This window comes from Schistocerca cancellata, chromosome 11 (genome assembly GCF_023864275.1).
Source record: "Schistocerca cancellata isolate TAMUIC-IGC-003103 chromosome 11, iqSchCanc2.1, whole genome shotgun sequence".
In the NCBI taxonomy this organism is placed as follows: Eukaryota; Metazoa; Arthropoda; class Insecta; order Orthoptera; family Acrididae; genus Schistocerca; species Schistocerca cancellata.
In genome coordinates this window covers 82,064,799-82,208,977 of record NC_064636.1, presented here as the reverse complement: position 1 = coordinate 82,208,977, position 144,179 = coordinate 82,064,799, and the positions used below count along the sequence as shown (strand labels likewise).

Genomic DNA, 144,179 nt, shown 5'->3' with positions numbered 1-144,179 from the left:
TCCCGGAACATGTTTGTACTTCCTCCTTTCATCAATCAACTGAAGTATTTCTTCTATTACCCATGGTTTCTTCGCAGCTACCTTCTTTGTACCTATGTTTTCCTTCCCAACTTCTGTGATGGCCCTTTTTAGAGATGTCCATTCCTCTTCAACTGTACTGCCTACTGCGCTATTCCTTATTGCTGTATCTATAGCGTTAGAGAACTTCAAACGTATCTCGTCATTGCTTAGTACTTCCGTATGCCACTTCTTTGCGTATTGATTCTTCCTGACTAATGTCTTGAACTTCAGTCTACTCTTCATCACTACTATATTGTGATCTGAGTCTATATCTGCTCCTGGGTACGCCTTACAATCCAGTATCTGATTTCGGAATCTCTGTCTGATCATGATGTAATCTAGTTGAAATCTTCCCGTATCTCCCGGCCTTTTCCAAGTATACCTCCTCCTCTTGTGATTCTTGAACAGGGTATTCGCTATTACTAGCTGAAACTTGTTACAGAACTGAATTAGTCTTCTCTTTCATTCGTTGTCCCAAGCCCATGTTCTCCTGTAACCTTTTCTTCTACTCCTTCCCCTACAACTGCATTCCAGTTGCCGATGACTATTTGATTTTCGTCCCCCTTTACATACTGCATTACCCTTTCAATATCCTTATACACTTTCACTATCTGTTCATCTTCAGCTTGCGACGTCGGCATGTATACCTGAACTATCGTTGTCGGTGTTGGTCTGCTGTCGATTCTGATTACAACAACCCAGTCACTGAACTGTTCACAGTAACACACCCTCTACCCTACCTTCCTATTCATAACGAATCCTACACCTGTTATACCGTTTTCTGCTGCTGTTGATATTACCTGATACTCATCTGACCAGAAATCCTTGTCTTCCTTCCACTTCACTCACTGACACCTACTATATCTAGATTGAGCCTTTGCATTTCCCTTTTCAGATTTTCTAGTTTCCCTACCACGTTCAAGCTTCTGACATTCCACGCCCCGACTCGTAGAACGTTATCCTTTCGTAGATTATTCAATCTTTTTCTCATGGTAACCTCCCCCTTGGCAGTCCTCTTCCGGAGATCCGAATGGGGGACTATTCCGGAATCTTTTGCCAATGGAGAGATCATCATGACACTTCTTCAATTACAGGCCACGTTACGTGTCTTTAATGCAGTGGTTTCCATTGCCTTCTGCATCCTCGTGTCGTTGATCATTGCTGATTCTTCCGCCTTTAGGGGCAATTTCCCACCCCTAGGACAAGAGAGTGCCCTGAACCTCTATCCGCTCCTCCGCCCTCTTTGGCAAGGCCGTTGGCAGAATGAGGCTGACTTCTTATGCCGGAAGTCTTCGGCCGCCAATGCTGATTATTTATCAAAATTTAAGCAGTGGCGGGGATCGAGCCCGGGACCGAAGACGTTTCGATTATGAATCAAAGACGCTACCCCCCCTTTTTTTTTATCGTTGTGTTTGGTCGTTGCGGACGTCACATGACATTCGTTTAAGTTCGTTGTTGATTCTTTCACTCAGTTTTTTTATTACAGAGGCGAACCAGCTCTCTGACCGAACACGCTGAGCTACCGTGCCGGCTCGCCTTCATGATCACGGTAGCCCCTACGCCAGGTAAGTATGCCCTAGACCACAGGTATATTCCATAAGGCCGCAATTTCACTACAAGCCACTTGTGTGGTACAGTGTCAAAAGCCTTCCGGAAATCCAAGAAAACGGAATCGATATGAAATCCCTTGTCAATAGCACTCAATACTTCATGTGAATAAAGAGCTAGATGTGTTTGACAGGAACGATGTTTTCTAAACCCATGTTGACTGTGTGTCAATAGACAGATTTCTTCGAGGTTAATCTAAAAGTTTGAATACAATATATGTTCAAAAATCCTGCTGCATATCGACGTTAACGATATGGGCCTGTAATTTAGTGGATTACTTCTACAACCTTTCTTGAATATTGGTGTGACCTGTGCAACTTTCCAGTATTTCGGTACGGAGCTTTCGTCGACCGAACGGTTGTATATGATTGTTAAGTATAGAGCTAATGCATCAGCATACTCCGAAAGAAACTTAATTGGTATACAGTCTGGACCAGAAGACTTGTTTTTATTAAGTGATTTAAATTGCTTCACTACTCCGAGGATATTTACTTCTACTTACTCATGTTGGCAGCAGTTCTCGATTCGAGTTTTGGAATATTTACTTCGTCTTGTTTTGTGAAGGCATTTCGGAAGGCCGTGTTTAGTAACTCTGCTTTGGCAGCATTGAAAAAATGGCTCTGAGCACTATGCGACTTAACTTCTGAGGTCATCAGTCGCCTAGAACTTAGAACATCTAACTAACCTAAGGACATCACACACATCCATGCCCGAGGCAGGATCCGAACCTGCGACCGTAGCGGTCACTCGGTTCCAGACTGTAGCGCCTAGAACCGCACGGCCACTGCGGCCGGCGGCAGCATTGACTTCGATAGTATCTCCATTGCTATCGCGCAGAGAAGGCATTGATTGTTTCTTGCCGCTAACATACTTCACATACCAGTTCAAGTTCACCCAGGATATGGGTATAGATTTATAAATTACCTTCAAATTTCTTTCAACTATTCTTTCCAATCAATATTTTTTTTAAATTATTCAAGCAACAATTATTAATCAGTTTCCATTATTTGCCCACCCACATATGACACTATTCAGTACATAATTTTTGAATAGGATACCTTCGTCCAAATGTACCGCTTTCATTCTAAGACGGTTTCGACTCAGATATTTAACTCACCCACCTCTGCCTGAGCAATTAGACATGACACAGTACAGTTAACAGGCAACAGTTCGGAAGGAAATTCAACGAAACATCCACCTATCACTTAAGGGGACCACACTGTGGACCGAGCGGGGTGGCGCAGTGGTTAGACACTGGACTCGCATTCGGGAGGACGACGGTTCAATCCCGCGTCCGGCCATCCTGATTTAGGTTTTCCGTGATTTCCCTAAATCGCTCCAGGCAAATGCCGGGATGGTTCCTCTGAAAGGGCACGGCCGACTTCCTTCCCAATCCTTCTCTAATCCGATGAGACTGATGACCACGTAGTCTGGTCTCCTTCCCCAAACCAACCAACCACACTGTGGTTCACGTGGAAAAAAATCGATTTTCAGTTTTCATCATACTTCGACAGATTAAGGTTTTATTTAAGTACTCTGGAAAGGATTTTGCTGAAAAAATTTTTTTTTCGAGCGTTTAAAGAGCATTTTCCTACCACGTGTGTTTATGTGCCACGCCCACTTTTCTGTCACCCACTTTTCTGCACATATTTTAGATCTTTATATCCCCTACATTGCACGTTAGGAATTTGTTTTTTACTCACGAGTGTGTTGGCTTTCCTTGGAATGCAACGGCCGGTATTCTTTTGTTTCTGCTGTTTGTAAACAACACGCTTCCAAACCACGTGGTTAGTTTTAGTCAAGTGTAATTGCAAGTAGTTCTTATAGAAAACCTGCAGGTATACTATGGGCCATATTCTTCCATAAGTCCTCTACTGATGATAAGCCATGTCATGGATTGTGTCCATCAGGAGAAAATTCGTGGTGCAAATACAATAGGGCTCAGGCAACTGGAGAATCTTATTCTCAATTCTCACCAGCATTCTCTTCCTGCTGCTGTTATTACAGCAATTAAAACTATATTCAGAGACTTGGCTCATCCTAACCCTCTAAGGAAATGTCTGCTTGGGCGGACACAGAACCCAAATGAATGTTTCAACACCATAATTTGGAACCGCCTTCCTAAAACTGTATTTGTAGGCATGCATAGAATAAAACTAGGAGTTTATGACGCTCTTATTACATTCAATTGTGGTAATATTGGAAAGTGTTGGGTACTGAAAAAGCTGGGGATTAATCCAGGTGAAGATATGATCACTGGGCTGCAACATTGCGATAAAATGAGGATAGCCGATGTAGACAGGTCTGCATCTAATATGGCCAAGAAAGCAAGGAAGGTGAAAAAGAAGCTGGAAGACCTGCTAGAGGCCAAAGAAGGGCCATCATATGCAGCAGGACAGTTTTAATTAACTGTAAGTAACAAATTTCAAAAGTTTTTTCTTTAAAGTCAATTTCCCGCAAACTAAAATTTTCGGTACATATGCCCCATTATATCAGAAACTGTAATAGATAAATGAATGGGATTTTCAGAGACTCTGCATAACATAAAAAGCCACCTCTGGTATTACATTCATTAATATTCCCCCAATAGGTAGTCCACAAAAATATTTTCTGCAGAAAAAACGTAATATTTTTGTTAATAAATTTAAAAAAGTATTTCTAAAAAACTATAAAATGGATAAAGTAGATTTTAGTACAGTTGATTCTATTAGCATCATGTAACATACAGTAAAAATATTAAGGTCCCGCCTCAAATACTTTTTTCAGAAATGTGTGAAATACTTGCCTAATTTAACGTGGGTTAGATAGGCAGGGTGTGGTTCCCTTAAGCATCTTCGTTGTATGAACATGTGAACGTTACATGTTTACATTATTACGAAAAAGAAAGAACCCAGCATACTGTACGTAAAGGACAGTACTGATGCATTACAATAGCAGCTCGATGTAGCGACCACCAACTTTATTACAAGCACTGTACCTGCGAAGCACGTTATCGTACACATTCTCCATCCTAGCTGGCGCCTCTTCAGATTGTAGGGCAGAAGACATGGACGCGTTACACGTCTCAATCGAAGCCGTCATAGAACGGAAACGGTACGTTTCCGGACATGGGTTCCTATTCAAAATATTATGTACTCACCAAAGTCTACTAAATACAGTCACGACGATGTCTGGTGTAAAAGTTGTTACCGTTCGACAGCTGGAGCGACACTAGCGCTCCAAGTGGTGAGAAAGTAGATACATGTGTCGCAAGGATAATGTTCGTTTTTAATTATTTTCTGTTTAATTAACGGAAGAGTGGTTATATTTTTGCGTTCCATGCTTTAGTACGTTGCAAAAAGACATAAATTATCGCGGAATACATGCAAAAATAGCCGAATTACACTGATCAATGACGTAAGGTGCTACTCATTCATGAAGAAATACTTTCGAATATGTCTATATCTTGCAGCTTATTCCGCTGAAAGCAAGAGAATGTAAATACATTTCATGTCTGAGAAGCCTATATTTCTGTTGTTGTCTGTTATTATCATAGGCACTTTCCTTGACATTTAAAACTTTGTTGTGGAGTCCAATGATTCGCCCTTTCTTACACTTCACTCGACCTTCTGGTACACGATTATTTTTGTAAATGTAATTTCTTTTGCTTTAGAAGCGAATGTGTTGAAGATCCTTGCCGTTTGTGACTCAGATCTAGCAACATCTGTGGAATTGGTGTCCCTTTGTTGGGAAACAGTTTTATTGCGTTTATTATCACATCTGTGTCTTTTACTATTAAGCTACAGCTATGGTGGCTTATTTCGTATATTAAATAATGTAGGTATTACGAGGGCAGTTCAATAAGTAATGCAACACATTTTTTTTCTGAAACAGGGGTTGTTTTATTCAGCATTGAAATACACCAGGTTATTCCCCAATCTTTTAGCTACACAACACTATTTTTCAACGTAATCTCCATTCAATGCTACGGCCTTACGCCACCTTGAAATGAGGGCATGTATGCCTGCACGGTACCATTCCACTGGTCGATGTCGGAGCCAACGTCGTACTGCATCAATAACTTCTTCATCATCCGCGTAGTGCCTCCCACGGATTGCGTCCTTCATTGGGCCAAACATATGGAAATCCGACGGTGCGAGATCGGGGCTGTAGGGTGCATGAGGAAGAACAGTCCACTGAAGTTTTGTGAGCTCCTCTCGGGTGCGAAGACTTGTTTGAGGTCTTGCGTTGTCACGAAGAAGGAGAAGTTCGTTCAGATTTTTGTGCCTACGAACACGCTGAAGTCGTTTCTTCAATTTCTGAAGAGTAGCACAATACACTTCAAAGTTGATCGTTTGACCGTGGGGAAGGACATCGAACAGAATAACCCTTTCAGCGTCCCAGAAGACTGTAACCGTGACTTTACCGGCTGAGGGTATGGCTTTAAACTTTTTCTCGGTAGGGGAGTGGGTGTGGCGCCACTCCATTGATTGCCGTTTTGTTTCAGGTTCGAAGTGATGAACCCATGTTTCATCGCCTGTAACAATCTTTGACAAGAAATTGTCACCCTCAGCCACATGACGAGCAAGCAATTCCGCACAGATGGTTCTCCTTTGCTCTTTATGGTGTTCGATAAGACAACGAGGGACCCAGCGGGAACAAACCTTTGAATATCCCAACTGGTGAACAATTGTGACAGCACCACCAACAGAGATGCCAACATGAGCACTGAGTTGTTTGATGGTGATCCGTCGATCACCTCGAACGAGTGTGTTCGCACGCTTCGCCATTGCAGGAGTCACAGCTGTGCACGGCCGGCCCGCACGCGGGAGATCAGACAGTCTCGCTTGACCTTGCGGCGATGATGACACACGCTTTGCCCAACGACTCACCGTGCTTTTGTCCACTGCCAGATCACCGTAGACATTCTGCAAGCGCCTATGAATATCTGAGATGCCCTGGTTTTCCGCCAAAAGAAACTCGATCACTGCCCGTTGTTTGCAACGCAGATCCGTTACAGACGCCATTTTAACAGCTCCGTACAGCGCTGCCACCTGTCGGAAGTCAATGAAACTATACGAGACGAAGCGGGAATGTTTGAAAATATTCCACAAGAAATTTCCGGTTTTTTCAACCAAAATTGGCCTAGAAAAAAAATGTGTTGCATTACTTATTGAACTGCCCTCGTACATTCCATAAAAGTTTCCTGTGTTCCAAATTCACTGATTTGACTCGACGTGTAACGAACAAAACTCCACTTTGCTCGATAGATACACTATGTGATCAAAAGTATCCGGACACCTGGCTGAAAACGATTTACAAGTTCGTGGCGCCCTCTGTCGGTAATGCTGGAATTCAGTATGGTGCTGGCCCACCCTTAGCCTTGATGACAGTTTCCACTCTCTCAGGCATACGTTCAGTCAGGTGCTCGAAGGTTTCTTGGTGAATGGCAGCCGATTCTTCACGGAGTGCTGCACTGAGGAGAGGTATCGATGTCGGTCGGTGAGGCCTGGCACGAAGTCCGCGTTCAAAAACATCACAAAGGTGTTCTGTAGGATTCAGGTCAGGACTCTGTACAGGTCAGTCCATTACATGGATGTTATTGTCGTGTAAACACTCCGCCACAGGCCGTGCATTATGAACAGGTGCTCGATCGTGTTGAAAGACGCAGTCGCCATCCTCGAACTGCTCTTCAACAGTGGGAAGCAAGAAGGTGCTTAAAATATCAATGAAGGCCTGTGCTGTGATAGTGCCACGCAAAACAACAAGGGGTGCAAGCCCCCTCCTTGCAAAACACGACCACACTATAACACCACAATCTCTGAATTTTACTGTTGGCACTACACACGCTGGCAGATGAAGCTCACCGGGCATTCGCCATACCCACACCCTGCCATCGGATCGCCACATTGTGTTCCGTGATTCGTCACTCTACACAACGTTTTTTCACTGTTCAATCGTCCAATGTTGACGCTCCTTACACTAAGCGAGGCGTCGTTTGTCATTTACCTGCGTGATGTGTGGCTTATGAGCAGCCGCTCGACCGTGAAATACAAGTTTTCTCACCTCCCGTCTAACTGTCATAGTAGTTGCAGTGGATCGTGATGCAGTTTGGAATTCCTGTGTGATGGTCTCCCCATTACACATTATGACCCTCTTCAACGGTCGGCAGTGTCTGTCAGTCAGCAGACGATGTCGGCCTGCACGTTTTTGTGCTGTGCATGTCCCTTTACGTTTCCATGTCACTATCGCATCGGAAACAGTGGACCTAGGGATGTTGAGGAGTGTGAAAATCTCGCGTACAGAGGCATGACACAAGTGACACTCAATCACCTGACCAAGTTCGATGTCCGTGAGTTCCGCCCAGCGCCCCATTCTGCTCTCTCACGATGTGTAATGACTACTGAGGTCACTGATATGGAGTACCTGGCAGTAGGTTGCAGCACAATGCATCTAATATGAAAAACGTGTGTTTTTAGGGGTGTCCGGATACTATTGATTACATAGTGTATGTGTGAAAGGTCAGGTCTTCTGAAGTTTACTAACGATTTCTTTTGTTATTAAAGGAAAATGAGATTCTGCAGTACATATTTGTACAAGATAAGCGAATCGTAAATAAACTGCCCTGTGATGTACCGCTTTGTACCTCCCAGGGTCCTTAGGAAACTAAATACTCTACTGACCATTAAAATTGATACACCAAGAAGACGGTTCTAGGCGCTACAGTCTGGAACCGCGCGACCGCCACGGTCGCAGGTTCCAATCCTGCCTCGGGCATGGATGTGTGTGATGTCCTTAGGTTAGTTAGGTTTAAGTAGTTCTAAGTACTAGCGGACTGATGACCTCAGAAGTTAAGTCCCATAGTGCTCAGAGCCACACCAAGAACAAATGCAGATGATAGACGGGTATTCATCGGACAAATATATTGTACTAGAACTGACATGTGATTACATTTTCACTCGATTTGGGTGAGTACATCCTGAGAAATCAGTACCCAGAACAACCACTCTGGCCGTAATAACGGCCTTGATACGCCTGGGCATTGAGCCAAACAGACCTTGAATAGCGTGTACAGGTACAGCTGCCCATGCAGCTTCAACACGATACCACAGTTCATCAAGAGTAGTGACTGCCGTATTGTGACGAGCCAGTTGCTCGGCCACCATTGACCAGACGTTTTCAATTGGTGAGAGATCTGGAGAATGTGCTGGCCAGGGCAGCAGTCGAACATTTTCTGTATCCAGAAAGGTCCGTAGAGTACCTACAACTTGCGGTCGTGCATTATCCTGCTGAAATGTAGGGTTTCGCAGGGATCAAATGAAGGGTAGGGCCACGGGTCGTAACACATCTGAAATGTAACGTCCACTATTAAAAGTGCCGTCTATGCGAACAAGAGGTGACCGAGACGTGTAACCAATGGCATCCCAAACCATCACGCCGGGTGATACGCCAGTATGGCGATGACGAATACACGCTTCCAATGTGCGTTCACCGCGATGTCGCCAAACACGGATGCGACCACCGTGATGCTGTAAATAGAATCTGGATTCATCCGAAAAAATGACGGTTTGCCATTCGTGCATCCAGGTTCGTCGTCGAGTACACCATCGCAGGCGCTCCTGTCTGTGATGCAGCGTCAAGGGTAACCGCAGCCATTGTCTCCGAGCTGATAGTCCGTGCTGCTGCAAACGTCGTCCACTTGTTCGTGCAGATGGTTGTTGTCTTGCAAACGTCCCCATCTGTTGACTCAGGGTCGAGACGTGGCTGCACGGTCCGTTACAGCCGTGCGGATAAGATGCCTGTCATCTCCACTACTAGTGATACGAGGCCGTTGGGATCCGGCACGGTGCTCCGTATTACCCTCCTGAACCCACCGATTCCATATTCTGCTAACAGTCGTTGGATCTCGACCAACGTGAGCATCAATGTCACGATACGATAAACCGCAATCGCGATAGGCTACAACCCGACCTTTATCAAAGTCGGAAACGTGATGGTACGCAGTTCTCCTCCTTACACGAGGCATCACAACAAACGCTTCCCCAGACAACGCCGGTCAACTGCTGTTTGTGTATGAGAAATCGGTTGTAAACTTTCCTCATGTCAGCACGTTGTGGGTGTCGCCAACGGCGCCAACCTTGTGTGAATGCTCTGAAAAGCTAATCATTTGCATATCACATCATCTACCTGTCGGTTAAATTTCGCGTCTGTAGCACGTCATTTTCGTGGCGTAGCCATTTGAATGGCCAGTAGTGTAGTTACAAATGTGGTGTAATTTTTTAGTTATTGTCGATTTTTATGGCTCTACATACACAACCTGTTGTAAAAACTATCTTACAAATCAATATAAACGTTAGTATTCGCTGTCATCCGATATCGTATTCACAAGTGTCGCTTGCTGACTGTTTGAGGGTAACAAAAACGATACGGCGTGTCGTGACTGTTATGTTAGATTGTGATACTCACTCCCCTCTACATATCCCAGAAGTTTGTAACGGGAATTTCGCAACACCCTCTATATTTTGTCAGATAAATGTAATGTTTATAGTGCTAAACACACTGAAGCGCCAAAGAAACTGGTATAGGCGTGTGTACTCAAATACAGAGATATGTAAACAGCCAGAATACGGCGCTGCGGTCGGCAACGCCTATATAAGACAACACGTGTCTGGCGCAGTTGTTAGATCGGTTACTGCTGCTACAATGGCAGGTTATCGAGTTTAAGTGGGTTTGAACGTAGTGCTATAGTCGGCGCACGAGCTATGGGACACAGCATCTCCGAGGTAGCGATGAAGTGGGGATTTTCCCGTACGACCATTTCAGGAATATACCGTGAATATCAGGAATCCGGTAAAACATCAAGTCTCCGACATCGCTGTGGCCGGAAAAAGATCCTACAAGAACGGGACCAACGACGACTGAAGAGAATCGTTCAACGTGACAGAAGTACAACCCTTCGGCAAATTGCTGGAGATGTCAATGCTCCTCGGCCATCAACAAGTGTCAGCGTGCGAAGCATTCAACGATACATCATCAATATAGGCTTTCGGAACCGGAGGTCCACTCGTGTACCCTTGATGACTGCACGACACAAAGCTTTACGCCTCGCCTGGGCCCATCAACACCGACATTGGACTGTTGATGGTTCAAACAAATGGCTCTGAGAACTATGGGACTTAACATCTGAGGTCATGAGTCCTCTAGAACTTAGAACTAGTTAAACCTAACTAACCTACGGACAGCACACACATCCATGCCCGAGGCAGGATTCGAACCTGCGACCGTAGCGGTCGCGCGGTTCGCCGGCCGAAGTGGCCGTTGTAGGCGCTACAGTCTGGAACCGCGTGACCGCTACGGTCGCAGACTGAAGTGCATAGAACCGCTCGGCCACACCGGCCGGCAGACTGTTGATAACTGTAAAAATGTTGCCTGGTGGGAAGAGTCTCATTTCAAATCGTATCGAGCGGATGGCGTGTACGGTTATGGAGACAACTTCATGAATCTATGGATCCTGGTTGTTCAGGGCGGTGGAGGCTCTGTAATGGTGCGGAGTGTGTGCAGTTGGAGTGATATGGGACCCCTGATACGTCTAGATACGACTCTGACAGGTGACAAGTACGTAAGCAACCTGTCTGATCACCTGCATCCATTCATGTCCATTGTGCGTAGCGACGGACTTGGGCAATTCCAACAGGACAATGCGACACCACACACAGAATGGCTCCACGAACACTCTTCTGAGCTTAAACACTTCCGCTGCCCACTAAACTCCCCAGACATGAACGTTATTGAGCACATCTGGAACGCCTTGCAACGTGCTGTTCGGAAGTGATCTTCAGCCCTCGAAATCTTCCGGATTTATGGACACTCCTGCAGAATTCATAGTGTCATTTCCCTCCAACGCTATTACGACATTAGTCGAATCCATGCCGTGCTTCAGCACTTCTGCTTGCTTGTGGGGGCCCTAGAAGGTATTGGGCTGGTGAACCAATTTCTTTGACTCTTCAGTGTACTTTCGTATTAAAAGAAGGTGGTACAGTTTCCCTAATGTTCCAACTCTTCCGTATAATCATTATAAAAATTGTTGTAACAGCGTAAATATGCGAAACAAATTTGAAAATGTATGAAGTTTTAAGAAACTATTATTTCACTTTCCAGATTTGATAGTGTGGGTCATTGCTGAACGAATGGGAGAATGAAAGAATTCATCTGAAATCGCAAGACTTTTGATTTATAAGCGTCATACCATTTGCTTTCGGCAATCTTTTTTCAATTCTTGACAATACAAACTCTTCAAATTTTTAAATTTTGCGACTACTTCTTTCGGTCAGAATCCTGGAATTTGGAGCGCATCACTGATTCTTTTGGCAGCTGCCATTCTGACATCTCGGACCCCGTACTCTTCACTGCTTACATCACAGGAGACTTGCTCAGCAGCGTAAAGCTGCAGAAATTTTAAAGCTTCACGGTCTTGTAACTTTTAACGGCGCCAGTTGACAACTTGCTGTTCGTAACACTAGACATTGTAGTACGATGCAGCGACAGAAAAGGCGCACACACGACTGAAAATCAAAACACTTTTGATTTGTAGCATGAGCAACAAGTCCACTAAAGAGACAGCTTACAGTACACTCGTTCGTCCTCTGTTAGAATATTGCTGCGCCGTGTGGGATCCTTACCAGGTGGGATTGACGGAGGACATCGAAAGGGTGCAAAAAAGGGCAGCTCGTTTTGTATTATCACGTAGTAGGGGAGAGAGTGTGGCAGGTATGATACGCGAGTTGGGATGGAAGTCATTAAAGCAAAGACGTTTTTCGTCGCGGCGAGATCTATTTACGAAATTTCAGTCACGAACTTTCTCTTCCGAATGCGAAAATATTTTGTTAGGGTAGGAATAATCATCAAAATAAAATAAGAGAAATCAGAGCTCGAACAGAAAGGTTTAGGGGTTCGTTTTTCCAGCGCGCTGTTTGGGAGTGGAATGGTAGAGAGATAGTACGATTGTGGTTCGATGAACCTTCTGCCAAGCACTTAAATGTGAATTGCAGAGTAATCATGTAGATGTAGAGCCCTTACGCCAACCTCTGACGTCAGGGCCAAACCCATGGCCCTTCGCTCAAGCGGGTAGTATTGCACGATAACATGCCTCACGCTAGCGTTTCACGACCGGGAGAAACCCCGGTTTAACCAAAATCCAGTTTTTCCCGCATCTCAAAAGCTTATGACGTCAGTCTCCCAAGCTCTCGTATGTCGTAAAATGATTTTGCAGGCATATTCAGCGGTATATGTTGATACTGTCCACAAAACGTGTTCCGAATAATCAGTAGTACAAAAGTGATTTACAGAGGAGTACAGAAATATGTAGACGCTCTTTGATAGTCGATATTAATGAAACAAAATGAGACACAATTTTTGCTTGGGGAAAAGGTTAGTTTATGTTTTCAGCATAGGACGAGATACCTCACCAGCTAAGGTACCTTCAAAGAATTGGGCCAATCAAAGCGAGCGATGACAGACCAACAGACCACACCACACATTAACACCCCCATATGCGGCAGGGGGAGGGGGGGGGTCGGTCGGTCGTTCGTTCTTTCGTCTCCTTACTCTCTCTCAGTTACTTTCATCGAACACTTCACCTACGTCTATATTTGTTCCTTCCTATGTCACTCCACCTGTTGTTCTTGTTGTGGTCTTCAGTCCAGAGACCGGTTTGATGCAGTTCTCCATGTTACTCTATCCTGTGCAAGCTTCTTCATCTCCCAGTACCTACTGCAACCTACATCCTTCTGAATCTGTTCAGTGTATTCATCTCTTGGTCTCCCTCTACGATTTTTACCCTCCACGCTGCCCTCTAATACTAAACTGGTGATCCCTTGATGCCTCAGAACATGTCCTACCAACCGATCCCTTCTTCTAGTCAAGTTGTGCCACAAACTTCTCTTCTCCCCAATTCTATTCAATACCCCCTCATTAGTAATGTGATCTACCCATCTAATCTTTAGCATTCTTCTGTAGCACCACATTTCGAAAGCTTCTTCTTGTCCAAACTATGTTTCACTTCATACATGGCTCCTCCTCCAGCCTCGGACAGCTTCTTGTTGTGTGCCTTCATCTGATTGTAGCAGGGTCATTTGTCAGCGCATTTTATCACTGTGGCATGCCGATTGAGCTACACTTACTGAAAACCAGCTTCGGGCCTCGAAACCTCTCCCCACGGCTCGGACGACCTCTTCGCGCCGGGAGGAGGTCATTACGGATTGGACACTGCCGGTTCAGCCACCGCAATCTGCTGACGGCTGCGCCGGCGCCGTTCTGCCCGTGTGGGCAATTGCTGACGGTACGCAACATTTTAACGTCCTGTCCGAATTTTAATACACTGCGCATTGATCTTAGCCTGCCATGTACTCTGGATGACATCTTAAGGGGCTCCGGAAAGGCTCAAAATCATGAAAAGTTTCTTTTTACTGTAGTTGTGCGCCCTAAAACCACAAAAAAGGACCAAAGACTAGCTTTTATTAAGTTATTTAAATTGCTTCACTTCTCCGAGGATATCTACTAAGTTAGTCATGTTGGCAGCTGTTCTTGATTCGAATTCTGGAATGTTACCTCTTTTTTGTTGAAAGAATTTCGGAAGGCTGTGTTAAGTAACTCTGTCTTAGCAGCAATGTAATCAATAGTATTTCAATTGCTATCTCGCAGAGAAGGCATTGATTGTGTCTTGTCGCTAGCACACGTTACATGTGACCAAAATTTTATCGATTTTCTGCCAGGCTTCGAGACAAAGTTTCGCTGTGGAAACTATTGTAAGTACCTCGCATTGGACCCCGCATTAAATTTCAATCTTCTGTGAAAGCTCGCCAATCTTGGAGGTTTTGCGATTTAGTGTGCTTTTTTCGTTGTTCCTGCAACAGTGTTCTAACCCGTCTTGTGTACTAAGGGGGATCAGCTCTTTCGTTTGTAAATTTATTTGGTATAAATCTCTCAGTTGTTATCGATGTTAATTTGGAAGGAGTGGAGATTGTCTCGCGGAAGGCGACAAGCGGATTTTTATCTGTTTTCTTGAATAGCTATAGCTTTTGTTTATTTTTGCAGGATTTAGGGTTACAATATTCAATCTCGGTATGACAATCTTGTGTCCACTAATATCTGTATCTATTTTGATGCTCGTTATTCGGCCAGGATTATTTGTTGCTAAGAGGTCAATTGAGTTTTCATAATGGTTTACTATTCGATTGGGCTCATGAACTAACCGCTCGAAATAATTTTCAGAGGATGCATTTAGCACAATTTTGGATGACTTTTTATGCGTACCTCTGGATTTAAACATTTATTTTCGCCAACATATTGAGTGTAAATTGAAGTCACCACGAACTATAATTGCGTAAGTCAGGTACTCAGTTTGTCTTTGAAACTCTCAGCAACTGTATTATCTGAGCCGGAAGGTCAGTAACAGGATCCAATTATTATTGTATTCCCGTTGCCAAGCAACAGCAACATATACGCCTCCGCTAAATGTGTTTAGCCAATTCTTTCTGAACACTGTTAGGTCCTTCGCAAAAATTTCGACTTATCTGTCGCTTTAGCCAGCTTTCGGTACCTACAACGATTTGAACATCAACGCTTTCTATTTACGATTTGGAGCTCGAGTACTTTCCCAACACAGCTACGACAGTTTACAACTGTTACAGCAATGGTTCCTAGATCTGCGTTCTTCCTGCATTTGACCTGCGCCCTTTGAGACTGAAGCCCTTTCTGTGTTTCCCTGAGACCATCTAACCTACAAAAACTGCCCAGTCCACCCTACACAACCCCCACTACATGTGTAGTCGCCTCGTGCATGCAATGGACTCCTGACCTATTTAGCGGAACCCAAAACCCCACCACCTTATAGCGCAAGTCTAGGAATCTGCAGCCTACATGGCCACAGAACCGCCTCTGATTCAGGTCCTCCACTCAGCTCTGTACCAGAGGTCCGCAATCAGTCCAGTACACTATGCTGCAAATGGTGAGCTCTGCTTTCATCTCACAAGAAAGATTGGCAGCCTTTACCACTTCTGATTGCTGCTCGAAACCAGAGAGAATCTCTTCCGATCCAAAGCGACACACATCATTGATCCGACGTGAGCCACCATTTGCAATTAACTGCACCCTGCGCTCTTCATGGCACCTGGAAGGACCCGTTCCATATCTGAAATGACTCCACCCAGTATGTACATGGAGTGCATGTTGGTTTTCTTCCCCTCCTTAGCAGCCATAGTACCCTAAGGAGCTCATAATGCGCCTAACATGGAGCTCCTAACTACCAATAATCCCACACCCTGTGGTTGCCCAGATCTTGCAGGCTGAGAGGGTTAACTGAAACACAACAAGCAACTGCATTTGGCTGTGAGACAAGATCAGCCACAGACAGCACCTGGAACATGTTTGCAGGACTAACCAGAGAGGCGTTGTGTTCGGACCCCCCGGGAAGTCTTTTTGCGTCCTGTCATGCCCTGAGGTGACTTCCCACTCGACAATGGGTGGGGGGTCAACCTCAGTGCAAGCAATAACTGGGCTAACCATTGGTGTCGTCCAGTTGGCGAACTTGTGGATTGTGCTGGACATCTATTGGATCCCCACAGCTGGTCCACAACAGTGATGTCCATCCACTGCAGTCTCAAGCTGTGTAACTGAAGCCAACACAGCCTGGAGCTGCAAGCGAAGTGTTATCAGCTCGGCTTGTCTGTGAAAGGTGACGGTCCCAGATTTGTGGCCCAGTGTGGCACACAATTTTAATCTACCAGGAAGTTTCATGTCAGAACACACTCTGCTGCAGAGTGAAAAATTCTTTATTGAAATGTGTTTACTCTTTGGGTATCAAAGTACTCAATGAGCGCATGCTGAAAAGTAATACCTCTAAAATTTTTGTGAAAAGTCTTAAAGCTTTTTGAATAACACAAACCTTAAAACATTCTACATATTTATTCTTCATGTCTACATATTTATTCCTCAGTGTATTCACTCTGGTGACAAACACAATTCTCCCAACAGGAGACCAGTTTGTTGATACTGTCACTATAGAATCACAATGAAAAGAATCAGTTATTGATAAAATTATGAAATTGGATAGATAAAAAAATCTACTCACCAAGTGGCAGCAGAAGACACACATAAAAGCCTGTAGTGATGGCAAGCTTTCGGAGCCAGTGGCTCCTTCTTCAGGCAGAAGGGCAGGCTAACCGTACAGTAAGTCTCCCCTGACCTGCAGTTCTGGGTGACTTTCTCAAAATCTACCCCTTTTCCTAGACGTCTCCAGTCCTTTTCCTTCACCCTTCCTCCTTCCCCTTCAATCCTTCTGCCCGCAGGAGCCGTTGGTTCCAAAAGCTTGCCAATCACAACAGTCTTTTATACGTGTCTTCTCCCGCAGCATGGTGAGTAGAATTTTTATCTATCCTGTCACTACAGAATGTTTGACTTCGTTGCCAGAACCACAATCTTATTTCTGCTTTCACCACTATCAAAGTGAAATTCTTGAAAATGATCTTTAAGGTTTGGTTGTACACTCCATTCTGTCACCCATGTTGAGGCTAGTACCATCGTTTTCTTTATTACAAGCACAAACAACACATGAACTAGTGATGTCAAGAGCCTCACAGCTTTTTTATTTCTATGGATTTCAGTTGGAGCCTCATTTTCTGCTGTTGGAAAATCGATTACAGCTTGCTGTTTCTCACGCACTGACATAATTACGTTACATACTGCCATGTTACACATTACAATTCGAAGCCCTCTAGAGGGTAGAGGGTTAGAACTCGTGTCAGCGAAGTGGGAGTAATATGTATGACATGTAATAACTCAACTGATATTGAGAACACAATAAAAAACTCGGAGGCATTACTTTTCAGCACCCTATTCTATCTTAAAAATACTACGTAAATAACTAGTGATGTCAAAATGATCAGCAGTGTGCTGCATAAAATAAATTTAATTTCTTAACCAGTTTCAGAAGGCTGTACAGGAAAATACACCACAAATAAGTAGAAGTCAGATAAGAATATTAAAATTAAGGACAAAAATTAAGATACTTTAAAAATTTAAAGAACAAAAACTGGTATATTCTTATACCTGTTACATTACCTGTGTCAAAAATAAGACACACACAACAATACACTGTGGTCCTAAAAAATACAAGAGTAAGAAGTAATACAGTACTGAATCGATTAACACAATAAGAGCTCATAGATGCTTACATGTGGTTCATAGTGCCTGTACAAAAATGCTATAAAAAAAAGAAACAATAAGTGCTGTCATCATGCCAGAAATGGAGCTAAAGACACGCACATGTTGACGTTGGTCTCTGGATGGAGATGAGAATGTGATAAAATAATAAACAACACCGTATACAACTATAGTTTCATAAGGTATAAACAAAAATATAAGTGAACATAAACAGCACATTTTTTTTATTTGGCCAGCTATGGACTGCATACAACTTAAGACTTATGGTGTTTCTTTTTCTTCCCAGTACTTCTTCATTTTCTCTCCAACTGCTCGTCTCTACTCGTCTGTCCACACTCTCTTGGGTCGAGGTTTTGGTTCATCTTCTTCATAGTTTGCATTTTCTATCAGTAGCCTGAAGTGATTCCTGTCACGTACGAGTATTATTTCTTCTGTAACACCCATTGTGTTGGCACCTTTCTTTACTGCTTTTATCCATCCTACAGTTTTTTTCAGCATACTAATGTAATTAAAAATTTTCTTTGTAATCCGTGTTTCTTCCATTCTTTTTAAATGTCCATAAAATTTTAGCCGTCTCTTCCTCATTGTATCTGTGATCTTTTCTGTATTCTTGTATAAATCTTCATTTCTCCTTTTCATCCACCTATCTTCATTGTTTTTCTCAGGACCTAGACTTTTTCTTAGTACTTTTCTCTCTCTTTTTTTTCTAGTTCTCTTAATTCGCCTTTCTTATTCAATTTTAGGCACTCTGATCCATATGTTGCTTGTGTCCTAATAACTGAATTATAATATCCAATCTTCACTTGTATGGATATTGATTTCTTATTGTAGTAGTTTTGTGTTAAATTATATGCAAATTCTAACTTTTTTATTCTTTCTTTATTTGTTGTGCTATCCAGTCCATTCGCTTGGATCCACTCCCCCAGGTATTTGAATTTATCAACTCTTTTAATTTTTCCATACTTTGTTTTCATACACTTTTCTGTATTATGTGTGTGTTCTACCTACTCGGTTTTTTCGTAGGATATTTTTAGCCCAGTCTTTTCAGCAATCTCGTGTAACAGATCAAGCATTACTGTTGCGTCTGTTCGGTTTTCAGTTATCAATGCCATATCATCCACAAAGGCTAACCATTTCACTTCAAACACTTCAAATTTGTTCTTTCCTTGGCCCATGCTTATAACCCTTTGTGCCTCTGTTTTTTAATGTGCTTTCCCATATTTTTACTATTTTATTTAAACCCAAGCTAAAGAGAATTGGCAACAGTTCATCTCCTTGTTGAACTCCTGTTTTGATTTTGAATGGTTATGAAATTTCGCCTTGAAACTTAATCCTTAATGTTGTATCTGTGAGTGTTTGTTCAACAAGTCTTCTGGTATTTTCGTCTATCCCTGATTCATATGTATCTGGAACAGTGTTTGTCTGTCAACTGAGTCATAGGCCTTCTTGAAGTCTATGAAAGTTACTACTGTATCTTTATTTTGTACAGCTCTCACTCTTAGAATTGTTTTTAAATTAAGAATCTGTTCTACACATGATCTACCTTTACTAAACCCTGCTTTATAATCTTCTATACTGGGTCCTGCTTGTTACTCTATTCTATTTAAAAGTGCTTTAGACAGTATTTTGTATGTTACTTGTAACAAGGATATACCCCTGTAGTTGTCGGTGTCTGTTTTATCTCCTTTTTTTATGGAGAGGATGGATCAATGCTTGTTTCCAGTCACTGGGTATGATTCCTTTTGTCCAAATGTCTTTAATTACTCTGTGAATTTTCTGCCATGCGGATAAGCCCCCTAGTAAGTAATATAAAAACCTAATGATAAAAAAATTAATATCGCCGACAAGTGGTACTATGGATGGGAAATTTGGGAACTAATCTCCAAACAGCTGTAGCATTTTTGTACAGGCACTATGAACCACATCTATGAAGTCTTATTGTGTTAATGGATTCAGTATTGTATTCTTATTGCTCTTGTATTTTTTGGACCACAGCATTCTGCTGTATGAATCTTATTGTTGACACTCATAAATAATTCAAAAGGTATAGGTATAGGTATGTACCATTTTTGTTTTTAAATTTTTAAACCTTTTAAAGTTTTCATCCCTAATTTTAACATTCTGATCTGGTGTATATTTTCCTGTACAGATTTCTCAAGAAAGACACTAAGTGCCCAAAACCAGTTAAGAACTTAAATTTCTTTTATGCAGCTGATTGCTGATTATTTCAATATAATTTATACAACTGCAGTTGATGAGGAGGGATAAAATACTAAACCATCAGTCTTTAGAGATACAATAACTCTGTGTCTTTCTTGTTACATTTAGTTCTTGAGGCATGGCACATTTTCAAATTGACTAAATTAATTGTAAGTTTCGAATCTTGCCTTGACTTGAAAAAATTTCTGTGAATGCCCATGGACGTGATCGGCTTTGGTGCTGTAATAGTTGTGTCTACCACTCCATGACTAGGGAGAAAGAGCAACTGATCTTGACTCTCAAAACTGATTTGGCCATAACACAGGCAGAATTAGAACAGTTTATAGCCACACTTAGCTGCAGTCTAGTTAGTGGTAACATAGATGACTGCACTGTGGTCAGGCCTGAATCTTGTGAGGTTAATTGTCATCTACGGTTGACAGCTGTCTTGAAATTAAATATAAACAATACATGGAGAGCTTTTGTTAGTTTTTTTGGGTTGTACATGTGATTCAATTCTCTCCCAAATGCAATAGCCTTATTACACACGAATTTCCTTTACATGCAACACATTTAATACTTCCTGCTTTCCAATGACAACTTTTGTTACATGTGCCTCTTTCTTTTACACCATGTCAGGACAGTGTCATGGAAATGAAGTTACAGTTCTTCCACTTCAAGTGAATCATCACATTTTCAGGGCGTATTACATGATCCTTAAAACTGCAGGGATTCAGAAGTAACCAAACTTTGTATGCTGCCATTATTTCGGCTATAAAGTGTTCAGCCATCATTGGATGAACCTACAAGACTGAGGTAATGTATGGGGTTGAAATTTTGAGGAACCACTGGGCCATGCCTATCTGACATAAGAATGTGCTAGTGCAGTACAGATGAGGGTTTGGGGAAGGAGCTTCTGTGTAAATGTTTTTGTTTAAAGTCTGCATCTGCTTCTGATCTCTAAAGTGGTGGATTAGGGTAAGTTTTGGATGGGATATTAATGCAAAGATTGAAGGGGTTTGATGCCTAAATTTTGAATGAGAATATTGGGCAATATTTGAGTTTGTTCCTAGAATTTTCATGGTTTATTTTGGATGGAACTGTAAATGGTGGGCTGTCCTAAAAGATCTCTAATATTTGTGTCTGGAACATACATGTCAGCACCTGAAATAATTCTGAAAGTTTTGTTTCGAGGGGTTTGGTGACATTCGAGGGTGGTGTCTGCCACCATAAACTATACTTCCGAGCCATAGCTGCTAGTATGAGCTGGTGCCAGGAAAGGAGTTTCCATTACACTGTCAATCACTCACCTTTCAGGAGATGATACAGGCAAGATAAGACCGCACCACCTTTATTTGCAGCTTTTGTGACTTGTTGTTCCAGGAAAGACATTTCTAGGCATAGATATGTTACAGAGTTACACCGATGCAAATCCAGCCGACAATGGAGAGTTCACAGTCTTGGAGTGTGATCTTGATCATGAAATATATAAGTTGGCATATTTCTGGATTAATTGTCACCCTCTAAATGTTGCACCATGGTGTAATTCTGTCCAGATGCTGTTGTAACTTGCAGTGTATGAAAAGAAGGGTGCGATAACTCTTGTTTATAACCTCATCAGCATAGAGAGCAATCTCACCGCTGATCTGTTTAGAAATATTGTTTGTGTAAGACAGGGCCCTGAAACACAATATTATGGCAATATTGTGCCCCAGTTGGTCCCTGCCTGGCCGGATTGGATACCATTTCTCATGAAAAACTGGCATTTTACGAGAAAGGGCTCAACAATCCAGATTATGTGCTCTGGCCACCTAAGTTGGCCAAGTTCGTAGATGAGTCCTTATGCCAGTGGTGGCCAAATGCTTTCCCTATATCCAGGAACACAGTTCCTGTTAATTCTCTCTTTGCCCTGGCCAGGCAGACATATTCTATGAGTACAAGGAGTTTGAAAAGTGGAACACTCAGTGCAGAAAACAAACTGTGCAGGCATCAAGATATCTTTGTCTGTGAAGAATTGGCAGGGGGAAGTGAGGATTGTTTGTTCTAGGATTTTGATGAGGCCTGTTAGGAGGTTGATAGGTTTATCATTTTATTCATGGCTGTAATTTTCAGCAACTGTAGTCTGCCCCATATCTAAGATATTTCCGAACTGGGTCAAAAACTTGATAGAGGCACCTCCCCCTTGAACGTCTGAGTTAAGATGTCAAAAATTAAAAAAAAATAGATTTTTCAAAAATATGTTCATTTTGTAGTGCACAACTTTCTGAACATATATGTTCAAGGAAATGTAATACATATTATTTGGTCTTCAGTGTGCCAAAGTACAGTGCCATGCCTCTACACACAGAATTCTTCTACCACTTGTCACTGTATTTCACTCTGTGGAATTCAGATGCGTATATTTTGTAATGGAAGATAAAATCTATGTGCAAGACAGTGGAAATTAAAATGTCCTATGGTGCCTCTCCTGCTCCCACTTGGCCAGTTTGACATCCTCCCCTGTCAAAAAAACTCACTATTAATACTGGGCAGAAGAGTAAGAACGCTTCAGAAAATTTGCACTCTTTATTGCCTATTAGCTAATAAATTTCTCCTTCATGTGAGATAAAATTAAATATACGAAACATAAAAGCAGTAAAGACAAGAGACAAGCAAGACAGTACACATTTCTTCAATCCTTTGATTCCAGCATTTTTTTCCTGTCTACCTTGTTACAACTTTACATGGCATTTTCCTTTCTGTGAAAGAATCTATTACCTCATCAAATGTACTGCTACATGAAAAATCAAAATCTCCTTATCTAATACTGAAAAAACTGTTAATACAAATAGTACCCAAGACTGGCGTGGTTTCTCGATTTGATTACGTCTATTTTCTCACTGTCTGCTAGATAAAATAAAATAAGCCATTCTAATATTGCAGCACTTGTAACACACCCAAATAAGTGTGACTGTCTTGGCACAAACGGTCATTTTACCCACTTCATTTACACACATAATCTGACAAAATACAATTCACAAAGTACCAATATCAAATGCCTATTACGCCTACTACAATCAAGAAGTTTTGTGTTAGGAAATAGTTTCACACATCACTTATATGCTCCAGTTTCTCAAGCATGAGACTGAAAAGTAGCAGTAGTATGAAATTTTTATATACATTTGGAATAGTTGTATTCTTCCATAAAATTTGTGCAATATCCCCGTTTCTTCTCCTTCCTCACTGTAACAAACAATCTTGTCATCACTAATTCTGTAATTGTTTATGCTACTGCCAAAACTTATTCTCCGATTAACTTCGCTAGCTCTGCCAGAATCACTGGTTCAGTTACCCCATGTTTACTCTTCGGTTAGGCATTATTACACGTTCACACAACACATTTTCCGCACTATTCTGAGAATAGAACTTAAGTGGCTGCTAACTGGAGATGGTACAACTGACCCGTACTAGTGTAGCGATCTGGTAAAAATATTCTGTCAAAATTTCATTTTCTTGGATACACCAAGACGATAATGTGTAATCTTTCCTACCTGTTATTCTTGTTAGTCATTCATTGCCACTCTGGTAGTCTGAATCTGTGGATTTGCTAATAATTATAACAATGCTTATCTTTCGCACACTCAATCAACCACATAAACAAACAGCAATTGGCATTCATCTGTTCAGATTTATTTGGCACAGTTCATATAGCCCCATCCCCTTTTGTTTGTGGGAAAGTTTTTTATTTCTATATGGGACTGGGATTCTCCTGGCAGAGACATCATGTCCACTGTGCACACATTCAAAAATCAACTTCTGATTTCTTCAGATATCAAATTAGAATGTGTTCAAGAATGTTCAGAAACCAACTGGGATGCATTTCAAAATCACATGAACAATTGATAGAGCAACGTGCACTGTATGCTAGGCAATTAGTGTAACAAGGTTTTTTTTCCCTTCAAGAATATGAATTTGGTGCCCCCTGAAATTGCCGCCAGGGGCAGATACCCCAATCCCCCCCCCCCCCCCCCCAATCCCCTGTAGATCTGGGGCTGACTGTAGTACATACTTTTCAGAATAAAATTTAGTCATCAATTGCAAAACATTTTTCATTATACTTTACAAATTTTGAAAAATTAATTTTTCATCTTCAGAAGCTTAGTATTAGTTTAGTAAGACAAATAAAAATAAACTTGTCTAACTTCTAAATACAAAATTTTCTTGAATTACTAATTTCAATCAAATATCAATATTTCGACAGATATAAAGAAACTCACTGAAAATTGATTTCCTCAAAGTCATGGAAAAGACCTGTCAAACGCAAACTAAAATATTTATTGTTAGTTACAACACACAATTACAGTTACTAACAAAACACCAATCATGAAGTATACACTTTATATGTTTCCAATCGATATCAAGACTGATAGCAACATAACACAGGAATTTGCTTACAAATTTTGTTAGACATATTTAATTTACCATTAACTATTGTTCACTTCCAAAGGTTTTACATAAATAATGTAACTAGAATAACAACCAATAAACTAAATTAAAAATGTATATAAATACCGGAAAAACAAAAACATTCAGTTTACTCAGAGTATTATTCTCAAAGTTTCTGGGAGAATCTGTAGATGCATATTATCAAGGGTAGCATCACTTGTGAGGCAGTTGTCCCAAGAACCAAATGAGACAAGAACTGTGGCATTCTTGTTAAAATTTTGATACTGTGCAGTACCAAAATACTGATTGCACCACCTATTTTGTACTTACTGATGAGCCTTCTAGTTGTATAGCCATGGTCGAAGAAACTATTCGATCATGGCCATACGGTCCGGAAGACTAATCAGCAACTGTGACATCCAGTCATGAAAGATTTCACTGTATCATCTATTTTGAGATGAAAATCTTGTGGCATGGAAATACAAATTCTATCAATTCTCAGTGAATCAGTAAAAGGTGAAGTTAATTCAAAATCTGTGAAGATCTGGGGAAACAGAAACTTAATGAAAAACTTATCGTCACACACTAAGAGACGATGAAGATGAAGAATTTCTGCTCAACTACTGGATAGAGCCAGACATGATCCCACATTTCTGTCAAAGATTACTGTTGGGGATGAAAGTTGGTGCTACCAGTATGACCCTCACACGTACCATCAAAGTGCTGAATGGTGGAATCCAGGATACCTGTCTTGAAAAAAGTCAAATGACAACCTTCAAGAACAAAGAAAATGTTGATAGTAATTCTTTGATAGTAAAGAATTAATTCACCATAAGTATGTTCCTACACATCAAACAGTGAACCAAACTCTTTCTTTACATTCCAGTCTTAAAATATCTGACCAGACATTCTGTTATTGCCGTCCCACATCCACCAGATCTCTCACCTTGGTTTTTTTCTGGTTTCCGTGAATGAAAAGGCAACTGAAATGAAAGCTTCTTAAGATATTACAGACATCCAATGGGCTGTGACAAGTGAGCTTACAAGCATCATAGTTGAAAATTTCCCTGCTTGCGTAGGAGACCTCCAGAAATGTTGTCAACTATGAATAGGTAGCCAAGAGGACTACTTTGATAGAAGCTATGACATTACTTGGTAAGTGCAATTTTCTATTTTTTAAAAAGGCCTGTCCTTGGCCTTTCCCAACAAAAGGAGTATTTTGTTAGAAAATAATGCATTTAAGTGTACCTTACACTTCTACATCTGTAAAATGTTTTCCAGTAGGCAATAAGAGAGAGAATCGATTGGGCAAGTAAAGCAGATTCACTTGAAAATCAATTTCATGCACCTTTCCGTGGTGTAATGCCAGATTCAGAGCTAGCAGGATCTTTGTTGTTAGTAGGAATATTAAGCAGAGCAGTACTTGTTCAAGGAATTATGATAAGGACTTATAGATGATCATAAATGCAAGCAGCAAAAACGTCAGCTTAACTGATGCCACTGAGGTAGCTTTGATGGAAGAATAAGCAATTATACATATCAAAGAAAAAGCATTTAATGATAAAAATCATCAGGGCAAAATGGGACAGTTATTATTAAGTGTTTCTCAGAATTCATAAAGTAGAATCAGCTCTATTGTGTTGAGAGTCAGAGACTCCAAAGCCAGTCAGATGCAAAAGTTGCAATTTATTATGGGCCTCTATAAGAAAGGTGAAACTGGTTGTGTGTTTTGCTTGTCACAGGCCAGGGCAGAGAGGAATAGAGAGTGTATTGAGAACGTGGGGTTATCTCTTACAAATACGAAGCACAGAAATGACAAAAAATGTAAGATTACAGTTGTATTATGCCGATCTGGGAAAAATATTAACATCAGCTGTGAAAATAAAAATGAGTTTAGGCTACGTTAAGTTGCCCACAGGGTACAGAAAGTCCGTTAAAACTGCTTCTTGATAATAGAACACAGATTAGCTTGTTTAATATGAAGTATCTGAGAATCCAGGTCAGGTATAGACCTAAAGAAAGTACAAAGATTAAATGTACTACAAGTCTGGTCAACACATATGGGTTGACTGTTTCAGATCTTGGAGTAGATTAGGAATTATGAGTGAAATATAAGCTAAACACACAGCGGTGTGGCCAATACAATGTAGTGAGGACAAGATGTTCAACAGTGTCATTCATTTATAGAGAAACAGATTTTTAATGGTGCCTATGGGTAAAGGTGTTCTGCTCAAATAGAACTTTTTCTGGACTTTTTTTCGCTATGGGACTTAACATCTGAGGTCAACAGTCCCCTAGACTTAGAACTACTTAGACCTAACTAACCTAAGGACATCACACACATCCATGCCCGAGGCAGGATTCGAACCTGCGACCGTTGCAGCAGCGTGGTTCCGGACTTCTTGAATTTCAGATGAGGAAATTGACAGAAGTGTTACACCTGGTGAGCCGTATTGCAGCAGTGCACACCCTTCGACAATTTCAAGATTTTAGTACAGAGAAGTTTCCTCCATCATCAGTCTTATATTATGATAGTAATAGCAAGTTACAAATTTACATTGTCACATGGAAAATCGGTACCTATGCACATTTAGGGGAACTTCAAAGAAAAGCTGATGAGACAGAGAGACTGGCACAGCTATGTGTATAATATTGTAAACAAAAATTAACAAGTTCGGGAATAAGAGATGAAGAATGTACACGTGCAGAACAAGCCTTACAATGGCATGTTAAAAAGACAAGTAATTCACAAGGTCTACAATTGAGGAGACATGAGACCCATAGGGAATGAGGTACCTTGAATTTTGTGGGTGAAATTAGTAAAATTTGACTGGGGCATTAGATGAACTGGATGCCGATATTTCAAATCAGAGAGTGATTTAACTGAACACGAACAAAAGCAGTTGCTTAATGTGACCAAAGAGCAATTAAGAGTAGTAAGACAATTTTAACAAGTTTCAATCTCACATTAGCTAGCCTAGCACATAACGAGGAAATAGTTGTCAAAAATATAGAACAGCTTGACAGATACATAAATGAATATGCTAATAAAGTAATCAGAATATACAACATACAGACAGTGATCACTACTGTTAATGAACAGTTAATACAGCTAGTAATGATATATATACTGAGTTAGAAATGAAATATGAGCTATTGACTTCTGCCATTGTACAAGTGTAGAAATGAATTCAGGAACTTTACATAATTAATCCAGTACAAATAGTTCAATACCTGCATTTAATATGTACAACATTAAAGATGAGAAGTTGCCCGTTGCTTTCACAGGAGAGAGTGGATACCAGTTATTATGCATAACTGATGTTGATGTGTTTACGTTTGGCCACATGTTATGTACTGAATGTCCTATTAGCAGAAAACGAACAGTTTAATTTGTACAGAGTATTACCCCTAACTTGCAAAATTGGCAGAACTCAAAATTTATTCATGTACATAAATACATAGAAAGATTACTTGTCAACTGCCGAAACAAAGTGGCACTGTGCAAAACTGACCAAAGAACAAGTGTTGTGTAAAGAGAGTGATCGTTTTTGCAAAATTTGTAAGCAAAGGTTTGTTTTCATGTCCACGTATGATCACAAAATGTGGAAAGCTAAGATACAACATTAGTGTGGTACACAATAGTTTCACATCCTTAATTTTTGTTCTCCAGGGTAATGTAATTGCTGTGTAAAACTTTTCCCTGTGAATTGGATTGGTGCCTTAGAAAGCCAGTATTTCAGTTGTCAACAGCAAGATTACCTTGTGCATTAGACATGCTCAGAAGTGTCCAATTCCACCACTTACGGAACACAAGACACTCCCTGATAATTATAACTTAACCAGTGAAACTGCAGTTTACACAGTGAGTAGATTCACTTGTTAGGAAACTATCTAAGCTATATGGCCAATATCTAAACTTAAAGAACAACTGAAACAGACTGACAAAAGTTGGAATAATGAAACAAAATACATTCAGTTAAGTTCTGAAGAAGTTATTTGATATTGCTATGAAACTTGCAATAAAAGAGATTATAAATGAAGAGGACAAGCAGTTTCCTCAAAAGTAAAGAGAAAATGTCTTTTCTTGTGATAGGGCAGGAGCTGATTGGAAGACAGCAGCAAAAGAAACCAAGAAGAGGAAGAGGGAGGAAAAAGATAGAATATAGTGAGCTCAGTATGAAGACAAAATAAAATTATCCATGAAAGGTTTAGCAATAATCCTTTCTTCTACTTCATCATCATCATGTTCATCATCTACTGAAACTTACAACAAAGAATAACACACACCATACAGATCATTAAGTACACCTTCAACATCATTTACTGCAGATGTTCTCTCCATACCACCAAATGCACATGTAAACATATTCAAGTCATCTAAAGTTGTTAGTGCTTTGGATACAGCCAATCTTACAGACTGTGGAGCAGTATTTGTAGCTGGAGACATTGCGCAGGCACTTGGTCATGTTTCAGATTTAACTATATCTAGAAGTTTGATCGGAAGATGACAAGGAAAACGAGGAACGCAGTTATAGAAGAGGAAGAGAATGGTACCCTATTTCGACTGTCCTCCTCTTTTACACTGGGATGGCAAAATGGTTCCAGATATCAGTGGTTGAAGGAAAAAGGTTGACTAGATTGCTGTCCTTGTTACTGGAAATAGTCAAGAATAGCTCCTAGGTGTTCCAAAAATAGAATGAGAAATTGCTGAATCCCAGGCTCAAATTTGCATAAATTTAATTAAAAAATGGAATATGATGCCAAAAATAAAAGGACTTTGTGTTCAATACAACAGCTAGTAGCACAGGACTTCACAAAGGAGAGTGTACAAAGATTCACGAACTTTCAGTACAGAGTTGGCAAGGATTGCTTGCCATCATGATGTTCTGGAAATTATATTATCAGCAGTATTTTCCTATATTTTTGGTACTTCTACAAGTCCAAAAACAACAATGTTCAAATGTTTTCAACAAAAATGGTCTCCAATTAATTACTCTAATTATTCTGCAGCATCAGACAAACTACTCAACGGATCCAGTAATGAAAAAATTCTGGCATCAAATGCTGGATTACTCGCCAAATGCTCTACAAGTTCAACAACGAAGAGATGATTATAAAGTATTCTTAGTACTATCCTTATTGTTCCTCGGTGGTGGACGACATACTAGTGAGTCATTCTGAGCCTCTAATCCAACGTTCCATGCTCGCTGGATGGCAGAAGGCATTTTATTTTATTTATTTAATTGTATGGTGATTTTATACAATATACAGTTGATATAAGACAAGGCATTTGTGCACTGAAAATTTTTCTTTTGCAATATTAATTTAAGTAATACAACAAAAGGTTCAGAATATAGCTGGATTGGCTTTATTTGTCACTCTTGTTTATATCAGAGTGTGGAATGAAGCACATATTAGTATCAGAAGTCCTTACAATGATATCTGACTTATTAATCTCCTCTAGAATTATTCCAACAAAACTGTAGATAATAATGCATATAAGGCTCTTTGCAGACATCTTCGGTTCCCCTATGAGCACATGGTTGCCCTAACCTTTTTTTATGGTAGAGTAGAAACAGATACAAATGAAAACATGGTGAAAGTGCCCACGAATATCTGGTGCTCCTCGTTCACTCTAGATAACGAATCAATTGGAAGAGTTGGAAGACCTGAAATTAGGTAATCTTGAGACAGAACAGATGACTTGCTTTTCCAATGTATTCATTGAATAGGATGAATTAAATCAACATCTTTCCTACAGTTATCTCCTACAGATCATGCAGTATCCACAGAACTACGTAATTATCATGCAAAATAAACAGTTCAGCTAGCTTGTTCCCTAACACTCTACAAACTGCACTGTGCAAACTGTGGTGTCTCTCAGGCGATCTCTGAAAGATTGTTTCATCTATGTCCATGACAGTTGTTGGTCAGACACAACAGTGTGGCATATACATTCTTATCAGTCATCAGTTCATATACCAGCTACGGTACAGGATCCAAAAATCAAAGTCTGCAATATACTTAGGCATTTTAGAGATGGTCTCACTTCTGCTTATGACAGATCTGGTCTGTATGATCATATATGCTTTTCGACATGCTCTTGCATTTCATACCAGTCTTATGTATTTTGACATTAAAATCAGGTAAAGAACCATGGTATTTACACACTATTTTTTATGATTGCCCTGTGATTTGTACTTCTATTGTTTACTCCTGTTTTTGCACTTGAAAATGGCCTTATGCCAATATCTGGATCATAAAACAATAAAATAAAAATTATTATAGTCAAATGGCACCAGCAGCATTCAAAAAATTTACCACGACTATGGCTCCAGCTAAAATAAAAATTATCAGTTGTAGGGATTGTTTTAAGCGTTTGTGGAAGGGTACGTGTGATGATGTATGTGAGGACAACCATAGTGAACACATGTGAAGGGTTGGAGGTGACATGCATTCATGGCAGAAGACCCCCAGCGCCCCCCCCCCCCCCCCTCCCCGCCCAATAAATCAAATAGTGAAGAATGTGATGAAAGCTCCATTACTTTTGTAACACAGTGAGCAAAGACATTTGTTACTGATCCCAGCTACACGCAGAGATCAAAGATGCTGCAAGGCAATGCAAAACTCCCATAGAGTATAAGAAATTACGCTCATGCTCATCAATTAAGGATAACTGCAGAATGTGGAGCCACACAATGTGGCACTGCACAAAACTGGCACTAATAGCATAGGCACATAGGGAACACACACGTCACAGATCTGTAAGTCCACGGTATTGGTGATAAGTTGAGAAAACCACCCCGAAACACATGTGCTACAAAACGCCACTATTTCTTGTGCATGTACCCCGACATCAATATGGGATACGATCCCCGTACACAGGCCGCATACTCAGGATAAGGTGGTCGAGCAGCTGCTGGGGTATAGCCTCTCATTCTTGCACCAGTGCCTGTCGGAGCTCCTGAAATGTCGTAGGGGTTTGGAGACGTGCAGCAATACGTCGACTGAGAGCATCCCAGATGTGCTCGATGGAGTTTAGGTCTGGAGAATAGGCAGGCCACTCCATTCACCTGATATCTTCTGTTTCAAGGTCCTCCTCCACAATGGCAACTCAGTGGGGCCGTGCGTTATCATCCATCAGGAGGAAGGTGGGACCCACTGCACCCCTGAAAAGGCGGACATACTGGTGCAAAATGACGTCCCGATACACCTGACCTGTTACAGTTCCTCTGTCAAAGTCATGCAGGGGTGTATGTGCACCAATCATAATCCCACCCCACCATCAAACCACGACCTCCATACAGATCCCTTTCAAGGACGTTAGCGGGTTGGTATCTGGCTCCTGGTTCACGCCAGATGAAAATCCGGCGAGAATCACTGTTCAGACTATACCTGGACTCGTCCGTGAACATAACCTGGGACCACTGTTCCAATGACCGTGTACTGTGTTCTTGACATCAGGCTTTATAGGTTCTCCTGTGACCAGGGGTCAGTGGAATACGCCTTGCAGGTCTCCAGGCAAATAAACCGTGTCTGTTCAGTTGCCTGTAGACAACTGTTCCAGTGGCTGCGGTAAGGTCCCGAGCAAAGCTACCTGCAGTCTGTGGGCACTGATGGTGAGATATCGGCCTCCTTGTGGGGTTGTTAACTGTGGAAGTCACGTAGCGCCTGGACACGTTTCCTCTCTGCTGGAATCGTCCCCATAATCTTGAGATCACACTTTGTGGCAAACAGAGGGCCTGTGTTACGACCTGCTGTGTTTGACCAGCCTCCAGTCGCCCTAGTATTCTACCCCTCATATTCTACCCCTCAGTGTTCTTTGAGCCATTTTCAACACACAGTCACCATTAGCACGTCTGAAAACATCTGCACACTCACTCGCTGCACCGTACTCTGACACGCACTAACACACCTCTGCGTATGTGGACTGCTGCCAGCACCACCGTGTGACGACCGCAGGTCAAATGCACCGCACGGTCATACCCCGAGGTGATTTAAAGCCGCAAACAGCCCACGAGAGTGCTGTTTCACCATGTATCAGCATTATCCTTAATTTATGAGCATGAGTGTAGTATTGTTAATCACATTAGGAGAATGGCCATAGGAATATTGTAAATATAAGTGTCCTTTTTCAAGTATATTATTGTGATTATTGTGAACGTGATGGGCAACTTTTTGTATTGTATATTGCACACTGATCAGCCAGAACATCATGACCACCTATCAATATAAACCCCTCCAAGTGACAGCAGTGTCACTTGGTGAGGAACAGCTGCTAGTCACACACACACACACACACACACACACACACACACACACACACACACTCACACACACAGTGCCTGTGGTAACAGTGAGTGTGCTTTCCGTGTGTATAATGGAGAAGGCGTGTGATCCATCCGAGTTTGACCAAGGGCAGACTGTGATGGCCTGGAGGCTCATCATGAGCATTTTGGAAACTGCATGCCACATCGGGTGTTCGAGTGGGGATGTGAGCATCTTTGACACGTGGCAAAACCATCGTGAAACCACATCCAGAAGTCATGGAGTTGGGCAGCCACCGATCATTACAGTTGTAAGATGTCATAGGCTGGGCAGACTGGTAAAACAGTACTGGCAGTGAACTGGGGCAGAACTAACATCAGACTGTGGAGATGAAAACACAGTGCACAGAACACTCCTAACGACGGGCCTCCGCAGCCGACAACCCGTGCGTGTGCCAATGTTAATGCCACTACATGGGCAATTACGACTGAAATGAGCACGTGACCATCAGCACTGGATGTTGGCACAGTGACAGAGCATTTAATGGTCTGATGAATCCCAATAGCTTCTTCATTGTACCAATGGGAGGGCGTGATTCTGTCGCCTTTCAGGGAAACGTCCCCTCGACACCGGTACTGCAGTACGGAGACGAGCTGCCGGTGGCTCCGTTTGTGCTCTCGGGAACATTCACATCGGCATCCGTGGGGCCAGTGGAGCTCGTGCGAGGCACCACGATATAGAGATGGGGGATCCACTCTTGAACTGATTCATAGAGTTGGATCTTTCAAAGGAGTGAACAATCAGTGATTCAGAAAAAAATAATGGTAGCTCCAAACGTTTCCCACGGCAGAGAGAGAGAGAGAGAGGGAGAGAGAGAGAGAGGGAGAGAGAGAGAGAGAGAGAGAGAGAGAGAGAGAGAGAGAGAGACGGAGCATATCAGCGGCGCCTCTGCTGGTCAGAGCACAGTGCACGCCACACAACACAGCCGGCGCCGGCCTCTGCCCTGCTTCTACCTTGGCTACCTGCATTGTGCAGTGCCCCATTGGATTTTGTGTTTCACATATGCCGTGCCATCTCTGTGGGTCGTCTGCCGCGTGCAGTGTCTGGCGCAGCTTAACTTCGCATCGCACTCTGTCGGCGATCATTTCAGTCGCACGTCCTGCCCTCTGGGCAGTTGATGCGAGCAACAGGACAGATAGCCTCCTAGCGCAGAACATAAGAACTACTTTCAGCAACCAGCTCGGAAGAGAACGGACAATTTGTCTCAGAGCGGGTGACTTGTGGCCGTTCACCGCTCCCCCCACCCTCGGAACTCGCCCGCTCGACGCTCACCCCACCGTTCTCGACTCTAGCCAGAGCGTTGAGCAAAGCGACTCAGGTGTCACTCTGGTCTCTGCGGTCTTAGCTCACGCAGTAATACAGCTCGCAGCTCGACCTGCTCGACTCGGTGCTTCTGCATCGGAGTTCGTCTCTACTGGATATTGTTCTTCGTAGTAATACCGCTATGTATATTACATTATTATGTTATGTATACATCATTTGTTTTTATTTTATTTTTATTTGTTTAAACTGATCAGATTAGGTTCCTGACGATTTCTCTTACTATAGGATTTTTATTATGAACACTCGAATTTACGCTTTAATTACGAGCGAACCGATAAACGTATCACAAAATGTGATACACCAATATTTTCCTTGTTTTATTCTGCGTAAGGCTATATGTAGCACTTTCGTTTTACAGTCAAATTTATATTTTTTTTTCTTATTCTGGTACGGATTTTGCGATTTTAGGCGTCTTCGGAAGGAAATGTTCACTTTAAAAATATATGGCTTGCGATGTATTTGTATGAGGTTAATGAAATTTTAATACATTATAGCCAAATATATTGTTAATGTAAATCTCAAGTTACAACATTTTCCGATCACCCAAAAAACCACGATAGTGCAAAATAAATCAGTAATCAAAAACTTTGTCATATCGTAGAAATTTCAATAAACAATACAAAATTCTTACTCATTATCTGTGTTACTTCAAAATAGGATCAAATAAGATCAAAATACAGGTATAGTACTGGAATAAACCAAGTTTAAATGGCAATGTGCCTTCCATTTATTTTCTATTGTAAATGAGTGGTGAGTCATGAAAAAGAGCTAATTCATTTCAGGGAGTGAACACTTCTGATCCGATCTCTGAAAAGAACAGTTTTGCCCATCTCTACCACGATAGCCACGGAGTATCGTACACTGTCTACGGACAACATATACTCCTTGATGACGATCATGTTTCCTGACAGCAGTGGCATTTTTCAGCGAGATAGTGCACCACGTCACAAGAGCAGGAGTGTGATGGAGTCTTCTGAGGAACACAGTGGCGAGTTCCAATTGATGTGCTGGTCCCCCAACTCACCACGTCTGACCCAGATCGAACACATCTGGGATGTGATTGAATGTGGCATCAAAGCTCATCGTCCCCTCCCTGGAATTCGTGGGAATTAGGTGACGTGTGTAAATATGTGGTGCCAACTCCCTCCAGTGACATAACAAGGTCTCATCGCTTCCAAGCCATGATGCATTGCCACTGTTATCGATGCCAAGTGTGGTTATCATGTAGGTGGTCATTACATTCTGGCAGATCAGTGTATATGTACATCTAATGAAATACTAATAATCATAAATTTTGATGAGTACATGTCTGTGAGATATGGAGGCTCAAATAAATGGTTCAAATGGCTCTGAGCAGTATGGGACTTAACAGCTATGGTCATCAGTCCCCTATAACTTAGAACTACTTAAACCTAACTAACCTAAGGACATCACACAGCACCCAGTCATCACGAGGCAGAGAAAATCCCTGACCCCACCGGGAATCAAACCCGGGAACCTGATATGGAGGGGAAAAGTGCACCAAGAATATTTTATACTGATGTTTCCATGTGTGTGTTAGATTTACAGCGTTGAAAGCAGTATTTTGCATGAGTAAGTGCATGAGCTGGCGCTATCTTGGAATGCTGACTACTACAGTGTCAGTATACGCTGGTTTCAGAGCACTACTACACACACAGTAGTTGAGTCACATTGCTGGCAGTCTGCATTGACAGAACTGTTTTCAATGCATCTGGTTTCAACACAGAACTGATGTCCTTTTTGGCTGACAATGGAGTCCCAATAAAGCCACACCTATTCGTGCTAGAATGTCAGACACATGACAGGTTGGCATAGAATGTTATTATAACAGTTCTTATGGAAATTAAGATTAATAACATGGTGTTCACATATTTCTGTAGCTCATAGACACAATACCTCATTCTCCTGACAAACAGCAAAGGAAGCCCTCAACTGAGGACACAAACCCCAGAACTCCATTATATGTATGTAAAAAGTGAACCAAAGGGTAGACAAAATTTAGGTGATCATCAAAGAATGTATACAATGACACTGTTAGAACTAAGATGTTTTAACCACAACAGAAGTCTGATTGCGAAATTGTTGGCAAGAGATGTCATACATTGATGGCCAATTGTTAAGTTGGATGCTGTTGGGACCCATTGAGGGCACTCTAAGATACGAAGTAAACAGTAACGGGAGGTGCACGCCAACTGAGGGAACTCTGGGCAATTGTCCCACAGTAAAAGTTTCCGTCCAGGGATAGATCAGGGGTGTCCAACCCACAGTGCCTGTGGCGCAAAGCAAATATCAATGAAACCCAAGAAGTTAGCATTTATCACACAACCAATAAAAGAAAAAAAAATTCCATAAAATTCCATTTCATAAAGTTATGATCAATTGATTTTTTTTATTTTTTGCTCAGTGTTTAATTAGTAGTGTGTTAAGTATGTTGTGTGCAGCCCAAAGATAGTCATCTCCTCCCAGTGTCATCCGGGTAAGCTAAAAGACTGAGCACTCCTTATCTATACGCTGTCATAAAGTGTAACAGCAGATGGTGGTTGTAAACAGGCATGTATTTGAAGTTCACTAGCACACCACTTCGAGTGCTGGAGTCTTTCTCTGCTTCTGTATCATAACACAAACCTTGCATTGGTTATATTTTTGGTGTTCTGTGGGAGAAACTCACCCGTGCAGCAGAGATACAGCCTACCGTGACGTGCTTCGTGAAGAATGCTGTTTCGCAGATTCTGGTCAACAGGAGAACAGTACTGTTTTCTAGGACAGAAAACTATTTCCATTGCTAGATTTCACATTTTATCAAAACCATCATTACGATTAACCCTGTGGTGCATGATGTCCACTGCAGTGGACCACAGCTGTTGGTCACTTTTACCTTCACTGTGACCGTGTTTTTAAGTCTTCAATGCATACAGTCTACTTAAGTGGACACTCTCCACCTGGTGCTGCCATCTGTAGGGTGATAGTGGAACTATTGAGTGTCTGTCTGCATGCAAACATCACAACTGATCAAGATGGCGTCTTTGAAGCATGGCTGTGCACCAGCGTGTGCTATTTCAGTCAAAAGCTTCAATGGGTATTCATGTTGCAGGGTAAGAAAATTCTTATTGAATCTAGATAGATACTGCTCTATTTCTAAATAATCAAATATTGCCAAAATATATTTATACAATTGCTATGAAGCAAAAAGTATCTGTTCACTGCAGTGGACATCATGCAATAATGGCGTTGGTCATGAGCTGTCTTACAACATGACATAGTAACTCAGCACACTGAAACAATTAGTTTGTTTCTTATTTTATAGTTATTAGTATAGTTTCTTAGTTTAGCATAGATCTTATAATGTATAGCGCACAAAATCCTATAATTAGTCTCAAAATTTCAAATTTCAGGAAGTAATCAAAAAGTTGCCATCCGATTCAGAGTGCACACTGGCAGACGAAACTGACGATGAACTCGGAGAACCAGTCATCGAGAAACGTAATTGTGGAAACGAGTACCCACTCTGACGATAATGGTTATGATTCTGAGGACAGTGACAGTGAAATTGAGTGTGATGCTACAAAGTTCCCAACCAGTGAAAAGAACACGGCTGTCAAATTACAAGTGCAGAAGATCAACAGTAATTACATACCACTACCAAAATTTACCAGTGTGGGAAAAATAAATATAACTGGAGAAAGTCCTATTGATTTCTTCACAGAAATAATTTCTGACAAAATTTAGGAACACATTGTGTTTCTGTTTCAAACCAAACTGTATGCTCTTCGGAATGACAAATTCCTGAACTGAAAACATTTTTAGGTGTGAACATAGTGATGACACATATCAAGTTCCCTTGTACTCGATCATACTGGTCATCAGATGAAGGACTAAGGATGGATTTAGTAGCCAATTCTTTACAGTCAATTGGTACGATAACATACTCTCATTTTCTTCATTTTGTGGATAATAGTGCAATGGTCCAAAGCAACACAGATTGTCTGTACAAAATCTGTGAATTTCTGGAGTGTCTGCAAAAAAAAATTTCTCATGCTGCAGAAGCTGAGGAGCATCAGTGTATTGATGAGCAGATCATACCTTTCAAGAGACGTAGCAATATGAAACAGTATGTTGCTAACAAACCAAAGAAATGGAGACTGGAAGTCTGGGTGAGAGCTGGTTCTTCTGGTTATGTCTACCGTTTTGAAGTGTACCAAGGTGGATCTGGTGGGAAGCAGCCAGTTAGTGAGTTTGGAGCTTGTGCTGATGTGGTTCTACAACTTTGTGATGATATCAAACACAAGAAACACAAAGTACAGAGTGGCGCACATAAAACCGGCCCCTGTGCTGAAAGGAATATGAATGAAGAAAATCAACGTACATCGTTGCTTTCTTCCATTTTTATTGTACAGTTTCATTATTAACTACGTAATTAACAGTTTACATAACAGATTTACTTTTATTAGTTTGATAAGCATATTTTAGAAAGGAATTTAAAGTCTGTGTTCAAAATGTTCGCTGCCAACATCCAAGCAAAGTTGTGCAAGTAGAAGCATGTTAAGGAAAACACTTTTCAGTACTCTTTGAGGAATGTTCAAATTCTTTACATATGTTGTTTTTTAATGTGTCAAGTGTTCTCAAATTGTTGCAGTAGGCTCTAGCCTTCAGAAATCCCTGGACGTAAAAGTCAGATGGTGATAAGTCGGGAGAGCGGAGTGGCCACAAGCCCTTTCTAATGGTCCTCTCTTCTTTAAAATCAGTATGTATACGAGCTAAGGACAAATCTGATGAATGAGAAGTTGCCCCATCTTGCTGGAAATATGCACAACATTTTTTGTTTGGAGTTAACAGAGCCAAAAATTCATTTTAGAGATGCAAGTAAACGTGTGTGTTGACAGTTTCATTGAAGAACAATGGCCCGATAATTCTGTTACCAGATACAGCACACCATACACCAATTCTTAAATCGTGTAACGGCTTTTGCAGTATGTCTTGGGGATTCTCTGTAGCCCAGTACCTTGTGAATTAACGTGACTCGACAGATGAAACGAGCTTCATCTGTCGAAAAAAAGGAGGAACAGATCAAGATGTCCCCCAGCGACATTTTCCAGCAACCAATTACAGTAATGTATACACTTACCAATATCTGCTTCTTTTATTTGCTGAACAACAGTCACACGGTAAGGTTTCATTTTTAAGCCAAGAAGGATGCATCGACATGACTTGCAAGATATTCCTCATTGCTGTGATAATCGTCGTGTTGACTTGTAGGGACTTCTTTCAATGCGTGCTGTCACATTTGTCATAATTTCAGATGTACGTACAGCCAATGCCTTAATTCTCTTTGAATTAGCAACACTGCCTGTCGAACGCCACTTTCTGACTAGATCCTAAATCGTTGATTTTGCAGGAATATTACTTTCAGGAAACTTTTCATGAAAAAGGTCACGAACAACTTTTCTGGATTCAGATAGCATGTAGTCTTCAACAACAAATACATGTTCTTCAATGGAGTAAGGCATGACAATGGAGTACACGGTTTATAACGACTACTTTCCGTATGAACTACTCACACACTACTACTGTTGGAAAGCGGCAAAGAAACTGACTAGCTAGTAATGCTACTAATGCATGTTTGCATTCCAGTTCAGGCCAGTTTTATGTGCACCACTCTGTATTTTTCAAGAACTTATTTACACTAATCCAGGAGGGAAAAAAAGGGTAGCATTTGCGGCACTGGGACATGCCTAGTAAACCGGCTTTTGAGGTGCTCAGTCAGTGCTTCCTTCAGACAAAGACATGAGAAAGGGCACACGAGGGACTGTGCACCTGTTGTGTGTAAAGAGGGCATTGCCATTACAAAATGGTTTGACAATAAGTGTGTGCATTTTGGTTCTACCTGTGCTGGTGCACAGCCAATATCACAAGTTCAGCGTTGGAGAACGAAGGAGAACTAGACAATCAGTCACCTCAACCAGTACGCGTCACATGTTACAATATTTTAACCCTTTTGTGGTTGACGGGTCATATATGTCCCACTAACTTTGAGCGCCAGTTCGAGTGTCGGGATATATGTCACCCAGCTCTGCATGGTGCTGCCATCTAGGGACGACTGTACTGAACCAGAGAAAAAAATCGGGACTGCACTGCAAAGGCAATTGAGAAGGCGGTGAGCAGACATTATTTGTAAATTTATTTAAGGTTTGAAATATAATGTGATGCTGTTTTATTCCTTTTCACACTGAAAATAATACAGTTAAAGCTTCCTATTAATGAATTATCATTACTATTTTGCAGATACAAAAGGCAGTGAGATTCTCCATTATCTTTTCTCGCTGCCAGATGATCCTGAGGATTCGGAAGCTGAAGCTGATTATCTTGAAGAGGAAAAATACTTCCGATGCAGAGTCTTCTAGAAGTGGTATGCCACATGAGGTATCAGAAAATCGAACAGCAGGTGGTAGTTCAGACATTTCACAAATAACAAATAACACTGACAGTAGAATTGCAAATGTCTTTCCTGATATTTTCACTGATGAGAACTCTTATGAAAAGGCTGAACATAATGCATGTGTTATAAACACTGAAGAGACAGGAGATCAAGATGTAAGTGATCCTGACAGTGACTGTGGTGATGATACTACATGTTTTGAAAACACTGCGATTCTGTGTAAGGAGCCAAAATCGAAAGTAAATTTCAGTGTAACAGACAGTGAACATGTTTATTTTGAGAAACTTTTTTGCAAAAACATTATGGAGCACATATGTTTTCAAACAAATTTATATGCTGCTCAGAAGAAGGGTCAAATGGAAAGAAATAACTGTTCCTGAACTGAAGGCATTCATAGGCATGCTCATAATAATGGGTATCCATCAACTACCAGCAGCTGACAATTACTGGAGTTCAGATCCAATGTTGAGAGTGAGTTCAGTTTCAAACGTCATGACACTGTCAAGATACAAGAAAATCGTACAGAACCTGCACTGCAATGACAACATTGTTATTCTTCCTCCAAAAACAGATCCAAACTTTATAAAATTAGACCCATTATGGAAGCAATAAACAAAATCTGTTTTGCAGTATATGAGCCACTTCTACATTAGCAGTAGACGAATCAATGGTGGCATTCAAGGGACGTACGTCTCTCAAACAGTATATGCCCATGAAGCCAACAAAGAGGGGCTACAAAATTTGGTGTCTTGCAGACTCGAAAAGCGGTTTTGTTTCAAATTTTGAAGTGTACACTGGTAAATACAGCACCCCAATACAAGACTTCAAGAATTATCAGATGTGTGAACGATTGGTTCTGGAACTGTGTCAACCATTTTTTTTTACACAGGCAGAATCATTGTTTTCGATAATTTCTTCACAACTTACAAGTTGATGAAAGGACTGAGGAACAAAGGCCTCTATAGTTGTGGAACTGTAAGAGGAAACAGGAAAGGACTACCAGGAATATTAGAAAACAAAAAAAGTGATCTCAAATGTGGAGAGTTTCAGTTTGCAGTAAAGTGTGGTGTAGCTGCTGTGAAATGGCAGGACAACAAAGCAGTTTGCCTTCTTTCCACATACAACAATCCAAAAGATGTCAAATTTATTGAAAGAAAACTGAAAGATGGCTCTAAGGTAACCGTATCCTGTCCTGAAGTAGTAAGTCATTACAATAACACAATGGGCGGCATTGACAGATTTGATCAGCTACGTGAAAGATATATGGTAGGCAGACGATCTATAAAATGGTGGCATCGACTATTCTATTTTTTTTCTTGATCTGGCTATTATCAACTCTTCATGGTTCATGGGACATATGTGTCCCACTTCCTGTTGTGAAAAAATGGAGAATTTAAAAAATATTTTGGTGGTGAAAATATAATAATGGGACTGAAAAGAAACCGTTATCACCTTAATATTTTTAAAATCTGTAAAAAATGAATTTTATCCATGAAAGGGTTAATATAGGAGGTGTAGACATCATGGCCCACACATCCACATCACTGATGTGGACCTGTGTGTCTTTTTTCATTTTATTGATGTGCAAGGTGTTGCCAGTAGGTCAGCGCAGTGCTGCATCAATCTCTGTAGAAAAGCAAGTTTATAACAGCTAGGCGTGTAAAAAATGTAAAAAACATGTGATGAAGGGCATCCTGTGTGTGAAATGCAACTTCTGGTTACATGAGGGGTGTGCGAATATTAACCTAAAGTTTGTAAATGATGATATTTGCCGGACCTCTGGTGATTGTGCGCGTGACGAATGTGTAAATCTTCTCAACGTGGTACCCACAAAAAACGAAATTATCAAGTTATTAAATAGGGATATTGGAACCCTCAAGAAAGAAATAGCGTTCCTGAAACAAGAAAACAAAAAACTCTTAAGTGAAAAAAGTTTGTGGTCCAGTGAAGCAGTGGCGGAAAATAGGCACAAAAACAGTCGTATTGATGTTGTTAAACGTGATTTGCAAACCAAAAAAAGTGCAATTTATGACGAAACAAACATAATATCAAACTCAGAATATGTCAAAACTACAAATAAATTTATGTGGAATGCAGTGAAGTCCAAAAACAGAACACAAAACCAACAAGAAAGTTAAAAACAAAAACAAAGCACTAGAACCGGTGCGCCAGTTACATCGAATAAGTTTCCAGCACTATACTCAGCCAGCGAAACAATGAATAGTGTAAGCGAAACTAAATATAACAAATCTTCTGATAAAGGCCGAAACAGAAAAATTGTAACACCCGGAAGCACAAAAAAGTTGTTACTGTATGCGGACAGCCACGGAAAAAGCCTTTCAGCTTCCCTTCATGAATCTTTACACAATGAATATTCTGTATTCGCAAAAGTTAAACCTTGAGCTACATTAGGTGCTGTAGTCAAGAATTTATCAGAAACAAACAATATGAAAAAAGTCTATGACATTGTAATCATTGGCGGCGCAAACGATGTTCACAAAAACGAGAGCAAGTCAGCACTCGCAGTTTACAGGAAGTTATTGCCAAAGCTGTACAACAGAAATGTTACCCTAATAAACCTACCAGTGCAACATGATCTCTCGCAGTGGTCGTGTGTTAATACAGCAATTGAGTGCTATAATTTAGAACTGCAGAAACTGTGTAAAAAAACTAAATCATGTGCACTTGCTAGACATAAGCAAACTGAAATGTGAAGAACATACCAGGCATGGATGTCACTTAAACAGAAATGGAAAGCTCAAGTTAGTGAACCAGATAATGGAACTTTGCAAGGAGCTGCATAAAACCACGGACCCAATCATCTTACATTATAATCAACAAGTCTTTTTAGACTCAATTTCTAGCAACGTGATGTTACTGAACTAAACCCCTTGGATTGGAAAGAATCCTTTTCACATGCTGAAGAAACCGACTTGGAAGTGAGTAAATTGTCATTACAGTGCAGTGTTAAAGACTTGTGTAACAATTCGAGTGATTCAGAATACCACATCACATAGTGTTATAAAATATCACTGCCCTTTAGAACAATGCATATAAATGTGCAGTATCTTAGGAATAAACTCAATTTGCAGCAGTATTTGTGGGTGAGAATTCACCACACCTGTTAGTAATTAGAGAACATGGACTAAAAGACAAATTGAGTATTACAAATTAGATGGTTATGTGTTAGCAGACAGTTACTGAAGGCAACAACACAAAAGGGGTGGGGTGGCAATATTTGTAAATGAACATCTTCCATTTAAGAAAATTTCATTTGTTGAACAATACTGCAAAGAAGGAACGATTGAAATGGCTAGTGTTGTAGGCCACATAAACACTCACTCAAGTGGATTAGCTAAACATAAAATTATTCGTATGTATCACCCACCAAATACAGATGTGTTCTACTATTTTGATAGACTTAACAGGGCAATTAAACAGGCCCCACTGAACTTAGCATGGCTGAAGATTTAAATATTGATGCAAACTCATGTAGTATAACCTATTTGAAAATAACGGATATATTAAACTCATAAAATCTCACAGATATGGTGAACACTGACACTAGAGTAACAGAGTCAAGCTCCAGTAGGATACATTATGTAATAGTCAACAAAAATGTAAAAGACGGTGTTAACTTTCAAAGTGCCGATTTTCATTACTCAGATCACTATTGTCAGGTGTTAGAATATTTAAGGTTTACTGTACCTACAGCAACTAAGAAAACTGAGAAGAAGTAGATTCTGAATAGCACTAAGATCAGTGTCTTCAAAACTAAGTTAGCAGAGAAGAAATGGGACACTATTTACCGAACTAAAGGGTCAGAAAACAAATGAGAAAATTTTTATAGGACAGTGCTGAAGCATTTCGACTGCTGCTGCCCTCTCACAGAAATAATCAGGATACGAACCAACTCTTGTCTTCAAAATAATACTCAGCTGAAACTTACACCTAGGCTGATTAAGTTAAGGCAGAATATATATGATCTTGACTGTTTATATAAGAAACAAAGCTAAATATATTTAAGGAAAAGTACAATCAAGCTAAAAAAAACTTTTAAGACAGACCTTTCACACTTGAGGAAACAGATAAACAATGATGCAATAGAGCATTCAGCCAAAATAAGTAAGGCAGCCTGGAGACTAATCGATAAACACCGTAAAGCCACCAGCAAGGGACAGAGAGAACCAGTTAGTATTAGACACGAGGGCCGTCTACTGAAAGATCCAAATGAAGTATGTAATTTATTCAATAAGCATTTTATCTCTCCTTTTGACCAATCAGCCCCTATTATAGATATACAGGCTGGAACACCAAATCATGTCATGGATGGTATAGAACTGGAATTTATGGAGGTGAATCAACAGGAAATATCTAACACAATAAAAAAAGCTAAAGAACAAGCATTCATCTGGATGGGATGGTATCACAAGTGTTGTGTTAAAGAAACGTGCCAATTAAATAACTAAACCCATTACCTACCTTATCAAGTGTAGTATTAATGAAAACATATACCCAAATGCCTTAAAAATAAGTGTAATACAGCCAGTCCATAAGAAGGGAAGTAAAGAAGAAGTTTCAAATTATTTAGTGATATCACTAATCCCTACCTTCAGCAAAATATTTGAAACAGTTATCGTATCACAACTCAGCATTTTTCTCAAGACACAAAATGCTTACCGAATCGCAGCATGGGTTAAGGAAAGACCTAAGCAGACCTAAGCACGGCCCCTGCTGTTACTAGTTTCTTCCATGAAGTATACAGCAATATAGAACGGGGTATGCACACAGCTGGAATATTTTTTGACCTGAGCAAAGCTTTTGACTCAGTAAACCATGAGCTTCTCTTACAAAAAAATGCAGGCATAGAGTATCAGTGATGCATCAATCTAACTAATATCTACCTATCTGGTGAATCGGAAACAGTGTACTAAACTTACACATCAAACTGACAATAAGATCTTAACTTTTGAATCCACAAGTGAAACAGTGCACAGAGAGTCCCTCGAAGCTCAGTTCTTGGACCTTTCCTCTTTTTAGCATGCATTAATGATGTCTTACACCCCTTTAACTCACACACCGTAAATTGTGCTGATGACACCTCCGTTCTATTTCATGGTAATGATTGTGAGGAACTGAAATTTTCAGCAAGTAATGGGATACTAGAATTAAGTTCATATTTTCATGCACAAGGATTAAAGGTCAATGTAAATAAATCCCACATGCTAATACACTCCTGGAAATGGAAAAAAGAACACATTGACACCGGTGTGTCAGACCCACCATACTTGCTCCGGACACTGCGAGAGGGCTGTACAAGCAATGATCACACGCACGGCACAGCGGACACACCAGGAACCGCGGTGTTGGTCGTCGAATGGCGCTAGCTGCGCAGCATTTGTGCACCGCCGCCGTCAGTGTCAGCCAGTTTGCCGTGGCATACGGAGCTCCATCGCAGTCTTTAACACTGGTAGCATGCCGCGACAGCGTGGACGTGAACCGTATGTGCAGTTGACGGACTTTGAGCGAGGGCGTATAGTGGGCATGCGGGAGGCCGGGTGGACGTACCGCCGAATTGCTCAACACGTGGGGCGTGAGGTCTCCACAGTACATCGATGTTGTCGCCAGTGGTCGGCAGAAGGTGCACATGCCCGTCGACCTGGGACCGGACCGCAGCGACGCACGGATGCACGCCAGGACCGTAGGATCCTACGCAGTGCCGTAGGGGACCGCACCACCACTTCCCAGCAAATTAGGGACACTGTTGCTCCTGGGGTATCGGCGAGGACCATTCGCAACTGTCTCCATGAAGCTGGGCTACGGTCCCGCACACCGTTAGGCCGTCTTCCGCTCACGCCCCAACATCGTGCAGCCCGCCTCCAGTGGTGTCGCGACAGGCGTGAATGGAGGGACGAATGGAGACATGTCGTCTTAAGCGATGAGAGTCGCTTCTGCCTTGGTGCCAATGATGGTCGTATGCGTGTTTGGCGCCGTGCAGGTGAGCGCCACAATCAGGACTGTATACGACCGAGGCACACAGGGCCAACACCCGGCATCATGGTGTGGGGAGCGATCTCCTACACTGGCCGTACACCACTGGTGATCGCCGAGGGGACACTGAATAGTGCACGGTACATCCAAACCGTCATCGAACCCATCGTTCTACCATTCCTAGACCGGCAAGGGAACTTGCTGTTCCAACAGGACAATGCACGTCCGCATGTATCCCGTGCCACCCAACGTGCTCTAGAAGGTGTAAGTCAACTACCCTGGCCAGCAAGATCTCCGGATCTGTCCCCCATTGAGCATGTTTGGGACTGGATGAAGCGTCGTCTCACGCGGTCTGCACGTCCAGCACGAATGCTGGTCCAACTGAGGCGCCAGGTGGAAATGGCATGGCAAGCCGTTCCACAGGACTACATCCAGCATCTCTACGATCGTCTCCATGGGAGAATAGCAGCCTGCATTGCTGCGAAAGGTGGAATATACACTGTACTAGTGCCGACATTGTGCATGCTTTGTTGCCTGTGTCTATGTGCCTGTGGTTCTGTCAGTGTGATCATGTGATGTATCTGACCCCAGGAATGTGTCAATAAAGTTTCCCCTTCCTGGGACAATGAATTCACGGTGTTCTTATTTCAATTTCCAGGAGTGTATTTACAACTGGCAGCTCACACCACTCATTCATAAATGAGGTACGCGGCATAGTGGCAGAGGAAGCAAACGAGTGTAAATTTCTAGGGGTCTACCTGGACTCAAACTTCCAGTGGATTAGTCACATTAACGGTGTATACAAAAAAGTCAGCAATGGGCTGTATCTTCTTAGCCGACTGTCCAAAATGGTGCCCACCCACACGCTTAAAAACTATGTATTATGGGACAGTCTACCCCCATCTTAGCTACTGTGTAGAAATATGGGGTTGTGCTGCAGACATTCACCTTAACAGAGTACTATTGCTACAAAAAAAGAGGGTTAAGGATTATACATGGACTAGGGTATAAAAACTCTTGCCATTTCAGAAAACATAAGTACTTCACCATATACTCTTTGTATCTTTATAAATTAATTACTTTTTTTGTCTCACAGAAAACTGAAATAACTAAATGTAGTGACATACGTGACCACAACACCAGGTCCAAAGGAATTACTACCAACAAAGAACAAGATTAAAAATGACGGACCATATACTAATGGACTGATATGGTATAATAAAAAGCCAGGGTCCCTTAAAGACAGTAATAAAAAGCAATTCAAATCAAAACTAAAAGAATTCTTAACTGAAAATTGCCTCTATTCACTCAATGAATTTTAAATGGTTAAGTTAAAGAGCTGTAAAATTGTTATAACCTTTAATCCCCAATAATTGCGTGGATATTCAAACACACTCACTTAGAAACAAAAGCTGGTTACATGAGAACAACTCAGTATCTCTCTTTCCACTGCCATGCCGTGACATGCGGCCGGCGCCGTTCGTAGCTAGGTGGCGCTCCCGTGCTCAGCCGAGTTGCGGAGCGCCTCTATCGCCATTTGCGCGTACTGTCATAGCGGCACTGTTAAATGTTGTGGCACTGTCACAACACTTTTCCCCCCTTGAAAAAAAAAAACACTCACTTCCTTGGAGACATGGACAGTGCGGAGACATCCATGGCCTCTTGTGAGGCCCCGAGAAGATCCCGCGGAGAGACACGAGAGTATGGTCGAAAATGTCCAGGACGGAATCTCGTGCGTGGAACGTGCCTCCCGGTCGAGATGATGGGTGAAAACTCCGGAGCAGCATCCATAGGTGTCGTGGACCTGGGTGTGTGCTCCAGCGAGATGGGTCCCGGAGAAGGCGGCGTCGCGACTGGGGCCTGTTCCGGCGTACGCGGAAGCGGTAGCGACGTCAGCTGCATCAACACGTACGGTAGATCGGCAGCAGCGACAGGACTGGCTTCTCGGGCTGGTGGAGGTGAAGGAAGGGGCGGTGGCACCGGCGTGGCCACCACTCGTGGGCACATCTGGTCGTAATGGCGAACAACCATGCCGTCGTCCATACGTATTTCACAAAGCCGGCGGCCGCGAAGAGCCTTGACCACCCCTGGAATCCATTTAGGGCGAGATCCATACCCTCGTGCCCACACGTCGGCGCCCACCGAGTATTTTCCCGCACTAGGGGACACAGCACAAGGCCTGACAGGGTGAAGCAGGTGCAGTAGAGAGCGCGGTTGGCGGCCATGCAAGAGTTCAGCAGGGCTGCGATCACCCAGAGGCGTGAAGCGATAAGAACTCAGAAATTGCAGCAGAGCGTCATCTGTGGAAAACTCACTAAGGAATTTTTTCATCTGGCTTTTGAAAGTGCGGACAAGGCACTCGACCTCCCCATTCAATTGCAGATGGAAGGGCGGTGCTGTAACATGATGAATCCCTTGTCCAGTACAAAAATCACGGAAGGCCTGCGAAGAGAACTGAGGGCCATTGTCCGTGACGATCGTGGATGGAAGACCTTCTAGCGCAAAGATTTTGGACAAAGCCAGCGTCGTCGCCGCAGTGGTGGGCAATGGACATCGAACAACAAACGGAAACTTCGAGAAGGCGTCAATCAACAGTAGCCAATAAGTACCGAGGAAGGGGCCGGAAAAGTCAGCGTGCACCCGTTCCCATGGCTGCGCCGGATCAGGCCACGGGGAGGACATTGGACGAGGTGCAGCCAGTTGTTGAGCACACTGACCACACGCAGCAACCATGTGGGCGATGTCTGAATCAATACCGGGCCAATAAGCATGCCTGCGGGCCAGGGACTTAGCCCAAGAAATCCCCCAATGGCCTTCATGCAACAGTTTGAGAACAGCTTTGCAAAGAGAGGCTGGCACCACGACCCGTGGAGATGCACCATCCGTGGCCAGAAGAACAACACCATCACGAACAGACAGACGAAGGCGCAAGGCATGGAAGTTGCGAAGGGGATCCGATGCCCGGCCCTTGGTCCTGTACGGCCAACCCCATTGAACAAAACCGATCACCTGACGCAGGACCGGGTCCCACGCAGTAGCCGACACGACCTGTGGACCTGTAAGTGGAAAACCCTCGACCGCATGATGTTCTTCCTCATCAATGTGGAAATAGAGTAGTTCATCACGATCGAAAACCGGGTCGGGGCCCATCGGCAATCACAACAATGCGTCAGCGTTGGCGTGCTGGGCCGTGGGGCGATAGTCAATCTCATAGTGAAAACGAGACAAGTATAAGGCTCAACGTTGCAGGCGGTGAGCTGCCTTATCCGGAAGCGACGCCGATGGGCTGAACAGAGAGACCAGCGGCTTGTGGTTGGTGATGAGGTGAAACTTAGAACCATACAAAAAAATGCTGAACATTGTTAGAGCATAAATGATAGCGAGCGCCTCCTTTTCGATTTGAGAGTAACGCCGTTGCGCATCGTTGAGGGTCTTGGAAGCATAGGCGATGGGTCGTTCCGACCCATCCTCATACCGATGGGCGAGAACAGCCCCTAGGCCATACTGTGACGTGTCAGTCGCCAGAACCAAGTACTGACCCAGACGGAATGTGGCAAGACAAGGCGCCGACTGCAAATGAGCCTTCAGGCGGACAAAAGCCTGCTCACACTCGTCGGACCAACAGAAAGGGACGTTCTTGCGTAACAGCTGATGCAGAGGATGAGCCACCGCCGCCGCGGATGGAATGAATTTGTGATAATAAGCAATCTTGCCTAGAAACGCCTGAAGTTCTTTGACCGTAGACGGCGGGGGTAGAGCGTTAATGGTCGCAACGTGCTGACGTAGAGGACGTCACGGGACAAGTGGAAACCAAGATACACAATGGAGGGTTGGAAGAACTGTGACTTGTCCAGATTGCACTTCAACCCAGCTGAATGCAAAACCCGAAACAGTGAACGCAAATTGCGAAGGTGCTCCTCAGTGGAGGCCCCCGTGACAACAATGTCATCCAGATAGTTTATGCAGCCGGGAACAGAAGCCATGAGCTGTTCCAAAAACCGCTGAAAAATGGCCGGCGCACTAGCGACACCAAATGGTAACCGCTGGTACTGATACAACCCACAAGTAGTGTTGATGATGAGAAATTCCCTGGAAGAAGCATCCAACGGCAACTGATGGTACGCCTCCGATAAGTCAAGTTTGGAAAAGAACTGGCCCCATTGTGCCCAGAGCTATTTACATTTAGATCTCAGCCTTACAGGTAGTAATTAAACAGTAAATTGATGCTTGTCAAAATACATCTTACACACATTAATACAGCCAATTATTTTTTATACATTATTTTACAGCTCTTAAACTTAACCATATAAATTCATTCCAAAAAAATAACAAATTTGAATAAAACTTTGTATTTTGTGATAATAGGCATTGTTGTTTACTATATAAACCCCTTTTCAAAAAATGTTTCTCACTTGTTAATAATTCATGCATCACAGTGTTAATTCAATCTCTCCCCAAACATATCTCAATGGCTTATCTCCAAACCGAATCCCACTGTGCAGTCCCACGAGACCCATTCAACTGATAGAAAATGTCTGCTTGTGTCTGTGTATGTGCAGTTGGATATGTGTGTGTGTGCGAGTGTATACCTGTCCTTTTTTCCCCCTAAGGTAAGTCTTTCCGCTCCCGGGATTGGAATGACTCCTTACCCTCTCCCTTAAAACCCACATCCTTTCGTCTTTCCCTCTCCTTCCCTCTTTCCTGATGAAGCAACCGTTGATTGCGAAAGCTTGAATTTTGTGTGTATGTTTGTGTTTGTTTGTGTGTCTATCGACCTGCCAGCGCTTTTGTTTGGTAAGTCACATCATCTTTGTTTTTAGATATATTTTTCCCACGTGGAATGTTTCCCTCTATTATATATATTTGGGAATCACACATTGTCAGCTGTAGTTTAGTGACCACAAAACTGTCACAGACCGTGTAAGCACTTACACCATCACTTCTTTTCAACCGCAATTGTCCTCACTCTACGATCAGGTATCCACAAACTCACTGTCACTGTTGCGACACAATTCCAGGAGAGGTGTGTACGTGCCTAACAGACAGCCGGTGCGTAAATGGTACGTCAGTTTTGTCTTCGACTTGAACGACTTCCCACAGACGGAGCACGCGAACGAGGCAGAGTCCGCACGAGAGCTCTCGGGGGATCCGGGTGTGTCTCCGGTGTGTGTCCACACGTGGAGCCTGAGGTTGACTCGGGTCCTGAAGTACAGCCCGCACACAGTGCAGGGGAATGGCCGCTCGCCGTGGTGCGAACGCTCGTGGTACGCGAGCTTCGCCTTCGTCCGGAACGCCTTCTCACAGGACGAGCAGCCGTACGGCCGTTCGCCCGTGTGCACGCGCGAGTGGGTCTGCCACTGGGTGAACGTCGTGAACACCCTGTCACAGGACTCGCAGCTGTAGGATTGCCTGCCCGCGTGGATGCGCGTGTGGACTTTGAGGTACACCAGCTTCCCGAACGACTTCCCGCAGTCGGTACAGAAGTACTGCCCGTTGCCAGTTTGGGCATCCGGATCGACATTCGGACTGGGCGCGTCGCCGCACTGCACCTCGGGATGCCCGAGAGACTCTCGCTCTTCCGCACTGCCGGGGGAAACGTCGTCACGTGCCCTGCCGACGTCCGACAGTGGGAGAACGTCCGGAGGACGCGAGTGCGGGCTTCTCCACTGTGGCCCGTCATCTCCGGTCTTTGCATTCTCAGCCAGAGTGGTAGTCATTCGAAGTCTCGGTGTCACAGTGTCAGGGTACAAGCCGTGGTCAGTTTGTCTGCCGTGTTCTTGCTTCACTGAACTGTAATTAAGAAAAGAAGGTTAATAGTCCACATGTCTGCATTATGAAAACACATGTTCCCTTTCTCTACAGGCAGGTAGGTTAGAAAATAATATAGTGGGAATTAGTGAAGTTCAGTGGCAGGAGGAACAAGACTTCTGGTCAGGTGAATAAAGTTGGTTGGTTGGTTGGTTGGTTTGGGGAAGGAGACCAGACAGCGTGGTCATCGGTCTCATCGGATTAGGGAAGGATGGGGAAGGAAGTCGGCCGTGCCCTTTTAGAGGAACCATCCTGGAATTTGCCTGGAGTGATTTAGGGAAATCACGGAAAACCTAAATCAGGATGGCCGGACGCGGGATTGAACCGTCGTCCTTCCGAATGCGAGTCCAGTGGTTAACCACTGCGCCACCTTGCTCGGTGGGTGAATAAAGGGTTATAAATAAAAAATCAAATAGGAGTAATGCAGGAGTAGGTTTAATAATGAATAGGAAAATAGGAATGCAGGTAAGCTACTACAAACAGCATAGTGAACGCATTATTGTGGCTAAGATAGATACAAAGTCCACGCCTACCACAGTAGTACAAGTTTATATGCCAACCAGAGCATTAAGGTGTGCTTCACTGGATTCAAAGGAAACAGAAATTATTTTGTGGACCACTAAACAAAGATCTGAGGAAAATACCTGCCAAATGTTACACCTAGAGCGTTGCCTATATGGTGCGGAGACCTGGACATTGAAGAAGGAAGATGAAAGAAGATTATGGAGGCACTAGAGATGTGGATATGGAGAAGAATGGAAAAAGTGAAATGGGAAGACCGAGTAAGGACTGAAGAAGTATTAAAAAGAGTTGGAGAAGAAAGAAACATGCTGAAAGTTATTAGAAAGAGAAAACAGAACTGGATTGGACATTGAGGAGGAACTGTTTATTGAAGGAAGGAATAGAAGGAATGGTGGAGGGAAAAAGGGGAAGAGGAAAAAGAAGATACCAGGTGCTGGACAATATAAAAAGAGACAAATATTCAGAAATGAAAAGACTGGCTATGGACAGACAAAAGTGGAAGAGGCTTAATCCATGACAAGACCTGCCGTAAGGCAGAATACCGTACTACTACTCACTTTAATTCTGGGACAGTAGGTTCCAAAAACAGTCAAATACTAGTTACTAGAACAGTAGGAATAATGTGCAGATGTGCAGCAAGCAGTGACATTGCCACTGATCCTCTAGTCTTACCACAAAGTATAAAAGTACTTTGGCTCACAGTAATACACACGTTTAGCCCTCAAAAGGGTGTGTCGTTTTTCATAATACGAACAAGCACGTGGTGCACTTTGTACACATGTAAAGAATAGCTGTCTTTATGTTACCAAGGTAAATGTGTATGAGCAAAATTACAGTTTAATCTTAGCTTAATTCAACAATGATAAAATAAATTCATGTTATATTAGCTAAATCAGTGTTTAATTAGACAATAATAAAGTAAACTTTCATCATATCAATCTGTTGCTCGAGACAAGTATTACCCCACAGTAATGACCCAAACTGCCTCATTACAGGATTGTGGTGCTAGCCCATAATCTAAGTCTTTTCTTGCACGGATTGTAAATTTTTTTCTTGCATAGCTCTCTGTTGATTTTATGTTACTGCTGGTCACTTGGACATATGACAACACAACTTATCACAGTGTTTGCTGATGCAATAATGAAGGAATAGGCCTGGGCTCACAATTGTAAAACAAACACTGGAATGGTAAAAGACAATATTGTTTGTGGTTTGCACCCTTTATACATAAGCACATCTCCTCAAAAGTTAGCTTATACACTCTGTGAATACAATTACGATTTTTCATGTAATAGTCTGCTGTTACTAACCTATTTACCAAAAGGTGTCCCAAAAACGAATGCCAGAGTTGGAGTTACTATAAATGAAGTTTATTTATTTGAAAGAAATAAAACACATCATTCTCTTCAGATGTTGAAATTTCAATGTGATACAGGATATCAGGCATATGCCTCAATTACCACTCAGAAATAAAGTATTGATTTCACAAGAGCAATCAGTAGGAACAATATGTGATTATCACTGATGGATGTCATGTAGGCACCTCTTCACGGTGTTAGGCATTTTAACTGCACCTTCACGATAGATATATTCGGTACTAAAAATCATTATAAATAATTCATGATAATTTGAAAACAATGAGGTCCATACCTATGGCATGAGAGAAAATGACGTCCTTTATCCATTACTGAAGCTGTCGGCTCAGAAAGGAGTACAGCATGCAGCAACAAAAATCTATAATTGTTCGCCCAATAATAGACAAGTAAAATACCTGACATATAGCAAAGCAACTTTTAAATTTAACCTAAAATCGTTTCTCCTGGACAACACTTTCTATTCCATGGATGGATTTCTACACTACTGGCCATTAAAACTGCTACACCATGAAGATGACGTGCTAAAGACGCGAAATTGAACCGAATGGAAGAAGATGCTGTGATATGCAAATGATTAGCTTTTAAGAGCATTCACACAAGGTTGGCGCTGGTGGCGACACCTACAACGTGCTGACACGACGAAAGTTTCCAACCGATTTCTCATACACAAACAGCAGTTGACCGGCGTTGCCTGGTGAAATGTTGTTGTGATGCCTCGTGTAAGGAGGAGAAATGCATACCATCACGTTTCCGAATTTGAAAAAGGTTGGATTGTAGCCTATCGCGATTGCGGTTTATCGTATCGCGACATTGCTGCTCGCATTGATCGAGATCCAATGACTGTAACCAGAATATGGAATTGGTGGGTTCAGGAGGGTAATACTGAACGCCGTGCTGGATCCAAACGGCCTCATATCACTAGCAGTCGAGGTGACAGGCACCTTATCCACATGGCTGTAACGGATCATGCAGCTATGTCTCGATCCCTGAGTCAACAGATGGGGACGTTTGCAAGACAACAACCATCTGCACGAACAGTTCGACGACGTTTGCATCAGAATGGACTATCAGCTCAGAGACCATTTCTGCGGTTACCCTTGACACTGCATCACACACAGTAGCAGCTGTGATGGTGTACTCGATGATGAACCTGGGTGCACGAATGGCAAAACGTCATTTTTTTGGAGGAATCCAGGTTCTGTTTACAGCATCTTGATGGTCGCATCCGTGTTTGGCAACATTACGGTGAACGCACATTGGAAGCGTGTATTCGTTATCGCTATACTGGCGTATCACCCGGCGTGATGGTATGGGGTGCCATCGGTTACACGTCTCGGTCACCTCTTGTTCGCATTGACGGCACTTTGAACAGTGGACGTTACATTTCAGATGTGTTACAACCTATGGCTCTACCCTTCGTTTGATCCCTGTGAAACCCTACATTTCAGCAGGATAATCCATGACGGCATGTTGCAGGTCCTGTACGGATCTTTCTGGATACAGAAAACGTTCGACTGCTGCCCTGGCCAGCACTTTCTCCAGATCTCTCCCCAACTGAAAAGTCTGGTAAATGGTGGCCGAGCAACTGGCTCGTCACAATACGCCAGTCACTACTCTTGATGAACTGTGGTATTGTGTAGAAGCTGCATGGGCAGCTGTACCTGTACACGCCATCCAAGCTCTGTTTGACTCAATGCCCAGGCGTATCAAGGCCGTTATTATGGCCAGAGGTGGTTGTTCTGGGTACTGATTTCTCAGCATCTATGCTCCCAAATTGCGTGAAAATGTAATCACATGTCAGTTCTAATATAATATATTTGTGCAATGAATACCCGTTTATCATCTGCATTTCTTCTTGGTGTAGCAATTTTAATGGCCAGTAGTGTATTTAAAACCTAGTAGCCAATAAATAATAGTTGCATGAGCAGGACTAAAAAATAATGCGTCCATTAACGTTAACACTAATCACGTATACATATCCTGTAAACTGACTCAATCCATATCATTTTGAAACAAGAATCGTTCAAATGATCTACGGAACGTGTAACTATGTGCCTAATTCATAATAGTGTGGGGAGCTATCAGGTACAATTTTAGGTCACGGCTGATAGTGAGCTCTGAAAGCAAAACAGTACACCTCAGAGACATCCTGTGTCCTCATGTGTTACTTCTCTCGCGACAGTATCGTGGTGCCATTTTTCAATAGGACAATGCTCATCCACACACGACACATGTCTCTATGAACTGCCTGCTGGGTGCAGCAGAGGTACTCCTGCGGCTGGCAAGATCACTACATCCGTCGGCAATAAAACATGTGTCGTGCGTGTATTTGGACCTTACGGGCGCTCGTCACCGAGATCATCGGCACCGATAAAACGTGGGCCCAGTTCGAACGTCAACACCGTGCTGGTGCCAATATCCAGGTTATCGAGGACCAGTTACAACAATTCTGGGCCACCTTGTCTCAGCAAAGGATGAAAAGGCTTTGTGACACCTTTCCCAACCAAATGAGTACATACATCCATGCCAGAGAGGGGTACAATGACGCTTTGACAAGTGGGCTCACATTGCCATGTTGTTGATTAATTTGACTCTATCATGTAATCTTTGAAATAACATTACAGTCCCCCTCGACCAGCAACGTTTCATTTCATTTACTGCTCCTTTTCTAGGTGTTTCACTATCCTTGTACGGCAGTGTAGTTACAGTGAAATAGATCATTTACTGAATAATACTGGTGGCAGCTTTTTCTTCAGTAACACTGCTATATAATTTCCCCAAGGTAGTAAGTTTTCTGATTTTTCCCCAATTGTAGTCAGAACACAAAAGGGTATCACACACAAACACACACAAAAATACAATCTTCCATTATGAACATTGTTGTTGTGGCTTTCATTTCGAAGACTGGTTTGATGCAACTCTCTCGGCTAGTCTCTCCCGTGCAGGCCTCCCCATCTCTCGGTTTTTCGTGTTTCTACCGCCGCATTTCCCTGCAGTAGCAAATTGTTGATTCTTTGAAGCGTCACAATGTGTCCTATCAACCAGTCATTTCTTTCAATCAGGTTGAGCAAGAAATTCATTTTTGCTCAAATTCAGCTCAGTACCTCCACATTAGTTATCAAATCTACCCATCTAATCTTCAGTATTCTTCCATAGAACCTCATTTCAGAATCTTCTACTCTCTTCCTGTCTGAACTGCTTATCATCCACATTTCACTGAACTGCTTTTCATCCACTTTTCACTTCCATGCATGGCTACACTCCAGGCAAATGCCTTCAGAAAAGACTCCCTGACACTTAAATTTAATTTAGATCTGAAAAAATTTATCTTTTTCAGAAATGCTTTCCTTGATATTGACAGTCTGAATTTCATATCCTTGCTACTTTGGCCACTGTCAGTTAATTTGCTGCTCAAGTAACCAAACTCAACTACCATTTTTAGTTCCCATTTCCTAAACTAATTCCCTCAACATTACCTGTTTTACTTTTGTCTATGCTCATCTTATAACCTCTTTTCTGTTCAGCTGCTCTTCCAAGCCCTTTACCATCTCTGACAGAATTACAATGCCACCAGCTAATCTGAAGTTTTTATTCTTTCTATGTGGACATTAATCCACTTTCCAAAGGAACTGATATACTACTGTGATAGAAAATAATTTATTTCAAACAAATGAAAATCCAGGATGGAATGTGACAATATTATGAAGAGGAAAGTTGCTACTGACTATATAGCGGAGATCTGAGTCACAGATATGCACAACAGAAAGACTGTCGCAAATAAGCATTCCCACACACCCACACACACATGTGTGTGTGTGTGTGTGTGTGTGTGTGGGCACGCATGCACGTATTGTCTATTTTCGGCAAAGGCCTTGTTGGCCGAAAGCTTATTTGTGATTTGTGACAGCCTTTTGTTGTGCCTATCTGTGACTCAGCATCTCCGCTATATGATGAGTAGCAACTTTCCTTTTCACAATATCATTTATTTGTACTTTAGTGACTAATGACTAACTTAATCTACTTCTGAATGCTTACAAATAACACACCGCTAAGTGTGATGTAAATTTTCATGTTTAAAAAGTTTAATACATTACATTTTATTTACTGCTGGTGATAACTAAATAATTTACAGTGTTTGATTATTGTTTCTTACTATAAATGGAGACTTACCTCATGGTGAAGGGTGTTTCGTGATTGGCCTCCTGCAACTGAAAATACAAAATCTCAGCTACACTACAGAAACACATACACACACTTTTCAGCAAATTATCCAAACATATAAATAGATGAATCAGAAATCATGCTTCAGCTGTAATTGTTTCCATGAGACCTGATCAGGAGTGGCTTATTACAGTGAAAAAAACCTTCAATCTGTAATACTTTTCTTCTGAAAATCCCTCTTTCTGTTGCTGCTTCTGCATTTATGTTGTGTACTCCAGCGACCCAAAAATTTTCAAGACTGGATGAATAAAAAATAGAGAATGTTAAGATGGCAGTTTTAATGCTTTAGGTGGTAGGCTCCCCTCACTTGTGTACAATGCACAGAATATTGAAACCACCACGTGAAACTGTCAGAAATATCCTTCCTCAAGATGATGTTCATCTCACGCACTGTATTCGCCTGAATGTCAATTACATCATCAAACCACTCGCCCTTCGTGTGAATTTCTCCACTCTGATCTTTTATGATAGGATTTTGCACTTTGATCATAATGCTTTGTTCTTTTTGTTTGGGAGTCAGGATGTGCAGAACAGACTTTGCACACTCATCATCTCTTCAAAACATTTTGGAGACTGTCTTGAACATTTGATTTAGAGATATTGCTCCGCTGTGATTTGTGACACGACAACATTGAAACAGCATCACCGCATGTCCACTGCTGAACACTGCCAGCTCACAACTGACTGGTCAAAAACAAGTGAGTGGTTGAATGCACATCTATTGTTTACAATTGTTAGTTTAAGCTTCCAACACAGTCACCACACTGGCATCGATTCAGCCATGCACACAGAGCTTGAATAGTTTCCAAAACATGTTTCCAGCTACTATATGAGGAGAGCGTTTGGAAACATGTTTCAAAACGTGGAGACATCTAACAGCAGCAGTGCCAGTAAAGGTCACAGGAAACAATGTTTCAGGCCAGCTACCACTGCAGTGCAGCAGTGGTGTGTGTTTATATGTCACGTTCCACTGCATCAGAGTTGTTAGGTGTTGTGTCGCAGCTTGCTGTATCAAGTTTTTCTGAACTTATGGAGTGCGTGATACGGCTGTATCAGGCTGAAGGCTGCTTGCGAAAATACAAAGTAAGCAGTACAAGAACAGCAAGATGTTCTGCAGAGAATTGTTGCTTCATTTGTACTGACAAAGACTGTGTGGAAAAGGAAATAATCTTGTCAATTGAAGCTTGCTTCAAACTGTGAAATAAATAAGCAAGACTCTGAAATGAATTTCCCTTTTTCAACACATTAAGAATTACACCATGTGTTTGGTTGACTGTAATCACTTTCCAAAAATTTTCCTTCTTTTTAAACAAATGGTGCTACGATGTTTGCCAGAAATTCAAAATCTATAGATGACATTTGAATGAAATTACTGAAACTAGAGCTGTCTCTCATATTCAGCTCCCGTAGCAAGTTACTCCCACATGTTCTTCCAGAATGTTTTCATCCAGCACCGACAACAATGATGCCTTTCAGTTTGTTTTCATGTCCCACTGAGGATTAGTACTGCAGCACCACATATCATTAGAGTTTCCTTGTCTCCAGACATAATTTAGCACACGATATAAAAATAAAACGGGAAATGTTTGCCATCAGTGTGTACAGAGACAAGAAAGAAAGTTTGACACATATAGCAAAATAACACAGGAAATATGTTTCCACTGGACAGTGTGTACATGGCTTTATATGTCAAGGAAAAAAATCATACTATGAACTTTTTGGATAAATGGTGTATTTCTAATTTTTTTTTTTACTTCTTAGATCCAATTATTCTTAATTTATTTTTCCAAAAACACAAAGATGCATTTTGTCAGTCTATTGCTATTCATCCAGTATAAATGTTCAAACAGTATCACTCCCCTTTTCCTTATTGTTTCTGTTTCTTTTTATTTTATTTTTTACACTTTGATGCAGTTCATTTCTGCTTCTTACTTTCCAGCCTTTTTTACTTTTCACAGAACCCAAAGATTTCCTCGCGCTCCTGTCTAACATTTCTAGTTTGTCCACTTCATAATTCAGTGTAGGCAATCCCTTGCATAGAGGCATTTTAGTTTCACCACTGCCCTGTCATGGGGTGTCTCGAACAGAATGACACCCTCCACAGCACGGACCGCGAAAACATCGACCAAACTTGCACTTCCCTCACCTGACATCCTGAAAGCCATGGATCAATGCAAACAAGTAGATAAGCTATTTCTTCTTGACTTCTAAGGGGCCTCTCACTCAATACGACACCCACAGTTTTCATCAAAACTACAAACATACGGGGTATCAAAGTGAAACATGAGACTGGATTAAGGATTTTTTTGTAGGGAGGATACAGCAGGAGAGTCACTGATAGATGAAGAAATAACCTCAGGTGTGTCCTAGGGATGTATGTTAGAATCTTACTCTTCATGATGTATATTAATAACCCCACAGACAATATTAATAGAATCCCGAGTCTTTTTGCAGATGATGCTGTTATCTAAAATGGAGTACAATCTGAAAATAGATGCACCGTGTTCAGTCAGATCTTGATAAGATTTCAAAGCGGGGCAAACATTGGCAACTTGTGTTAAATGTTCAGAAATGAAAAATTTTGTGCTTCACAAAATGAAAGAATGTAGTATCCTACGACTTCAACATTAATGAGCCATAGTTAGAATTGATACATGGAAGAAGCCTGGGGATAATGACAGGTTTCAGATAGATTATATAATGGTAAGACAGATATTTACAAACCAGGTTTTAAATAGTAAGACATTTCCAGGGGCAGATGTGGACTCTGACCACAATCTATTGGTTATGAACTGTAGATTAAAACTGAAGAAACTGCAAAAAGGTGGGAATTTAAGGAGATGGGGCCTGGATAAACTGAAAGAACCCAAGGTTGTGCAGAGATTCAGGGAGAGCATAAGGGAACAATTGACAGGAATGGGGGAAAGAAATGCAGTAGAAGAAGAATGGGTAGCTCTGAGAGATGAAGTAGTGAAGGCGGCAGAGGATCAAGTAGGTAAAAAGACGAGGACTAGTGGAAATCCTTGGGTAACAGAAGCAATATTGAATTTAATTGATGAAAGGAGAAAATATAAAAATCCAGTAAATGAAGCAGGTGAAAAGGAATACAAACGTCTCAAAAACAAGATCGACAGGAAGTACAAAATGGCTAAGCAGGGATGGCTAGAGGACAAATGTAAGGATGTAGAGGCTTATCTCACTAGGGGTAAGATAGATACTGCCTACAGGAAAATTAAAGAGACCTTTGGAGAAAAGACAACCACTTTCATGAATATCAAGAGCTCAGTGGAAACCCAGTTCTAAGCAAAGAAGGGAAAGCAGAAAGGTGGAAGGAGTATATAGAGGGTCTATACAAGGACGATGTACTGGAGGACAATATTATGGAAATGGAAGAGGATTTAGATGAAGATGAAATGGGAGATACGATACTGCGTGAAGAGTTTGACAGAGCACTGAAAGACCTGAGTCGAAACAAGGCCTCGGGAGTAGACAACATTCCATTAGAACTACTGATAGCCATGGGAGAGCCAGTCCTGACAAAACTCTACCATCTGGTGAGCAAGATGTATGAGACAGGCGAAATACCCTCAGACTTATAATAATTCTAATCCCAAATAAAGCACGTGTTGACAGGTGTGAAAATTTCCGAACAATCAGTTTAATAAGTCACGGATGCAAAATACTAACACGAATTCTTTACAGACGAATGGAAAAACTGGTAGAAGCCGACCTCGGGGAGGATCAGTTTGGATTCCGTAGAAATACTGGAACACGTGAGGCAATGCTGACCCTACAACTCATCTTAGAAGCTAGATTAAGGAAAGGCAAACCTACATTTCTAGCATTTGTAGACTTACAGAAAGCTTTTGACAATGTTGACTGGAATACTCTCTTTCAAATTCTGAAGGTGATAGGGGTAACAGGGAGCGAAAGGCTATTTACAATTTGTACAGAAACCAGATGGCAGTTATAAGAGTCAAGGGACATGAAAAGGAAGCAGTGGATGGGAAGGGAGTGAGACAGGGTTGTAGCCTCTTCCCGATGTTATTCAATCTGTATATTGAGCAAGCAGTGAAGGAAACAAAAGAAAAATTTGGAGTAGGTATTAAAATCCACAGAGAAGAAATAAAAACTTTGAGGTTCGCCGATGACATTGTAATTCTGTCAGAGACAACAAAGGACTTAGAAGAGCAGTTGAACGGAATGGATAGTGTCTTGAAAGGAGGATATAAGATGAACATCAACAAAAGCAAAACGAGGATAATGGAATGTAGTCGAATTAAGTCGGGTGACACTAAGGGAATTGGATTAGGAAATGAGACACTTAAAGTAGTAAAGGAGTTTTGCTATTTGGGGAGCAAAATAACTGATGATGGTCGAAGTAAAGAGGATTTCAAATGTAGACTGGCAATGGCAAGGAAAGCGTTTCTGAAGAAGAGAAATTTGTTAACATGGAGTATAGATTTAAGTGTCAGGAAGTCGTTTCCGAAAGTATTTGTATGGAGCTTAGCCATGTATGGAAGTGGAACATGGATGATAACTAGTTTGGACAAGAAGAGAATAGAAGCTTTCGAAATGTGGTGCTACAGAAGAATGCTGAAGATTAGATGGGTAGGTCATATAACTAATGAGGAGGTACTGAATAGGATTGGGGAGGAGTTTGTGGCACAACTTGACTTGAAGAAGAGATTGGTTGGTAGGACATGTTCTGAGGCATCAAGGGATCACCAATTTAGTATTGGAGGGCAGCATGGAGGGTAAAAATCGTAGAGGGAGATCGAGAGATGAATACACTAAGCAGATTCAGAAGGATGTAGGTTGCGGTAGGTACTTGGAGATGAAGAAGCTTGCACAGGATAGAGTAGCATGGAGAGCTGCATCAAACTAGTCTCAGGACTGAAGACCACAACAACAACAGTTAGAATTGGTCAACTTCTATAAATAACAATGCATAAAAATTACAATACGGAAAGAACACATTGCTATTCACGATACAGAGGTCACAGACATGCACAATGAAAGAGACTGCTAAAATATTAAGCTTTTGGACAGAAATTTCTTCTTCGGACACATTCACACAAAGCACAACACACACACACACACACACACACACACACACACACACACACATGGGATTGGGATTGTTAATTTAATGCAAACTGTTACATGGGCATTGTTTTTTGAGTTTAGTGTTATGTTTTTCTTGGTTTGCTCCCTTTATATTTATATATTTTTCAACTTTTTACCTTTTTTAATTACAATGTGACCATTCTGTTAAAGATGACTTTTACTGTGTGTTTGTGCCTTAGTCAGGAAGAGTAACATATTTGTCAATATTCTTTATAAACATTGGAACTTCTTTGACTTTGATAATTAAAATCTGATGATGGCCTTGAAAACTGGTTAACTGATTAAATTAATCATGTAAAACATATGCAGTATTGTGCCTTTTATTTATTATTATCACATTGTTTGCAGATGACTTTTCTATGCTTTCAGAAAGTGTGACACCTGTTGCAACACAAATTAGTCTTTTAAAAGAAATAGCAAGTAGGACCAGCTTAAGAATTCCTACATGAAAAAAATTTTTACAAGCATTGAAAATGCACCAAAATTTCTGCAAGCAGCTATAGGAAAAATAACGAATGTCAAAGAATTTAAACATGTCGTGGAGATGATGAAAGAAAATGGTTTGGAAATATCTGTTACAGAGGAGTGAATACACAAAATAGGAAGGGCATTCGGTGTAACTAAATAGCTTTAGAGTAAAAAATGCTTGTACAAAAATGCAAAAATGAGGCATTACAATACAGTGGTGAAGCCAAAATATCTGTAGGCAAGTGAATGTCTAGCATTATACTCTAATTTAGATACATCAGAAGTACTAAAATGGTGAGTTATTAGGAAAATATCAGGCCCACAAAAAAAACCATGGAAAGTTGAAAACTATGAAGTAGCAGTGAAATTTATCAAAACATAGGAGACATATGAAAGTAATGAGAAAAAGAAGGGTGGTACTTATATCAAATGTGAGAAAAGAGATCAACCAGAAGGATTTTCAAAGAGTAACAGCTGTCATAAGTTCTGTAAAAGCAGATACATTGTATAAGTTTATGATGAATTTAGATATTGTCTAGATGTTGTTTGTGCTGTTGCTGGTGGACACAAAGAGCATTTGTAACAGTATAGGTAAAACGTTAAGATTTTGTCAGTATTTTTGCAGTTCACACCATGTGGGTAGTACCTTTCTTTATATAAAAACATGTGGAGTTTTGAAATCAGGTCATTATTTTTGAAACACCATGTATATCTGCATGGAGGCACAAACTGTTTGTTGCCCATCTGGATGCCCAGGAACTTGATGCATGGATGCTCATCCAGTGTATGTTCACTGAGCTATACTTCTGGTACCTGTAACCCACTTTTATTTGTGTTGAGTTGAATAATACAATTTTTTACAAGATTAAATGTTGACCATCTATCAGCCTGTTCAGTGTATTCTCCTACCTGTGTCTGCAACTGGGCACTTTATCAACATACTTGTGACATCAGCAAACATTACAGTTTTTGAAGAAACCTACACTGTTCCCGAGGAAACCATTTATGTAGACAAAGAGCAGGTCAGCACAAAACCCTGTGCCACACTATATTTAATGTTTTCTCACTCTGAATTTAGTCTTACTCCTGTTGTATCATTTGCTAATGTGAATCTCCATTTTCTAATTTTAAGATAGGACTCGACCCATGCAAGGGATTGACCTTTAATGCCATACCATTGTAGTTTTCATAGTAGAATTTTAAGGTCTGTACCACAGGTGGGCAAACGGCAGCCTGCGGGCTGGATCTAGTCCACAATTGGTTTCTCTCCAGGCTGTTTGGGGAAATTCGTGGTACAGAGAGTGAGGTGCTGCATAAATTTTTAAGACACCTACTGTAAAATGTTGTATATAAACAAGTCAAATAAATGTAACCATAGATGGGGTGAACATAGTGTGGTGTCACCGCCAGACACCACACTTGCTAGGTGGTAGCTTTAAATCGGCCACGGTCCGTTAGTACATGTCGGACCCGCGTGTCGCCACTGTCAGTAATTGCAGACCGAGTGCCACCACACGACAGGTCTAGAGAGACGTACTAGCACTCGCCCCAGTTGTACGAAGACTTTGCTAGCGACTACACTGACGAAGCCTTTCTCTCCTTTGCCGAGCGATAGTTAGAATAGCCCTCAGCTAAGTCCATGGCTACGACCTAGCAAGGCGCCATTAACCATATCTGAGAGTCTCACTTGTATCATCAAGAATGCTGTATACAAATGATGGATTAAAGTTAAGTATTACAGAAGCTACGTACTTTTCTTTATAGCATTCATTACGTATCCTGTTTCAGACCTCAGCAAGCCTGCTTGAATTTAACGCGTGCATTTCGGCTACTTCCGAGTGGCGTGGATGTCTTGTTACGCCACAACACATAGAATGAATATATGTGCTGTCAAAAATGAATGTTTTGAGGCTTCATTTGTTAGCATGGCTATTCAGAGAAGCAGTGCCATTCACGTTGGCACATTACCCCATAAAGATTTAAGTCACAGACTATATAGTTTTACACTACGCAGGAGGAGTGTTGTTGCCATGTCATGTGACAAGGTGGCCCACAAGCTTAAGTAAGTATGTGAATCCGGCCTGCAGGTCAGCAAAGGTTCCCCGTGCCTGGTCTACAGCCACGGGGGTAGCCACGCGGTCTGAGGCGTCTTGTCACGGTCCGCGTGGCTCCCTCCGTCGGCGGTTCGAGTCCTCCCTTGGCCATGGATGTGTGTGTGTTGTTCTAGGTGTAAGTTACTTTAAGTTAGCTTAAGTAGTATGTACGCTTAGGGACTTATGAACCAAGCAGTTTGGTCCCATAAAATCTTACCACAAATTTCCAATTTCCTGGTCTACACAATCAACAGGGTTAGCAAGATGACAGAAAATGCCAAAACAGTGATGTTTGTTGTTTAGCTCTGCCAGAATTCTCTCTCTGAGATCATATATTGCCTTCACAGTAGAGAAGTCCAGCTGAGGCTACCCCATCTGTGGCCATGTGTGTGTGAGTTGCTAAGATGGTCTTTTGGCTGAAAGCTTAAATGCATAACACCTTTTTATTGTGCCTGTCTGCAAGTCAGTGTCTCCTCTACATGGTGAGTAGCACTATCTTTTTTATAATATTGTTGTCAATAAATATTGAACTTAAATAAAAAAAAAGATTACCTACTATCAAAATTCGGTTCTCTAATTTTACAATCACAAAACTTTTATGCTACACACTCACCTACCAGCAATTGTCAAATAAGTTGCAAATGTTTACAGCTTAACAATGCTCAGAAATCTTCTACTTTTTTTCAGGTACTTAGCTTCAAACCCTATTACTATACAATTGGAGCAGATGTTTGTGCTGTTTTTACAGTGCCATGATGTTACTAATATAAAATACCTTACATTACATCAGAATACACAATAACGCGACTGATACACTACATCATAATTTATTCAGTGATGTAATCACAATCTTTGTCAATGACCACCCCCCAGCATTCAGGTAAGAGTTTGCTATAGCAAGAATAAATGTGGTTTATGGAAAATAGTACTCTATACAGAAAATGTAAGATACAATGAAGTGCAGGCTGTCTAGTATTGAACACACAGACTGGACAACAATGACACAGGTTACAGAATAGGTTGAGCACTCATTTGCGATCACTTAAATAATACTGTTTCTTTGGTGCCTCGCCACAGCATGCCAGGGGGCAATCCACGTGGCCTCTATAAACCAGTCTGTGAACTGTGTGGATGCACGATCTCTGAAATCACACATCATGAGTGGAGGTACATCAGAGTTCTATGCCTCTCTCTGTAGAACTGTCACAGTTTTGAGTTGAAGAAATCTGTTAGCCAGTTGTTAAGAGAAACTTCATCATGAAACACTTGTACCTGAATGTTACTGGAGAGAGAGACTGGAAAAGATGGTAATCGTGACAGGCGAAGTCTGGTGAATGTGATAGGTGAAGAAGTGCTTCAAAACCAAGCCCAGTAATTGCGTCTGAGATGGTTCTGGCCATATGTAAGTGTGCACTATTGTGGAGTAACAAAAAAGGTTCAACGCATGTTTTGTTCTCAGCTGAAACAGCAATTCACCTTAGTTGTTCAGAACAGCAACAATTGTTGTTATTGTTTCATTACTTGGTAACAATACATAAAGAAGGATGTCCATCTGATTTCACCAAACAGCATAACACAATTTTTTTGAGGGGCTGCAACATCCTCATTTTTTCGATAGTCTCAGCCACTCTTTTCCCTTTTTTATATCCACATACAGGAATTTCTTGCGATTTGTAACAATGAATCCAAGAAATGGCTTGTGCCTGCTGTGAGTCAAACAGTAACAGGCCAGCAAAGATGAAAATACAGTTATTCACCAATATCTGCTAACTTTGTTTTACACATGTGGTACCCATGTGCCCAATTTTTGCACATTACCAATGAATGCAAATGGCATGCAATGATTGTGTGATTACATACCATAATTTGTGCCAATTTCTGAAGCGTTTGGCAAGGATTATTGTCAAGCAACTGACTTAGGAGCTTTCAATAAAATGAAGAGTTTTTTCTGAATATTGTTCATCACAAAAGTCAAATTTTTCTTTTCAAAAACAAAAAAACCATTTCCGTGTCATCCTCTCAGCACATGCTTCCCTCGCATAAACACTGCAAATTCTTCTCATGGCTTCTGCAGAATTAGATGCCCGATTAAATTTGAAGTGTAAAATGAGTCAAAAGTGTTCAATTTTCCCTGCCTGACACTGTGCACCAATTAGCCTTCAAAATGGCCAAAATGAACTGTTATTGACGTACAAGCTCCTGTTCACAATAATCAACCTGCAAACTGGGGGAAAAAAAAAAAAAAAAAAAAAAAAAAAAAAAAAAAAAAAACTGAATGATGAAAAATTAAGGCCTTGCAATGCAGTGGTACCAACCCAATGAAGACTCCCATGGACTTAAAGGACCAAACCAATGTGAAGAAAATCAAATAGGCCAATCCATAATTTCCCACGCGAGAGAGACAGTCCTGTATTCTGCAGTGAGCTACTTTTTCAAAAACTTTTGAGAACACGGGTAGGAAGTCAGTTGCTTATCTCCACTTCTTACAACTGCACAATATGCAGTGTACCAAATGTATACAGGGTGGTCCATTGATCTAACCAGGCCAAATACCTCATGAAATAAGTGTCAAGTGAAAAAACTACAAAGAATGAAACTTGTCTAGCTTGAAGGGAGAAACCAGATGGCACTATGGCTGGCCCGCTAGATGGCGCTGCCGTAGGTCAAACGTATATCAACTGAGTTTTTTTTTTTTTTGTTTTTGTTTTTTTTTTTAATAAGCACCCCCATTTTTGTTACATATTTGTGTAGTACCTAAAGAAATATGAATGTTATACTTGGACCACTTTTTTTCGCTTTGTGACAGATGGCGCTGTAATAGTCAAAAACATATGGCTCACAATTTTAGACGAACAGTTGGTAACAGGTAGGTTTTTTAAATTAAAATACAGAATGTAGGTACATTTGAACATTTTATTGCGGTTGTTCCAATGTGATACATGTACCTTTGTGAACTTATCATTTCTGAGAACGCATGCTGTTACACCGTGATTACCTGTCAATAACACATTAATGCAATAAATGCTCAAAATGATGTCCGTCAACCTCAATGCATTTGGCAATACGTGTAACGACATTCCTCTCGACAGCGAGTCATTCGCCTTCCGTAATGTTCGCACATGCATTGACAATGTGGTAACGCATGTTGTCAGGTGGATCACGATAGCAAATATCCTTCAACTTTCCCCACAGAAAGAAATCAGGGGACGTCAGAGCCAGGGAACGTGCGGGCCACGGTATGGTGCTTCGACGACCAATCCACCTGTCATGAAATATGCTATTCAATACTGCTTCGACCACATGCAAGCTATGTGCCAGACATCCATCATGTTGGAAGTACATCACCATTCTGTCATGCAGTGAAACATCTTGTAGTAACATCGGTAGAACATTACGTAGGAAATCAGCATACATTGCACCATTTAGATTGCCATCAATAAAATGGGGGCCAATTATCCTTCCTCCCATAATGCCGCACCATACATTACCCCGCCAAGGTCACTGATGTTCCACTTGTTGCAGCCATTGTGGATTTTGCGTTGCCCAATAGTGCATATTACGCCAGTTTACGTTACTGCTGTTGGTGAATGGCGCTTCGTCGCTAAATAGAATGTGTGCATTAAATCTGTCATCTTCCTGTAATTTTTCTTGTGCCCAGTGGCAGAACTGTACACGACATTCAAAGTCATTGCCATGCAATTCTTGGTGGATAGAAATATGGTACGGGTGCAATCGATTTTGAGCAGCATTCTCAACACCGACGTTTTTGAGATTCCCGATTCTCGTGCAATTTGTCTGCTACTGATGTGCGGATTAGCCGTGACAGCAGCTAAAACACCTACTTGGGCATCATCACTTGTTGCAGATCGTGGTTGACATTTCACATGTGGCTGAACACTTCCTGTTTCCTTAAATAATGTAACTATCTGGCGAACGGTCTGGACACTTGGATATACCAAGTGGGCTGAGGTGTGAATGAGACTTTGGATTCAGGAGGGAGGCATGCTAGGGTAGTCCGTACACAGTAGTACAAAGCCGCTGTGTGAGGGTGGTGTAGTGGTTAGTTTATCTGTCTAGTGAGCAGGAAACCTGGGTTCGAATCTTGGCCTTGGCACAAATTTTCATTTGTCACTTCAGTCTCCATACATATATCATTTATATTTGAGACTTGTAAAAGTTTCTGGAATCATATAGTTTCATTTGAATGTGTCAAATTCTGCAATTCAGGATATATGTTCATGGCTTGTACAAAATTCAATAGGCTACCACAAGAATTTAAAAAAATCTTTGCTGTAATCATCAGACATTAATGTCTAAACTGAAGAATTTCCTCATGAATGACTCCTTCTAATCTTTTGGGGAGTTCTGGTAAAATTAAGCTGGTTCCTGTGTATATTGTTCATTATGGTAAGATATACTTGCTGTCTGTCATCTGAATAGGATTCATCTACATTTTATTTTATTTATGTTAATTTCATGTACAGACTTATTCCATGACCACAGAGATTCTTCCTCAATTTGGTCCTATGGAACTAAACCCGTGCAATTAAAAAAATAAAATACTTCAGTAATTCAGAAAATACATCTTGACTCAACGACTGGTTGCCAAAGTAACTGAAAACAGCACAAGATCTTAGTGCTTTAGTAGAGATACCATCTTGCTCAGCAAGGTCCTTACTTTTTAAGTGACCTAATAATTTTTGTGCCTCTCTAACAGATGAGAGCCGGGAACACTAATTTCCAGTGATGGAGTATGCATCGCATGTCCCAGTAAGTTTATTGGATCTGCCTTTGATAGACCATTTTTCATCCCAATGTTTTCAGCAGCTATATGCAAAAAATCTAGACTGCACGAACAGATCTGCTATGGACAACATACAGGGTGTTTCTGTGGGAGTGCGGAAAAATTGAACAGGGCATAGAGGATGCTCCACTGAACGATTTGAGGTAGGGAACTTGGGGTCAGAGAAGAAAGCTCAAACATATCATAGGAATAAAATCACATTACTGTATATTTTTTTGTTTACATTAGTTACAGTTAACTGCAAGTACCATCGTTGACACAATAAACGTTCCATTTGAACTGTAACTTACAAAATGTGCTCTAACTGACAGCCATCTACCCCAATGCAAGCATGACATCGGCGAACAAGATTCCGACGCAGCCTCACAAATATCCCTCGCACATTTCAAATCACATCACAGGCAGCTACAATTGTGGCAACTGATTCCATCTCTGTATCCACTGGGGTCTCATACAAAAGTCACTTTAGATAACCCCATAGGAAATAATCAAATGGATTCAGGTCAGGTGACCTCGCAGGCCTTGGAATAGGACTTCACCTTCCAACCCAGCGACCGGGAAATATAGCACTGAGATGACTGCGGACATCCACACAGATATGAGGCGGCACACCATCACGTTGTATCCACATCCTCTCACTAACAGCCAAGCGTACGTTCTCCAACAATTTAGGTAGAACTCTTCGCACGAATCTCAAGTACAGGCAGCCATTCAGACAGCCAGGTAGATGATATGGCCCAATGAGACTGCCACCTACAATGCCTGCCCAGATACAGCATAATGTACTTGATGATGTGACTACTACAGCGTGAGGGTTTTCCTCATCACACACATGGCTATTCCTGCTGTTTGAAATACCATCACGATCATCTGAGGCCTTGTCAGTAAGCACCATGATTTGGAGGAAATCTGGTGGATCAATCCATTGTTGGAGCAATCGCTGGCACAATGCGATCCTTGGTGCAAAGTCAGTCACAAGCACTGCATGGACTCTTAGTGGGTGATATGGGTGTAATTGAAACTTCCTGGCAGATTAAAACTGTGTGCCGGACTGAGACTCGAACTCGGGACCTTTGCCTTTCGTAGGCAAGTGCTCTACCAACTGAGCTACCCCAGCACGACTCACGCCCCATCCTCACAGCTTTACTTCTGCCAGTACCTCGTCTCCTACCTTCCAAACTTTACAGAAGCTCTCCTGCGAACCTTGCAGAACTAGCACTCCTGAAAGAAAGGATATTGCGGCTTAGCCACAGTCTGGGGGATGTTTCCAGAATGAGATTTTCACTCTGCTACGGAGTGTGCGCTGATATGAAACTTCGTGACAGATTAAAACTGTGTGCTGGACTGAGACTTGAGCTCGGGACCTTTGCCTTTTGCGGGCAAGTGCTCTACCAACTACTTTCTTTCAGGAGTGCTAGTTCTGCAAGGTTCGCAGGAGAGCTTCTGTAAAGTTTGGAAGGTAGGAGACGAGGTACTGGCAGAAGAAAAGCTGTGAGGACGCGGCGTGAGTCGTGCTTGGGTAGCTCAGTCGGTAGAGCACTAGCCCACGAAAGGCAAAGATCCCGAGTTCGAGTCTCGGTTCGGCACACAGTTTTAATCTGCCAGGAAGTTTCATATCAGTGCACACTCTGCTGCAGAGTGAAAATCTCATTCTGGGTTGAATTGTTGTTCATTGAGTACTCATCACATGCTAGCATGTGCAGTGCTTATTTCACATGCAGTACAATGAGTACTTGTAGTGGGGTCCGCTGCAACACATTCCAGCATCTCCTCTTCAAAATTGGCTGCTCAAGTGGTCCTCACATCGCTACATCCCTCGTTTCTTCTCTCCAATGAACCAGTTTCTTACATTCGTCAATGGAGAGAAATAAACACTCGTTGTGACGGATGAAGCCTGTTAGGAAACTGCTCCATGTACAGTCTTTCAGCAGCGAGAGCACTGCAATGTACTTCCCCATACACAAGGTGCATTTCAATGAGTTCCAGTACTGCTCCATAGTATTGTACTGTATGTCTCTGAATGAATAGGTCCATCATTGATTCATAGCATGTTCTGTTGTGGGACAATGGAAAGACGATACAATAGACCCACCTTATTTCCTTGCAGGAAATAAGGAATGTACATGTAAACAAACAGCACGGTATGTGTAAGCTAGTACACGTGTTACTTGTAAATAAGCCGAAAAACAGTAATGTTAGACAAAGCGGTAGACAAGTTTACTTACATACCTACTTAAGCTGGCTTCTCCGACGCCAGGTTTCCTACCTTAAATTGTTCAGTGGAGCATTCTCTATGTCCTGTTACATTTTTGCATGCTCTTATGAAACACCCTGTATTTCTATTTTTGCAGGATGTTAATAAATAATGCTGCATTGAGAGTATTTACCTATAAATGAAATTACAATGTGTTTAAAGATGTATTGAAAAAAAAATATAAAGGCAATACATGCCTACAGCATTAAAGAAATTTACGCCAATACAAAATCTCATTTTAAAAGAAGTGTGAGAACTGCAGTACAAGAGCTCAAAAGCAGTCTTGGAAAACTGATAATGATTACTTTAAACAATGTGAACAAGAATGGCTGGTTCTACATAGACAACAGATAAAATATTGAGTCGCAGATAGGCACAACTAAAAGCTTTCGGCCAATGGCCTTTGTCAACAATAGACACACATACGCACACACATACTCACGCAAACGCAACTCACACACAACTGCAGTCTCGGGCAACTGAAACCACGTGGATTTTTCTTTGTTAAATAAAATATTGAATTTTTTAAAGGAATTAATGAAAGAAACCTTCTTTATTCTTTTTATGATTTATAATGAACCTGCAATAAAATAATCTAAGATATCATTATACAAACAAAATATTAAATATATTCCAATGAGAACAAAAGTGGAGAAGAGTATCGTAGTTTACCAGTATATTGTAATGATACTAACTTGACATGTTCCCTCCACTTTAATGTCTTTGACTTCTAACATACTCCTCACCTCTTTCCCCACGTTTTTATATACCTGAAGCAAGCAGATGACCAAAAGTTACTATCAACAGGACAGGGGTGGGCAGTAAAGTATTGTAATATGATTAACATGTGCCTGCCAAAGAAAGCAAAAAAGTGCAACATGTGTACAGCTGGATACAAAGCATCCTACAAAGACAATGGTTAAAATATTACAATTTGTAAAGAAATTAATGCTAGAAACCTTCTTCATTCTTTTTATGATTTACTTAACCAAAAAAATATTATTTACATATTGCGTTGAGAAAAATATTGCAGATGACATTTTTGGAGGAAGTAAGTTGACTAATCTAATACTCAAATCACTCTCTCTCTCTCTCTCTCTCTCTCTCTCTCTCTCTCTCTCTCTCTCACACACACACACACACACACACAAAATCACAATCACAATCACAGTGACCAGAGACTGGTTGTGTGCATGTGACTTGTGCTCATGTAAATTTGTGTGTGTTTTCTCCTTCAGAAGAAGGCCTTTTCGCCAAAAGCTTAACTGTACAGCAGTCTTTTTGCTGTGCCTGTCTGCAATTCAGCATATCCTCTATATTGTGAGTAGCGATCTATTCTTTTTATAATGTTGTTATATGTATTTGTATGTACAGTAGTAGAGATCAGTGTAAAAGCATGGGTATTTGTAGAAAAAATAACACTGTTAGTTGGAACAGTTGCGCACAGTGTATATGCAACAGTATGAGATACAGTATACCGACGAATGCTTCAATGTTAGGCATGTTGTGGGGACATTTTAGGGACATGGCTGCCAATGTGCACTCTAGAGGTGGACCAAAAGGTTATTCTGGAGTAACCATTATCACAGTTCCAGTTATTCTTTGATAACAGTTATTTTTAATGGTTATTAATAACTGTCAAGTTATTTTTCGCTAGCGAATACCAAATACTCCGACGGGGCTACAGTTAAATAACGCCAAAAGGTTATTCTGGAGTAACCATTATCACAGTTCCAGTTATTCTTTGATAACAGTTATTTTTAATGGTTATTAATAACTGTCAAGTTATTTTTCGCTAGCGAATACCAAATACTCCGACGGGGCTACAGTTAAATAACGACATAGTTGGAATCCATCAGTTTAGTTATCAGTATAACTGCGAGTAGTGTGAAATGGCAGGAATGTCATATGAATCATGCCATAACCTTGGCTAATTAACTCCAGGTACATTTTAGTTGATGTTAGAACGATTATTAGTGTTTCATATAATATGTTTGTAGGCTATCGGTCGCTATTAGAAATATTATCTTCGCAGCTGCAACAGAAAGTACGCGGAACTTCGCCACAGCACTGTTTAAGTAAAATGTCAACAACGTACGTTTTTAAGTATGAAGTAATATGTAAACTGAATACTGTAGGTTAATTTGAAGCTTAATTTCTTGTGCTGCTCACTTAATAGAATAAGTTTACAGCCTTGTAATACAACAAAAAATATACGCAATGTGACAGATTCGTTTACTCCTGTCTTGTAAAAGATAGTCCTATTGGGGAATGTGTGAGTACGCTAGTCCAAGTTTTATGTGAGATTTGGAAACTGGTTGATTTCTGCAGCTACAGCATGTTTATAACATATGAAGACATGCAGATCGAAAAGGTTGACAGTGTTACATTTCTGGGACTACAACTCGATAATAAATTCAGTTGGGAAGGGCATACCACAGAACCGATCAAGCGCCTAAACAAGTCTGTATTTACAGTGAGAATGATGTTAGATGTAGGACACATAAATATAGAAAAGCTTACACATTTTCATTGTGTTATTTCATAAGGGAGCATATTCTGTGGTAACTCATCAAATGTAGCAAAAGTTTTTCGCATGTAAAAGCATGTAATAAAAAAATCGTTTGTGGTATAAATTCAAGAACATCATGTATGAACCTGTTCAAGGAACTTTGTATTCCAACCACTGCTTCCTAGTATATTAATTCCTTAATGAAATTTGTTGCAAGTATTTCCAACCAATAGCTCAATACATAATATCAGTACTAGAAATAGGAACAGCAATCTACATAAAGACCTAAAATCACTTACCTTGGTCCAAAAGCGGTCCAATATTCAGGAACATGCATTTTCAATAAACTGGCAGCAAGTCAGCAACCATTAAAAACTTGATTTCAAATAAAGCACAGTTTACAGTGTGTTTGAAAGACTTTTTGATACAGAAGTGTCCGATTACATTCGTAAGAAGAGAAGAAGAAGACACACACCATGATCTCAAACACAAAATGAAGAACAAAAAAGAAAAATAAAATACAGCATTCCGCTACGCCAACAAAATCTGCAGGAATCGGACACTTCCCTTGAACAAAATAGGTCAACCATAGGTGACCATACCAAAACACCAATACCCACAACTACAAGTATGAAAATTGGAATCAGACATTTCCCTTGACCTACATAGGTCAACCTAAGATGACGATACCAAAACTATGAAAATGGGAATCGGTCATTTCCGGTGACCACAACTACTGATGCCAAAAAACCAACACCTACAACTGCGAAAAATAAAACCACAACCCCAAACATCCACAAATCAAACATCCCTACATAAATTAAATCACATTTAATACTCCAAAAACACACAAAATATCACAACTAGAAGGAAAAAAAAAGAAAAAGAAAAAAAATAATAATAATAATTCTGGCACCGCAAACTAGATCGGCCAGCCCCCCACCTCTCACACACACACACACACACACAAAAACCAACTCCTAAACACCGTGCCATAATGACATTCACACACCACAACACCTTTACGTCTGTCAAAGCAGACGGGTGGAATCGGACGCTTCCATTGACCCCTCCTTCTACTCTGTAGATGAATATCATAACAGAGACTGATAGACCAGCTTAAGTAAAAATTCTGCTATATTTCAGTTTTGACAGCACTTGGTCGCAACAGTCAAGATCGGGTATCCTGTGTATGATGAATTTATTAAAAGTGCGTAACTGTGTTTTATTCTGACAGTGTATCAATTCTGTAAATATTAGCAGTTACTGTAATATATTCACATATTTTGACAATCTCTTGAGAAATGATGAGGATAATAATTATATTCAACTGTATTATGTTATACTTTCTGACATGTTATTTGTCATTCGCAATGGCCAGTGGCTATTTCCGAAGAGTACGTAAATATTTGTTCGCTCCAGTAACAATCGTCTCTAGAAATATCACCGGGGTCTAAGACTGGAGTCACTGTGTCAGGAACACAGACACACAGTTATTCTGTTACCAACTTCCAGGTTAACTGTAATGGTAGCCCGATAACTGCCAGAGAACGAGAACTGCGAGCCAATAACGATAATTGCCCAAGGAAAATACCGATCTCTGACAGTTATTTCCATAGTCGCTCGAATTCCTTATGGTACCTCTCTTTATACTACCCGTCCAAGCTAAACTGACATATAAGGTGATGGCTCAAGGGAATGACTGTACTTGTTAATGCCTGTACTGCAGCTCCTATCTGCCACCGCTCGGACATTAACTTTATTTAATTGCTTGTGCTAAAAGTAACGAAGGTGCACGATATAGTACACAGTTCTTATCAACAGATGGTGCGCAGTCTCACAGTTATTCCCATGGCCTATAGAACGCCTTCCAAATGGTCTATCCCTCTCCTTCGTTTGTAGCCAGATCGATGAGTTGACGGGAAAGCGTAGTACGATCTTCGGTCAACAGATAGCGCGAGGCACCGTTGACACTAGACAGTTATTGAAATAACTGCCTGTGTCAGAGGAACGGTTAACGCAGTAACCGTTACTTCTCAGTAACCGGTTATTTCTATCAGTTACTTTATTTTTTGCCATCTCTAGTGCACTCCATGCGCATACTGGGTGGATGATGATGATGATGATGATGATGATGATGATGATGATGTTTGGTTTGCGGGGCACTAAACTGCGCGGTTGTCAGCGCCCATACAAATTCTGAACCTTTGCTCAGCCCAATCTTGCCACTTTCATGATGATCATGAAATGATGAGGACAACACAAACACCCAGTTGTACCTAGTGGAGTCATGCCAGACATGGAACATGCTCTTCTGGATGCCATGAAGATCAGAGGGTGCAGCCAGCTCCATGAAGTGGCTCACATTGGTACCAATGATGTGTGTTGCTTTAGACTGGAAGAGATTCTCTCTGGTTTCGAGCAGCTGTCGGATGTGTTAAAGGCTGCCAGTCTCACTCGGGCAATGAAAGCAGATCTCACGATATGCAGCATAGTCGACAGGACCGATTGTGGACCTCTGCTAGAGAGCCAAGTGGAGGGTCTCAATCAGAGGCCCAGACGATTCTGTGACCGTGTAGCCTGCAGATGTCTCGACTTCCACACCGTAAGGTGATCGAGTTTCAGATTCCTCTGATAGGTCAGGAGTCCACAACATGCAGGAGGCAGCTACAGAGGGAGCAAGGTCTGTGTGATGTGGACTGCGCAGTTTTTAGGTTAGAGGGTATCAGGAAAAAAAGAAAAAAAGGCTTCAGTCACAAAGGGTGCAGGTCGAACACAGGAAGGATGTAGATCCAGGAACCACTGGTATAAAAGTTGTAAATTGTCGAAGCTATGTTGGGAAAGTACCAGAGTTCCAAGTGCTAATAGAAAGCACCGACGCTCAAATTGTTATAGGTACTGAAAGCTGGCTAAAGCTGGAGATCAGTTCAGCTGAAATTTTTGTGAAGGACCTAATGGTGTTCAAAAAGGATTGGCTAAACACAGTTTGCAGTGGCATGTTTGTTGCTCTTACAAGTAGTTTATCTTGTAGTGAAATTGAAGTGAATAGTTCTTGTGAGCTGGTATGGGTAGAGGTCATTCTTGGCAACTGAAATAAAATAATAATTGGATCCCTTTAAGAACCTCTCATCTCAGATGATACAATTGCTGAAAGTTCCAAATAAAAATTGAGTCTAATTTCAAACAAGTCCCAGACTCATACAATTATAGCTGGTGGTGTCTTTAATTTACCCTCAGTATGTTGGTAAAAAAAAAAAAAATGTTTAAATCCACAGGTATGCAAAAAAACATCATCTGAATTGTGTTAAATGCATTCTCTGAAATTATTTTGAACAGTTAGTTCACAAGCCCCCATTAATAGGACACAGTTGTGAAAATATTTTAGACCTCTCAACAAAAAATAATCCTGAGCGAATAGCAAGCTTCAAAATGGATACAGATATTAGTGAACACAGGGTTGTCATACTGAGATTGAATATTGTAACCCCCAAAGCCTCCAAAAATAAACTAAAAATATAACTGTCCAAAAAAAGCAGATAAAAATTCACTTGACACCTTCCTGAGAGACAATCTCCACTCCTTCTAAATTAACAATGTATGTGTACACTAAATGTGGCTTGAATTCCAATAAATAGTATCAACAGCAACTGAGAGATTTATACCAAATCAATTAACAAACAAGGGAGCTGATCCCCCCCTGGAACACAAAATGGGTCAGAACACAGTTGCAGAAACAACAAAAAAAGCAGGTCAAATTTAAATGAATGCAAAATCTTTAAGATTGGTGATCTTTTACAGAAGCTTGAAATTTAGCGCAGACTTCAATGTGTGACGCTTATAATAGTTTCCACAACAAAACTTCATCTCGAAACTTGGCAGAAAGTCCAAAGAGATTCTGGTCGTATGTAAATTATCCTAGCAGCAAGACACAATCAATGCCTTCTCTGCACAATATCTATGGAAATATTATCCATGACAGAGCTGCTAAAGCAGAGTTACTAAACACAGCCATCTGAAATTCATTCACCAAAGAAGACTAAGTAAATATTCCAGAATTGGAATGAAGAACAGCTGACAACATGAGTAACTTAGAAGTAGATAGCCTCGAAACAGTGAAGCAACTTCAGTTACTTAATAAAAGCAAGTCTTCCAGTTTAGACTGTATACCAATTACGTTTCTTTCAGAGTATGCTGATGCAATAGCTCTATACTTAACAGTCATATACAACTGCTTGCTCAATGAAAGATCCATATCCAAAGATTGGAAAGTTGCACAGGTCACATCAATATTCAGCAGAGTTTTAGAATGTATATTGTGTTCGAATATTATGAATTACCTCAAAGAAAACTATTGACACACAGTCAACTGGGGTTTACAAAACATCGTTGTTGTGAAACATAACTATAGTCCGATCCATGAACGATGGCAGTTCGCGCAGCTCGAGACACAGATGGGGACTGCATTGTTGCTGGTTCCAAGTGACAGTTGCGGTATGCACATGCACTCTGCGCTTGAAGAAAGTGTGTATACCGCAAATTATGTCTCTCGCTTGCTTGGCAGAATGTGTCACTTACCATCACCATCAACTGTGACAATTCGCAACTAATGGAATAACAATTCACTGAATAACTCGCTATGATCATGTTTAATTCTCGCATGGGCTATGACATTCACAGCAGAGGGCTGAGAATGCTATTGAATGCTCATTGGCTGTCAGAGAATGCATGGCCTAGATGCGTAGAACAAGCCTAAACTCGACTGCCATCATTCGTGACTCCAACTATAGCTCTTTACACATACGATGTGTTGAGTGATATTGACCAGGGATTTCAAATTGATCCTATATTTCTAGCTTTTCAAAAGGCTTCTGACACTGTACCACACAAGTGGCTTGTAGTGAAATTGCATGCTTATGGAATATCATCTCAGTTATGTGACTGGATTTGTGATTTACTGTCAGAGAGGGCACAGTTCGTAGTAATTGATAGAAAGTTGTATGAGTAAAACAGAAGTGATTTCTGGTGTTCCCCAAGATAGGCCCTCTGCTGTTCCTTACCTACATAAATGATTTAGGAGGCAATCTGAACAGCTGTCTTAGGTTGTTTGCAGATGACGCTGTCATTTATCGACTAATAAAGTCATCAGAAGATCAAAACAAATTGCAAAATGATTTAGAAAAGATATGTGTATTGTGCAAAAATTGTCAGTTGACCCTAAATAATGCAAAGTGTGAGGTCATCCCCATGAGTGCTAAAAGGAATCCATTAAACTTTGGTTACACGATAATCAAATCTAAAAGCCTTAAATTCATCTAAATACTTCGGAATTACAATTACAAACAACTTAAATTAGAAAGAACACACAGAAAAAGTGGTGAGGGCAAACCAAAGACTGCATTTTATTGGCAGAACACTTAGAAAAAGTAACACATCTACTAAAGAGACTGCCTACACTAAGCTTGTCTATCCTCTTTTGGAGTACTGCTGTGTGGTCTGTGATCCTTATCAGATAGGATTGACAGATTACATCAAGGAAGTTCAAAGAAGAGCAGTATGTTTTGTATTGTTGAGAAATAGGGGAGAGAATGTCACCGAAATTGTACAGAATTTGGGGTGGACATCATTAAAAGAAAGGTGTTTTGTGTTGCGGCGGAATCTTCTCACGAAATTTTTGTGACCAACTTTCTCCTCCAAATACAGAAATGTTTTCACTGGATAAACTTAGTTTTTCTTTCATCTATTCCACAGTCTCACAAACATAGGTTCATTAGAGGTGATCTGATCCCAACAACTGGTCATTTTGTCCCATCAGTACTACTTCACAACAGCGAGATCGAGCACTCAATTTCTGTACTAAATTGCGACTAGCCTCATTCTGGCATACTTCAGTAGAGAGAACGACTCGACAAGTCGTACTCGCGGAACTACAGAGGCAACGAACGAAGCCAGTACGGCTGTAATGTAATAGTGGTCCCTCGAATTTCTAGTGTATGCAACTCTCAACAAGAGACATGTTCTTGCTTTGTTTCTGATCTCTGGTGCTTACGTGACATGTGCCGTATCAAACTTCTGTTCTCACACCTCCACATAACTTGATACTGTTTATACACACAAAAATGATGAGGAAGGTTTCTTTAAATCAGCAACAGCTCGTATTAAGCACCGAGCTCATTGGCCTTCGTATTTAGAGAAAAAGGTCCTTACTATGCCTACCATTCATTCTCACTGCAGCAGCATTCACAATTTGACAACTCCAAGTTAATCACTGCTTTCAGTTTCATTATGGTTGTCATAAAATGTCTGTTTCCTGATTTCATGCAAAAATGCACACAAATCAACGGTTAATAATACCTGCACGTATTTTCTGTGCCCCAAAAGTGTGATCAAGTAGGCCTCACTCATGCGACCCAACTCACATTGCCTACAACTAACTTGAAATACTAGATTTTGTCTCGTATCATGCAACACTGATGTGAATATACAAATATGACTGTTCCCGCCTGCTTTCCATACTATGTTGCACAAATGTGCACATAGCGCTAGCCTGTGACCTGCTCGGCAGGCACCCTCGGACGAGACTGACTGATTCCGGCACACCAAATTGGCAGGTGTCAGAATCACACCTATCACGAATGATGGGACTTCCCAGCGCGACCTGAGTTTTCTGGTCTGGAAGCACCGAGTAAGAGCGTGATATAATATCTGTACCCTTACAATAATACAGGCCACTGTATTTAACAGAGGTATCTGATCGGCAATTTAATTACGCCTTGAACCATTTCATGCGACTGACTTCCTTATCATCTGCAGATGAAAAATTTTAAAGTCAAATTCTCACAACTGGACCGTAGAATCAATCAGTTCGACAGCTCGACCACGACTCTGTCGACCAATAACCACTATCTACAGTGCTGAGCACATAGCAAACTAGAAGTAACACCAACATCCTTCACTGAAATCAATAAAAGTAGAAAAACTGACAGAGACTGCTATTTATACATTCATTCATCAAACAGTATAAGTCTTAAATGATAAAATATTGCAAGTTGCTATTTTTTGTGATCTTTGCAGGGGGGTCTGACTGTGCTGAGCATTTTATTCTCTTAGAAAAAGTTTTGTGGAATTGGTGGCTTCCCACACAAGTGGTTTGAATCATACTTCACAAACAGAATGCAAACAGTTGTGCTGAACAATTCAAACAGCGATGGAAGAGTAGAAAATTTTAGTGACTGAGGAGAAATCACAAAGCGGATCCCACAGATTTCAATTTTCGGTCCACTCCCAGTCTTAATACACTCCTGGAAATTGAAATAAGAACACCGTGAATTCATTGTCCCAGGAAGGGGAAACTTTATTGACACATTCCTGGGGTCAGATGCATCACATGATCACACTGACAGAACCACAGGCACATAGACACAGGCAACAGAGCATGCACAATGTCGGCACTAGTACAGTGTATATCCACCTTTCGCAGCAATGCAGGCTGCTATTCTCCCATGGAGACGATCGTAGAGATGCTGGATGTAGTCCTGTGGAACGGCTTGCCATGCCATTTCCACCTGGCGCCTCAGTTGGACCAGCGTTCGTGCTGGACGTGCAGACCGCGTGAGACGACGCTTCATCCAGTCCCAAACATGCTCAATGGGGGACAGATCCGGAGATCTTGCTGGCCAGGGTAGTTGACTTACACCTTCTAGAGCACGTTGGGTGGCACGGGATACATGCGGACGTGCATTGTCCTGTTGGAACAGCAAGTTCCCTTGCCGGTCTAGGAATGGTAGAACGATGGGTTCGATGACGGTTTGGATGTACCGTGCACTATTCAGTGTCCCCTCGACGATCACCAGTGGTGTACGGCCAGTGTAGGAGATCGCTCCCCACACCATGATGCCGGGTGTTGGCCCTGTGTGCCTCGGTCGTATGCAGTCCTGATTGTGGCGCTCACCTGCACGGCGCCAAACATGCATACGACCATCATTGGCACCAAGGCAGAAGCGACTATCATTGCTGAAGACGACACGTCTCCATTCGTCCCTCCATTCACGCCTGTCGCGACACCACCGGAGGCGGGCTGCACGATGTTGGGGCGTGAGCGGAAGACGGCCTAACGGTGTGCGGGACCGTAGCCCAGCTTCACGGAGACGGTTGCGAATGGTCCTCGCCGATACCCCAGGAGCAACAGTGTCCCTAATTTGCTGGGAAGTGGCGGTGCTGTCCCCTACGGCACTGCGTAGGATCCTACGGTCTTGGCGTGCATCCGTGCGTCGCTGCGGTCCGGTCCTAGGTCGACGGGCACGTGCACCTCCCGCCGACCACTGGCGACAACATCGATGTACTGTGGAGACCTCACGCCCCACGTGTTGAGCAATTCGGCGGTACGTCCACCCGGCCTCCCGCATGCCCACTATACGCCCTCGCTCAAAGTCCGTCAACTGCACATACGGTTCACGTCCACGCTGTCGCGGCATGCTACCAGTGTTAAAGACTGCGATGGAGCTGCGTATGCCACGGCAAACTGGCTGACACTGACGGCGGCGGTGCACAAATGCTGCGCAGCTAGCGCCATTCGACGGCCAACACCGCGGTTCCTGGTGTGTCCGCTGTGCCGCGCGTGTGATCATTGCTTGTACAGCCCTCTCGCAGTGTCCGGAGCAAGTATGGTGGGTCTGACACACCGGTGTCAATGTGTTCTTTTTTCCATTTCGAGGAGTGTATGTATTGTGACAACACAGTGAAAATGCTTAGTACCCTGAAGAGGTACCTAGGCAGCTTCAACGAAGGGTGTTCATCAATTCTGAAGACTGTGACAACGATGGACGTCACCCTGGGACACTATTTGACGCAGTTCTTCAAGCATACGGACGACGACCGGATTCGAGTGGCCGAAAACCACTTGTCACCGGCCATATGAGCGGCTCTGGAGCAGCGCAGGATGGCCCAGATCGAGCAGAACGCCCTCTATCACGAAGAGGAAGGACCTGTTTATGGAACTGGAAAAGCAGATTGAACGTCTAAGTTGCATATTATTGGATTTATATGTAATCGAAACTTCAAATGAATTTTTCTCGAAATGACGTTACTTTTATCGCGCGGTATGGTAATTTCGAATCTACTGAACCGATTGGCATGTTTCTTTGTTTCTGACAAAGCTAACTAAACTGTCTAGGAGTTTTACCACTTTTATTCCAATCCATCAACTATAAATATTTTTACTTGGTCAATGAAGTCGAAAAACTGATGAAGAAAACCCTATTTTTTTCAAATGGCCACCATTTTGTTTCCTGTGGTCCAAATAACTTAAGTGAGGTACAACTCCTAAAGAATCTTATATACTTCGCTAACGTCAACTCAATTTTGATATCAGACGAGCCAGCTGACCTGTGACATACCACGCGTGGAGGTCGACATAGAAATTTTGTTTCGGTCCGATGGCACTTCCGTCTTTGTTCTTCAACATTTCTGGTCGAAAAAATACCAGTTTGTAGAGGAAATATAAAAAAAAACATTTTGACCAAATTTGACATTGATATCTATAACACATCATGAGGAAAAAATTCTCAAAGAACATGCTTTTTTTGGGCCAAAGATAGTAAACCTCCCCTTAAGTGGCTCTTAGAAAGTGGGCTCTCCTTGTATTTTGAAAACACACACCAAATTCAATTCTGCACAACAAATAGTCATACTGACAATTAATGTAGCACATGAGCAGGAATCAGTAAATAGGGTAGAATGCTCTAAATTTTTGAGTGTGGATACTGAGGAAAACTTGAACTGGAAGAAGCATACTACTCAGCTTCTCAAACAATTAAGTTCAGCTACTTTTGTTCTTTGTATAAATGCTAATCTTGCTAATCTTCGAAACAACTCGCGGCATATTTTTGCACTCAATAATGTCATATGGAATAACTTTCTGGGGTAGCTCACCACTTGCAAAGAAAGTACTGTTTGCACAAAAGCAAGCAGTAAGAATAATATGCGGTGTTCACCGACAGGTGTATTATAGGCACCTCTTCAGGGTACTAAGCATTTTCACTGTGTTGTCACAATACATACACTCCTCGAAATGGAAAAAAGAACACATTGACACCGGTGTGTCAGACCCACCATACTTGCTCCGGACTCTGCGAGAGGGCTGTACAAGCAATGATCACACGCACGGCACAGCGGACACACCAGGAACCGCGGTGTTGGCCGTCGAATGGCGCTAGCTGCGCAGCATTTGTGCACCGCCGCCGTCAGTGTCAGCCAGTTTGCCGTGGCATACGCAGCTCCATCGCAGTCTTTAACACTGGTAGCATGCCGCGACAGCGTGGACGTGAACCGTATGTGCAGTTGGCGGAATTTGAGCGAGGGCGTATAGTGGGCATGCGGGAGGCCGGGTGGACGTACCGCCGAAATGCTCAACACGTGGGGCGTGAGGTCTCCACATTACATCGATGTTGTCGCCAGTGGTCGGCGGAAGGTGCACGTGCCCGTCGACCTGGGACCGGACCGCAGCGACGCACGGATGCACGCCAAGACCGTAGAATCCTACGCAGTGCCGTAGGGGACCGCACCGCCACTTCCCAGCAAATTAGGGACACTGTTGCTCCTGGGGTATCGGCGAGGACCATTCGCAACCGTCTCCGTGAAGCTGGGCTACGGTCCTGCACACCGTTAGGCCGTCTTCCGCTCACGCCCCAACATCGCGCAGCCTGCCTCCAGTGGTGTCGCGACAGGCGTGAATGGAGGGACGAATGGAGACGTGTCGTCTTCAGCGATGAGAGTCGCTTCTGCCTCGGTGCCAATGATGGTCGTATGCGTGTTTGGCGCCGTGCAGGTGAGCGCCACAATCAGGACTGCATACGACCGAGGCACACAGGGCCAACACCCGGCATCATGGTGTGGGGAGCGATCTCCTACACTGGCCGTACACCACTGGTGATCGTCGAGGGGACACTGAATAGTGCACGGTACATCCAAACCGTCATCGAACCCATCGTTCTACCATTCCTAGACCGGCAAGGGAACTTGCTGTTCCAACAGGACAATGCACGTCCGCATGTATCCCGTGCCACCCAACGTGCTCTAGCAGGTGTAAGTCAACTACCCTGGCCAGCAAGATCTCCGGATCTGTCCCCCATCGAGCATGTTTGGGACTGGATGAAGCGTCGTCTCACGCGGTCTGCACGTCCAGCACGAACGCTGGTCCAACTGAGGCGCCAGGTGGAAATGTCACGGCAAGCCGTTCCACAGGACTACATCCAGCATCTCTACGATCGTCTCCGTGGGAGAATAGCAGCCTGCATTGCTGCGAAAGGTGGATATACACTGTACTAGTGCCGACATTGTGCATGCTCTGTTGCCTGTGTCTATGTGCCTGTGGTTCTGTCAGTGTGATCATGTGATGTATCTGACCCCAGGAATGTGTCAATAAAGTTTCCCCTTCCTGGGACAATGAATTCACGGTGTTCTTATTTCAATTTCCAGGAGTGTATATTCGCTGCAATGATACATCACAATTTGACAAGAACACTTAGGTCCACACCTACAACAGTAAAGGAAAAATGACCTTATTACCCATAATTAAAGTTGTCAATGGCTCAGGAATATTAACATTAATATTCATGTTAATCATGTACACACATCCTGTAAACTGACTCTTCCACATCATTTCACAAAGAATCATTCAAATGATCTATGGAACATGTATCTAATTAACCAATGCAGTTTTGTAGCCACAGATGCAGTTTTGCTTATTTTCACAACTTGCCAAGACCGCAGCCTGCTAGGTTCATACACACACACTGATATAAGTGCACACACACATTATTGTAAGGTTATGATACTCACTTCAGGAGTTCCATCCAATCTAGTTTCTTTGACTTTTAAGGTATTCCTTCCTTCCCTGCCTGCAACTTCATTTGCCTGTAGCAAGCAAAAACAGACGATTACTTCTTAAAGAACTAGAGCAAGCAGTCTACGCAAAGCATTGCAGTAAAATTAAGAAATGACTGCCAAAGGAACAAAAAAGTGTTGCTCCAATGCACACTGCAAAGACTCACCTGGCGTCCGTGGGGAATTAAATTGTCTGCCAACTGTTGCACGGCAGCTAATGCTCCTGAGGAAATCTGCAACACAGCCACAAAGGAGTATTCAACAACAAGCAACAACAATAGCTTCAGTAACCCTGTCAAACAAACATCTTCTAACAGTGGAATCACAACAGGCATAAATGAGTTGAGGTTTATACTTATCCATTATGGATGATCTAGAAACCATTCTCGTGTATCTACACATAGTGAGTCAAAGAGGACTTTACAACTTTGAAATAATATAGAAATTCATAGATGTGTTTTTTGTAGAAAAAACCTCACGTTTCACACAAAAGTATCAAGTGTCATTCTGGTTCAATGTGACTACCATTTGTGATGTGGCAAGCGTCGCACTGGTAATCAGTTTCTTCCCACACTCATTACAGCAAATCGGATGTAACTTGTGCAACAGCGGCGTAGATTCGATTTTTCAGGTCAGCTAAATACTCTCTTTTAAACTCTAAAAGCAGCAGGGTAAAATATAGTAAGCGAAAGGCTTTTGACAACTTGTACAGAAGCAAGACAATAGTTATTAGATTGAGAGGCATCAAAGGGAAGCAATGGTTGAGAAAGAAGTGAGGCAGGGTTGTAGCCTACCCTCAATGTTGTTCAACCGTACACTGAGCAAGCAGTGGAGGAACCCACAGAAAAATTTAGAGTAGGAATTAAAGTTCAAGGAGAACACATAAAAACTTTGAGGTTTGCTGATGAGATTGTAATTCTTCCAGAGACAGTAAAGGATTTGGAAGAGCAGTTGAATGGAATGGACAGGGTCTTGAAAAGTGGGTATAAGATGAACATCAGCAAAATAAAACAACGATAATGGAACAAACAACAAAATAAAACAAGGATAATGGAACATACCCACCCCCATGAACCATGAACCTTGCTGGTGGTGGGGAGGCTTGGGTGCCTCAACGATACAGATAGCCGTACCGTAGGTGCAACCACAACGGAGGGGTATCTGTTGAGAGGCCAGACAAATGTGTGGTTCCTGAAGAGGGGCAGCAGCCTTTTCAGTAGTTGCAGGGGCAACAGTCTGGATGATTGACTGATTTGGCCTTGTAACAATAACCAAAACGGCCTTGCTGTGCTGGTACTGCGAACGGCTGAAAGCAAGGGGAAACTACGGCCGTAATTTTTCCCGAGGGCATGCAGCTTTACTGTGTGATTAAATGATGATGGCGTCCTCTTGGGTAAAATATTCCGGAGGTAAAATAGTCCCCCATTCGGATCTCCGGGCGGGGACTACTCAAGAGGATGTCGTTATCAGGAGAAAGAAAATTGCCTTTCTACGGATCGGAGCATGGAATATCAGATCCCTTAATCGGGCAGGTAGGTTAGGAAGTTTAAAAAGGGGAATGGATAGGTTAAAGTTAGATATAGTGGGAATTAGTGAAGTCCGGTGGCTGGAGGAACAAGACTTTTGGTCAGGTGAATACATGGTTAAAAATAAAAAATCAAATAGGAGTAATGCAGGAGTAGGTTTAATAATGAATAAAAAAATAGGAGGGCGGGTTAGCTACTACAAACAGCATAGTGAACGCATTATTGTGGCCAAGATAGACACAAAGCCCATGCCTACTACAGTAGTACAAGTTTATATGCCAACTAGCTCTATAGATGATGAAGAAATTGATGAAATGTATGATGAGATAAAAGAAATTATTCAGGTAGTCAAGGGAGACGAAAATTTAATAGTCATGGGTGACTGGAATTCGGTAGCAGGAAAAGGGAGAGAAGGAAACATAGAGGGTGAATATGGATTGGGGAAGAGAAACGAAAGAGGAAGCCTTCTGGTAGAATTTTGCACAGAGCATAACTTAATTATAGCTAACACTTGGTTCAAGAATCATAAAAGAAGGTTGTATACGTGGAAGAATCCTGGAGATTCTAGAAGGTATCAGATAGATTATATAATGGTAAGACATAGATTTAGGAACCAGGTTTTAAATTGTAAGACATTTCCAGGGACAGATGTGGACTCTGACCACAATCTGTTGGTTATGAACTGTAGATTAAAACTGAAGAAACTGCAAAAAGACGGGAATCTAAGGAGATGGGGCCTGGATAAACTGACTAAACCAGAGGTTGTAAAGAGTTTCAGGGAGAGCATAAGGGAACAATTGACAGGAATGGGGGAAAGAAATACAGTAGAAGAAGAATGGGTAGCTCTGAGGGATGAAGTAGTGAAGGCAGCAGAGGATCAAGTAGGTAAAAAGACGAGGGCTCGTAGAAATCCTTGGGTAACAGAAGAAATATTGAATTTAATTGATGAAAGGAGAAAATATAGAAACACAGTAAATGAAGCAGGCAAAAGGGAATACAAACGTCTCAAAAATGAGATCGACAGGAAGTGCAAAAGGGCTAAGCAGGGATGGCTAGAGGACAAATGTAAGGATGTAGAGGCTTATCTCACTAGGGGTAAGATAGATACTGCCTACAGCAAAATTAAAGAGACCTTTGGATAAAAGAGAACCACTTTCATGAATATCAAGAGCTCAGTGGAAACCCAGTTCTAAGCAAAGAAGGGAAAGCAGAAAGGTGGAAGGAATATATAGAGGGTCTATACAAGGGCGATGTACTGGAGGACAATATTATGGAAATGGAAGAGGATTTAGATGAAGATGAAATGGGAGATACGATACTGCGTGAAGAGTTTGACAGAGCACTGAAAGATCTGAGTCGAAAAAAGGCCCCGGGAGTAGACAACATTCCATTAGAACTACTGACAGCCTTGGGAGAGTCAGTCCTGACAAAATTCTACCATCTGGTGAGCAAGGTGTATGAGACAGGCGAGGTTCGCCGATGACATTGTAATTCTGTCAGAGACAGCAAAGGACTTGGAAGAGCAGTTGAACAGAATGTACAGTGTCTTGAAAGGAGGATATAAGATGAACATCAACAAAAGCAAAACGAGAATAATGGAATGTAGTCGAATTAAGTCGGGTGATGCTGAGGGAATTAGATTAGGAAATGAGACACTTAAAGTAGTAAAGGAGTTTTGCTATTTGGGGAGGAAAATAACTAATGATGGTTGAAGTAGAGAGGATATAAAATGTAGACTGGCAATAGCAAGGAAAGCATTTCTGAAGAAGAGAATTTCGTTAACATCGAGTATAGATTTAAGTGTCAGGAAGTCATTTCTGAAAGTATTTGTATGGAGTGTAGCCTTGTATGGCAGTGAAACATGGACGATAAATAGTTTGGACGAGAAGAGAATAGAAGCGTTCGAAATGTGGTGCTACAGAGGAATGCTGAAGATTACATGGGTAGATCACATAAATAATGAGGAGGTATTGAATAGAATTGGGGAGAAGAGGAGTTTGTGGCACAACTTGACAAGAAGGGACCGGTTGGTAGGACATGTTCTGAGGCATCAAGGGTCACAAATTTAGTATTGGAGGGCAGCGTGGAGGGTAAAAATCGTAGAGGGAGACCAAGAGATGAATACACTAAGCAGATTCAGAAGGATGTAGGTTGCAGTAGGTACTGGGAGATGAAGAAGCTTGCACAGGATAGAGTAGCATGGAGAGCTGCATCAAACCAGTCTCAGGACTGAAGACAACAACAACAACAACAACAACAATAAAACAGTCAAATTAAATGATTTGGCACTAAGGGAATTAGAGTAGGAAATAAGATAGTCAAAGTATTAGATGAGTTTTGCAATTTGGGCAGCAGAATAACTGATGATGGCTGAAGTACATCTAGATCTACATACATACTTCACAATACGGTGCACGGTGGAGGGTACCTCGTACCACAACTAGCATCTTCTCTTCCTGTTCCACTCCAAAACAGAACAAGGGAAAAATGACTGCCTATATGCCTCTGTACGAGCCCTAATCTCTTTTATCTTATCTTTGTGGTCTTTCCACGAAATATAAGTTGGTGGCAGTAAAATTGTACTGCAGTCAGCCTCAAATGCTGGTTCTCTAAATTCCATCAGTAGTGATTCACGAAAAGAACGCCTCCTTTCCTCCAGAGACTTCCACCTGAGTTCCTGAAGCACTTCCGTAACACTCGCGTGATGATCAAACCTACCAGTAACAAATCTAGCAGCACGCCTCTGAACTGCTTCTATGTCCTCCCTCAATCCGATCTGATAGGGATTCCAAACGCTCGAGCAGTACTCAAGAATAGGTCGTATTAGTGTTTTATAAGCTGTCTCCTTTACTGATGAACCACATCTTCCCAAAATTCTACAAATGAACCAAAGATGACTATCCGCCTACCACACAACTGCCATTACATGCTTGTCCCACTTCATATCTCTCTGCAATGTTACGTCCAAATATTTAATCGACGTGACTGTGTCAAGTGCTACACTACTAATGGAGTATTCAAACATTACGAGATTCTTTTTCCTATTCATCTGCATTAATTTACATTTATCTATACTTAGAGTTAGCTGCCATTCTTTACACCAATCACAAATCCTGTCCAAGTCATCTTGTATCCTCCTACAGTCACTCAACGACGACACCTTCCCGTACACCACAGCATCATCAACAAACAGCCACACATTGCTATCCACCCTATCCAAAAGATCATTTATGTAGATAGAAAACAACAGCGGACCTACCACACTTCCCTGGGGCACTCCAGACGATACCCTCACCTCCGATGAACACTCACCATCGAGGACAACATACTGGGTTCTATTACTTAAGAAGTCTTCGAACCACTCACATATTTGGGAACCAATCCCATATGCTCGTACCTTAGTTAGGAGTCCGCAGTGGGGCACCGAGTCAAACGCTTTCCTGAAGTCTAGGAAAATGGCATCCGTCTGATACCCTTCATCTGTGGTTCGCAAGATATCATGTGAAAAAGGGGAGAATTGTGTTTCGCAGGAGCGATGCTTTCTAAAGCCGCGCTGATGCATGGACAGCAACTTCTCTGTGTCAAGGAAATTCATTATATTCGAACTGAGAATATGTTCGAGAATCCTGCAACAAACCGATGTTAAGGATAGTGGTCTGTAATTCTGAGGATCCGTCCTTCTACCCTTCTTATATACAGGCGTCACCCACGATTTTTTCCAGTCGCTCGGGACTTTATGTTGGGCAAGAGATTCACGATAAATGCAAGCTAAGTAAGGAGCCAATGCAGTAAAGTACTCTCTGTACAACCGAACTGGAATCCCATCAGGACCTGGCGATTTATTTATTTTCAATCCATTCAGCTGCTTCACAACCCCAGGGATGTCTATCACTATGTCCTCCATACAGGAAACTGTACGAGACTCAAACGGCAGTATGTTTGTACGATCCTCCTGCATGAAAGATTTCTCAAATGCTAAATTAAAAATTTCTGCTTTCATTTTGCTGTCTTCCGTTACCAGGTCAGACTGATCAGTGAGTGACTGGATGCAAGCCTTCGACCCGCTTACCGATTTTACGTAAGACCAGAATTTCCTTTGGTTTCCAGCAAGATCTTTTGCTAAGGTATGATGGTGGTAGTGGTTGTATGCTTCGCGCATCGCTCTTTTTACAGCAGCACGAATCTCTACTAACTGTTGCCTGTCCTCATTCTCCCGATCTTTCTTGTACCGCGAGTGCTACTGTCTTTGCTTCCTGAGCGTTCTCCGAATTGCGCTGTTAAACCTCGGTGGGTCTTTTCTGTCTGTAACCCACGTTTTTGCCACATACTTCTCCAATGCGTGATTTACAATCTGTTTAAAATTTGCCCATACTTCTTCCACGTCCATTGTACCGGAAGTAAATGAATTCGATTCATTTACTAAGTGTGATGCTAATAACTGCTTATCTGCTCTTTCTAGTAAGAATACTCTCCTAGCCTTCTTGACTGACGTTTTAACTTTCATAACCATAGTCGTAATGACAACATCATGATCACTAATCCCTGTCTCAACACTGACACCATCGATGAGGTCTGGTCTGTTCGTGGCAACCAGATATAAAATATTTCCATTATGTGTTGGCTGTCGATTTAGCTGCTCAAGACAGTTTTCGGATAATGTTTTGAAAAGTAATTCACACGATGGCTTGTCTGTACCTTCTGTAATGAATCCATAGACATCCCACTCTATACTAGGTAGGTTGAAGTCGTCTCCGACTAGTAGTAGAGAGTATGTGAAATGTAGACTGGCAGTAGCAAGAAATGCGTTTCTGAAGACACCAAATCCGTCTTTTCTGAAAGTATTAGTCTGGAGTGTAGTGATGTATGGTAGTGAAACATGGATGATAAAAAGTTTAGACAAGAAGAGAATAAAAGCTCCTGGAATGTGGTGCTACAGAAAAATGCTGAAGATTAGATGGGTAGATCACGTAACTAAGTAGGAGGTACTGAACTAAATTGGGGAGAAAAGATATTTGTGGCACAACCTGACCAGAAGAAGGGATCAGTTGATAGAACACAGTCTGAGACAGCAAAGGGTCACCAATTTAGCAGTAGAGAGGTGTGTGTGTGTGTGTGTGTGTGTTTGTGTGTGTGTGTGTGTGTGTGTGTGTGTGTGTGTGTGTTGGGGGGGGGGGTTAAAAATTGTTAAGGAAGACAAGGACATGAATGCAGTAGGCAGATTCAGAAGAATGTAAGTTGCAGTAGCTACTTGGAGATGAAAAGGCTTGCACAGGGTAGAGTAGCGTGGATAGCTAGATCAAACCAGTCTTTAGACTGAAGACCGCAACAACAACAACTGCTAAGCCTAGGGATCATCTACATAATTTTTAAGATAAAGTCACATGAAGATCCCAGGACTTCAAGAAATCTGAGCCTCAACTCAAGTTGTTCTCTTAGCCTATCACTCCTGATATGGACACAGGAACAGAGGAGCTGCAGCTTGCTTGCTGACATGCAGTCAGATCACAATGTGAAAGAAATATTTAATGCAGTGACATTAGTTGACTTTCATAAATATTTGTCTGTTAAAAAGTTTCCATGAATGATGAAATTTGTTGGGAAAATGTTCTTTATATTGTTCAGTAGAAGAGGTGTGTTTTCACATTAGCAAAGATGAACAAGTGCCCATAGCTCTTAGGATATGCAATGTAGAGGCCACACTGACTGGACAATTTTTTTTTATTGTTTTGGTTCGTACTACCTCCTCCCAAAATATGGAAAGCAAACAGCTTGACATAGAACAGGTCAACCATCAGAGGTATCAGAAAGATTTTCGCTTATAAATTTAGACTCGGTCGTTTCCAGACCACCTTAAATTGACACCTTTACTCTCCCCCACCACTCCTGAAAGTTTGTAATGCCATCATGAATCACCCTGTAGATGCTCTTTGGGAGACATTAACTAGCAAGATGTGATTAGAATTTCGACAAGCAATCCCACTTCTGATTTGTTATGTACGAAAGGGTGATAGGATACATCTCATTAAACTGATTCTACGAGGGTGAGTCAAATTAAAACCTTACATATTTTTTTAAATATTATTTATTGTGCAGAAGTGGTACAAAGCTGTATCACTTTTCAACATAATCTGCCCCACGCTCAATGCAAGTCGTCCAGTGCTTACAAAGTGCATAAATTCCTTTAGAAAAAACTTCCTTTGGTAGTAGAACTGAACTTCTTTCCACCCATTGCGTCTTTGAGTGGTCCCAACATACGGAAATCACTTGAAGCGAGGTCTGGTGAGTACGGTGGACGAGGAAGACACTCAAAATGCAGGTCTGTGATTGTTGCAACTCTTGTACAGGCAGTGTGGGCCCTTGCATTGTCATGTTACAAAAGGACACCTGCTGACAGCAATCCATGTCGCTTTGATTTGATTGCAGGCCGCAGATGATTTTTTAGGAGATCTGTGTATGATGCACTGGTGACATGGTCCCTCTAGGCACGTAATGCTCCAAAATGACGCCTTTTTCGTCCCAAAACGGAGTCAGCATAACCTTCCCTGCTGATGGTTCTGTTCGAAACTTCTCTGGTTTTGGTGATGAGGAATGGTGCCATTCCTTGCTCACTCTCTTCGTTTCCGGTTGGTGGAAGTGAACCCAGGTTTCGTCCCCAGTAACGATTCTTGCAAGGAAGCCATCACCTTCTCGTTCAAAGTGCCGAAGACGTTCTTCACAAGCATCGAAACGTCGTTCTCTCATTTCAGGAGTCAGCTGCCGTGGCACCCATCTTACAGACACTTTGTGAAACTGGAGCACATCGTGCACAATGTGGTGTGCTGACCCACGGCTAATCTGTAAACATGCTGCAATGCCATTCAGTGTCACTCGGCGGTTTTCCTTCACTATGGCTTCAACTGCTGCAATGTTCTGTGGAGTCACAACTCATTGTGCCTGACCTGGACGAGGAGCATCTTCCACTGAAGTCACACCATTTGCGAACTTCCTACTCCATTCGTAGACTTGCTGCTGTGACAAATGTGCATCACCGTACTGAACCCTCATTCGGCGATGAATTTCAATAGGTTTCACACCTTCACTTCGCAAAAACCGAATAACAGGACCCTGTTCTTCCCTGGTTCAAGTCGCAAGTGGGGCGGCCATCTTTATACTGATACTGCGACGGTATGTGTGCATCTGCACAGATAGTCACAGATAATCAATATCATTGTAATGTCCTCAGTTAATGATACTGATATGCAACACTTTTCACTCAGTAAGATAAACATACACAAGAAAGGCTGGGCTCACCTCTGCCAGGCCTCCCACACTGCTGCCCGCCTGGCCTCCTTCGGGAGACAGTGGGTCCGTTAGCGGTTCACCAGCTGCCACTGCCCCGCACGAGATCTGAAACGTAAACACCGAGATGAGACACCGTATCCCTGATAAATGGATTCAGGTTATCTATTACTCATTTCGCACAAGGACATCTTGTTCCACTCACAAATAGAGAGAGGAAAAATGACTATCTATATGCCTCCGCATTGACATCTACACGATAATTGAATGTATTAATCAGCTACTTTGGCTTTTTGTTGCTCCCCACTCTTTGTAATATACTTGTCCAATACTATGATCCTTCTGCACCCATCTCCCTACCCCTCCCTACCCTATGACTCCTATACCTGTTACCATCTCCACTGCAAGACTTGCCCTGTGTACCCTTCTACCACCACCTGTTGTTGTTGTTGTTGTGGTCTTCAGCCCTGAGATTAGCCTGATGCAGCTCCCCATGCCACTCTATCCTGTGCAAGTTACTTCATCTCCCAGTACCTACTGCAACCTACATCCATCTGAATCTGCTTAGTGTATTCATCTCTTGGTCTCCCTCTAAGATTTTTACCCTCCACGCTGCCCTCCAATGCTAAATTGGTGATCCCTTGATGTCTCAGAACATGTCCTACCACCCGATCCCTTCTTCTAGTCAAGTTGTGCCACAAACTTCTCTTCTCCCCAATCCTATTCAATACCTCCTCATTAATTATGTGATCTACCCATCTAATCTTCGGCATACTTCTGTAGCACCACATTTCGAAAGCTTCTATTCTCTTCTTGTCTAAACTATTTATCGTCTCACTATCGTTTCACTTCCATACATGACTACACTCCATACAAATACTTTCAGAAATGACTTCCTGACACTTAAATCTATACTCAATGTTAACGAAATTCTCTTCTTCAGAAATGCTTTCCTTGCCATTGCCAGTCTACACTTTACATCCTCTCCACTTCGACCATCATCAGTTATTTTGCTCCACAAATAGCAAAACTCCTTTACTACTTTAAGTGTCTCATATCCTAATCTAATTCCCCCAGCATCACCCGACTTATTTCGACTACATTCCATTATCCTCGTTTTGCTTTTGTTGATGTTCATCTTATATTCTCCTTTCAAGACACTGTACATTTCGTTCAACTGCTCTTCCAAGTCCTTTGCTGTCTCTGACAGAATTACAATGTCATCGGCAAACCTCAATGTTTTTATTTCTTCTCCATGGACTTTAATACCTACACCGAATTTCTCTTTTGTTTCCTTTACTGCTTGCTCAATATACAGATTGAATAACATCGGGGATAGGCTACAACCCTGTCTCACTCCCTTCCCAACCGCTGCTTCCCTTTCATACCCCTCGACTCTTATAACTGCCATCTGGTTTCTGTACAAATTGTAAATAGCCTTTCGCTCCCTGTATTTTACCCCTGCCACCTATAGAATTTGAAAGAGAGTATTCCAGTCAACATTGTCAAAAGCTTTCTCTAAGACTACAAATGCTAGAAATGTAGGTTTGCCTTTCCTTAATCTATTTTCTAAGATAAGTCGTAGGGTCAGTATTGCCTCACGTGTTCCAACATTTCTGCGGAATCCAAACTGATCTTTGCCGATGTCGGCTTCTACCAGTTTTTCCATTCATCTGTAAAGAATTCGCGTTAGTATTTTGCAGCTGTGACTTATTAAACTAATAGTTCGGTAATTTTCACATCTGTCAACACCTGCTTTCTTTGGGATTGGAATTATTATATTCTTCTTGAAGTCTGAGGGTATTTCACCTGTCTCATACATCTTGCTCACCAGATGGTAGAGTTTTGGCAGGACTGGCTCTCCCCAGGCCGTCAGTAGTTCCAATGGAATGTTGTCTACTCCCGGGGCCTTGTTTCGACTCAGGTCTTTCAGTGCTCTGTCAAACTCTTCACGCAGTATCGTATCTCCCATTTCATCTTCATCTACATCCTCTTCCATTTCCATAATATTGTACTCAAGTACATCGCCCTTGTATAGACCCTCTATATACTCCTTCCACCTTTCTGCTTTCCCTTCTTTGCTTAGAGCTGGGTTTCCATCTGCACTCTTGATATTCATGAAAGTGGTTCTCTTTTCTCCAAAGGTCTCTTTAATTTTGCTGTAGGCAGTGTCTATCTTACCCCTAGTGAGATAAGCCTCTACATCCTTACATTTGTCCTCTAGCCATCCCTGCTTAGCCATTTTGCACTTCCTGTCGATCTCATTTTTGAGATGTTTGTATTCCTTTTTGCCTGCTTCATTTACTGTGTTTCTATATTTTCTCTTTTCATCAATTAAATTCAATATTTCTTCTGTTACCCAAGGATTTCTACGAGCCCCCGTCTTTTTACCTACTTGATCCTCTGCTGCCTTCACTACTTCATCCCTCAGAGCTACCCATTCTTCTTCTACTGTATTTCTTTCCCCCATTCCTGTCAATTGTTCCCTTATGCTCTGCCTGAAACTCTGTACAACCTCTGGTTTAGTTAGTTTATCCAGGTCCCATCTCCATAAATTCCCACCTTTTTGCAGTTTCTTCAGTTTTAATCTACAGGTCATAACCAATAGATTGTGGTCAGAGTCCACATCTGCCCCTGGAAACGTCTTACAATTTAAAACTGGTTCCTAAATCTCTGTCTTACCATTATATAATCTATCTGAAACCCGTCAGTATCTCCAGGCTTCTTCCATGTATACAGCCTTCTTTTATGATTCTTGAACCAAGTGTTAGCTATGATTAAGTTGTGCTCTGTGCAAAATTCTACCACACGGCTTCCTCTTTCATTTCTTAGCCCCAATCCATATTCACCTACTACGTTTCCTTCTCTCCCTTTTCCTACTACCGAATTCTAGTCACCCATGACTATTAATTTTCGTCACCCTTCACTACCTGAATAATTTCTTTTATTTCATCATACATTTCTTCAATTTCTTCATCATCTGCAGAGCTAGTTGGCATATATACAGTGTTATTACAAATGATTGAAGCGATTTCACAGCTCTACAATAACTTTATTATTTGAGATATTTTCACAATGCTTTGCACACACATACAAAAACTCAAAAAGTTTTTTTAGGCATTCACAAATGTTCGATATGTGCCCCCTTAGTGATTCGGCAGACATCAAGCTGATAATCAAGTTCCTCCCACACTCGGCGCAGCATGTCCCCATCAATGAGTTCGAAAGCATCGTTGATGCGAGCTCGCAGTTCTGGCACATTTCTTGGTAGAGGAGGTTTAAACACTGAATCTTTCACATAACCCCACAGAAAGAAATCGCACGGGGTTAAGTGGGGAGAGCGTGGAGGCCATGACATTAATTGTTGATCATGATCTCCACCGATCCAACGGTTTTCCAATCTCCTGTTTAAGAAATGCCGAACATCATGATGGAAGCGCGGTGGAGCACCATCCTGTTGAAAGATGAAGTCGGCACTGTCGGTCTCCAGTTGTGGCATGAGCCAATTTTCCAGCATGTCCAGATACACGTGTCCTGTAACGTCTTTTTTGCAGAAGAAAAAGGGGCCGTAAGCTTTAAACCGTGAGATTGCACAAAACACGTTAACTTTTGGTGAATTGCAAATTTGCTGCACGAATGCGTGAGATTCTCTACCGCCCAGATTCGCACATTGTGTCTGTTCACTTCACCATTAAGAAAAAATGTTGCTTCATCACTGAAAACAAGTTTCGCACTGAATGCATCCTCTTCCACGAGCTGTTGCAACCGTGCCGAAAATTCAAAGCGTTTGACTTTGGCATCGGGTGTCAGGGCTTGTAGCAATTGTAAATGGTAAGGCTTCTGCTTTAGCCTTTTCCGTAAGATTTTCCAAACCGTCGGCTGTGGTACGTTTAGCTCCCTGCTCTCTTTATTTGCCGACTTCCGCGGGCTACGCGTGTAACTTGCCCGCACGCGTTCAACCGTTTCTTCGCTCACTGCAGGCAGACCCGTTGATTTCCCCTTACAGAGGCATCCAGAAGCTTTAAATTGCGCATACCATCACCGAATGGAGTTAGCAGTTGGTGGATCTTTGTTGAACTGCACTGTTATGACTGACTGATGTGAGTGCATTTCAAGCACGACATACGGTTTCTCGGCTCCTGTCGCCATTTTGTCTCACAGCGCTCTCGAGCACTCTGACGGCAGAAACCTGAAGTGCGGCTTCAGCCGAACAAAACTTTATGAGTTTTTCTACGTATCTGTAGTGTGTCGCGACCATATGTCAATGAATGGAGCTACAGTGAATTTATGAAATCGCTTCAGTCATTTGTAATAGCCCTGTACTTGTACTACTGTAGTAGGCGTGGGCTTCGCCAGCCCTATTATGAGGCAAAAAATATATTATCAAAGGGAGAGAAACCTGTGAAACGACACGTCATATACATGCTCTTATGTAAACACTGTTCACCCCTTTACATCGCCGTGACTACCACCTAGTCATCAGTCAAGATGAGTCGGCATAGGCAGAGCATGTATACTGGCAACACACAATATCCTGTTACAGACCACGTTCTACAACATGACAGTCATGACCTCGGTGCCTGTTTCACCACATGTACCCTCTGGATTCTTCCCCCAGACACTAGTTTCTCAGAACTCCACAGGTGAGAACTACTGCTATAACATGTTCTACATCTACATCTACATCCATACTCCGCAAGCCACCTGACGGTGAGTGGCAGAGGGTACCTTCAGTACCTCTATCGGTTCTCCCTTCTATTCCAGTCTCGTATTGTTCGTGGAAAGAAGGATTGTCGGTATGCCTCTGTGTGGGCTCTAATCTCTCTGATTTTATCCTCACGGTCTCTTCGCGAGATACACGTAGGAGGGAGCAATATACTGCTTGACTCTTCGGTGAAGGTATGTTCTCGAAACTTTGACAAAAGCCCGTACCGAGCTACTGAGCGTCTCTCCTGCAGAGTCTTCCACTGGAGTTTATCTATCATCTCCGTAACGCTTTCGCGATTACTAAATGATCCTGTAACGAAGCGCGCTGCTCTCCAGTGAGCAGTATTCGAGCAGTGGGCGAACAAGTGTACTGTAACCTACTTCCTTTGTTTTCGGATTGCATTTCCTTAGGATTCTTCCAATGAATCTCAGTCTGGCATCTGCTTTACCGACGATCAACATTATATGATCATTCCATTTTAAATCACTCCTAATGCATACTCCAAGATAATTTATGGTATTAACTGCTTCCAGTTGCTGACCTGCTATTTTGTAGCTAAATGATAAAGGATCTATCTTTCTGTATATTCGCAGCACATTACACTTGTCTACATTGAGATTCAACTGCCATTCCCTGCACCATGCGTCAATTCGCTGCAGATCCTCCTGCATTTCAGTACAACTTTCCATTGTTACAACCTCTCGATACACCACAGCATCATCTGCAAAAAGCCTCAGTGAACTTCCGATGTCATCCACCAGGTCATTTATGTATATTGTGAATAGCAACGGTCCTATGACTCTCCCCTGCGGCACACCTGAAATCACTCTTACTTCGGAAGACTTCTCTCCATTGAGAATAACATGCTGCGTCCTGTTATCTAGGAACTCCTCAATCCAATCACACAATTGGTCTTATAGTCCATATGCTCTTACTTTGTTCATTAAACGACTGTGGGGAACTGTATCGAACGCCTTGCGGAAGTCAAGAAACACGGCATCTACCTTGGTTCTCACCACCCACCTGGCCTTAATTTACGTTAATTCCTTCCCTCTCGGCATTTCATTAGAGTAACTACTTCTTTCTTCACTCCATTTTAGTTTTCAACATTTTTCATTTTCTAACTTGTCTATTTTTCACTGTCCCCCTTCCTTACACTGTTACATAAACTGCACTTAGCTTTTCACTCTTATTAACTCATGAACAATGTTCTAGTTGTAATCTCTGTCTTGCACATTACCTTGTCTTCCACCCTTAACCTCTCATGTTTTCAAATCTCATCTGGCGCAGTCCCCAACAATCAGTCTTCCCTTGTCATCTCAACCAAGTAAGTGTCCGCTGACCTGGGGTTCTGGGGGACTTTTCTGAACTATACCCCCTTTCCTAAACCTCTCAAGTCCTTTTCCTTCATCCCTCTTCCTTCCACTTCAACTCTTCAGCTGCAAGAAGGAGCCACTGGCTCCAAAGGCTTCCATAAATTAAACCTTTTCTGTGTGTATGTTCTCCTGCCACCACTTGGTGAGTAGATTTTTTATCTATCCAATTACATTACACATGATTGCTCTGAAATTCGATTCAGCTGCATCTTTCACATATCGGACAGAAATGCAGGCTCACTGGCAAACCCCAAATTTTTTAACTACTCATAGCTCTCAGCTATGTAAAACTGTTTAATACACATAATGAGAGTCTTTGACTGTAAATTATTCGTTTATAAAATCTACTCTTGCAATTTAGGCCATGTGTATTGCGAAATTGTGCTTCAGTGTATGTCAAAACCTTAAACAATATCTGACACATATATGCCTGGCAGAGTGTTTATCACACCACTTCTCTACCATTTGACTCTCGAACAGTGGGTGGAAAAAACAATCACTTAAATCTTACTTTGCGAGCTCTGATTTCTCTTATTTTACTATGAAGATCATTCCTCCCCACATAGTTAGGTGCCAACAAAATGTTTTCACGCTCTGAAGAGAAAGTTGGGGATTGAAATTTCATGAGAAGGTCTTGCCACAGCAAAAAATGGGTTTGTTTTAATGACTGCCATCCCAATTCATGTATTACATCTGTGTGGTGTCACCGCCAGACACCACACTTGCTAGGTGGTAGCTTTAAATCGGCCGCGGACCATTAGTACATGTCGGACCTGCGTGTCGCCACTGTCAGTAATTGCAGACCGAGCACCACCACATGGCAGGTCTGGTGAGACGTACTAGCACTCGCCCCAGTTGTACTACGACTTTGCTAGCCACTACACTGACGAAGCCTTTCTCTCATTTGCCGAGAGATAGTTAGAATAGCCTTCAGCTAAGTCCATGGCTACGACCTAGCAAGGCGCCATTAACCATTTCTAGAGAGAGTCTCACTTGTATCATCAAGAATGCTGTATACAAATAATGGATTAAAGTTAAGTATTCCAGGAGCTACGTACTTTTCTTTATAGCATTCATTACATATCCTGTTCCAGACCTCATGCCAGTCTGCGTTAGATTATAGCGTGCATTTCGGCCTCCTCTAACAACAAGGTGTTGGCACATCTGCCAACACATCAATCTGGGAACTCTCTCCCTTATTTCTCAATAATTCAAAATGAGCTGCCCTTCTTTGAACTTTTTCTGTCCTCTGTCAATCCTATCTGATGTGGATTCCACACCACTCAGCAATACTCCAGAAGAGGGTGGACAAGCAGAGTGTAAGCAGTCTCTTTAATAAACCTGTTTTATTTTCTATGTGTTCTGCCAATAAATCACTTCCCCGTGGCATTATCTAAGAGATCGTTCCAATTTAAGTTATTCATAACTGGAATATCTAGGTATTTAATTGAAATTCCAGTCTTTACATTTGTGTGATTTACTGTGTAACTGAAATTTAGTGGATTTCTGTTATTACTTTTCATGATTCAGAGTCAACTGCCACTTTTTACTCCATACTGATATCTTATGTACATCATTTTGAAATTTGTTTTGATCATCAGATGACTTTACATGATGGTAAATGACCTCTGAACAAGCCCTAATTACTCTCATGTTACTTTCATGGCCCTTATGAGAAATTTACATCAGCAGCAGTAAACTGATTCTGCAGTTGTCAGCCACAAATGACATGTCCCAAAATTTCTTAGTAGTGTTTCATAAAAAGAAAGTCATGACTCCTCCAGGAACTTCCATTTCAGTTCACAGAGATTTCTGCAACACTTGTGACTTAATCAAGTTACCAGTAACATATCTAACATATCTAGCAGCACTCCTCTGAACTGCAACAATGTTTATCTTCAATCCAATCAGGTGAGAATCCCAATCACTTGAGCAGCATGCAAGAATGGGTCACATTAGTGTTTTATAAGCTGTCTCCTTTACAGACAACCAGAATTTTCCTAGGAAAGTTGACCATTCACCTTCACTACTACCCACACTGCATGCTCATTCCATCTCAAGTAACTACTTTTTTATTTTATTTTATTTATTTTTTTATGGCTATATATCTAATCAGCATGAACTGTGTCAAGCAACACATCACTGATACTGTATCTGAATGCTGTAGGATTGTTTTCCTATCCATCTGCATTAACTTATATTTTCCCACATTTAGAGCAAGCTGGTATCCATCATATCAAATAGAAATTCTGCCCAAGTCAATCTGTACCTTCCAACAGTTGCACAAAGATGACACTCCAACACCATCAGCAAACATTCACTTACCATAATTTACCCTATCCATCAGATCATTTATGTATGTAGAGAATAAGAGAAGTCTTAACACACTTCTAAGGGGCACTCCTGGGAATATGCTTGTTTATGATGAATACTCACCATCCAGACAACATACTGTGTTCTTTTGCGTAAGAAACCTTCAACCAATTACATATTTTAGAACCTATTCTGTATGCTTGGACCTTCATTAACAGCCATGATTACTTTTGACTACAAGCTTTCCCAGTGGATGTGTTGTAAATAGTCTTCACGGGTATGCTGCTGGATCACGTTGTCCAAATTCCACAATATTTCCTCGGAGCAACTGTCCGACATCTTCAGGTGGTTCAACCTTGCTGGTGGCTAGGTATGACTACCTACCCACCAGCAAGGTTGAACCACCTGAAGATGTCGGACAGTTGCTCCGAGGAAATATTGTGGAATTTGCGCAACGTGATCCAGCAACAAACCCTTGAAGACTATTTAGTCTACAATATCTGACATGTATGTATGTGATCACCACATCCATATGTTTGGTATTTAATGTTAGCATTATATTTATCTTTTACAAAAATCAAATCACACTTCTGCTCATGATAACAACAGTGACATCACATATCTAATATACAGATGTGCTGGTCCCCCATATATATGTGTCAGATATTGTTTAAGGTTTTGACATACACTGAAGCACAATTTCGCAATACACATGGCCAAAATTGCAAGAGTCGATTTTATAAACGAATAATTTACAATCAAAGACTCTCATTATGTGTATTAAACAGTTTTACATAGCTGAGAGCTATGAGTAGTTAAAAAATTTGGGGTTTGCCAGTGAGCCTGCATTTCTGTCCGATATGTGAAAGATGCAGCTGAATTGAATGGATAGCGTCTTGGAAAGACATTATAAAATGAACATCAACAAAAGTCAAACAAGGGTAATGGAATGTAGTCAAATTAAATTACATGATATTGAGGGAATTAGATTACGAAATACGACACTAAAAGTAATAGACAAGTTTTGATATTTGGGCAGCAAAATAATTGACAATGGTCAAAGCAGAGATGGATTGGCAACAGCAAGGAAAGCATTTCTCAAATAAGAGAAATTTGTTATCAAAGAATAAAAATTTAAATGTTGAAGTCTTATTGAACAACAAAGGAAAAGATAGATTGCTAGTTATCATAAAGATAACATGCTAAGTTGCAGACAGACACAATTAAAAAGACACTTACACATAAGCTTTTGGCCACAGCCTTTGTCAGAAAAGGAAAAACACACACCATCCATTCACACATGCAAACACACCTGGCGCACAGATGATCGCCTGCTTGTCTCCAACTTAACATGTTACCTTTATGCTCAGTAGCAATCTATCTTTCCTGCATTGTTGATATTCCTACCTGGAGTTTCCATTATTTAAGTCTTCTTGAAGGTACCTGTCAGGAGAGCAGACATTTATGGAACTGAAACATGGTAATAAGCAGTTCAGACAAGAAAAGAATAGAAGCTTTTGAAACATGATGTCACAGAAAAATATTGAAGACTAGATGGGTATATCACGTAACTAATGAGGAGAATTGGGGAAAAAGTAATTTGTGCCACAATACGACTAGAAGAACACATGGGTTGGTAGGACACATTCTGAGACATCAAGGGATCACAAATTTAGTAGTGGAGGGAAGAGCATGGAGGTTAAAAATTGCAGAGGGAGACCAAGGGGTGAACAAAGTAAGCACATTCAGAAGGGTGTAGGTTGCAGTAGGTACTGGGAGATGAGGAGACTTAAACTTAATATTGTGGCATGGAGATTACAGCAGCCCATTTATGAACAGATCATTTTTATCGGGAGAAAATCCTATATTCTAAGTTATTCACGCCAGGAGTCGTATAAGTTGAGGAATGTACGCGAGCAAAGTGAATACTGTTACTTGTATAAGTTTGTAATTTAATTGCTTAATATGTTTCTTGGTTACTTGGAGAGAAATCTCATGGGGGAGATGAGAATCACAACCTGGTTAGCTGCAGAAGTGATGGTCACTGGTGGACTATGGAAAGCTGTCAACACCATGCCTAACAGAAATGCAGCTGGACTGAGACGGTGTATATAAACACAGTTATCTGGCCACAAATTGCAATCAGATTGATAATGGTCGAAGCAGAGAGGATGTGTGATTGCCAACACCAAGAAAAGCATTTCTGAAATAAGAGAAATTTGTTAGCAAAGAATAAAAATTTAAATGTTGAAGTCTTATTAACCGTGTCACAAGGAAATACAATGTGGTAAGGGGGTCGACGCATTGGTCTTTTGATGTACTGAAACTGTGAGCTGATCAAGGCCTATGGTCTTTTGTCAAAGAAGATGGGGACAGTGCAAGAATCATTCATATATATCTATTTGCAATAAAATAAATCCCAAATTAGTGTGCGTCACTGCTGAGAGGAATATTAGTGTAGTTACTTACTCGGATGAGAACAGGAAAGAAAGACAACACGGGAAGCGGCTGGGTAATTTTTGTGTAGTAGACTAAAGTGGTGCCTTTGAGAAGAAGTAGAAATGTCTTCTGCATTATTATTTTATATGGCAGCCACTAGGCAAAGGCTTTAGGTTCATAATGAAATATATGTAAATTGCTCAGAACGCTATACAATGGGTGTAAGAAAAGGAAGTCACAAATTTGTTAGGCCTATCTGTGTTTAAAATTAAAAGCTGAGCATTTAAATGAGTAGCTAGCAACCGTATGTGCCTATAATTGAATTTTAAAATGAAGTGTACTGATACTTTTGTTTCTGGCTGACACAACCAGTTACTTGAAAGTAAGTGGAAAAGTATTTTATGTAATTGCAATATCGAGCCACTGTAGTAACAAAGCAGTCAAGAAAAGAGATTACTTTGTCCTTGAAGCTCTGATCTGAATAAAAAATGAAACAAAGCAAAGTTTGAATATCCATATTTGAGGTTTAAATGCAAAAATTCTATTATTAAAAGCCAGTTAGATTTTCTGGATAAAGATTATCATTGGTGAAAAAGCTCCTGATATTTGTCCGTTCTAGCAGAAAAATCAGAGTCATAATCAATAGATGAAAATAATAGTCCGTGCATAATATTCAGGCCAAATTAATTTTTTTTAATTTTATTACCAACAGAAAAGTAATGTCAGAGAGGTTCACTGATGCAAAACTGCATGAATAAGAGTGCAACAATTTAAAAATACTGTTATTGGCAGAGGCGTGATCAATGGAGCATAAAAAAATTACATATGCTCATGAAATAAATGTCCACCGATGGGTAATGGATGAACTATTCAGCAATACATAGTAAATGTTGACCAGTAATTAGCACTCCTGACATAGTTCTGTGATGTATACAAGAAATAATGCACTGGGAATGCTTCATTGGTGTATCAAGCAGTCACTTGCCGACTGAATACACGAAGCTTAGCCCCATAGGCATGTTGGGCTTAAGATGAACACAACTAAAAACATAAAAGTCAAAAGGAAAAAGAGCTGCATCAAACCGGTCTTTGGTTGAAAAATCCAGCAAACAACAACAACAAAAACAGCACCTGTCACATCAGGTATGCAGACGGTGACACTTCCTCAATGGAAGTGCTATTCTTTTCTTTTGAAATAAGCAATTTATTTCGGTTTTTAGCTATGTTAACGTAACTACTGATGTAGTGTTTGAATTTATTTCATGAGTGGCAATTTTTACAAACACCAAAAAAGGCATAGTTTACAAAACTCCATCAGAATGATGTGATCCTTGGAGCTTGCTGCATTATTACTATTGCAAGACACTATTGTGTTTCAGATAAACTTAAAGTTTTGCCGCACTTTCTCAAATAATTCACATCAGCCACTTCAAAATGTGACAAACTGCAAACACCAAGGATGTGAAAAGGACAGACTACTATCCACCACATAGAGGTGGTGTTGGGTCACACACAGGCATAATGAAAAATCAAACATTTAAGCTTTCGTCCAAAAGGCCTTCTTCAGAAATAGAAATCTCTCTCTCTCTCTCTCTCTCTCTCTCTCTCTCTCTCACACACACACACTCACACACACACACACACACACACACACACACACACACACACAGCTAACACATACATGGCCACTTTCTCCAGCAGCCAGGCGAGAGACAACGGACACGTGTGTGTGTTCCAAAGAAGGCCTTTCAGTCGAAAGCTTAAATGTTTGCCTTTTCATTGTGCCTATCTGCAACTCAGCACCTCCTCTATGTGGCAAGTACCAATCTAATTATTTCCTACTACTGTTGTTATTCCATTCAGAATTTTCCATTGTTTCAAATTGCAAAAAAAAATATTTCAAAATTCCAGAAAAAGCCTATACAGGGAAGTGGATCATACACTCCTGGAAATGGAAAAAAGAACACATTGACACCGGTGTGTCAGACCCACCATACTTGCTCCAGACACTGCGAGTGGGCTGTACAAGCAATGATCACACGCACGGCACAGCGGACACACCAGGAACCGCGGTGTTGGCCGTCGAATGGCGCTAGCTGCGCAGCATTTGTGCACCGCCGCCGTCAGTGTCAGCCAGTTTGCCGTGGCATACGGAGCTCCATCGCAGTCTTTAACACTGGTAGCATGCCGCGACAGCGTCGACGTTAACCGTATGTGCAGTTGACGGACTTTGAGCGAGGGCGTATAGTGGGCATGCGGGAGGCCGGGTGGACGTACCGCCGAATTGCTCAACACGTGGGGCGTGAGGTCTCCACAGTACATCGATGTTGTCGCCAGTGGTCGGCGGAAGGTGCACGTGCCCATCGACCTGGGACCGGACCGCAGCGACGCACGGATGCACGCCAAGACCGTAGGATCCTACGCAGTGCCGTAGGGGACCGCACCGCCACTTCCCAGCAAATTAGGGACACTGTTGCTCCTGGGGTATCGGCGACGACCATTCGCAACCGTCTCCATGAAGCTGGGCTACGGTCCCGCACACCGTTAGGCCGTCTTCCGCTCACGCCCCAACATCGTGCAGCCCGCCTCGAGTGGTGTCGCGACAGGCGTGAATGGAGGGACGAATGGAGATGTGTCGTCTTCAGCGATGAGAGTCGCTTCTGCCTTGGTGCCAATGATGGTCGTATGCGTGTTTGGCGCCGTGCAGGTGAGCGCCACAATCAGGACTGCATACGACCGAGGCACACAGGGCCAACACCCGGCATCATGGTGTGGGGAGCGATCTCCTACACTGGCCGTACACCACTGGTGATCGTCGAGGGGACACTGAATAGTGCACGGTACATCCAAACCGTCATCGAACCCATCGTTCTACCATTCCTAGACCCGCAAGGGAACTTGCTGTTCCAACAGGACAATGCACGTCCGCATGTATCCCGTGCCACCCAACGTGCTCTAGCAGGTGTAAGTCAACTACCCTGGCCAGCAAGATCTCTGGATCTGTCCCCCATTGAGCATGTTTGGGACTGGATGAAGCGTCGTCTCACGCGGTCTGCACGTCCAGCACGAACGCTGGTCCAACTGAGGCGCCAGGTGGAAATGGCATGGCAAGCCGTTCCACAGGACTACATCCAGCATCTCCACGATCGTCTCCATGGGAGAATAGCAGCCTGCATTGCTGCGAAAGGTGGATATACACTGTACTAGTGCCGACATTGTGCATGCTCTGTTGCCTGTGTCTATGTGCCTGTGGTTCTGTCAGTGTGATCATGTGATGTATCTGACCCCAGGAATGTGTGAATAAAGTTTCCCCTTCCTGGGACAATGAATTCACGGTGTTCTTATTTCAATTTCCAGGAGTGTACATACGAAAGAGTCCTGTTGATACTTACCCATGGAGAACTCATGTCAATACAACACTGCTCTTCTTCAACTTCTTCCTTGACTTCGGGACAATCTGCTGGCTCCATGTTGAGCTTTTCGGTTACCTGTAACAAAGAAACAACACCATTAAAACAAAAAAATTGGCAGTAGAGACAATGACACTGGGAGCTAATATTATTCCTAAGCGACACAGTGCAGTGATATACGTCATTATTTGAAGTAGCAATACATCTCACTTCCTTCTACTATACTGACAAAAGATGTCCATAGAGAAATTTGATTTTAGTTGGTGAGCGTGCATTTCTTTTTGAATTTATATGTAGATACAAAAGGAGAAATGTGAATACAGCACATCAACAAGATGCGACAAGTGTCTTTACTTGCACTGGAGAAGCCATTTACACTGCCTTTGCGACTTCGGGACGATGCGCACTCCAGATAAGACGAGTTTCAGATGACCATGATTTCATACCAGAACAAAAGAAGTTTGTTGTAAAAATCTGTTATTCACTTTCTCTCTCTCTCTCTCTATCTCTCTCTTCTCATTTTCTCACTGTCACTTGCAGAGTTGTCATGAGTTTCATTGAAATTGTAAAAAAGAGTTCTGTCTAACTGAGGCTATAAAATGTATTTACCTGGCATTGTCAGAGCCGAGTGATCTCTATATCAATGTAAAAATCTTCCAAAGTAGAAGTTTCATTGATAGCAGTGGATATGCTCTATCTGATGTACTTGATACCTCTGTGCCTTACTGATACAGTTATGGCTTTTATTTTAGTGTACTTAGCGCTGTGTCGGAGTGTGCGTTCTGTGAATTCACTGCCATGTTTTCAACAACCAGACAGCAATGTGCCACACAGAGGAGCTTTATCATTACATATCCGGTGACCCGAAGAGGTCAATATAACTTTGCTGAAACTACACTACTGGCCATTACAATTGTTACACCAAGAAGAAATGCAGATGATAAACGGTTATTCATTGGACAAATATATTATACTAGAACTGCCATGTGATCACATTTTCACATAATTTAGGTGCATAGATCCTGAGAAATCAGTACCCAGAACAACCACCTCTGGCCATAATAACGGCCTTGATACACCTGGGCAATGAGTCAGAGCTCGGATGGCGTGTACAGGTACAGCTGTCCATGCAGCTTCGACACGATACCACAGTTCATCAAGAGTAGTGACTGGCGTATTGTGACGAGCCACTTGCTCGACCACCATTGACCAGACATTTTCAACTGGTGACAGATCTGGAGAATGTGCTGGCCAGGGCAGCAGTCAAACATTTTCTGCATCCAGAAAGGTCCATACAGGACCTGCAACATGCCGTCGTGCATTATCCTGCTGAAATGTAGGATTTCACAGGTATCGAATGAAGGGTAGAGCCACGCCTCGTAACACATCTGAAATGTAACGTCCACTGTTCAAAGTGCCGTCTATGCGAACAAGAGGTGACCGAAACGTGTAATCAATGGCGCCCCATACCATCAGGCCAAGTCATACGCCAGTATGGCGATGACGAATACACGCTTCCAATGTGCGTTCACCGCGATGTCGCCAAACACGGATGCGACCATCACAATGCTGTAAACAGAACCTGGATTCATTCGTGGACCCAGGTTCGTTGTCGAGTACACCATTGCAGGCGCTTCTGTCTGTGACGCAGCGTCAAGGGTAACCGCAGCCACGGTCTCCGAGCTGATAGTCCATGCTGCTGCAAATATCATCGAACTGTTCGTGCAGATGGTTGTTGTCTTGCAAACATCCCTATCTGTTGACTCAGGGATCAAGACGTGGCTGCACGATCCGTTACAGCCATGTGGATAAGATGCCTGTCATCTCGACTGCTAGTGATACGACACCATTGGGATCCAGCACAGCGTTCCGTATTACCCTCCTGAAACCACCGATTCCATATTCTGCTAACAGTCATTGGATCTCGACCAACGCAAGCAGCAATGTCGCGATACGAGAAACCGCAATCACGATAGGCTACAATCTGACCTTTATCAAAGACAAAAACGTGATGGGACGCATTTCTCCACCTTACACGAGGCATCACAACAACGTTTCACCAGGCAATGCTGGTCAACTGCTGTTTGTGTATGAGAAATCAGTTGCAAACTTTCCTCATGTCGGCACATCATAGGTGTTGCCACAGGCATCAACCTTGTGTGAATGCTCTGAAAAGCTAATCATTTGCATATGACAGCACCTTCTTCCTGTGGGTTAAATTTTGCGTCTGTGACACGTCATATTCGTGGTGTAGCAATTTTAATGGCCAGTAGTGTAGTAATCAGGATATGTATTAGCTGCAATCTGGCCAGTAAAACTTCTAATTTGGATGCTTTTTTATGATGTTATAAAAGTTTAGGAGACCTGTTAAAATACAGAGGAATTACTGAAAATGTGGTTATATGAGTTTATAGCTAGTCAACAGAGAATACAAACTCCTTTATAGCCCTTGACCCACTGCAGTTGGAACAAAGTTTGAAAAATAATTGGTGGCAATGCAAAGCAGGATCATTGCATCAAGAATTGATGAAAAGGTGACCGTAACAAGATATTTGAGATAAATGACATTTCTACTAAAGTCACGGTGACAGATCTCTTCATTAGTACTAACTATACCCGGAACGAGATGGTACCAAACAGGCAGTGTGGCGGCTTTGTTTCACCAACAAAGTTCCTGGAATTTTCAGATTTTTCCTGGCTCAAATCAAAACTTTTATGATGTGTTGAATATGACAGCAAGTTTTACTTTATGAGGTTTTCATGGTTGCTAACAAAACATTTTGAGTTGCCACATCAAGTTTTAGTGACTATTCAATTATGATACATGGCTTTATCAACAATTCTGTAAATTACATGGTCTCGCCTCATCTATCACCATTCTAAGCCATGCTGTGTCATAACCTCAAGTATACAAGAAATCCTCACTGGAACATAGTTCAAACTGTTCTGCCTGGAATGTAACATGAACTGACTTTAACAGCAGTGGCACTTCATGGTTCAAACCGGACACTCTTCACTTGTAGCAAGACACTGTGAGAAAGTTAGCAAAGTGCAACTTAGCATTCTTATTTATAACTGGAAGAAAGGAGAACAATCTGAGAACTATTTTTTTGACTTTTGCAGACAAACTTGCAATTCTAGTTGAATCTCTACAAGACAACATAGTGCACATAAATACCTCGCAAGAGAGAGCTTCAAAAGCTGGCCTATGCATATCTTTTGAACAAACAGAGTATATAACAGATGCAAAGGATGCACCAAAATAAATGGAAACTGATTATACGAGAATAAACAAAGCTACAAAATTTCAATATCTGTGTGACAGAATTACAGAAATAAGCAAACTTAGCATGAGTAAGGAACATGGAAGTGGCTTTTCAATTAACAAAAACCTTTATAACAAGAAATGTTGTTATAACAATAAATCTTTATCCATAAATGGGAAACTCTTACATCACAAGTGTCCTTAGACTAGATTGTCTTCATCTTCAGAATGCCTTTCATTAAATAGAGCCAAACAATTAGGTGAAATAGAAAAGAGAGAAAGGAAAATAATCAGGAAAATCTTGGGACCAAAATATAACAGTGGGAAAGCAAGAAGTAATAAAGAAGTTTAATAAAGAATAAAATGAATACTAGACAGAGTGAGGAAGAGAATAGATATATTCTACGTACGCCTAAAATGGCTAGATGAAAAAAGAATAACAAAGAGAGTTTGTAACTTTTTTAACAGAAACCGAAAAAACATCAACATGCCCCAAGAATTCCAGGTACTGGGAGGAAGAGGATATCATAAGAAGCACCTGAGAAATTAATGGTAAGTGGGAGAGGGTGACATGGAGCAGTTTTTCACACTATAATCTCTCTTTATTATTCTAATAATTAACACACTTTGAAATATTAAGTATTTCAAAATTTGTGATTTATAAAGCTCAATAAAATTAAATTCCAATGTAAGGTTAATAACCCAGAACTTTCTGAGATATTACAAAACTCCTGAATACCTTGAGATTTCCCTGATTTTTCCAGGTAAAATGTAATTCCCTGAGAATTTCAGGTTTTCCAGAATTATTGCCACCCTGACCAATGACATGGATTGCAGAAGTTAAAGCAGACCTGAGGAAAATGTAAATAACACAGGAAGAAATAGGAGAGACAGAGAACTTCAGAGCAAAAGTATAAAGTTTCATGGGCTTCAAAAAGAAAAAATTAAGAGACAGATACAATATGGATAAAAGAAAGAAAAGAAGAGCACAAGAAAGAATGAAAAACTACTGGAAAGAAAGAAATGGAGAAACAAAGAAGACATAATATTATGAAAAGGAAAGTTGCTACTCACAATATAGCAGACATGCTGAGTTGCAACTTTCTTTTTCCAAAAAAGACATAAGTTATTTCACATGATCCTCAATAGGCCAAACCGATTAAAAAAAAAAAAAACCTTAATGATAAAGGCTGATCTCAAACATGCATGTTCAGATATGGATCTGTACTCTTCTTCTTCTTCTTCTTTTTTTTCCCCCAAACCTTAAAGAAATCACCACTGCCTTTGTGTAAATGATTAATTCACAGCTGTGTAACAGATTATCATGCACACTGCACTCACAACAAGGAAATGGTCCGGGAGCTTATGCAAAGATCTCTCACAAGGCACAAAGAAAATTTGGTCATAAGTAAAGAATTGAGGGTAGGAAAGCAAAAGTAGATTTGCTTAACTCTGTTTTCAAATGCCCTTACAAAGGAAAGTGCAGGAGAATAGTTCTAATTAATTCTCACAGCACTGCAAAGAAGAGTAAAATAGACATTAGCGCAGTTGGGAAACTGCTGAAACTGATAAAATGGAACAGAGCTCCAGGTCATCATGGAATCCCAGTCAGGTTCCATAAAGGATTTGTGGCTGGGTTGGACCACATTTTAACAACAACATTCCGTAAATGCCTTGAATGAAAAACTTGACCCTCTAGTTGGAAGAAAGCATACCTCACACCCATCTATATCAAGTGTTGCAGAACTTAACCACAAAGTTACTGTGCTATGCTCTTGACCTCCATCTGTTGCAAAATCCTCCTCCACGTTAACCAGAATGCATTCCAAAAACATTAATAATGTGGAACGTATCTCTCATTTTATCACCTGACATCCTGAAAGGTATGGTCAAAGGCAATCTTGTGGATGTTGTATTCTTGACTTTCAAAAACCAACTGATTCAATACCATACTATAGTTATTATTGAAAGTACCAGTGTATGCTGATGTTATCTTTGATCGAGAGTCATAACTAGAAGTAGAAGTGATTTCAAGAGCAGCCCAGGGAAGTTTTTTGGGACCCTTGCCGTTCATGTAGTATATAGATAATATTAACAGTAACCTCAGATTTTTGCAGATGGTGCAGCTATGTATACTGAGGTACTGACTGAAAAAAGCTGCACAAATATTTAGTTACATCTTGAAAGATTTAAAAATGGTGCCAAGATTGGCAACTTGCCTTGATGAACAGAAATATAAAAGTGTGAACTTCACAAAAAGAAAAATGTTGTTTTCTATGACTGCAATACTAAAGAGTCACCACTGGAAGTGGTCAACTCATACAAATACAAGGGTCACTCCAAAAGAAATGCACACTATTTTTGTAAAAATACAGTTTTCATTCTGCATGTGTGAAAGTTTTACAGTGTGTAGATACTTCCTTCCCACTTGTTTTCAAACTTAGTTCAACCTGTTCCCGTGAGTGGCACCGTCACAGCATGTCTTCAAGATGGCTGCTACACTTGACGTTCGTCAGAAGCAACGTGCTGTCATAAAATTCCTGTGCTGTGAAAACGAGACAGTGGGGAACATCCACAAATGGTTAAAAAAGATGTATGGAGATGCTACTGTCGATCGCAGTACAGTTAGTTGGTGGGCAAGCAGGTTGCGTGATGAAAGCGGGCACGGCAATATTGAGGATTGTCCTCGCAGTGGCAGGCCTCGTACTGCACACACTCCAGAGAATGTGCAGAGAGTTGATGAAATGGTGACTGCTGACAGACGCATCACAGTCAACGAATTGTCACGCTACGTTGGGATAGGGGAAGGAAGTTTTTGCAGAATACTGAAAGTGTTGACATTAAAAAGGTTTGTATCAGGTGGGTTCCCAGCACGTTGACAGTGGCTCACAAAGAAACAAGAAAAACAGTATGCCGCGAGCTTTTGGAATGGTGGAGATGGATTTCTTGGAAGAATTGTGACAGGTGATGAAACATGGCTCCATCATTTTTCACCAGAGATGAAGAGGCAATCAATGGAATGGCATCATGCAAATTCACCCAAGAAAAAAAAATTCAAAACCACACCTTCTGCTGGAAAAGTTATGGTTACTTTTTCAATTCCGAAGGACTTTTGCTTGTGGACATCATGTCAAGTGGAACCACCATAAATTATGATGCATATGTGACGACACTGAAGAAACTTCGAGCTTGACTGAGTCATGTTCGACCACATCGGCAAAAGCAGGATGTTTTGCTGTTGCACGACAATACACGGCCACATGCCCGTCAAAAAACCATGGAAGTGACCACAAAACTCGGATGGACAACACTGAAACACCCGCCTTACAGTCCTGACCTGGCTCCACGTGACTATCATCTCTTTGGGAAACTGAAAGACTCCCTTCGTGGAACAAGGTTTGAAGATGATGACTCCCTCGTGCACGCTGCCAAACAGTGGCTCCAACAGGTTGGTCCAGAATTTTACCATGCGGCTATAAAGGCGCTGGTTCCAAGATGGCGTAAGGCAGTTGAGAGGGATGGAAATTATGTGGAGAAATGAAAATACTGTTCCTAAAGGATGTATATACACACTGTAAAACTTTCAAACATGTAGAATAAAAGATGGATTTAAAAAAATAGTGTGCATTTCTTTTGGAGTGACCCTCAAACCTGGTCGGAACAATTTGCAGGGGTATGAAATGGAACCGTCACATCAACACAGTCACAAGTAAAAGTGATGGCAGACTTCATATCTCTGGTGTCCCAGTCCAGTGGGTCTGAAGACCTGCTGGACAGTATGGACATCAAGAACAGATGCCAGGCAGCATTACCACAATAGAGGCGCTGTGGGCACCAATGTAAGTGCTGCCACAAACCACGCCTGTCCAGCTGGCCTATCAGGGCTGCGCTTTAAGGGCGGCAGCCAGGCCTCTTCAATCCGGGAGTTGTGATTTCTCTCTAGTACTGTACAGGTCTCGCTACACATCATTATATGAATGTGTGGTGTCTGTTCTTTTGGGCATGTCCAAAAGAACAGACACCACACATTCATGTAATTGATTTGCCTTGATGGGTAATAAGCCCACAACCTTCAGTGTGGATGCACGCCAACATTTGACCTCTACCAGGAATCTAAATTTAGCAAGCACGATAGGGACTGCGGATAGGTGGTGGTGGATGGGAATGTGCGCATGCTGGCTAGCGTGCCGATGTAGTCTGGATGGTTAACACAACTTCCTAGTATGCAGGACATCTCGGGTTCGAAACCCGGTCTGACATACATTTTCACTTGTCACTGCAGATTCCGCTTAAAGCCCCGATGCAACCGATATTGTTAGTTCTTCCTCTTTCATCTCTATTCCTTTCTCCCTACCCCTCTCCACCTTCAATTTACATAATACAATGATAAACCAATACATTATGACCACTGCCTACCACAATATGGCAACAACAGCATGTAAGTGGAGCATACACGGATGGGGGACCACGCTAACGAAGATATGGGGTGCAACTGGTAAAATGCATTGAGATAAGCTACTTTGACAAAGGGCAAATTATTACTATACAGAGCCTGTGAACAAATATTGTAATTTTTCCTCCTGTCTATGTAATTATGCAGTTATGTAGTTCTCAATTTGTTCGAGCAATCACTCATTCATAATAGGAAACGCAGTCATAACTCAGTCACTCAAAATGATTCAGAAATTTTACTTATTAGAATGAAATCAGGCAATGATTCTTCTTCTCTGCAGGCTCGTGCTTTGCGGCAGTATGCTAATCTGTAGAAATAAAATGCCTCATATTTTTGGAAGCGTTGTATAATCAGTCGGGAAACCTCAGAGCAAGTGGATATTTGGCTCTGATGAAGTTTAACCTTCCGAAGAAGTAATGGAGCTCTTGGATTACTAAATGCAGGTTCGTATCCAGTCTTTTGGCAGTTCCCTTCTGATTAACAACTACGCAATATATCGATGAATATAATTAATTCTCAAATGTCAAATAATGTAAATTGTTACACACAATTTGTATGAAGGAGCAATATAGATATATATTTTCCTTTTAATCGTACAATTTCGTATCAGTTATCTTTTGTCATAAATCTCAATATTCAGATTACAATTCTTCAAACAATGCTCAGGCTAATCGGCACGAAGACAATCTCGGAAGTTTTTTTCTAACAACCACCACAGCGAGTACTACAAAGAATAATTATGAGCTCATGGCATAGCTATTGTACAAAACTACTTTGCGCATGGATTCTGCGAGTATGAAGATAGAAAATTCGTAAACGTCATTCAAGGGTAGAATTGCATCAGAATAATTCATCGAATATAAAGAGATATTACAATATCTCGAAACTGGTGAAGCTGGTCAAATGTTCACATGCTACTGTCTTGAACATCTACGGAAAGTGGCAGGGTTTTTGGGTTTGGGTTGTTTTGGGGAAGGAGACCAGACAGCAAGGTCATCAGTCTCATCGGATTAGGGAAGGATCGGGAAGGAAGTCGGCCGTGCCCTTTCAAAGGAACCATCCCGGCATTTGCCTGGAGCGATTTAGGGAAATCACGGAAAACCTAAATCAGGATGGCCGGACACGGGATTGAACCGTCCTCCTCCTGAATGCGAGTCCAGTGTCTAACCACTGCGAAAGTGGCAGGAGGACAATGAAACTACCACTAGGTGCTAAATGGTTGGACATCGATGGCTCTTCACAGAACGTGGGGTCTGGAGGCTTGTCAGCTCTTTGAAGAACGACAGATCTGTCGCATCTCTGCCAAAAGATCACAATGCTCACGCATGCACAAGTGTTTCAGAGCACACCGTTCACCGTACATTGTTGAATATGGAGCTCCTCGGCACACCAGCCCTTCGTCTTCACAAGTTGACCCAACGACATCGCAGTTACGATTGTAGTGGGGACAGGACCATTGGGATTCAACCATAGATCAATGGGCACGTTTCAGCTCTTCAGCTGAATCACATTTTTGGTATGCTAGGTCGACGGTCGTCTCCATAAACGCCATCACTGGGGAGAACGGCAGCTCAAAATGTGCAATGCAACACAGATCTAGGCTGGTAGGAGCAGTATTACGCTACAGGTGACATTCTCCCACACTTGCACGGGATCTGTGGTAGTAATTGAGACATGCTGACAGCTGTGAACCACCTGCGTCCCTTCATACTTGATGTCTTCCCTGGCACCGATGTCATCTTTCAGCAGTACAGTCTGTGCCCCGGAGCCAGAACCATGCTACAGTGTGAGATTTTCACTCTGCAGCGGAGTGTGCGTTGATATGAAACTTCCTGGCAGATTAAAACTGTGTGCCCGACCGAGACTCGAACTCGGGACCTTTGCCTTTCGCGGGCAAGTGCTCTACCATCTGAGCTACCGAAGCACGACTCACACCCGGTACTCACAGCTTTACTTCTGCCAGTATCTCGTCTCCTACCTTCCAAACTTTACAGAAGCTCTCCTGCGAACCTTGCAGAACCAGCACTCCTGAAAGAAAGGATGCTGTGGAGACATGGCTTAGCCACAGCCTGGGGAAGGTAGAAGACGAGATACTGGCAGAAGTAAAGCTGTGAGTACCGGGCGTGAGTTGTGCTTCGGTAGCTCAGATGGTAGAACACTTGCCCGCGAAAGGCAAAGGTCCCGAGTTCGAGTCTCGGTCCGGCACACAGTTTTAATCTGCCAGGAAGTTTCATGCTACAGTGGTTTGAGGAGCATTATAGCGAACTCACATTGCTGTCTCGGCAACCAGATTCACTTGATGTAAATCCTATGAAACCCATCTGTGTCGCTACAGGGTGCCGTTACCGCTTATGCAAATCAGTAAATCAGTGGTCCCTTATTTAAGTGAATCACATGACCTGTGCTTAGACATCTAATGCCACATACCTTCACAAACGTACCGTCAAGCATCCCTAATATGCAGGCTCAGTGATGCATTTCATTCCAAAGATGGACAAACAAGCTATTAAGCTCTGGCTCATCAATGAACATATCATTGGCTTGGTTCCGAATTCGCTACATCTTATTATACTATCTCGGTTTGACCTTTGCACTTGTTATTCTGCCATCTCATCTCCACTGCTGGGCATTCTCTTGTCACCCACCTGTCATTCTCTGGTGACTCGTTGTCAACGCTCTTGGCCATTCTGCCAGCCACCACAGTTTTCCAGAGTCATTTCCGGACTTGTTCGATTCCGGACACTATAAAATCATTTATAGGACAGGAGGAAACTGAGGTCACCCTAAAAAGGAGATCGCTAACAAAACACTTGGGCAACCAATCAAAAAATATTGCTCAAGTATGTGGAATACATACCAAACAGGACTAGTGGGAATATTCAGTGTATACAGAGAAGGGCAACCTGAATGATTACATTTTCTTTTGACACTTGGTAGAGTGTCACAGAGATTCTGAAAAGATTGAAAGGGCAGATACTCAAAAATATAAAAGACCACCTACAACGTTTCAAAATATGCTTAAACAATGAATCTAGGAATATACTACAAGCCCCAGTTTATCATTACCATTCAGGCTGCAAAGATAATACAGGGCTATTACAAATGATTGAAGAGATTTCATAAATTCACTGTAGCTCCATTCATTGACATATGGTCACGACACACTACAGATACGTAGAAAAGCTCATAAAGTTTTGTTCGGCTGATGCCGCACTTCAGGTTTCTGTCGTCAGAGCGCTTGAGAGCGCAGTGAGACAAAATGGTGACAGGAGCCGAGAAAGGGTATGTCGTGCTTGAAATGCACTCACATCAGTCAGTCATAACAGTGCAACGACACTTCAGGACGAAGTTCAACAAAGACCCACCAACTGCTAACTCCATTCGGCGATGGTATGTGCAGTTTAAAGCTTCTGGATGCCTCTGTAAGGGAAAATCAACGGGTCAGCCTGCAGTGAGCGAAGAAACGCTTGAACGCGTGCGGGCAAATTTCACGCGTAGCCCACGGAAAATTGGCTAATGCCACAACTGGAGACCGACAGCGCCGACTTCATCTTTCAACAGGATGGTGCTCCACCGCACTTCCATCACGATGTTCGGCATTTCTTAAACAGGAGATTGGAAAACCGATGGATCGGTCGTGGTGGAGATCACGATCAGCAATTCATGTCACGGCCTCCACGCTCTGCCGACTTAACCCCGTGCGATTTCTTTCTGTGGGGTTATGTGAAAGATTCAGTGTTTAAACCTCCTCTACCAAGAAACGTGCCAGAACTGCGAGCTCGCATCAACGATGCTTTCGAACTCATTGATGGGGACATGCTGCGCCGAGTGTGGGAGGAACTCGATTATCAGCTTGATGTCTGCCGAATCACTAAAGGGGCACATATCGAACATTTGTCAATGCCTAAAAAAACTTTTTGAGTTTTTGTATGTGTGTACAAAGCATTGTGAAAATATCTCAAATAATAAAGTTATTGTAGAGCTGTGAAATCGCTTCAATCATTTGTAATAACCCTGTATTAAGACTAACTGGAACCCACCCAGATAGCTGAGCTCATTAAAGTGACTCTTTCCAGAGAAAAGGTAGGGGTACAGGACCCAGCCTGAATCTGCCTCGTGGATTGTGTATTTAAACCGGGGACCTAGAAATGATGGAGAGGCTTTGACCCACCGTAGCCCTCAGTGGTTCACAACTGCACGACAGGCCACAGCAGTCCACCTACACCACCGCCGCCCCACACCGAACCCAGGGTTATTGTGTGGTTCGGCCCCCGGTGGATCCTCATGGGAACGTCTCACACCAGACGAGTGTAAGCCCAAATGTTTGCGTGGTAGAGTAATGGTGGTGTACGCGTACGTGGAGACAGTGTTTGTGCAGCGATTGTCGACATTGTGTAACTGAGCCAGAATAAGGGGAAAAAGCCCGCATTTGCCGAGGCAGATGGAAAACTGCCTTAAAAACCATCCACAGGCTGGCCGGCACACCGGACCTCGACACTAATCCGCCGTGCAGATTTGGGTCGGTGAGCAGCACGCTTTCCCGCTCGGGAAGCAGCGCGTTAGACCGTGAGGCTAGCCAAGCGGGCATGCCTTGCCGATTACTTATCGCACACTTTAACTTGGCCCCTGCATGTAGGATACTGGGAGCGGAAGCTTGCAATCAGCTTGTAGCAAATCGGCTGCCGAGACAACCCCCAACTCCTTTTCCCAGAGCAGCCAGTGTATAGCTTATAGTGCATAAAGGAAACGAACTTGTGGCGGATTAATGTGTCACGGAAATGACAGGAAAATTTATGGTGACTCACTAGGAGGACCAGATACAGCCTCTTCAGTCATTGTTGTAAATGGTATTAAGAATCACTATTCACAACAGTGCGTGCAGTTAAACACTATATTCACAATGGCTACTTATTGTCACGGCACAAAGTGTAGCTAAGGTTGGCAACGAAAGTAAACATTCCGGAGTGGCATAAAGTCAGCTGACTTCTGCCGATCGCAGGGGGCCAAATAGAGATGTGCAGTTGGTAACTACGGGGGCCGGTGTGCGGGATAGCCTGGATATGGTTTTCCACATCTGTGTGTTGACGGTTTTCCTCTATCTCTTTCATGAGTTTGATGTTCTGGTTCCGTGAATTCAGGTGTTGCAGGAAGTCTTGTAGGTGATGGCACCCGTGGGGCAAGAGTACGAATTTATTGTCCAGATATCAAAAAAAGCACGAGGACTTGAAGACAACCGACTTCTGGACTTCTTCTCCAAATGCCTCCATAAGCAGAATGACCACCACTGGTGACAGTGAGCAGCCCATCAGTAATCCCTCTGTCTGTAATAATTTCCGCCAAATAGAAAGTAGGTTGAGCCTGAAGATTGCAAGAAGTTGGCTTGCCAAAATATTGTGCCTGGCTGAATAACCAAAAATTATTCAACATTTCCCTACACCAGGAAAACCTAAAATCACATATAAAAAATGTATTTGCCACGCATAAATCGACTGGGTGATTCACAATGCCTATTACAAAGTTCTAGAGGGCACTCAGAACAGCAATATTTGGTAGAAAACCCATGTCTGGAAATTTGCCACTTGGAAGATAAATGACTTGGACACAACAGCCAAAGATATCCGGCACATGCATCAACCAATTTGTCCCAGTGTGAACTAGTATACAGGGTGTTACAAAAAGGTAGGGCCAAACTTTCAGGAAACATTCCTCACACACTAAGAAAGGAAATATGTTATGTGGACATGTGTCCGGAAACGCTTACTTTCCATGTTAGAGCTCATTTTATTACTTCTCTTCAAATCACATTAATCATGGAATGGAAACACACAGCAACAGAACGTACCAGCGTGACTTCAAACACTTTGTTACAGGAAATGTTCAAAATGTCCTCCGTTAGCGAGGATACGTGCATCCACCCTCCGTCGCACGGAATCCCTGATGCGCTGATGCAGCCCTGGAGAATGGCGTATTGTATCACAGCCGTCCACAATACGAACACGAAGAGTCTCTACATTTGGTACCGGGGTTGCATAGACAAGAGCTTTCAAATGCCCCCATAAATGAAAGTCAAGAGGGTTGAGGTCAGGAGAGCGTAGAGGCCACGGAACTGGTCTGCCTCTACCAATCCATCGGTCACCGAATCTGTTGTTGAGAAGCGTATGAACACTTCGACTGAAATGTGCAGGAGCTCCATCGCACATGAACCACATGTTGTGTCGTACTTGTAAAGGCACATGTTCTAGCAGCACAGGTAGAGTATCCCGTATGAAATCATGATAACGTGCTCCATTGAGCGTAGGTGGACGGAACTAAAATGAGCTCTAACATGGAAATTAAGCGTTTCCGGACACATGTCCACATAACATGTTTTCTTTATTTGTGTGTGAGGAATGTTTCCTGAAAGTTTGGCCGTACCTTTTTGTAACACCCTGTATTTACTCAAAGATGCAGTTTCTTTGCGCAAATGTACCTACTAACAATGTTCACATGCACACAGTATAAAAGTTCTCGAGTTTCCTGAATTACCTTTGCTGCAGCCATTATGCAGGCAGACACATCCTGTGGTTCCACAGGAGACTCGTAAACAATACTCTTCATGTAGCTCCACACAGGGGAGGGGGACAGAGGTGTTAAATTGGGAGATTGTGAACGCCAATGAATCAGTCCACTGTGACCTATCCACCTCTCCCTGAATGTTTCGCGAAGCTGCTGCTGGACACTGCGTGAAATGGGCTGGCGCGCCATTGCTCTGGAACCACATCATCTGACAAATACGCAGTGGCACACCTCCAAATGCTGCACCTGTATGTCTCGCAAGAAGGCTACTTATCTGTGACCTGTTACACAGTATGGTAGAGTACACGGGCCAGTTGGATGACCGTGCATAATACCAGCCCACACATTAGTACATTAGCACGGCTGTGTGCGCCGCCATTTTGTTGCGCGAGGCGGGTGACCTCGAACGGGACTTAGCCGCTGCATGAGGCGCCTGGCAGGAACACGCTCTGTTAAAACTAGAGCACGATCCGCTGCTAAAAAGAACTTCCAGTGACGCCATTGCTCCGCTCGCAGTGCTTACTTTCGCTGCCACGCCCTGATAAGCTTATCTCTATGACGTAGGACCGCCATATCTCACTCGTGAGGCAACAGCGTGCTCATTCGACTCGAGGCAGCTGCACTTTACACACAGCCGTGCCATACAGGAGGAGGAGATATTTAAGGAAGATGAAGATGCCTGTCTACAAGAGTGTGGACAGTTTCAGTTTTACTCCGAACGAAACAGCACAGTAAGAATTACTACAAGGACCAATAAGTTTTGTAGGATGCAAGATTAATTTTTCTTGTACTACAAACGAGGTTGTGAGTATTAATTCGTGGTTAACGATTGCTATAGTACGAGGAGGTGATTCACCACTTGGAGGACTTGAGAGCTACAACGAGAGAGATTTGATTTCTTATCGTACATTTGCAATTGGTGTAATACCAAACAGGAATTGTAGGAAATCCACTGGGATGTGTGGTACGAAGATTTTCCTCATCCCAAATGAGACTGTTACGACGGTTGAGCAGATCTTCTTTTGCAAAAAGAATGATCTGAGGAAAGTCTGGAATGTCGACACAGCAGTGTAGGAACTGTGTGCAGTAATCAGCACGTGGCTCAAAATCAGATTGACTCGAGGACTGCAACCTCTGGAGGTGGTACAGGGAAAGTTACTGTTTGTGGGGAAATCACCAGATGACGCTCTGGGATACATCCACGTAGCCTGCGATGATTTGAGTACTCGTCGACTAGTCGGAGGACATCCTCTTCCAGGTCAACAGTGCGATGAACACAATCGGCCCTGTTAGCCCTGAAGGTGCTAGTTCCCTTAAGCCGTCGTTCCAAGCTTGCAAAAATTGACCCGGAAATCGTTCATAACACAGGCATTGTGCTAATCGACCATTTTGTCCATCTCTGTAGACGAGCAACATGTTGGTTGAAAAATAACAGCTAGGAGCTTCTCTGCATCTTTAAAATTTATTACTGTCAGATTCTCACTCACATTTGATTAGTTGAAAAGCTAATAATGTGTCAACTGTAATCATAAGCATAGCCAAATATGCGTAATATAGGTAATACTACACTTTGAGAACTGTTATGATGAAATAAACCAGTTGAAAGTATTCCTTATGCCTCAGGTAGACACTGTAATTGGTAATAATACTTGAAACTGTGCTTGAAAAAGTAGGAAGATATGGTGCGGAGATGGGACTGACTATTAATCAAAGACCAAATATATGTTAACATCTGGGAAAAGATATAGTGAAGGAGAAAGAGGCACGACTTTTGAACGGAGAAGAATATGAACGCTGTGAGAGCTTTAAACATCTTGGGTCACTGGTGACTGAGAATAATGATATGAGAGAAGAAATACATGCAAGGATTGCAGCTGGTAACAGGAGCTACTTTGCACTGGTTAAAGTGTTTAAAGCAAGAAGGCTTAGTAGGGATCTGAAGATGACTATGTATCATACAGTAGTTAGACCTGTGGTGATGTATAGTTCGGAGACCTGGACTACGACACAAAATTATGAGGAGCTGTTGCTGAAATGGGAAAGGAAGATACTTAAGAAAATCTATGGACCAGTGAATGGGTTTTTGGAGAATCAGAAATAATAAGGAGATCAGAGATTTGTACACCAAACCAGATACTGTGACACAAATAAAGAGTAATAGACTATGTTGGTTGGGACATATAGAAAGAATGATGCAGAACAGCACAGTCAAGAAAGGTTTCAAAGGAAAACCTGGTGGGCGTCGTATAAGGGGCAGACCGAGGACCAGAGGGCTAGATAAAATGGAGGAGGATTTGAGGAGGGTGGAGAGCCAGTAGAGAAGAGTGAGCAGAGATTGTCCAGGAGGCCAAGGCCCTACAAGGGCTGTAGCATGAAGGAGTAAGTAAGTATTTTAAACCGTGTTATTTACTTAAAATCACTAAAATACGGTTACAATCATTGTCTGTGACACACAGTGATTCTGTGTGCCACGGATTCGACAAGTAATTGATAGGGTTCCAGAAGTATGTGGCACCAGATGCCAATGCAGCAGACACACCTCTCTCTCTCTCTCTCTCTCTCTCTCTCTCTCTCTCTCTCTCTCTCTCTTCCCATAATTTACGGGCTGTCGGTTTGTGGGCGTGGAGCTGGAGGCCGATAGCGTCCCGGTTGGGTTTCATGAGATTCAGATAAGCCGAATATGACAGCCAAGACATCAACGTGAGTTCACTATCGTGCTCCTCAAACCACTGCAGCACAATTCTGGGCTCATCACACACCGTTATCCTGCTGGAAGATGCCATCACTGTTAGGGAACACATCAAACATATGGGGTTACAGGTGGTCCCTAATAACGTTCACACAGTCCATAGCTCTCACGATGCTTTTGATTATTACTGCAGGTCCTGCGGAAGCCCGGGTGAATGTCTACCATAACATAACACTCCTCCCACTGGCTTGTGTCTGTGGCACACTGCTCGTTTCGAGCAGCCGTCCATCAGGATGAAAGCGTATCTGGACATGACCATCGACACGGTTTAACAATAAACGTGATTCATCAGACCGGGCAACACAGTTCCATTGGTCCACAGCCCAACCTCGATGATCCTGTGCCCACTGTAGTCATAATTGACACTGTCATTGAGTCAGCACGAGAACACGTACATCTACATGGATACTCTGCAAATCACATTTAAGTGCCTGGCAGAGGGTTCATTGAACCACTTTCACAATTCTCTATTATTCAAATCTCGTATAACACGCAGAAAGAACGAACACCTATATCTTTCCGTACGAGCTCTGATTTCCCTTATTTTATCGTGGAGATCATTACACCCTACGCAGGTCGGTGTCAACAAAATATTTTTGCATTTGGAAGAGAAAGTTGGTGATTGGAATTTTGTGAGAAGATTCCATCGCAATGAAAAACACCTTTGTTTTAATGATGTTCAGCCCAAATCCTGTATCATTTCAATGACACTCTCTCCCATATTTCGCGATAATACAAAATGTGCTGCCCTTCTTTGAACTTTTTTGATGTACTCTGTCAATCCTATCTGGTAAGGATCCCACACCGTGCAGCAGTATTCTAAAAGAGGATGGACAAGTGTAGTGTAGGCAGTCTCCTTAGTACGTCTGTAACATTTTCTAAGTGTCCTGCCAATAAAATGCATACGGCCTTTAGATTTGACTTATTTATTGTGTAACCAAAGTTTAACGGGTTCCTTTTAGCACCCGTGTGGATGACCTCACACTTTTTGTTATAACTGCCAATTTTTGCACCATTCAGATATCTCTACTAAATCATTTTGCAATTTGTTTTGATATTCTGATGACTACACTAGTCGATAAACGGCAGCGTCATCTGCAAATGACCTAAGACGGCTGCTTAGATTGTCTCCCAAATCATTTATATAGATAAGAAACAGCAAAGGGCCTGTAATACTACCTTGGCGAATGCCAGAAATCACTTTTGTCTTACTCAATGACTTTCCGTCAATTACTACGAACTGTGACCTCTCTGACAAGAAATCACAAATCCAGTCACATAACTGAGACAATATTTAATAAGCACACAATTGCACTACAAGCCGCTTGTGTGGTACAGTGTCAAAAGCCTTTTGGAAACCCAGAAATCCAGAATCAATCTAAATCCCTTGTCAATAGCACTCAACACTTCATGCGAATAAAGAGCTAGTTGTGTTTCACAAGAACAATGTTTCCTAAATCCATACTGACTGTGTGTCAATATACCATTTTCTTCAAGGTAATTCATAATATTCGAACACAATATATATTCCAAAATCCTGCTGCATATCGACGTTAATGATATAGGCCTGTAATTTAGTGGATCACTCCTACTACCTTTCTTGAATATTGGTGTGACCCGTGCAACCTTCCAGTCTTTGGGTACAGATCTTTCGTCGAGCGAACGGTTGTATACGATTGTTGAGTATGGAGCTAATACATCAGCATAGTCTGAAAGGAACCTAACTCATAAACAGTCTGGACCAGAAGACTTGGTTTTATTAAGTGTCTTAAGTTGCTTCACTACTCCGACGATATTTGCTTCTACGTTACTCATGTTGGCAGCTGTTATTGATTTGAATTCTGGAATATTTACATCGTCTTCTTTTGTGAAGGCGTTTTGGAAGGCTGTGCTTAGTAACTCTGCTTGGGCAGTACTGTCTTCGATAGTACACTCCTGGAAATTGAAATAAGAACACCGTGAATTCATTGTCCCAGGAAGGGGAAACTTTATTGACACATTCCTGGGGTCAGATACATCACATGATCACACTGACAGAACCACAGGCACATAGACACAGGCAACAGAGCATGCACAATGTCGGCACTAGTACAGTGTATATCCACCTTTCGCAGCAATGCAGGCTGCTATTCTCCCATGGAGACGATCGTAGAGATGCTGGATGTAGTCCTGTGGAACGGCTTGCCATGCCATTTCCACCTGGCGCCTCAGTTGGACCAGCGTTCGTGCTGGACGTGCAGACCGCGTGAGACAACACTTCATCCAGTCCCAAACAAGCTCAATGGGGGACAGATCCGGAGATCTTGCTGGCCAGGGTAGTTGACTTACACCTTCTAGAGCACGTTGGGTGGCACGGGATACATGCGGACGTGCATTGACCTGTTGGAACAGCAAGTTCCCTTGCCGGTCTAGGAATGGTAGAACGATGGGTTCGATGACGGTTTGGATGTACCGTGCACTATTCAGTGTCCCCTAGACGATCACCAGTGGTGTACGGCCAGTGTAGGAGATCGCTCCCCACACCATGATGCCGGGTGTTGGCCCTGTGTGCCTCGGTCGTATGCAGTCCTGATTGTGGTGCTCACCTGCACGGCACCAAACACGCATACGACCATCATTGGCACCAAGGCAGAAGCGACTCTCATCGCTGAAGACGACACGTCTCCATTCGTCCCTCCATTCACGCCTGTCGTGACACCACTGGAGGCGGGCTGCACGATGTTGGGGCGTGAGCGGAAGACGGCCTAACGGTGTGCGGGACCGTAGCCCAGCTTCATGGAGACGGTTGTGAATGGTCCTCGCCAATACCCCAGGAGCAACAGTGTCCCTAATTTGCTGGGAAGTGGCGGTGCGGTCCCCTACGGCACTGCGTAGGATCCTACGGTCTTGGCGTGAATCCGTGCATCGCTGCGGTCCGGTCCCAGGTCGACAGGCATGTGCACCTTCCGCCGACCACTGGCGACAACATCGATGTACTGTGGAGACCTCACGCCCCACGTGTTGAGCAATTCGGCGGTATGTCCACCCGGCCTCCCGCATGCCCACTATACGCCCTCGCTCAAAGTCCGTCAACTGCACATACGGTTCACGTCCACGCTGTCGCAGCATGCTACCAGTGTTAAAGACTGCGATGGAGCTCCGTATGCCACGGCAAACTGGCTGACACTGACGGCGGCGGTGCACAAATGCTGCGCAGCTAGCGCCATTCGACGGCCAACACCGCGGTTCCTGGTGTGCCCACTGTGCCGTGCGTGTGATCATTGCTTGTACAGCCCTCTCGCAGTGTCCGGAGCAAGTATGGTGGGTCTGACACACCGGTGTCAATGTGTTCTTTTTTCCATTTCCAGGAGTGTATTTCCACTGCTATCGCGCAGAGACCTAGGGGTCCTCTGCTACGGAATAAACGTTTAAAACTATGCACTGAATTTGTGCCTGCACCAGTACTGTGCTCTGTCATCAAATCTGCTACACATCACTGTCTGTCCTGCTTTAGAGAGGGTGGCAAGCCTCCAATCCCTAGGTTCTGTGATGATGTACGGAAATTCAGTTTCTCGTCACCTGCTCGTGGTTTCAGCATTCTTCAACTACTTTCCGTAGATGCTCACAACAGTAGCACGTGAACAGCTGACTAGCTTCGCTGTTTCTGAGGTGGTCCCTCCCAGGCATTCTGACAACAATCTCGCTTTCGTCAAAGTCAGTTAAGTCTGCAGATTTCCACATTTGCCCACTTATCCTCGCTAGAATGATTCCCCATTCATCTCTGCTCCACTTGTATACTTCTCTTACCGTGTCCAGTGCCCTCGGCGGCACCAGACAGCCTACAACCTCACAAAGACAGTGATCATAAGGTTCTGACTCAACAGAGTATTTTAAATCAGATATTATCTGTAACTAAAAAAACTGAATTAAATTACACTATAAGCCTTGCTACGAAATTGCAAAGCATTCTCCTGTCAGAGAGAAATGTAGTTACTGTTATTAACAGGTAGGCCAATTGCAAATATGTAAACAAACTACTTTAAGGACCTTCCGGACTGTTATTACTGAAATGGAATACAGAGAGGTTGGTAGTACGGCATGCACAGAGGGAGAAGGTGGCAAGAAGGGGAATAGAGAGAGGTAGGCAGAAGAGATAAACAGAGAAAGGGGAGGAGTGGGGGTGATGCAAGATGTACGTGGAGGTTGGTTGGTTGATTTGTGGAAGGGGACCAAACACCGACGTCATCAGTCTCATTGGATTAGGGAAGGATGGGGAAGGTTGTGGGCCATGCCTCTTTCAAAGGATCCATCCCGGCATTTACCTGAAGCGATTTAGGGAAATCATGGAAAACCTAAATCAGGATAGCTACACTCCTGGAAATGGAAAAAAGAACACATTGACACCGGTGTGTCAGACCCACCATACTTGCTCCGGACACTGCGAGAGGGCTGTACAAGCAATGATCACACGCACGGCACAACGGACACACCAGGAACCGCGGTGTTGGCCGTCGAATGGCGCTAGCTGCGCAGCATTTGTGCACCGCCGCCGTCAGTGTCAGCCAGTTTGCCGTGGCATACGGAGCTCCATCGCAGTCTTTAACACTGGTAGCATGCCGCGACAGCGTGGACGTGAACCGTATGTGCAGTTGACGGACTTTGAGCGAGGGCGTATAGTGGGCATGCGGGAGGCCGGGTGGACGTACCGCCGAATTACTCAACACGTGGGGCGTGAGGTCTCCACAGTACATCGATGTTGTCGCCAGTGGTCGGCGGAAGGTGCACGTGCCCGTCGACCTGGGACCGGACCGCAGCGACGCACGGATTCACGCCAACACCGTAGGATCCAACGCAGTGAGGTAGGGGACCGCACCGCCACTTCCCAGCAAATTAGGGACACTGTTGCTCCTGGGGTATCGGCGAGGACCATTCGCAACCGTCTCCATGAAGCTGGGCTACGGTCCCGCACACCGTTAGGCCGTCTTCCGCTCACGCCCCAACATCGTGCAGCCCGCCTCCAGTGGTGTCGCGACAGGCGTGAATGGAGGGACGAATGGAGACGTGTCGTCTTCAGCGATGAGAGTCGCTTCTGCCTTGGTGCCAATGATGGTCGTATGCGTGTTTGGCGCCGTGCAGGTGAGCGCCACAATCAGGACTCCATACGACCGAGGCACACAGGGCAACACCCGGCATCATGGTGTGGGGAGCGATCTCCTACACTGGCCGTACACCACTGGTGATCGTCGAGGGGACACTGAATAGTGCACGGTACATCCAAACCGTCATCGAACCCATCGTACTACCATTCCTAGACCGGCAAGGGAACTTGCTGTTCCAACAGGACAATGCACGTCCGCATGTATCCCGTGCCACCCAACGTGCTCTAGAAGGTGTAAGTCAACTACCCTGGCCAGCAAGATCTCCGGATCTGTCCCCCATTGAGCACGTTTGGGACTGGATGAAGCGTCGTCTCACGCGGTCTGCACGTCCAGCACGAACGCTGGTCCAACTGAGGCACCAGGTGGAAATGGCATGGCAAGCCGTTCCACAGGACTACATCCAGCATCTCTACGATCGTCTCCATGGGAGAATAGCAGCCTGCATTGCTGCGAAAGGTGGATATACACTGTACTAGTGCCGACATTGTGCATGCTCTGTTGCCTGTGTCTATGTGCCTGTGGTTCTGTCAGTGTGATCATGTGATGTATCTGACCCCAGGAATGTGTCAATAAAGTTTCCCCTTCCTGGGACAATGAATTCACGGTGTTCTTATTTCAATTTCCAGGAGTGTAGATATGGGTTTGAACCATCAACCTCCCAAATGCAAGTCCAGTGGGCTAACCACTGTGCCACCTCACTCAGTAGTAGAGGTATGAGGGGTAGGGGAACAAGTGGAAAAGAAAGAGGTGGGAGAAGGATAGAGATAGAGGAAGGGGAGCAAGAAAACAGTCAGAGAAAGGACGTGGAGGAGCTGGACAAATAAGAGTGGGGAGAAGGAGAGACAGAGTGGCGAGGACAAGATGGACACACAGAGGTGATACCGGGGTCCCGGGTTCGATTCCCGGCGGGGTCAGGGATTTTCACCTGCCTCGAGATGACTGGGTGTTTGTGTTGTCCTCATCATTTCATCATCATCCAGGAAAGTGGCGAAATTGGACTGAGCAAAGATTGGATAATTGTACGGGCGCTGATAACCACGCAGTTGAGCGCCCCACAAACAAAACATCATCATCATCATCAGAGGTGATACAATGAAGTGGACAGAGAGACGGAGGAAGCAAGAGGTGGACGCAAAGAAGGGGATGTGGAGATGTGTTCAATATACATGTCAAATGTTTACGCAGGTGAAGACATGGCCTAGTACCAGATACATTGACATATATAGAACTTGGCCAATTTTGCGCCACAAATGAAGTGTTTCCACCAACTGCCAAAAATAAGCACCTATGAGTTACATTTCCAAACCATTTTATGTGTAAGCCATCACTGCAAGAGGAAAGTTTAGTTTGTCTCTCCCAGGTTGTGTATGTGTTCGTCTTTGGTCAGGCATATGTCCTCGTTGTGGGGGGGGGGGGGGGGGGTTCCACTATATTAACCACTGATGTAAACAAATTATTATGATTGTATTAAAACATTTTATACACAGTGTTTCTGAGGAAAAACAATAAACAACCCATGCAATTTTGTCAGATGCTAGTTGGTAGATTAGCTGTGGAATTTTATTATTTATAATGTTGTATCAAGCTCATTTTTACTTTTATTCATTTTTTATTTCAGGAACTGAAAACTGAAAGATTTTCAAACACACAAATACTGAACAGCACAAGCCACGTGGTGCTATGCAAACTAGGGTTCATTGTTGCATTTCGACGATATTTCTCTGCTAAGTACCACATAAGCTCACTTGATGCCAAGAGAATCAAGGCCTGGAAAGAAGTGTGTCTAGAGATAGGATCTGTTGCTAAGAGGCATGATGGTGGAGCGTCAGTAACAGTGGTGGCGGCTATTAATCACACTTCAGGTACGTTTGCAAGAAGTCCTAAGACATCTGTATGATACTACATGTGCTCCTTGCCCCAAAATCATCTATCCACAGTGTACTAAACAACAGCCTAAAGCTTTATGCATACAAAGTGCAACTCTTACATGAGGTAAAACTCAATGATAAACCTAAACCTGCAGTATTTTAAATTACTCTCCTGGATATCTTCCTGTGGGGGTATGTTAGACAGGTTGTACTGTACCAAAGTGACAACTCTAGAACAGCTTCATGAGCAGATTAGAACTAACTGAGACAGTTAAGCCACATATGCAGAAGGATACTTCGAGAGAAATTAAGTATCAATGAGACATCCTCCATTCCTCTCGTCGGTCTTAGGTTGAAATGTGAGATTGAACAAACAAAACTTCAAAACTTTGTGTATTCATTATTTAGTGAATCTTTTATATGTACTGGACACATGTTGTGTCACATACATCTTACCGTATTTACTCGAATCTAAGCCGCACTTTTTTTCCGGTTTTTGTAATCCGAAAAACCGCCTGCGGCTTAGAATCGAGTGCAAAGCAAGCGGAAGTTCTGAAAAATGTTGATAGGTGCCGCCACAACCAACTTCTGCCGTCGAATATACGTATATAGCGCTACACAGGTATCCTTTGTAGGCACAAAGATAAATACTGGCGCCAAAACCTCTGTGTCAGTAAATAAAATTAAAAAAAAAAAAATTGGAAGACGAGCTTTCTTTCTCCGCCTGAGTTTCGACCACTGCATTTTCATACATTATCCAACAAAGTAAATACAAATTCCATATTGTTCATCTTCGAATTTCAATGTACTACGAAAATCCGACTGGTAATACTGGGATTTTTGTCAATATGGCCAACTCTACGTTCTGAATTTTTTCCTACCTGTGACAAGAGATGGTTGCTAATAGGAACCTGATGAAATGTGAATCACATGCAGTATTCTCTTCACCATAAGAATAATACGAATATAAACATTTTCCCATGTATTCTTTCGTGTTTGCTTCTATCTCATTTAAATCCTGTCTGCCAAATAAACTACGAAACTAGAGTGAGACAGAAATGAAGCACGGCAACTGACTAGATTTTTAAATCTAAGATGACTAATTTCTGTGCAGAATTTGATGTACTAAAGAAGCGGCCGCAAAGATTTTCAAACGGAGAAAAATTTTCGCCAAACTCTCGTTCAGAACATGTTCTATCATACGCAGCCTATTATTTGGTTCTTGTTGATCATTATCAAAGAAAGCAGCAGTGTAAGTAACAACAAATAGCAGTCTCTTGCCATTGTTTTGCTAATGAGACGATTCCTCTCTTTTTTTAATTGTAGGCGGCGGTAGCGCGCACGAAAGCAAGCCATGCCGCGAGCAGCGACAGGCCATAAACACGCACCATCAGAATACAACAAACAATGCATGACACAGTATAGTAATGCATTTTCAGCTTAGAGTGACTGACGTAAACACCTATAACATAGAAAACGGCACTTATCAGATCAAAGCAAAATAAGCAATCGATTCAAACCAGACGAAGCACGTGAAAAAGGAAGGGTATCCGTATAAATACGGACGGAGCGCCTGACGCATAGCAATGGCTACCTGGTAAAGCTTAACTGCTAAGCTTTCGACTCGAACCAAACTACTGTAGCTGTATCGTCATTCATTCGACCTAAATTGTGTCTCATATTTCAACGGACCAACTTTGTTTCGATTTGGAGGTGCGGCCTAAAACTTTTCTCTCCCCTTCAATTTCGAGTCTCAGATTTCAGGTGCGGCTTAGATTTGGGAATTTTTTTTCCCTTTATTTCGAGTCTCATTTTTCAGGTGCGGCTTAGATTCGAGTAAATACGGTAAATTCAATTTTTTCATCTCTCACTCCAGTATTTTGTTACTGTTATTATTACAATCCTAGGCATCTGTGACGTGTCAAATGTGGGAGTGTTGGTAAACCACATTATTTTGTTGGGCGGGTGGGGGGGAAGACGTAAGTAATTGCAACCTTCTCCTCTAGAACTGAATTCTGGAGCCATGCCTGGCTCTGATATGCAAAGCTTACTTCCTCCACTCCCCACACCCCCCAGAAAACTTGTTCATGGAGTCATGAAAAAAGAATAAATGTTCAGCATGTTGCATATTTTTGAATATTTACTGCAATTGCAAAACTGGCATGTTTTGTATTGTAATGAGAGTTTGCAACTGTGATCCACAGTTAATGCAGCTAACGATACTAAAAGCAAAAATAATTACCTATAAGATCTAAAATTATTATAATTAATGTGACAGTGTAACAGATAGCCCACTTTCAGTATTGCAGCTGTGACACACGAAGAAATTTCAACAATGAAATTGATAACAAGATCCTAAAATTTAACAGTCTATGGAACAATTATAAATAGGCTTTAAAACAAACCAAGAAAGAGCCACAGTTGAAGTTCCAGAAAGTCATGGCAGTTCCTACTATGCTCTGTGGATCTGAAACATTGGTTCCCACACAAGAGAATGTGAGCAGGACCCAGGCTATGTAAATGAGATTTTTCTGTAGTGTTAAAGGGTGCACCAAAGAAGGTCACTTCAGAAATGAATACATCAGAAATGAATTGCTAGCTGATTCAGTGCACCGAAAAGTTGATCTAGATAGAAACAGATGGTTGGAATGTGTATACGGATTGCATCAAAATAGACTTCCAAAACAAATTCTTGACTAGAAACCTATAGGGACAAGACTGTGGAAGACCACAGAAGAGATGGCTGGATTTTGTTGACCAGAACAGATGAAACCATCAAATTTGTAATGGAAAGAAACTGAAAATCTTGTCATATTTCATATTTTTGAAAGTAGTCCTTCAATACTAGGATTCACAGTGTCACATACAACAATTTCAAAGCATAGTTAATATAGGGAGGGACTTCTCAAAATGATTTGCAAATCACCAACACATTTATAACATATTATGAACTGAAAATCCTGTCAGCACAAAATAAGCAGTCATAATATTGGTCCCATATTATTACACTCAGTTAAATTATTAAGACGAATGTTTAAACAATACATTCTTCACTTACAGTGTTGCCTTAAGTTGCAGGCACTGAAACCGTACATTGAACTGAAGACTGTTCTAACCATTTAGCAACACTCAAATATATGTCATGTAGACCTAACTATATACAGGCTCCTACATATATGTTTATTTGCCCATCTAATCTCTTTTTCGGTACATATAATGCACAGAAATTCTTTTTACCTGTTGGTTTTACAACTTGTAAACATGTGTCATTTGACAGCCACACTAAAATTAAACCACAATAAAAACTATCACTTACATGTTTATACATACAAGGTACTGAGAGATTGAATAAAAGCAGTTTCGCAGTAGTCAGGATGTTGGATTTTTTTACGCTTGATAGAGACCTTATTGACATAATGTGGTGTTGCACTGGTCAGATGTATGGCACTGACTTTCTCCTATAGTCATGGACAAAGTTGTTTTGAACAGAAAGTTTTCTTTGCCTTGGTATACTTTTTTCGACGTGTAACTACTTATATAATAAAGATAGGTAAGATTTTTAGATCTTAACAAAAAAAAGGTTTACACAGCTTTCTGCTGCTTGGTTGTTTCATTATTTTTATAAGAGCCTTTTGTTTCCTGCAAAACTGTTTTGGTGTTGTGTACATGTTCCCAGAAAATGATACCGTACTTCAGTAATGAATGTACATGAACAAAATGTCCACCACTGACTGTACTGTTGATAAGCATTCTTACTGCATAGCTCATTTTTGTTAGCTTCGAATTAAAAAATAGTTCACCATGCACTGGATAAATATGTACACCGATGTACCTAAACATGTACCAGCTTGGATTTCAAAAACATTGATCATGTGAAACCCAACTTGCAGTTTTCTTTACATGACATTCTGAAAGCTTTGAATCATGACAGTCAGGTACGTGCAGTATTTCTTAATTTCCAGAAGGCATTTGACACAGTACCACGCCTACGATTATTGTCAAAAGTACAATCATATGGGGTACCAAGTCAAATTTGTGACTGGGCTGAGGACTTTTTGGTAGAGAGGAGCGTGTTATCTTGGACGGAGTCATCGTCAGATGTAGCAGTAATTTCAGGTGTGCCCAGAGAAGTGTGTTGAGACCCTTGCTGTTCATGTTGCAGACAATATTAAAAGAAACCTCAGACTTAGCAGATGCAGCTATCTATAATGAAGTACTTTCTCAAAGAACTGCAAAAACATCATACAGTTTCAAAGTGGTGCAAAAATTGACAACTTGCTCTAAGTGTTTAGAAATGTAAAATTGTGTACTTCACAAAACAAAAAAAAAGTGACATTCTTTGCCTATAATATCAATGAGTCACTGTTGCAACCGGCCAACTGATACAAATACCTGGGTACAACACTTTGTTGGAATGTGAAATGGAATGATCACGTAGGCTCAGTTGTGGGTAAAGCAGGTGGCAGACTTCGGTTTATTGGTGGAACACTGGGGGCGTGTAATCAGTCTGCAAAAGAGATCGCTTACAAACTACTTGTGCAACAAGTTCTACAATATTGCTCAGGTGTGTGGGACCTGTACCACATAGGACTAACAGGGGATGTTGAACTTATACAGAGAAGGGTAACATGAATGGTCACAGGTTATTCTGACCCATGGGAGAGTCTCACAGATATACTGAAGGAACTGAACCGGCACATTCCTGAAGATTGACATAAACTATCACTAGAAAGCCTGTTACCAAAGTATCAATAACTGGCTTTAAATGATGAATCTAGGAATACACTATAACCCCCTATGTACCGCTCCCATAAGGATCACGAGGCATTCAAACAATCATTCTTCTCGCATTCCAGACATGAATGGAATGGGAAGAAACCCTCCACCATGCACCTCATAGTTGTTTGCAAAGTATACATGTAGATGTAGATGGGATGTGACAAGATCTCTACTTACGGTTTTCTTTAACATAAATACAGATAAATTTTGCAGCATGTTAGACCTACAGATGTGGCAAAAATAAAAGAATCAAACCGAAAAATGTATAGTTATTGCTTAAATATGGGAATTCCCTAGGTTTTGGTGCCATCAGCTTAAATACTGGATATCTGACTGGTGAAGGCTAATTTACCAAACTTAGACGGCTGTCGCAATATGAAATGATCATGCTATCATGCTCTGCACTTAGATGTATTTTGCATTAGTTGACTTGGATACAAACATGGCATCTCATTTCGTGTACTTTCTATCCATGTTATCTTGTGGAATAATTTTCTATAGCAATCCAAAAAAGTCATTAATCAAATGCAAGCAGTGAGAGTAATGTGTACAGAGATAACTGCATACCTTGCAGATGTCTTGTCAAATATCTGGATTTCTTATCTCACTTCCCAGAAAATTTACTCACTGGTATTATGAGTAATAACAGCGATAACTTTCAGATTATTTATAAATCACATAACCATAGTGCAAGGCAACAAATATTTAATTCAACGTTGGTTTTCCTGCATACCTAGGGTTGTGCATTCTGGTTCATTCAATAATTATATTCTGTAGCTACCATAAACAAGGAGAAACTGGGGATGTGGAAGAGTCAAGGTATTACATTAACAAAAGACAAGGACATCATACAAACTTAATTTGTATATTCTATTAACAATCATATAGTACTACACTGCTTCCTGCTAATCACACTTATGCCACCTATGTTTACTCGAGTAAACTAGAATGGAAGTGGTTAGCTTGAAAAAACAGTTGCTGCCTCCTCAGTTTTACTATACATCTCATGTTTGTCTACTGGTGCTAGCTTAATATTTTCCTTGACTACAATGGTACTTTTCAAAGTAAATATTTCCCACACTTGTAAATACTGAGTCATATTTGTGGTGCATTAAAATTTGTCTTACAGCTTTCCTACAAACACTACTACTAGCCATGTAGCTAGCAGAACTTTCCAGCCTCTGAATTTAGATACTCTGACAATTTATTTTAAAAAATGGCCCATGAGATACGTTTTTTATGTCTTCTGAATCGGCAGGAATTCCCAATTTCTTGCTTAATTATGGACGGGAGTTTATTCAATATCTTCCCATCAGAGTACATAACTCAACTTGGCACCACCGACAAGGAGGAAAGTCTACATAAAATTATTTTTGTCTTGTTTTATGACTGTGTACCTCACAGTTAAGCTGAAACTAGTATTAATCACCGGCAACAGAAACGTTTACAGAGTAAATATACCTAGGGCACTTAACATGATAACAAAACACAACACAAACAATGAATATGGAACTCCCACTTGAATAGGTACCATTACCCACTCCTTCAAAATTATATAATTATCAGGATTTATGAGCTGAAGATTCGCACCAACAGAATGGCAAGTTAAGAGTGATTTTCATAATCAATCTACAGTTTCTACAGGATATGGAAACTATTATTTTTATATATATCTGTACAGCCAAGAAAACCCAACGCCAGCATAAATACTGTAGCTTTGTACTGTAACTGAATCAGTAAAAATGTTTTTCAAAGTAGCAATTTTGCTCCTAATGTCATTATTTACGTTTTATCTAGTCTAAATACAAATAGTATATATCAGTTTGGTGACGTTTAGTTGTCAGTCCAACGTAATGTAATGTGACAGGATCGGTTCTTTGCCTCATAACGATAACGAAGATGAATCTATGAAACGGAGAACGAATTAAGATATCAACCCTAGCAAAAAGACAATTACGACGAAAATTCGCATTAGGTAAACCCAGTTTCGAAGAACATGTGTTGTTCCTGTTTTAATTAAATGTAAATGCGTCTGTATGTACAAAAATACGGCCCATACATTCATGAGATTATTTTTAAAATTAATAAGAGTGCTAAGAAATCTACCAATCACTGCAAAGCAAGTATTGCAACTGCAACATCGGTCAGTATAGTACTCAAGATATTTAAGTATACGATAACCGCTGTTCTACATCACGAAACAATGTGAAGGTTACTCAAGAGATAAGGTAAGAATTTTGAGCTCGCTGCTCTTTTAATGCGGCTTAACTGAAATGTCAACGCATCCACAAGTTGCAAAGAATTTCCCAGGCGACAAATACTATGCTTTCGTGGGACAGTCGTAAAATACCAAAACACATTTATAAAACGCACAGACGGTCAGAACACAGAAGCTGTTCGTCAACAAATATACGTAAATGAATAAAACTATCGAACGACAGAACCCCACAAATAGTAAATAAAAACAACTGATCCTTACAAACTCCTCCCAAAAAATTATACGCTGAAAGCTGTGGGCAATGCCGTCGTCCGCCATCCTCGAATAACGAATATTTTATTTCAAAAGGTGTCTTCTCGAATGCTGTGAAAATCTCCGATTTTGCAACAAATGTCACCACGAAAAAGACGGCTTCGCGTGTCAATGAATGCTGCACAGTCACTGCAGCTTCGAGTCTGCAACAACCAACAATTACCCATCCGCTGATCTTTTGAACTTCCGATCAAAATAACTTTGTGATTGACACTTGTGGGAGTCGAGGGGATGGGGGGGGCGAGGAACCATCCAATCGCTGGGTGAGCGTGTTTCGCCCACCCACATGTGCGCCATATTGATCTCTTGTATAGATTTTACGCTACGTCCTTGAATGTTTAAGCTGCCCATGCCGCTACTAGCCATCTGCATGGCCATCTGTCAGTACAGGTCTACAGTACGCTCGCTCCTTCAGGACCTAGCGTAACATCATTATGAGGTGGTTACAGCTAGACTTGGCCACTGTTTCTATGTTTCGATACAATGTATCGATACGTGGAACTGTTTCACTGTTTCGAAACTGCTATGTTTCACTGTTTCGAAACAGTGGTGTTTCATTCCGCACTGTGTCGGATAACGGGACCAGATTCGATCTCGAGCCAGCCACAGAAACTGTATCGTTGTTTCAAAATAACGCTGTTTCAGTCCACTTGTGCTTGGACGGACTAACTGTATCGAAACAGTGATGCTTCATTTCACTTTGTTTCGGACGAGATTCGGGCACGGCACAGATACGGAAATACGTTTAACATACTACTTCATCAAACTCTTTCAAGAGTGTCGAAATCTTTTTGACACCATTCAGTTAAATTACACATGTCCTATAAAATATGCTTCTCTGTTCATGTACAGTAATCACATTAAAAAAACTCAAGTAAACCTACAACATTTTGAATTAGAAAAGGCGTAGAGTGGCAGTTTTTAGACATATACGTAAATTGGATATACTTTCAAGCAATGTGATTGACGGATCATTGATGATGTAATGGTGAACGGGAAGGGCTGGGAAGCATGGTGGATTTATAGTAATGATTTGAAGCACATTAAGGGACAAAATTTTTTTCTCTTATATTTCGTTATTGTTTCGAATTATGTGGCTTTATTCATGAGTCTATAGTCAATGTACCTATTCTCCAAATGTGTGCATGAATATTAGCAGGCTGGGTATATACTATCCATACTAACGAAATTTGGGAATGCCAGTAGCGTATCCGTTGTTTCTGCAGTTTGCTCCCGCCTCCAGTACTATTACAAAACACAAACTGTTTCACTGTTTCGAAAGAGCGTTTCGAAACATTACATTGTATTGTTTCATTTGTTTCGAAACAGTTATGTGTTATGTCCTTCGACCATAAATATAATAGACTGGCCCTGACGTCATTTTCGTGGCTCCAACATCTCTGGGCTAAAGTCACGTGAATGTTGGCAAAACATGGTTGTTTCGTGTTGCGCTTATGGCTGTACTCAGCGTTTTGTCGGGGGAAATGGCATTACATTTCATGTGTGTTTCTGTGATAATGCAGATACGTTTACTGAAACCTGCTGAAGTGACTTTTATATGTTTTTTACACTTGAAATAGAGTATCACGTAAATTAAAGTGTTGAAAGTGATGCCTGTAAAGTCAAACTCATATTACATTTTGGAAAGTATCTGTGATAATTCGGTTACAGAAGTAAGTATAATTGTTTCTCGTTCCTACTCATAGGTTCCCTAAGGATGAAAACCGAAGACAGCTTTGGATACAGGCCCTGAAACGGAAAAACTTTAAGCCATCTGCACATACGCGCCTTTTTGTATATACAAGTGAGATTATAGTAAGGTAAGAGCACCTATAGTCGACACATGAAGAGCGTTTTTTTCTACCTTCTAATACTATTAAATAAATGTAGGTTCCAAAATTATTTTCTGAAACTTCAGAGTCTCGCCTTTCATCTAAAATATCATTTTTTTTTAAACTGATAGTTTAAACTTTTGTAAAAATAGTAGGAACTGATCCTTTGATGTGCACCTAAAATTGATACTCTAAAATAGACCTGCTCCTAAAGTCGACAATTTTGGGACCTATAGTTGACATAATTCCCATATCCCATTTTCTTTTATAAGTGACTAGAGCTCAAAACGCGGCGAATCCAATA

The 144,179-nt window shown here is 42.0% G+C and overlaps 1 protein-coding gene across 1 annotated transcript; it reads right to left on the bottom strand.

Moving 5' to 3' along the window:
- Nucleotides 1-51,561: 51,561 nt before the first annotated feature.
- LOC126108233 (zinc finger protein 674-like) lies at nt 51,562-124,964 on the bottom strand. Its single transcript, XM_049913464.1, has 7 exons — nt 124,950-124,964; nt 110,689-110,784; nt 96,473-96,568; nt 87,824-87,889; nt 87,612-87,686; nt 58,465-58,502; nt 51,562-52,378 (listed from the first exon to the last, which is right to left on the bottom strand). Exons 1-7 carry the CDS (start codon nt 124,962-124,964, stop codon nt 51,562-51,564), a joined length of 1,203 nt encoding a protein of 400 aa, XP_049769421.1.
- Nucleotides 124,965-144,179: the final 19,215 nt, after the last annotated feature.

What these genes read in the sequence shown, in the direction of transcription:
- LOC126108233 (XM_049913464.1), bottom strand. An exon ending in TTGACATGAGTTCTCCATGG is followed by an intron (nt 96,569 to 110,688) that starts GTAAGTATCAAC and finishes TTTACGTTTCAG; the next exon opens with ATCTCGTGCGGGGCAGTGGC. An exon ending in GAAACACCCTTCACCATGAG is followed by an intron (nt 52,379 to 58,464) that starts GTAAGTCTCCAT and finishes TCTTAATTACAG; the next exon opens with TTCAGTGAAGCAAGAACACG.